At 44.0% G+C, this 102,518-nt stretch overlaps 5 protein-coding genes and 2 long non-coding RNA genes across 12 annotated transcripts in view; 4 read left to right on the plus strand and 3 right to left on the minus strand.

Moving 5' to 3' along the window:
• Positions 1 to 2,461: 2,461 nt before the first annotated feature.
• On the minus strand, positions 2,462 to 24,372 carry LOC118236675 (transmembrane protein 164). Its single transcript, XM_035435237.1, has 6 exons — positions 23,020 to 24,372; positions 13,970 to 14,019; positions 10,863 to 10,929; positions 7,546 to 7,624; positions 4,895 to 4,995; positions 2,462 to 3,524 (listed from the first exon to the last, which is right to left on the minus strand). The coding sequence occupies exons 1-6, from the start codon at positions 23,455 to 23,457 to the stop codon at positions 3,318 to 3,320; spliced, it is 942 nt and encodes a 313-aa protein (XP_035291128.1). The 5' UTR covers positions 23,458 to 24,372; the 3' UTR covers positions 2,462 to 3,317.
• LOC118236677 lies at positions 11,643 to 26,998 on the plus strand. Its single transcript, XR_004767064.1, has 4 exons — positions 11,643 to 11,723; positions 17,962 to 18,094; positions 18,364 to 18,533; positions 26,440 to 26,998. It is a non-coding gene; the product is annotated as an uncharacterized LOC118236677 (long non-coding RNA).
• Positions 26,999 to 35,528: 8,530 nt separating this feature from the next.
• fundc2 (fun14 domain containing 2) lies at positions 35,529 to 40,833 on the plus strand. 3 transcript variants are annotated; one of them, XM_035434268.1, is made up of 6 exons: positions 35,529 to 36,016; positions 37,897 to 38,103; positions 38,294 to 38,369; positions 38,864 to 38,992; positions 39,257 to 39,305; positions 40,295 to 40,833. In XM_035434268.1, exons 2-6 carry the CDS (start codon positions 37,976 to 37,978, stop codon positions 40,438 to 40,440), a joined length of 528 nt encoding a protein of 175 aa, XP_035290159.1. In that variant the 5' UTR covers positions 35,529 to 36,016; positions 37,897 to 37,975; the 3' UTR covers positions 40,441 to 40,833. The 3 variants fall into 3 exon arrangements, with proteins under 3 accessions (XP_035290159.1, XP_035290158.1, XP_035290160.1); XM_035434267.1 differs by having other exon boundaries at positions 35,531 to 36,016; positions 37,950 to 38,103; XM_035434269.1 differs by lacking the exon at positions 40,295 to 40,833 and having other exon boundaries at positions 35,540 to 36,016; positions 37,950 to 38,103; positions 39,257 to 39,935.
• A 321-nt stretch (positions 40,834 to 41,154) lies between these two features.
• cmc4 (C-x(9)-C motif containing 4 homolog (S. cerevisiae)) lies at positions 41,155 to 42,047 on the minus strand. The gene is made up of 2 exons (XM_035434270.1): positions 41,835 to 42,047; positions 41,155 to 41,582 (listed from the first exon to the last, which is right to left on the minus strand). The coding sequence occupies exons 1-2, from the start codon at positions 41,890 to 41,892 to the stop codon at positions 41,443 to 41,445; spliced, it is 198 nt and encodes a 65-aa protein (XP_035290161.1). The 5' UTR covers positions 41,893 to 42,047; the 3' UTR covers positions 41,155 to 41,442.
• A 38-nt stretch (positions 42,048 to 42,085) lies between these two features.
• On the plus strand, positions 42,086 to 47,362 carry brcc3 (BRCA1/BRCA2-containing complex, subunit 3). Of its 2 annotated transcripts, none has more exons than XM_035434265.1 (8): positions 42,086 to 42,347; positions 42,640 to 42,759; positions 43,124 to 43,211; positions 43,779 to 43,867; positions 44,578 to 44,633; positions 46,102 to 46,233; positions 46,707 to 46,750; positions 46,981 to 47,127. In XM_035434265.1, exons 1-8 carry the CDS (start codon positions 42,243 to 42,245, stop codon positions 47,088 to 47,090), a joined length of 744 nt encoding a protein of 247 aa, XP_035290156.1. In that variant the 5' UTR covers positions 42,086 to 42,242; the 3' UTR covers positions 47,091 to 47,127. The 2 variants fall into 2 exon arrangements, with proteins under 2 accessions (XP_035290156.1, XP_035290157.1); XM_035434266.1 differs by lacking the exon at positions 46,981 to 47,127 and adding an exon at positions 47,136 to 47,362 and having other exon boundaries at positions 42,205 to 42,347.
• A 353-nt stretch (positions 47,363 to 47,715) lies between these two features.
• Positions 47,716 to 49,674, plus strand: LOC118235034. Its single transcript, XR_004766779.1, has 2 exons — positions 47,716 to 48,532; positions 48,580 to 49,674. It is a non-coding gene; the product is annotated as an uncharacterized LOC118235034 (long non-coding RNA).
• A 48,184-nt stretch (positions 49,675 to 97,858) lies between these two features.
• The window catches only part of gabra3 (gamma-aminobutyric acid type A receptor subunit alpha3), a 93,976-nt gene continuing 89,316 nt past the window's right edge, over positions 97,859 to 102,518 (minus strand). For 2 of the 3 annotated variants that reach the window (XM_035434817.1, XM_035434816.1), the window contains one exon: positions 99,983 to 100,851. In XM_035434817.1, coding sequence (XP_035290708.1) covers positions 100,540 to 100,851 — 312 coding nt within the window. In that variant the 3' untranslated portion in view covers positions 99,983 to 100,539. Of the gene's footprint in view, positions 98,773 to 99,982; positions 100,852 to 102,518 lie in introns of those variants that run through there. The other variant, XM_035434815.1, reaches the window with a different exon arrangement.

Here is a 102,518-nt window from a genome sequence, read left to right on the forward strand (position 1 = left end):
TACCCCTCACAGCACGGCGCTCTCGCTCTTGTGTTCTCCTTCTGCTCGTTGTGTCTGGAGTGTGTAGGCTCACATGACCTGTGTGTGTTCCACCGAACCAAAGATGCCTCCAGCCATGTTTAAATGCTGCTCTCTCCAGCCCTGCCTTCCTGTCCTTCCAAAAATTCTCCCTGCAACAGTTTTTCTTGTCCATTTAATTCTTTTTTTTTTTTTTTTTTTTTTAAGAATTTTTGTACGATTTCTAACCTTTTTTATTTGTTTTTTGAGTAACATTTGTTCAGCGAATCTCATTGTTGCCATGGGGAGGAGCCTTGGGGAGCCCCACATGGCTAAAGAACTGGTTGCACACCTTTTTGTTGTTGTTGTTTGTTTTCATTGTTATTATTATTATCATTTTGTAAAAGGAAAAGCCCATAGCGTGCCTCTTAGATTTATGGGTTTCTTAAAGACCAGCAGTGATTCTTTATATAAAAAGAAGCGTTTATCCTTATTTTTATTATTGTTTAAAATGATGAAAATAGCCTCTTTTCTTTACTCTGGGCCCAGTAGCTGCACTGGTAAACAATCGCACTGATAGTTATACAAATAAAAAAATAAAATAAAAATAATAATAATAATAAATGAAATGAATAAGAACTACAATAAACTTGTGTTTGAAACTTTTGTAAGAAAATACTCTTTAAAAAAAAATAGAAAAAAATGAAATGACTGTTTTGTACATCAGAAATGATTCTTTTCAAAAAAAAAAATTTTTGGATCTAGTTTCTAAATTATTTTAGTGGTTTTCTATGTTGTAAAATTGAAAGGATGAGTTGGAATGTGTCACTGGCCAACTGGAGCTCAGTGATGGGGTGGGCCCGGCCGCCTGGCGTGGCCCCCACCCACTCCCAAACTTTTATTTCTGATCTTTATTTTCGCTTATTAACTTGAAAATGTTGATGGAAAAATACGAGACCTGGGAAAAACACCCTCCCCTTTAGAACTAGATCCTCTTTCCTTCCACATTCAATTGCTGTTAGTGTGACGAAACTTGAAATGGGCATTTAACATGATAGTATGGCTCCCAAAAAAAAGGAAAAAAGAAAAATGAAAAACAAAAAAGTGTGTGGGGGGGAGGGGGGGATCTATATAGATGGTTATCAGTGGGTATGTGAGCTCTGGCTATGGAGATATTGTAGTTTTAAACACTATTGTTATTACCTTTTAAAATCATTTATCCAATAAAAAAATTTAAAAATCCAGTTAAAAGATAGTTTGTGTGTCAGATCTCATTTTGTTTGTGTCGTTCTGTGGGAATTATTCTCTGATTGGCCCAGTGTTACGCTGCAGATTCTCACTGGAAGTTTGTGGCCCGATCAGTACTTGCTCACGCCATCAAAACCCGACCAGCTAAATCGCTCATGACGCAAGAGGTCAGGAGGAGATGCGTTTTATCTACAGCTGGGTCCCCCTCCCTGCCTTCCCCACCCTGCCTTCCCCACTCTGGTCTCCCACCCTGCCCCCCACTGTTGAGTGAAACTGTTTGTTGAGTGAAGCTGTGTTAAGTGAAGCTGTTAAGTGTTGAGTGAAGCTGTTAAGTGTTGAGTGAAACTGTTTGTTGAGTGAAGCTGTGTTAAGTGAAGCTGTTAAGTGTTGAGTGAAGCTGTGTTAAGTGAAGCTGTTAAGTGTTGAGTGAAGCGGCAATGCTTTTGGCTCTTCAGGACCAGGGTTGGGCAGCTTAAATGCATCGCATCAGAGCAATGAGACCTACCCCTGCCCCCCCAAGCTGTATGTGCAGTTCACACTGGACATGGCGCTGGATGACCTCAAGGTGGTGCTGTAAGCATTTCGCATTCTTTCTTTGAACCTTCATGCTACACTGAACACAATCCAGGTACCCAGAGCTTGGTTATCACATTCCTGACCTTCTGGAAAAGTCTGTGCTATGATGTAATTTTTGTCAAATGAAATCTGGTGCTCTGCCATGTAACCATGTCTGATTGGGTCTTTGGACTCTTTAGGAGGGAATTATCACTGAGATGTGTTTTCAGCGTTTGCTATGCCCAGACGTAAGTATGAAATATTCCATTCATTTTTCTGTCCCAGTCAAGATAAAGAATGACTGAACTTTACCAGTTAAACCACAGTTTGGTCACATGACCTCTACTATGCCAGCTACTGTAATTGTTACTAGATGCGCTGTTTTTAAATATTTTAGCCAAGTCACACCTTCTACCAAACAGAAAATAGAGACTATGTTAGGGTTTATTTTCTGTTTGGCGGCTGGCAGGTGGGACTCAGCATGGCCAGCTACCGTAATGGCTACTAGATGCTGTATATTTTTAATTAGAAGTCATGAACACAGTCCATGTCTATCCCCAGTACAGTACAGTAACAGAAAAAGCATTTCAGATGCAGCAGTGTAGACACATGGAAAATGGAATTCAACAGATTGTTGGAAAATACAATTGAAATAGACATCTTTTAAACAGAGATAATACTTTATTTCCAATACAGCACAGTACAGATTCACTGGATTAATGTACAAAAAGTCCCCACATCTGGTGAATGCTTCATATATATACAATTCAGAGAAAACGCATCCCTTTCCCACAGGAGGCTAGAATATGGGTCCAATGTCTATCTGACAAGGTCCCGGGGGGAGGGGCTTCTCAGTTGCTAATCTGTTCCTCATTGGCTAGGCCCTCTTTCCCAGAATTCACTGCAGTACCAATCCACAGGCTGGGCGGGGCTTTTGGTGGGACTATGCCCAGGGCTCCTCCGTCTCTGTAGAATACTACACCCTGTTCAGCAGTGGAGATGCTCCCCCCCCCCCCCCATGAGCACCCCACACAGTGAGGTGGATTAAACACCACCACCCTTTACAGCAGATTAAACAGCCACACAATACAAACGTTTTTTGGGGTAAGGCGAACCCACATTTAAACAAACGAGGCCTGAACTGTGCACCTGGAAACGGTGGCGTGCCACTGCCTGATGAAAGAATTTAAAACGGCCCGTTTATGAGCCAGGAGTCCTGCGAGTTTGGAAGGTCCGCTCAGAAATAAGGCAGGTGCACCACTGAGCTCAAACTGTCACAAGCGTAACCACGCCCGGCGACCGCAGCACGGCGACCGCAGCACGGCAACCGCAGCCCGGCGACCGCAGCACGGCAACTGCAACGACTGCAGCACGCTGAGTTTCTCACTGACCCCAAAATGAGTAAAATACAAACGCTCATGTTGACTAGTACGATACGATACGAGTTGAAAGTAAAAGAGCTCAAAACAGTCGCTGGGGTGGGAGGGGAGGGTGGATCATGTCCGGTCGGTCTCAGGTCAGTCCAGCTTCTTGTTGCGCAGTCGCAGGCTGTCCAGCAGGTGGCGCCAGGCGGGCCCGGTGCTGTGTGACAGCAGGGTCAGAACCTTCCCGTGCATCAGCGTCAGCAGGGTCTGGTGCCCGGTGGCCCACACCCGGTACCAGGGCCCGTAGAAGGGGTCCGACACGGCCGGGCACAGCATGTTGTTCAGGTTGACCTCGGTGACCTGGGGGGGTGAGAGTGTAGAAATGTTGGCCTGAAGGCTGAGAGCACAGTAACGCGTGGCGGGAGGGGGGGCCTGTGGGGTGGGGGGGTCTGGGGTTGGGTGGTAGTGTACTTGACTGTGTGGTTTTGCAGGCTGGTCCTGGGTTCCTGAATAGGATGCTGGTGGGCGGAGCTGGGTAGAGCGGTCTTTAATTGCGGCACACCTGTGCCCCGTTTGACACGTTCTCTGATTCCAGTGCGGCCTGCCTGCTGTCTGTCCTGCTACGTTTGAGTACCAGGACAGAGATTCACTCATCCCTGCGCACGCACCGACCGACACACACACTCACACTGACACACACACACACTCAAACCGACACACACACACACACACACCGGCACACACGCACCGACACACACACACTCTCACACCGACACGCACCGGCACACACACATACGCACGCACCGACACACACACACGCACACACACCTGACTGCCTGCAGGCTTCCACATCTGCAGAGTGCAGCATGTTTGAGAGCTGAATGCTGCTCTGCTGTTCAGGTAAGGGGCAGTTTGTTGCTATTGGAAGATACACGTCTGAGTTTTTAATTATTTGGTTACTTGATTTGCACTTTTGTACTACCTGGCAGCACGCGGGATAAAGCGGCGTATTTAATCGATGCTGAACTGTGCAGGTATCGCTAAATAACTTGTGCTTATTTGTGTGCTTTTCTGGGGACAAGGGCGCAGTTTCTCCTGCTTCTGCCCCGGCTGGACATGGCCCTGCCCGCTGCCAAGACATCGGACTGAAAGGGGTAAGAGTGTGCGTGTGTGTGTGAGAGTGTGCGTGTGTGTGCAGCGGTGAGAGTCGGTTGGCCGGTGTGCAGCGGTGAGAGAGTCGGTTGGCCGAGTGCAGCGGTGAGAGTCGGTTGGCCGGTGTGCAGCGGTGAGAGAGTCGGTTGGCCGGAGTGCAGCGGTGAGAGAGTCGGTTGGCCGGAGTGCAGCGGTGAGAGTCGGTTGGCCGGTGTGCAGCGGTGAGAGAGTCGGTTGGCCGGTGTGCAGCGGTGAGATAGTCGGTTGGCCGGTGTGCAGCGGTGAGATAGTCGGTTGGCCGGTGTGCAGCGGTGAGAGGGTCGGTTGGCCGGTGTGCAGCGGTGAGAGAGTCGGTAGGGTAGACCTTCACATTGGCAGAAATGAGATGTTTTGTAACTTCAGTAATGATGCTACTTCCGTTTCACTTGGTGAAACAGTGAAGAGAAGTGTGAATGTTTCGGCCCTATGGTCAGCACAGAGATCATGTGATCTCTGCCAGTGTGCAGGTCTGGACACCCAGCCGGGGAACGGGGTCACATGGTCAGGTGGTGACTGGTGGGGGGCGGAGTCAGCCTTACCAGGCCCAGGCCCTGCAGGAACACAAAGTGATAGAGGAACAGGATCCCCGTGGACAGCAACGCCCACCACATGTCCCCCAGCGGCTCAGGCCTGTACATGCCTGCGGAGAGAACAGAACATGCTAACGTCTCTCCCGCACACTCAACACGCTAACGTCTCTCCCGCACACTCAACACGCTAACGTCTCTCCCGCACACTCAACACGTTAACGTCTCTCCTGCACACTCAACACGCTTAGTCTGCACACTCAACACGCTAACGTCTCTCCCGCACACTCAACACGCTAACGTCTCTCCCGCACACTCAACACGCTTAGTCTGCACACTCAACACGCTAACGTCTCTCCCGCACACTCAACACGTTAACGTCTCTCCTGCACACTCAACACGCTTAGTCTGCACACTCAACACGCTAACGTCTCTCCCGCACACTCAACACGCTAACGTCTCTCCCGCACACTCAACACGCTTAGTCTGCACACTTAACACGCTAACGTCTCTCCCGCACACTCAACACGTTAACGTCTCTCCTGCACGCTCAGCACGCTAACGTTTCTCCTGCACGCTCAACACGCTTACCTCTCTCCCGCACACTCAACACGCTAACGTCTCTCCCGCACACTCAACACGTTAACGTCTCTCCTGCACACTCAGCACGCTAATGTTTCTCCTGCACACTCAACACGCTTAGTCTGCACACTCAACACGCTTACGTCTCTCCTGCACACTCAACACGCTTACGTCTCGTCTGCACACTCAACACGCTAACGTCTCTCCTACACGCTAACATCTCTCCTGCACACTCAACACGCTAACATCTCTCCTGCACACTCAACACGCTTACGTCTCTCCTGCACACTCAACACGCTAACGTCTCTCCTGCACACTCAACACGCTAACGTCTCTCCTGCACACTCAACACGCTAACGTCTCTCCTACACGCTAACATCTCTCCTGCACACTCAACACACTAACGTCTCTCCTGCACACTCAACACGCTAACGTCTCTCCTACACGCTAACATCTCTCCTGCACACTCAACACACTAACGTCTCTCCTGCACACTCAACACGCTTACGTCTCTCCTGCACACTCAACACGCTTAGTCTGCACACTCAACACACTAACGTCTCTCCCGCACACTCAACACACTTACAGTCTGCACACTCAACACGCTAACATCTCTCCTGCACACTCAACACGCTACCGTCTCTCCTGCACACTCAACACGCTAACGTCTCTCCCGCACACTCAACACGCTTACGCTCTCCCAGATCTCAAGATGCTGTAGATATTCATTTCATACTCCTGGAATCTCCTAATGTGTCAAAAAGAAACCACACGTGCTCCATTATTCTGTTACTGGTAATGATGGTAAATGGACACTAGATGGTGCTGTCTCTCAGTATGTCTCCATGGTGCAGCCGTACCACACCCTCCCTGGATCACTAAAGCACTGCATTCCTGCTTCTTCATATTTATGCATTTCTCATCATATTCCGCCTTCTTCTACAGACCAATTTCTCTGTTTCTCATTTTTATTTGCGCAGTTTTATTCTGGATCTGAAATAATATTGATATGTTATTTTCCCAACACAGAAGCAGGTTTATGTGAAATATGAATGAACTGCAGTAAAATATTGCAGAAGCAGCAAAGCACTAAATAAGCAGGAGCACACAGCGAAATGTGGGTCATTTCAGATTCACACCAAAATTCACTCATTTTAGGAAGTCTAGACCTTATAAATTGGAACTGTTGCATTAAGAATTGTATACTCAATTTGTGTACATTTTTTAAATAGTTTACTAAATGTGTTTTAAAATAACCAATAACCGGTTTATGATAAGAATATAATATGAAACTTGGCTTATACATGTTGGCTTTCCATATAGAAACACATATGCACACACACACACACCTTTCACTGACTTTCTATATTTGGCGTTCACTTTGATTGTTTGAAATTGGCCCCACGATGGTGGAATGACCTCCCCGTGGAGGTCAGAACAGCTGAGACACTGACCCATTTCAAACGACGACTGAAGACTCACCTCTTCAGGCTGCACCTCTCCCCATCCCTCCCTACCCCCCTGTAAATGACTGTAGGCTTAGGGTTGTAACTAGGCAGCTGTTTTGTAGGTGACTTAGGTGCATTAACTGTCTTAACTACTGCTTGTATTTTTTTCCATAGACTGTGTTGTTGCCGTTCTCGTTGTGTTAGTGTTAATCAGTTTAACCTTCAGGGTCCAAGTTGAACTATGCGGTTGTTCCCTGCACTTGGACCGGTACTTCTCTATAGGGGTTTCATCATACTTGTTCCTGGTTATGGTTATACACTTTGTTGTACGTCGCTCTGGATAAGAGCGTCTGCCAAATGCCTGTAATGTAATGTAATGTAATGTAATGAAATTGCTTTGACCACTGAAAGAAAAATGTGGAGTGTAGCAGTGGTGCCAGATCGGGCCCATAGTCTGATTCAGACAGTATTTCCAGCTGACCTGTCAGAGGAAAGCCACTGGATTTTGTTCATCACTTGCGCTTCTGCAGCTGAAGCTTGTTCAGGCGCAGTTGCATGTACTTCTTTCTGTTCTGTGCAGTTTGATTGGCCGGTCAGTGTGTCACTCTGAGGGCCACCATGACAGAAACCCACCTCCTTTCCTGAAGAGGTAGATGGGGACGAGGTAGAGCATAGAGTGCTGGATGTAGTACACTTCCTTTTCAAATGGGAGCTGTGAAGAGACCACAGATTATAACAGCACATCAGTAAAGACACGTGTGAAAACCTTGTGCATAGTAATGATACACACCCCACAGTGTTACGGGTTCCATTACACAGAATAACCTGTAATGGTTTACAATGGGACCAAGGGAAACAGGACATTATCTCACATGAGGGGCATCAGGCCATTACTGTGGCAGTAAAAACATCTTACAAAGACAGCACAGGACAAGGGGACTGCAGTGCACAAGATTTGCACAAGAGGGGCCTGCAAAACAAGATTTGCACAAGAGAGGGGCCTGCAAAACGAGACTCGCACGAGAGAGGGGCCTGCAAAACAAGACTCGCATGAGAGAGGGGCCTGCAAAACAAGACTCGCACAAGAGAGGGGCCTGCAAAACAAGACTCACACAAGTAAACTGTGAGTCTGCCAGGATGGTGAGAATGTTTTCCCCTTATTTTTACTGCAATGGACAGTGCAGAGGGAATGTTTGTATAAGCTGGGTTAGCCTTTATAGAAGCAACAGGAATTTTAATTCAACATCTGAGCAAAAGCTTCTACAGTCAAAATTTATTCTGTAAACAACTGCTCAGGTTTACTGAAAAACTATGGCCAAATTAAAAATATGAACAAAGTGGGTGAAGTAGGAACTTAGGAGCAATAATGTCATTCTGTTCGTCCCAGTTTGCATGTAGCTGCAGAACTGGTGCATACATAGTGAGCAGCATGAGAATGTGGCACAGCATCACAGCCTTCGAACATTTGTCACCTGCACCTGACAGTCTCCTAGCAACTAGTCTTTGCGTCCCCTCTCTAGCTGCAGATTAATAGTTCGATCTTTCCCACAATCCTGTGCACCAATCTCAGGCGATCACAGGATAATGACACAATTTCCCATTTTTCTTTAGTCCGAGTTGGGAATGTCTCAGTTGACTAGCAGCTGTGTCATCCGAAACACACAGGGAGTGGCCACACGCTGCCACACGCAGGCTGGCACGTAATGTATCCAGGACTGTGCAGCTAATGCAGCTGGTGATTACCCAGATAGGACACTGTGTTTACACCTGGCCTTCCCCTCTCTTCGGCTGTGTTTACACCTGGCCTTCCCCTCTCTGCGGCTGTGTTTACACCTGGCCTTCCCCTCTCTGCGGCTGTGTTTACACCTGGCCTTCCCCTGTGTGGCTGTGTTTACACCTGGCCTTCCCCTCTCTGCGGCTGTGTTTACACCTGGCCTTCCCCTCTCTGTGGCTATATTTACACCTGGCCTTCCCCTCTCTGTGGCTATATTTACACCTGGCCTTCCCCTGTGTGGCTGTGTTTACACCTGGCCTTCCCCTGTGTGGCTGTGTTTACACCTGGCTTTCCTCTCTCTGCGGCTGTGTTCACACCTGGCTTTCCCCTCTCTGCAGCTGTGTTCACACCTGGCCTTCCCCTCTCTGTAGCTATGTTTACACCTGGCCTTCCCCTCTCTGCGGCTGTGTTTACACCTGGCCTTCCCCTCTCTGCGGCTGTGTTTACACCTGGCCTTCCCCTCTCTGCTGCTGTGTTTACACCTGGCCTTCCCCTCTCTGCGGCTGTGTTTACACCTGGCCTTCCCCTCTCTGTGGTTGTGTTTACACCTGGCCTTCCCCTGTGTGGCTGTGTTTACACCTGGCCTTCCCCTCTCTGTGGCTATGTTTACACCTGGCCTTCCCCTCTCTGCGGCTGTGTTTACACCTGGCCTTCCCCTGTGTGGCTGTGTTTACACCTGGCCTTCTCCTCTCTGCGGCTGTGTTCACACCTGGCCTTCCCCTCTCTGTGGCTATGTTTACACCTGGCCTTCCCCTCTATGTGGCAGTGTTTACACCCGGCCTTCCCCTCTGTGTGGCTGTGTTTACACCTGGCCTTCCCCTTTGTGTGGCAGTGTTTAGAGCTCAGGGAAACTGCTCTCTCAGTAACGTAACACTGAGAGAAACACCAGGGGCCATTTTACAGCTCCCTCAGCAGTAACTCAATATGACATTTATTGTCATTCTTGCTTTGCAACAATGCAGCCAGACAACAGAAAACCAGTCAAACAGCCTGGGACTCGGTGGCCGTGGTTACAGCAACATTCTGAGACATGGGGGGAGCCGAACCCCCATTTAAACAAACACCTGACCTGGTTTCAGCTTCCTCACAGCCAGGAGCAGGGCCCTTTGTGTTCCTCAGCACTCAAACAGCACTCAGACACTGGAAGGTGGGGTTTCTGCGTTTGTAACCAGCGTGGTGAAGAGAACAGATTTGATCTTGGCTCGATTTCCGCCTCGGTGTGGGACAGGTGCATTAAACACAGCGCTACTCCCTTCCACCCCTGCTGGGGGGTAAAGACAGGAGGAGGCCGAACTGCCACTCTTCACCGATCCCCAATCCCTTCTTTACAGAACAGTACTGACGGAGATTCGTCTTCACTTTCTGGGAGGCTCAGATAGAATCCAACACATACGGTAATATTATAATAAACTCAAACATATACGTGCTTTGCTGTTGACCTGCTGACTGAACGGAGGCTGGAGTCGAGGCACGCCGTGTCGCCGTGAGAGAACTCTTTTGTGCAGAGATGCGTCTGAAACCTGCAGCAGGACAGCGCAAATCCCACTTTTAAAATAACAAGCCTGTGAGCTCATCAGCAGTGCGGTGATCTGGATGGAGTTCTGTGGAGATGCTCCTGGAAGAAGCCCTAACGTTCACAGAGCGCACTGAACACACTGAACACACTGAGCACACTGAGCGCACTGAGCGCACTGAGCACACTGAGCACACTGAGCACACTGAGCGCACTGAGCACGCTGAACGGACAGAGCGCACTGAGCACACTGAGCACACTGAACGCACTGAGCGCACTGAGCGCACTGAGCGCACTGAGCGCACTGAGCGCACTGAGCACACTGAGCGCACTGAGCACGCTGAACGGACAGAGCGCACTGAGCACACTGAGCACACTGAACGGACAGAGCGCACTGAACGCAATGAACACACAGAGCACACTGAACGCACAGAACACACTGAACACACTGAATGGACTGAGCGCACTGAGCACACTGAACGCACTGAGCACACTGAACGCACAGAACACACTGAACGGACAGAACGCACTGAGCGCACTGAGCACACTGAATGGACAGAACGCACTGAGCACACTGAATGCACAGAGCACACAGAGCGCACAGAGCGCACTGAGCACACTGAGCGCAGCGGTCCCAGCGGTCCCAGCGGTCCGCGCTCTTACCAGCCGGGTGTTGACGACGGGGAAGAGGAGGGCGAGCAGGGCTCCGTTCAGCATGTGGACCTGCAGTCTGCGGAGGAAAACCAGGGAGTCAAAACCAGGGAGTCAGAAACAGGGGGTCACCCCTACTGAGAAACAGACCTGCTGCTGCCGCTGTGCATCATGCTACCCCTTGAAACACCATGCCACCCTCTGGAACGCCATGCCACCCCTGAAACGCCAGCAGGGGCATCAGGCCATTACTGGCACCTGTCTGTTCATACTGACAGCATTTCATTAGTGAACAGACGGACAGAAAGCTCTCTATGTCTCTCCCTCTCTGTCTCTCTCTCCCTCCCTCCCTCTCTCCCTCTCCCCTCATCTCCGCAGCGTCCAGCTCCAGACCAAGCGGCTCTGTGGAGATCGGCTGCCCTGATATGACCCCTCCAGCGTCGGGGTGGTGAATGCACCGTGACTCAGTCACATTTTTGGGGTCTGGGCGCTGAAAGAGCTCTCACAAAGAGAGGCGCTGGGCATCCGGATCGCTAATCCCGCTAATCCCACAGTACTGCACAGGATCCCGCTATACTGCAAGCTTCTCAATGCTAAAATCCAGCCCATCAGTTTTATTATGGAACTCTCCCTCGGAATACTCAAATGTTTAACATCACAGCTATGATTCCACTGTATACAGGGTCACTGTCAGCTTTCTGATTTGGCCCCAATAAACAGTATTCCTGCAATCCTTTGTTAAATAACAGTTTCCCAAGCAACTTCTGCAGGCTGAGATGGTTATGATGCTACTTTTGATTGACAGCCTTACTTTGATGAACATTTTACTTTGACTGGCAATGATGCAGCTGAATCGTATTGGAACTGAGACTGGTGAGTACTTGTCTTACTACGTGCTTTTTTTGGATCGCCTAAGCGAATCTGACCCCTCTCAGTAGAGGCCACGCCCCAGGTGCGTGCAGGGGGGTGACTTCACTGCCCCATGACACATTCCAGCAGCGCAGTGGACTTTCCAATTAAGGCTGTGAGTGACATGCTGTCTGGCCCTGGCGCTCGGCACCCCATCCCAGGAATTCCCTATAGACCCGCGCACCGGGAACAGAGCGGGACGCTAACACTCAGTACCGCTAACCCAAAACACTCACAGAGCGAGACGCTAATACTGCAGTACCGCTAGCCCAAAACACTCACAGAGCGAGACGCTAACACTCAGTACCGCTAGCCCAAAACACTCACAGAGCGAGACGCTAACACTCAGTACCGCTAGCCCAAAACACTCACAGAGCGAGACGCTAATACTGCAGTGCCGCTAGCCCAAAACACTCACAGAGCGAGACGCTAATACTGCAGTGCTGCTAGCCCAAAACACTCACAGAGCGAGACGCTAACACTCAGTACCGCTAGCCCAAAACACTCAGTACCGCTAGCCCTTAACACTCAGTACCGCTAGCCCAAAACACTCAGTACCGCTAGCCCAAAACACTCAGTGCCGCTAGCCCAAAACACTCACAGAGCGAGACGCTAACACTCAGTACTGCTAGCCCAAAACACTCACAGAGTGAGACGCTAACACTGCAGTACCGCTAGCCCAAAACACTCACAGAGCGAGACGCTAACACTGCAGTACCACTAGCCCAAAACACTCACAGAGCGAGACGCTAACACTGCAGTACCACTAGCCCAAAAGACTCAGTGCCGCTAGCCCAAAAGACTCAGTGCCGCTAGCCCAAAAGACTCAGTGCCACTAGCCCATAACACTCAGTGTGAGACGCTAACACTGCAGTACCGCTAGCCCAAAAGACTCAGTGTGGACTTAACCAGTGTACTGTGTCCCTAAAGAGAAAGCCCTAGTCAAGTATCATCAGTTAAAGCTGCACAAGAAGATGGACAGATGGATGGGTGTAGAAAAACAACTTAGCTCTGCCCCTTTCTCTGTTATACCCCATAAGCTCTGCCCCTTTCCCTGTTGTACCCCAAAAGCTCCACCCTTTCTCTGTCTCACCCCTAAGCTCTGCCCCTTTCCCTGTTACACCCCTAAGCTCCACCCCTTTCTGTTTCACCCCTAAGCTCCGCCCCTTCCCTGTTACACCTCTAAGCTCTGCCCCTTTCCCTGTTACACCCCTAAGCTCTGCCCCTTTCCCTGTTACACCCCTAAGCTCTGCCCCTTTCTCTGTTACACCCCTAAGCTCCGCCCCTTTCCCTGTTCTACCCTCTTAGCTCCGCCGGGGCAGTGGCCCATGACCGTACTGGGGTTTGGTGGTTTGGGGGGTGCAGGTTCAGTTCCCGCAGGGGACACTACCACAGCAGCCTTGAGCCAGGAGGGAGGAGTTCCACTCCTCCGAACACACCCTCATCTACTGCAAAACGTGGAACATCTATCACTGATAATTATGAATGCACAGCGTTCAGCAGCTACAGTATGTTCTGATGATTATGGGCTTGCGCAGGGCATGTGGTATGAGGGTTGGTAACAGGATACATGTAATAAATAATTAGGCTCTCCAGCAGGAGCTCCTGCCCTCTCCTGTCCCGCTTTTATCTCCATAAAGTGACTAAAAATGCCTGGAACTTTCAGGCACGGCGGGGCTGTCAGGACAAAGGCTTATTTATAGAAGCAGTCTGACAGTCTCTTAACGTGATGCATCATATGATACACACACACAGACACACACCCCGACACACGGACACGTACACACACACCCTACACACGCACAAACCCACACACACTCACAAACACCCCAACACACGCACAGGTACACACACACCCCGACACACACACACACACACCCTACACACGCACAAACCCACACACACTCACAAACACCCCAACACACGCACAGGTACACACACACCCCGACACACACTCACACACACCCCGACACACGTACACGTACACACACACCCTACACACGCACAAACCCACACACACTCACAAACACCCCAACACACGCACAGGTACACACACACCCCGACACACACTCACACACACCCCGACACACGCACAGGTACACACACACCCTACACACGCACAAACCCACACACACACACAGCCTGTGGGTTTGGGTGAGGGGGAGTGCAGGTTTGGGTGAGGTCACGGTTAACGCACTGCAGTCACTCACCGAAAGATGATGACAGTCGTTCTGCAGGGAGGACAGGCCAGCAAGAAGATCTGTGGGGGGAATAAGGGATAGGGTTAGGGTTAGGTCACCAAAACGGTCTCAGATGCTGTTAGCAAGGCCTGGCTTACTGAAACCATGTACACTTCCACTCATACACATTCTCCCACTCCCACTCATACACGCGCTCCCACTCAACACACACTCCCACTCTCACTCATACACACACTCCCACTTCCACTCATACACACGCTCCCACTTCAACTCATACACACACTCCCACTCAACACACACTTCCACTCATACACACGCTCCCACTCAACACACACGCTCCCACTCTCACTCATACACACGCTCCCACTTCAACTCATACACACACTCCCACTCCCACTCATACACACACTCCTACTCTCACTCATACACACACTCCCACTCCCACTCATACACACACTCCCACTTCCACTCATACACACACTCCCACTCCCACTCATACACACACTCCCACTCCCACTCATGCACACACTCCCACTCATACACACACTCCCACTCCCACTCATACACACACTCCTACTCTCACTCATACACACACTCCCACTCCCACTCATGCACACACTCCCACTCATACACACGGTCCCACTTCCACTCATACACACGGTCCCACTCTCACTCATACACACACTCCCACTTCCACTCATACACACGCTCCCACTTCAACTCATACACACACTCCCACTCCCACTCATACACACACTCCCACTTCAACTCATACACACACTCCCACTCCCACTCCTACTCTCACTCATACACACACTCCCACTCCCACTCATGCACACACTCCCACTCCCACTCATACACACACTCCCACTCAACACACACTTCCACTCATACACACGCTCCCACTCAACACACACGCTCCCACTCTCACTCATACACACGCTCCCACTTCAACTCATACACACACTCGCACTCCCACTCATACACACACTCCTACTCTCACTCATACACACACTCCTACTCCCACTCATACACACACTTCTACTCTCACTCATACACACACTCCCACTCCCACTCATACACACACTCCCACTCCCACTCATACACACACTCCCACTTCCACTCATACACACGGTCCCACTCCCACTCAACACACACTCCCACTCTCACTGAATTGAGAGCCTGATGACCAGGAGGAATGGCGGTATCATTAATGGTCAGCAGGGACAGCTGATGCTGCAGTCGATGTAGCAGTATTCACACAATGCAAATACAATGGGGTGGGCTCCACAAAATTAGACCATTATACCAAAGTAAAATATCCCTTTACGTTATTTTTTATTTTCTGTATAATTTAAGCTGATCTTGCCTACCTTTGAATTGCTTTACTGATTTTACACCAAACTGGGTGTTCTTGTATGTAGGCTAGCTGTTGCATCATTTTAAAAACACAAATAATAAAAAATATCAGTAGACCGATAATACTGAATGCTACTGTACTGGGATCAGTTCGGGAGACAGAAATCCTGGGTCAGCACGGCTCTAGCTGTAGCAGTGAGCTCAGTGGGGTGAGTGGGGAGAAAGAGGGGAATCATGGGAAAGGACCCAAAGAGAAGCTGCAGAACTCTGAAAGTGCTGAGAACAGATAAAAGTGGACACAATCCTGCATGAACACTGCAGAAGTCGCCTGTTTACTGCAACTTCAGCAGTTCAATTCCTAGAGTAACTTAGAAAAAAAAAAAAAATCTGACTAATCATCCCAAAAATGAGTAAGAGCAGAACAAAGAGAAATGGGGTTGTTCAGTAAGCAAGCCTCCTATGTGCTCATGTGCTCGTGCCTGTTCCTTGTGCTGTGCTTGTGCGTTGTGCTCGTGCGTGTTTCCTGTGCTGTGTTTGTGCGTCTTCCCTGTGCTGTACTGGGCTGTGCTGGTGCGTGTTCCCTGTGCTGTGCTGCGCTTGTGCGTGTTCCCTGTGCTGTGCTGCGCTTGTGCGTGTTCCCTGTGCTGCGCTTGTGCGTGTTCCCTGTGCTGTGTGCTAGTCCATAATTACAGTGGACGGGGCATGTTTTATGAGAGTGCGCTGTAAGAACATGTCTAGCTGTGTGATGGGTGGTGGTGGGGGGGGGGGCTGCCAACCTCAGGAAACACGTTAAACAGGGCGGCAGGGCGACATGGGGAGAGGGACGGGGATGGGGGCACTGACACTCATTCACACACACTCACTCACTTAATCACACTCATGCACAGACACATAGCACAAACACACACACGCACAAACAGTACACTCACTCACACACCACACACACACACACGCAGACACACACTCACTCACTCACACACACACAGATACACACACACACGCACACACACACACACACATACACGCAGACACACAGTACACTCACTCACACACACCACACACACAGATACACACACACACACACATACACACACACACGCAGACACACAGTACACTCACTCACACACTCACACACACACACAGATACACGCACACACGCACACACACAGATGCACACACACACGCAGACACACACACAGATACACACACACACGCAGACACACAGTACACTCACTCACACACATACAGATACACACACACACATACACACACACACGCAGACACACAGTACACTCACTCACACACGCACACACACACACCACACACACACAGATACACACACACACGCAGACACACAGCCCACCTCCCCTTCCCTTAAGTGGCTTTTGTCGCTTGTCAGGCCGTCATTGTAAATAAGAATTTGTTCTTAATGACTTGGCTGGTGAAATAAAAGTGAAATAAATGAAACAAGCACACACACTCAACGCAGACTCACAATACACTGAACACACACACACCAGACACCACGCAGACACACAGCACACACACACACACACCGGTATGCTGTGTTGTACTGTGCCTGTATCTTCAGTTATACAACAGTTTCCTGCTGTAATGTTAGAAGATGCTTTGCAATCCAAATCAGGAGAAGGCTGCTAAACACAGAGCTTCCCTGAACAGGTTGAGCACCTACAGAGCTCACCCAGGAAGTTAATCTCCCAGATCAGCCAGCAGCTGCTTCAGAGAGGGGCTGCAGCTCATTCCACTCCTCCATTTCCCTCTCATCGCTTTGGGTAAAATTTCTTTAAAATCAGCCATTTCAGGTTTTCAGAGAGAAGGGAAAAATATTCATAAGACAAGCAGGGCCTTCAGGCAAAAAAGTGGTTAGCCCAACCTGAACTGAGCATGAAGTCCTGAACTCAATGTGCCTTTAACTCCACACCGGTTCTTATCAGAGCTTCAACACTTTTGCAGTGTTTTTGGCTTCAGAGTTCCAGTGTTTTTAACAGTAAAACACAGATGTGAGTTTATAATGAGGCACGAATCATATCTGATAAGTCAACTCCATGACCTACCCATTACTCTGATTTTAAAGTGTTGAAATACAGTGTAGAAATCAATGGTTGTTTTCAGTTGTAACAGAGAATATGTGAAGTCTTCATGCCAGAGTGTTATGTTTGTAAAAGTGAAAAGGTTTGCTCAAACTGCTTTAAAGCAAACAAAAAAAGCTTGCCATAGGCAAACATTCACTACCAATCCATATCTCACAAAGCACAAATGAACAACTTATCATGTAGTGTACCTGTGTGTGACTGTCACCAGCAGTACTGTAATAAACACCGCCGGACTGCTCAGCTGCTCCCCAACCCAGGCTGGACAACAGGAAACCCCCAGCAGGCCTTACTGCTGCGAAGACCCTACACAGCGATAAGCCCTGCCCCAACCCTAACCCTTACCAGCCAGGAACACAAGCTACTTGTTAAAAAAAAATATATATATATATATATATATATATATATATATATATATATATATATATATATATATATAATATATTTTCCTACATGGCAACTGATGTTTTACACAGAATAATCAACTCTGATTCCTATGACTAAAACCTGCTTTCCAATTGGCTGAATCAGCTATAGGGGCGGCACATGACTGAAGCACATCTTTACTGATCCAATCAGTGAAGCCGAGCCAATATGCCAGAGATCTCGCACATCAGCAACCATTCCTCAGGGCTCCACAGGATGCAGACTCTGAGTCACCCAGGTGAGTTAATTCCCCAGGTAATTTGGGTTGAGAAAGCTTCCTCATCCTGGCCCGTCCTATTGGCCAATGTAACGTTTGAAGGAACAACCCTACTGCAGTGTTTTTGCTTTCGCTGATTTGTGACCATTTTCCATGTAATGTTTTGACCCCTTTTACCATGGAGAGCAAATTCTAATTTCTAAGTATAAACCGTGCTTGTTAAAATCAACACCCATATGAAAAGTTAAGTTGGTATTTCCCAGATTAAAGAGAACCTCTTATTTGTACAGGTATGCTGAGAGATCCCGTACTGCTTGCAGGAGTGAATATTAAAGCAACACACTACTGCACCATGTGATGAGCGATGTGTTGAAATCATCACCGTCCCGTCAACAAAGGAAGCCATATATGGACGAAAAGTGGATCCAGGTGCCAGATGGGGCCCAAAGCAGGATATCAGGTAAAATGCCTGGAGTAACAGTGTGATTGGCTGCTTTAGGCAGCAGTAACCCTGTGATTGGCGGCTTTAGGCAGCAGTAACCCTATGATTGGCTGCTTTAGGTAGCAGTAACCCTGTGATTGGCCACTTTAGGCAGCAGTAACCCTGTGATTGGCCACTTTAGGCAGCAGTAACCCTGTGATTGGCCGCTTTAGGCAGCAGTAACCCTATGATTGGCCGCTTTAGGCAGCAGTAACCCTGTGATTGGCCACTTTAGGCAGCAGTAACCCTGTGATTGGTCCTGCTGCCTGAGCAGCAATCTCCCCTCATCAATAAAGTCAATGTTCTGACTCAACAGCAGCCTTATGGAGGCTGCAATGCTGCAGAGCTAAAGTTTAGAGAGAGAGTCCAGCTGGCAGGACCCCTTTAATCAAGAGATGAGGGGAGGGAGGGAGGGAGAGACAGAGCAGTGAACGGAGGAGAGAGTGAGCAGTAAATGAGGGCCCACCTCTGACCGGCTCACACCACAGCATGAAGACTCCGCCCACCTCTGACTGGCTCACACCACAGCATGAAGACTCCACCCACCTCTGACCCGCTCACTCCACAGCATGACAACTCCGCCCACCTCTGACTGGCTCACACCACAGCATGAAGACTCCGCCCACCTCTGACCCGCTCACTCCACAGCATGAAAACTCCACCCACCTCTGACCCGCTCACTCCACAGCATGAAAACTCCGCCCACCTCTGACCCGCTCACACCAAAACATGAAGACTCCGCCCACCTCTGACCCACTTACACCACAGCATGAAGACTCCGCCCACCTCTGACCCGCTCACACCACAGCATGAAAACTCCGCCCACTTCTGACCCGCAGTTACTACAAAGTTGAGCAGGGGGAACAGCTCCAGCCCTGGAGAGCTGGTGGGTCTGCTAATTAGGGGTGTAACCCTCAAGGTTTCACCATGATAGCACACAGCACACATAATCCAGTTACAATGCACACATACAACCAAAATCAGGTTAAGTGTGTAAAGACTGATGTCACGTTTAACAGAAGGAAAAGCAGCATTAGCACAAGAGATGAGGACGAATCGGAAGCATAAACAACGATGTTGGCAGAGTTGCAAGAGAGCAAACCACTAGAATACGGCTCCACTCTCTGCAGCTCTGCTGTCAAGACCATCTTGGGCAAGAAGAAATAAGATGCTTGTGTTGTCAAAGAAGTATTTTTCATACTTTCATAACGTTGCAGATTAATTTTTGCTCGTTGTAGTCTTTTGAAGATTGGATGTGGATTGATCAATCCGGATCAATGTATCGTTACAACCCCCCTGCCAAACATTCTGACTTCATTTCTTAACAGCTGTAAACACCAGTGCTGGTTCATTCCCACATCAGTAATATTTTTCATGTGCAGTCTGCAATTGTAGCTCATGACTTTATCAAACATGTAAGAACAAATAAAAGACTGGACTTATTAATAAATAAATAAGAGCAATAAGCTCATAAAAACCTGGGATTGGCCCTCGCTGTGCATCCCGGTAAAAGGCACAGTGGAAAACTGGCTACACTTGGCCAGTACCAGGCTTTTTATTTACCTGCCAAATATTAGCCTTGAAATAGACAGCACATGGAAACGCCCAGATCTGTGTAAACGCAAAGATAAGACCAACTGGAACAGTGGAAATTGAATGCATGAACTGTGTTAAACACAAATGAAAACCCTTAAGAATTACTGTGACAAAAAGCCAGGTGTTGTTTTGCTTTATCAACGCATTTGCTTTTAAAATTCTAAAAATAAAACTACCCAGAACATTGTATAGAACTGACCAATCAAAAAGGCAGATCAGAGCACGGACTGCAGCACGTGTCTTTTTAACGTGTCTTGCCCAAGGGGACACAGCTGTGGTTCAGCTCGCCCAGGGGGACACGGCTGCGTTTCAGCTCGCCCAAGGGGACACAGCTGTGGTTCAGCTCGCCCAGGGGGACACGGCTGCCGTTCAGCTCACCCAGGGGGACACGGCTACATTTCAGCTCGCCCAGGGGGACACGGCTGCGTTTCATCTCACCTAGGGGGACATGGGAAGTTCAGCTTGCCCAGGGGGACACGGCTGCATTTCAGCTTGCGCAGGGAGACACGGCTGCATTTCAGCTTGCGCAGGGAGACACGGCTGCATTTCAGCTTGCGCAGGGAGACACGGCTGCATTTCAGCTCACCCAGGGGGACACGGCTGCTGTTCAGCTTGCGCAGGGAGACACGGCTGCATTTCAGCTCACCCAGGGGGACACGGTCGCGGTTCAGGGGGGGACAGGGGGGGACGGGGGGGGGGCGGGGTGCTGCCAGCCTATTTCTGTATTTACAGCTCCAAAGAAGCGCTCAGAGACACTGTTTTAGATATGCTCTTCCTCAAATGTAAAATACACATGAACAAATGAACTCCCTGAAGCCACCATGACAAAGAGCACAAAGAACATGCAAATGCTCACAAACAGGTGCAAACACTGGACTTCCTGCAGACCTGCTTCCAGAGGCACTGCTGGCTGACCGATACCTGGAGAAATCTGTATGAAGCAGCCGTTGCACTGAACAAACCTTCCTGATTCTTTATAAAATGTCCTGGCCATGCTCCTCAGGGCTGTTACAGGCTTGCTGAGCGCTGGCTAATGGTACAGAGCCTATCAGCTGAACACAGATTTAAGAGAAGAGAGCTGCAAAATTAGACGTCTAAATAAGTCTATTTAAGCTGCTTTCAGCCTGTCCTGCATGTAATCCTATGACCCTGCAGACAACCGCTCTTACCTCCTGAGCTATGTCGCCCCACACTTAATACAGTATGGCTAAGCTAAGTCCACTTAATACAGTATGGCTAAGCTTAGTCCACTTAATACAGTATGGCTAAGCTTAGTCCACTTAATACAGTATAGCTACGCTTAGTCCACTTAATACAGTATGGCTAAGCTTAGTCCACTTAATACAGTATGGCTAAGTTTAGTCCACTTAATACAGTATGGCTAAACTTAGTCCACTTAATACAGTATGGCTAAGCTTAGTCCACTTAATACAGTATGGCTAAGCTTAGTCCACTTAATACAGTACGGCTAAGCTTAGTCCACTTAATACAGTATGGCTAAGTTTAGCCCACTTAAATGGTAAATGGACTGCATTTATATAGCACTTTTATCCAAAGCGCTTTACAGTTGATGCCTCACATTCACCAGAGCAATTAGGGGTAAGGTGTCTTGCTCAGGGACACTTCGACATGCCCAGGGTGGGGGATCGAACCGGCAACCCTCCGACTGCCAGACAACCGCTCTTACCTCCTGAGCTATGTCGCCCCACACTTAATACAGTATGGCTAAGCTTAGTCCACTTAATACAGTATGGCTAAGCTTAGTCCACTTAATACAGTATGGCTAAGCTTAGTCCACTTAATACAGTATGGCTAAGCTAAGTCCACTTAATACAGTATGGCTAAGCTTAGTCCACTTAATACAGTATGGCTAAGCTTAGTCCACTTAATACAGCATGACTCGGTTTAGTCCACTTAATAGCCAAAGGAGATTCAGGGACTTTTTCACACACTACAGGCCACACAGTACCACAGGAGAGCCAGTGGCTATTTTACACCCTACAGGCCACACAGTACTACAGGAGAGCCAGTGACTATTTCACACCCTACAGGCCACACAGTACTACAGGAGACCCAGTGACTATTTCACACCCTACAGGCCACACAGTACTACAGGAGAGCCAGTGACTATTTCACACCCTACAGGCCACACAGTACTACAGGAGACCCAGTGACTATTTCACACCCTACAGGCGAAGACTTATGCCAGGAGGGTTGGGGGAACACAGCAGTAACAGAACACAGCAGTGCAATCATTTAAATAGAGAACACCTTCACAGAGAAGAAAATTCAGGCACGTTTGCTCTATCCCTCTATCCTTGTTCCTTAATGACATGTTTCACTTAATGTACTATCACTGGTGGACAGATAGTTAAAATGTTCTGATCATTTCTTTGCAAAGGCTGCTGTATTCATATTTTCAACAATTATTCATTCATACTTGCCTTATAGTAGCCCATTTATCCATTATGAGTTTACAAAAGGTGCTAAATCAACTGTTCAAGTAGATGGGTCTGGGTTGAAATAAGATCCCAAACAAAGTTAGCTTATTGCTTTCATTATTCATAATACTGTAACTAAATAAGCAGGCTATTTCAGTTTTATTATTTTGCCCTTAAGTTATGTTTTGATTCACAAGAAGATAAGCTATGGTTAGGCTTAGCTTATGGAATCAATTTCTTCCTTGTACCTACCTGCATAGGCTTGTTGAATGGTGTGGTCATTGAAGGGAAGTTAGCCCAACAAAACGGTTTTCACTGTTCCAAAGTAGGGTACCTCGCTACACCGCCTTTACGAAAACATACCACTGTATAGCTACAAATCATCAGACCGAAAATTAGTAGCCTGTTTAATGTTCTTGCATGCGTACCTGAACCATGGTGACAACGTGACAGGGATTCAGGAGATAGATCACCGTCTTCGTCGCAAACTTGAAGCCCACCTCCACTCCGAAAGTCATACACAGAGCCACCAGCAACAAGTTTTTACCCAAGCTGTCTTCCTCGGCTTTTCCGCCTCCCTTCGCGATTTCTTTCAGTTCTTTTGAAATGTTGATCTTTCTTAGTGCCAGTATTACCTCTATGATGGATATAAAAATCATGACCAAGCTTTCGTTGATTCGCTGTTGTGGGGAGAGGAAGGCGGCACACTCCGGCCCCCCGTTTCCTTCGAACTTGGGGTCCACACCACCGTATACCCAGTCTAACAGGCTGTAGATATTATACCGAGACATGTTCCGCTTCTCGTATTGGAAAAGGTAAGAACAAGACGGAATGAAAGATAGTACACTGATTTCTTGGCGAAACATGAACGACGAAATTTCCCGGCTAAAATGCCTCGGAATGAAAGAGAGCGCGGCTATATGCTGCCTGCCTGTCTGCAGGCAAAAAGAGGCTGGGTCCGACAACGACACGCAACTGCGGCGTGTCTATGTCGCGATAAATGCAAAAGCTGTCAAGCACCTTAGCTTGCAAGAGGATGCACGTAAAACAAACTACAGAGAAATATCAGCAACGCAGCTAGCGAAATATGCTGCGAGTCACGTAAGAGACGATACCATTCATATGAGTCATTTAGCGAGTTATCTAACCTTATCTCTAGGCAAATTGTAATGAATCAGTAAGTTAATAAAAAACGGGCAAATCGTGCCGTGTCCTGTTAGCTGCCCTAGATAACTAGCTCAATGCACAAGGAATAACTAGTCACCACCAAGTCGGCGGCTTGAATCACAACTGAAAAAATGGCACAGGTTAAGAATGGCACTCAAACGAAATAACGTCCCGTCAGCACCAAAAGAAGACTCTTTATGCTATTAGGCTACAGCTGATATGCAGCATATTTATCAGCACCAGAAATACTAGGATCCCTATGTATACGCATGAGACGCATGGTTGCCTAAAACAGACGGCATTAGCCTACATGAGATAATGATGGACAAAGGCGAAACGATTTAGCTAAACACGCCCAACCCTGGTAGCAGAGACTGAACGCCAGCGATCCTCTGTGGGTAGCTACGGCAGCTGGTGAAATAGGCTACAGCCTGCGATGTAAGTCCATGTGGTCCGCTAAGGTAATCTATCTGTCCTCTACATCGGATTCGGGGAATTGCAAAGTGGTTTTACTGGAACAGAAAAAAAATTATATTCAGTGACAATCCATATTTATTTCCATGTCCGAGACACTGACCCAATGTAGGGAAACCCGATTGGATGTGAATACGCGATGAACCCGCCTATTTTACACTCAGGAGTGAGGGGCGTGTTTTAACCCCATCAACACCGCTCGTGTTCGCAAAGAGTTAAATGATACCCCTGGCGAGTTAATCAGCATTGATCATTGATCGGATCATTTAGTACTTAAAACATTTTCACGAAGCAGCACGGAAGAATGTACAATATATCTGCTAATTTCAGTTGCCTGCAATGGTGAAAAATGCAGATGCTGGCATGTCGTTCAGCATTCTTATGTAACAGGACTTTGCCAGCCGACCCGGTGCGGCCGCTCGGGGACCGTTTGCACAGGTCAATAAATGGGCTACGTCACTACTGCTGACTTTACCATCCTAGGAAAAGGAAGGAACATTTTATGAAAGTGAGCTTTGTGCTCTGAGATTTGAGTGGAAAACGTTATCCTTCTGCAACACCTTGGCGCAATATCATGTCAACAATAACTGGAATGCTATGAGAAGCAATCAGTGAAACTCACTTCCTGATCTCAAGCAGTAATGTTGTTCAACCAAGCTATGATACGTATTGCTGCCTGTCATTCACATTTAAAGAAAGGGATTTTTGTATGCAAGCACATCTTTTTCTTCAAATGGAAATTAGTCACTGTCCCTATTTGAGGCAATTCAGTTTTAAATGCTGAAATATTTAACACAATATTTAGCTAAATTAACTAGATCTTTAAGATTAAATATAAATGATTAAGATAGTAAAATAACAGCTCGCAGGTGCAATTTTGTCCTATTGTTACGCTGAACCTCGTACTGAATTCCTGGGTGTAAACGCCCTCTAGTGTTAATATTCATGCAGTCACTTGTAAGGGTTTCATGGTTCGTTTGATTACATTCCATTCCAAGCCATTTCTTTGTGACTTTAGATTTTAATTATTTTCTTTTTTCACTGAGAAATTAGACACCATTAACAAAAAGGCACCTTTAAACTTTAAATTGCTTTAAAATGAAGGTTGTAGTAGCTTTTAAGCCTGTGTAATTATTCATTATTTGTGGGTTCGGACTTGGGGTACAAGGCAACAGATGGTGGTGGCCTCACAAACCTTATCCTGTAAGTGGTCTAATATAAAATAATTCCATGTTTAGTGAGTGTTTCATTTGTTCAGAACTCTCACAATCACAAATGTGCACAACACTCACCATTATTAGTGTGTAGAACTCACAATTATGAGTGTGCAAAACTCTTACAATCAGAAGTATGTGTAAGCCTTAAAATGTAAGTGCTGAGTAACAACAAAAAGCAGGAAATCCTGTGTCTCTCCAGGCCCAGAGAAGCAGATCCCTGTTCTCCAGGGCTGCATTCAGGTGTAGGTCAACCGATTCAAACAAAGGGAAAATAATAATAATATTAAGCAAAAAAAAAAAAACAGAGAACATTTGGAAACTTTGATGCTTGCAACCTCCTGAATTACCCACAAGCCAAATAAAATTAAAAAAACAATTGCTGTATATTTACCTAGGTTGATACAAAATAAATAATATCTAGTTCTAGTGTTCACTCTGAACATTGGTCTGTCATCACTGAAAGTATGTGTGGAAAACTGAAACACATTTTTTAAAATGTCATGGCCATAAAAAAGATTCACATCACTTAGTTTGTATTATATTTTAGCATACAATTTACTGATTCCATGAAATTATACTGTTGCACACATTTATTTGTGAAGACGTGGTTAACGTTTGCCAAATATTGTCTTATTTTTGTTTATAATAAATTACATATTTTCATCCAAAAAAAAACATTTTATTTTTATATTCCTGAAATCATATAGTCATACGATTCCTTTTCACATTTTCAAAATATATTCATATTGTCACAGTAATATTTAACTGTGTATGGCTTATATTTCTGAAAAACTTATGTACTGTTTATTAAATTCAGTGATTACCAACATTGATTGAAAAATGTTAATTGATTTGTTGGATATTTTGATGTTTGCGCTCGTTGCTGAAGTTGTCCCACGGAGGCTGCTCTGCCTGTCTGTCTGTCTGTCTGCCTGCCTGCCTGCCTGTCTGTCTGCCTGTCTGTCTGTCTGTCTGTCTGTCTCACTGCAGAGGCTGATCAAGCGCAAACCTGAAAGACAGACACCAGGTGTCCGTTAAATCTCCTCCAAGCAGCCCTGCTGTCTCTTAGCTGACTCCAGCTGGCTGATCCCAGGTCAGCCCCTGATACCTCACATGCGCATATTCACCTGTACATATTCATCTGTGTATAATCACCTGTGGATATTCACCTGTACTTACTCATCTGTGTATAATCACCTGTGCATATTCACCTGTACTTATTCATCTGTGTATAATCACCTGTGCATATTCACCTGTACATATTCATCTGTGTATAATCACCTGTGCATATTCACCTGTACTTACTCACCTGTGATGGATAGTATGCTAGTTTAAAGGAGCAATATGTAGCATTTCCCATTGGCATTTTCCTCTATGCGCTAGCAGCTCCTCACACACACCTGAAAAGGTCTAATATGTGAGGTCTGAATGTGACATAGAGATCACACAGCAGATTATGATCACACTGGGAGTTCAAAGTGTAAAATGAGCTGAAATAGGAAGGATATATCGAGAGACATTGAACCCAAATACAGCGAGTTTCATTATGTTTGGGCCAAAGACATTTTTTTCCTGATTTGGCTCTGTGCTTCACATTTTTAGATTTGTAATCAAATAAGCTGAGAATGTGCACTTTAACCACATGTGAATTGTTTGATTGCAAATCTAAAATTGTGGAGTAAAGAGCCAAATCAAGAAAAACATTTCTTTAACCCAAACATTATGGAGCTCACTGTACATTCAAATACTACAGTAAAACAACTTTACAAAACTTTAATTTAACTGCATAACTTTGTGAATAATTTATTTAGAAAATATTAATGTAAGTATATACACTTGGCCGAGCTCTGCAGAGTACAGGTCTAAGCAGCTGTATACTGAAACAATTCTATGACTAAATGCAGGCACACTAGCCATTGAGCTACCAGTATGAGAATGTATACATTACTACTCAAATAGCTTAAGATCTTTGTGAAATGACAGCTTTAAACTTTTATTAGACTAAACTTTATATAGTAATTTGGAAGGTAGTAGGTTTAATAAGTGGCTTAAAATGGAAGCAGAGTGTAGCTACCCAGCTAATGTAACTGATTCACTAGGTTAGCTTGTGTCATGACTGACAGTAGCAAGAAAAGGTAGCTTGCTAAAATGATGACGTCTGTGTGACATTTGTCATTAGTAAATATTAATGTTACCAATGTTATCTCTCGCCTAAATATGGAAATGCTACAGGAGACAAATTTTAGAAAATCAAGAGCTGTTTGTTTGGCTGTGTGATCGCCTAGCAACAGTGTTGTTTTGTTGTGTTGAGAATTCTACACACAAATGTTAACAAATTAGGAAGGTTACATTTTTTAGGAGTCTAAAAATAAAAAATTAATCATTCTAAATCAAAAGCAAATTCTATGTGTAGTTAAAAATGCGATTTTAAAGAAGTTGGGAGGAGATAGGACTACATGTTTTGAAAGGAAACCCATGAATAATCCTGACAGATAACAGTAGTCTTGTTTCATATTCACACTAATAACAGAGACAGAGTAATTGAGAGAATTCTGCACAACTGACTGAAGAATTGATGTGTGTGAGTGTACAGTTTGAGCGTGAGTAGGGGGAGGATTGATGTGAGTATTGTGAGTGTGAGTGTACAGTTTGAGCGTGAGTAGGGGGAGGATTGATGTGAGTATTGTGAGTGTACAGTTTGAGCATGAGTAGGGGGAGGATTGATGTCAGTATTGTGAGTGTGAGCGTGTAGTTTGAGCGTGAGTAGGGGGAGGATTGACGTCAGAATTGTGAGTGTACAGTTTGAGCGTGAGCAGGGGGAGGATTGATGTGAGTATTGTGAGTGTGAGCGTGTAGTTTGAGTGTGAGTAGGGGGAGGATTGATGTGAGTATTGTGAGTGTACAGTTTGAGTGTGAATAGGGGGAGGATTGATGTGAGTATTGTGAGTGTGAGTGTACAGTTTGAGCGTGAGTAGGGGGAGGATTGATGTGAGTATTGTGAGTGTGAGTGTTCAGTTTGAGCGTGAGTAGGGGGAGGATTGATGTCAGTATTGTGGGTGAGTGTACAGTTTGAGCGTGAGTAGGGGGAGGATTGATGTGAGTGGAAGTGTGTAGTTTGAGCCTGAGTAGGGGGATGAGTGACAGAGCTCGGAGGGAAGGGTGCTGATGTCAGACACTAACGTCAGGCAGCACAGCATGAGCATCAGGACCACACTGACGGGGACCACGATGACTGCAGCACCAGGGATGTGCAGCTGGAAGTGCTCCACGGTCTCCATGATGAACTCCATCAGTCCGTTTCTGCGTTCACCAAGAACAGACCCTGCGTTCAATTCACTGCCATTAGCAAACACAGGCCGGTTCTGAATGTAGTGCACAGCGTAATAAGCGCAGTCATGTGCTGGCCCCATTCAGTACTTCAGCAACTGTTACTTCAGGAAAAATTGAATTTTAAATAATCTGCAGGATTTCCTGAGGACAGGAAAGCACAGGAATAGTGCTCACCTCTTTCCCAGCTGTCCTCAGGGTCGAACGGATCGTCTATGGTGGGATCGTCTGCAGTTACATCTTGCGGTGAGATCGCTGTGAGCTCCTGTGTCCTTCCTGAGCTCTGCCCAGGTGATGCCCTCAGCACCAGTAACCTCTGCGATGAGGGAGAGGTGCCCTTGGTCTCAGGTACTGCCCTACAGCTGACATTTACAACAAGCAGTGCCAAAATAACAGCCAACCACAAGCTGTGCCCATTACCCATGACTTTCAGCACAGTCAGTGCACAGCACAGAGCTTTATGTATTAATCTCTTACGTACAGCTCTGTTTGCTCATAATACAGTCCTTCTGTGACATCATCACATCAGTGTCACCTGCGTTCTAATTCCAAAGAGCTTGTTCACCTTTCCAACAACACAGCCCTGGCTACTTCTGCAACATAGAGATGACAAACTTCTGTAGAACACCAAGAGACTCATTGCCAGATAGTGATTCATTCAACATCCCAAGTTGTGTGTTTCATGTGGACATGACACTATTGGGATGGGGCAATGTGCTGACTGTAATTAGTTTAAAAACAAAACAGCTTTCTTGGTAGGTGCAAGCCTTATCTTTTTTATCTTAAATGTCTGAGACATTTAGTAGTAGATTTAAAAATTGAGAACTGGAGAACCAAGGAGTGGTCTGGACTGGCTACAGGGCAGTACACAGAAATGCCACACGTTATCCTGCAGATGATTTTGTAATTTTGTTCAAAAATGAAAAAAATAAAATAATAATATGAACAAGACGGGCACAGTTAGTGTATATTCTACAAAAACAATGTTTGTACATGTTGAGACTATGTTACAGGTATTTAAAAATAAACTCTACCATGTCTTGGATCTATGATGCAAATATAAAAAACATGAATTCAATCTAAATGCCTGTTCCTTTGAATGGTTTTCCCTTAGGCCCCAAAATATTATCCTATATTTCTGCTGGGTTTCTGAGACGTCTTTAGTTTTTGTAACCAGAAGGGTTTTATTAGGCGTTTAATCCTGGGGTCCCCTGTGTGAGGCTATACAGTATAGACACATTTCCACAGATAATTACCCATGTGACAAAAATATGAGAGGGGGGGGGGGGAGGGGGGCTATAGGGCAGTTTACCGGCAAGAACTCAAGTCCCAAGACCCAGGAAGTGTTTGAGGGGGTGGAGTTAAGCAGGGTGGGGTTACTGTGAGATTTGTAAGGAGTTTCATTGAATTCAACTCTGTAAAAACTCTATAAAAACTTAATCAATCAGTCCCTGGTCCACACAGATTCCTTGTCTGGCTTTCTTGTGTTGAATGGTGAACTCTCTCATTGCCATTTGCCATTTGGGGATGAGACAGCGCTTTGTCTGTGCGAGTCAGGCTCGCATGTTCTACATTTGATCTGAGGTCACAGCAGTGCCCCAGTAAGCAGAAAAGGCCCCGCCCACCATCGCTGGTAACCAGCAGACTGCTGACTTCCTGTATACCGGCTTCATAAACTTTCCCCTCTTTGGGTGTCAAGCGTCAGTATGATTCACCAAAATGTTTATGCAAATCAAGGGCTTGTGGGGACCTCTGAAGTCTGCTGATTACAACACTGATGCTGAGATCACTGCAGAGCCTACAGAAGGTCATCTTTCTCAGAAGGAAATGAGTGATGAAAACTGGATGAGGTAATGCTGAAGAACCTCCCCGAAAACACACGCTCACACACACAACTGCGAGTTCACACACTTTTCACTGCGAGAATATTTGCTGCTGACAAAATTATATATTTGATATTTTCAGTGGTATGATACAGATGATACATACCTCATGATAAAACGTGGATAGCATAAAGCCAACTGAATTAAATTGCATTATTTAAAATTGCATCATAAAGAGTGATTTTTGGCTTTTCATAAAAGAGGAAAATTTTAATTGTGGCACTTAAAATAAAATGGAGATTTGTCACATAAATATGACAAAGACGTAAAACATAATATTGCTAAATGTATTGTCATTAAAATTTATTTTCATCATTTATTCACAGTGGATATGCATCTTAATGGATTCACTCAATAAAAAGTTGCAAATACAACATCAGTTTTCAGTAGTCACTACAGAAAGGTTAATGGTCATCAGAAATGCTCCATTTCATCCTATACCCAAGTTAAGGAATCATTTTGAACAAAATAGAACAAATATACTGAATTTAAATCCCCCAAAACAAAAAATGTAAGTACTGTCCTGAAAATGCTATATTTGATAGTGCCTCCTTACACTTTGTGTGAGAAGACAATATAACAGAAACTAGGCACTGAGCATGCTGTAACTGTGTAACTCTGAGCACTGAGCGTGCTGTAACTGTGTAACTCTGAGCACTGAGCATGCTGTAACTGAGCACTGAGCTTGCTGTAACTAACTCTGAGCACTGCGCATGCTGTAACTGTGTAACTGAGCACTGAGCATGCTGTAACTGTGTAACTCTGAGCACTGAGCATGCTGTAACTGTGTAACTCAGCACTGAGCTTGCTGTAACTGTGTAACTCTGAGCACTGAGCATGCTGTAACTAACTCTGAGCACTGAGCATGCTGTAACTGTGTAACTCTGAGCACTGCGCATGCTGTAACTGCGTAACTGAGCACTGAGCATGCTGTAACTGTGTAACTCTGAGCACTGAGCATGCTGTAACTGTGTAACTGAGCACTGAGCTTGCTGTAACTGTGTAACTCTGAGCACTGAGCATGCTGTAACTGTAACTCTGAGCACTGAGCATGCTGTAACTGTGTAACTCTGAGCACTGAGCATGCTGTAACTGTGTAACTGAGCACTGAGCATGCTGTAACTGTGTAACTCTGAGCACTGAGCTTGCTGTAACTGTGTAACTCTGAGCACTGAGCATGCTGTAACTGTGTAACTGAGCACTGAGCATGCTGTAACTGTGTAACTCTGAGCACTGAGCGTGCTGTAACTGTGTAACTCTGAGCACTGAGCGTGCTGTAACTGTGTAACTCTGAGCACTGAGCATGCTGTAACTGTAACTGAGCACTGAGCATGCTGTAACTGTGTAACTCTGAGCACTGAGTGTGCTGTAACTGTGTAACTCTGAGCACTGAGTGTGCTGTAACTGTGTAACTCTGAGCACTGAGCACGCTGTAACTGTGTAACTCTGAGCACTGAGCGTGCTGTAACTGTGTAACTCTGAGCACTGAGCATGCTGTAACAGTGTAACTCTGAGCACTGAGCATGCTGTAACTGTGTAACTCTGGGCACTGAGCATGCTGTAACTGTGTAATTCTAAAAGAAAGTACATGTGTCACTGAAGGAAATAAAAATATACAACATGAGCACTTTCACAAGAGAAGTGCATCAGAAATGCCCAAGCGAAAGAAGGGAGATTAACTAAAGGTTTCAGTTTTATTTCCACCCTCAGGAGACCTGCGTCTGTATTCTGTGAGAATATCATCTGTGACTGTCTCGCAAATTATTAGAATCCATGGGTTGTGAGGAAAGAGTATATACTATTGGCAAATGAATGCATCTTACTGGCGGAGAACATGCGTTATGTGGACGTATTGAGCCAGTGAAATGAAGCGCTGGGGACTGTCCCTGATAGGTGACTAATGCTCATAATTCCCATCCAGGTGTAGGGAGAGACCCGGGGGAATTCAGAGAGTGACAGTACTAAACCAAGGCCGCCGCCTCCCGCTCAGTCACTTTCACAGCCCTCCTGCACGAGGCTGTCTCTCCCACCGCTTCAGCCCTGATCCTCTGCGCGCAACTGCATCTTCGGCTGAGGAAGTCGTTTTTACGGATTCTAAGAATTTGGGGTCGAGTGAAGCAGGAAGGATGTGGACTCCGAGCCGAGCTCTGAGATGGAAGACACGCGGCTCGTGGAGACAGGTAACATCTTAACCCAGCAGGCATGTTTCTGACAAATTTGTTAAAAATGAGTTTATGAAAGGTCTGTCTAAAGGTTTTCTTACAGTGGGACCAAAAGCTTTAAGTTGACATCTATTATCCACTATCACTGGTGTCAGAGAATGCCGTTCCTCTCCTGTTAGCATTCCTCTGCTAATGTGTGAACCATTTTTTATGCACGTAACTTGTAGCATATTTTATGTTTTTGTTATGCTTGTTTAAAATGCTTGTTTTAAATCTTCATGGAAAGGCTTGTGAACTCATTTTACCACAAAACAAATTTCTTGTAGGTTTTGCTATGTGCACCAGTCTAAAATGGGGAAAACATCAGTGATGGCAAGATATACTGGATGCTTTACCTCTTTGTGAAATGCCCTTAACTTAATTCCCTTAAAAGATAATTTCTTTACATGCTGTGTTCTCTTGGAAGTAGTGAATCAAGAAAAAACTTTTTATGCGGTTTTAAAAATGAAACTGGAAGGATGTGTGTGTGCTTCATCCAAAGGGAAGTAGAGGTTCGACAGTTAACTGTCAATGAAATTCATGGTGTGGGGAGGGGGGATGTTTATTTAGATTTACATAATTCAGCTTCTCTCTTTTTAAACCGAAGGCTATAACAAGCACCAGTGAATCAGGATTCTGAATTTAGTAGATTCTCCTTCAGCAGGATCATATGTTAATTTGGGCAAATACTATGTAAAGAGCACAAATATCATATAAAGGATGTGATATTCCCCTCGGATACAGAGACACAAGCTGATTTAAACACACAAGGAGTGTCCTTCCTAATCTGACACAAATGCACAAAATCTACACTGCACAAAACTAAACCACTGAGCATATTATATACTGCTAACAGCTGCATCAGCACAGGGGTGAAGTCATCTCTTGTGTTAAAGTGACGTTGAGTTTTATTCTACATTTACATTTATCACATGCATGTAACAGGAAACTGGTGTGGTTGTGCTTCAAACATTTCACTGCTGAAAAAGGTGTAAAGAATTTATTTTTGTGGTGACTATGAACCTCAAAACTGGGAACGTGTCTGGATTTTTTGTGATGTTCATTGCATACTCAGTATTCAGGGTAGGATCTGTGTGAAAATCAAATACAGCTACATCTGATTACTGGGTCTGTAAGAACATTACTGGCTACAAAAAGTCACATAAAAAAACAGAAGATCAAGAGTGGAAATGCTATCTGTTTGTCTTTTCACCCTGTAAATAAAGTTAACAAAATGAAAAACACTTAAGATTTGCTGTGCTCTTGTGTATCGTATATGAGGCCAATTTTACTATTATAAAGGTAATAAAACAGTTCTTCAATTTTACAAGTGAATCCTTGGTTTTTGTCTATCTGAGTAAGTAGAAGACATCATTCTTGTTTTTTGTGTGTATTACATCTATCTCACTTCATTAGTTCATGTTTTGTCAATTATCTTTTATATTGTTGTTTCACTCTATCACAATTTATTGAACTACATTGCATTTTGAAGTTCAACAGCAACAAAGATATGCACACACACACACACACACACACACATGCAGTGTCCTCCAAAATTATTCCTAAAAAATAATCAAAACAAAACACAGGTAATGATATAGTATGCTCCATAACTTGTTGTATGAGATGGTGAACATACTGGGAAATCGTTGACCATTCCTTCATACAGAAAAGACAAAGGGGGCAAAACAGCAAGGGGGCAGAGCAGAGTGGCATAAAGAGGGGCAGAACAGAGTGGCATAAAGACAAGGGGGCAGAACAGTGTAGCATAAAGACGAGGGGCAACCATGGGATAGCATCAGCTTCAACTTAAGAGCTCAATGCCTTCCGCACACTAAGTTAAGATATCAACATACATTTATATTAGTACAAAATTATATAACAGTAAAATCACTACTTCGTGAGTATTTTTTCCCTCTAACATACCAAAGATGTGCCCAGTCTGATGTGACTGCAGGTGTCAGGTTTGTCTTGTCAAAAACTGGAATGCCATTTATCAATCAAGAACTAAACAGATGCTTATAGCGGTCATGTCTCTTGATTTAATGTGTCTCTTTATATTTCATATTTATCCATTTTGGTATCTGAACTGGTCAGAATGGGTCTATACAGATTTTTTGTTAACTTGCCAAACTTTGTTTGTTTGTTACAGAAAACAAAAACATGTCAATTTACTGAACAAATGTTGAATGAATCTATGTGATATTAAGTTCATAATTTATAATTAACTGTATATCACATATGAAAGTATGTTTTCTGTGAATGATGGTTTTGTAGGCTACTCATCGCAAAATAGTGAATAGTCTTGTCCAAAAAACAAACAAACTGTGTTTTATTGGTGATTCATGGGAATATCAGTAATATTAGTATGCTATAGAGAGTAGTGAATGCAGAGCTCATCACACCAATCAATTTGCAACTATTATTATTGTTATTGTTATTATTATTATTATAATATTATTATTAGTAGTAGTAGTAGTAGTAGTAGTAGTATTATCTTGCCCACCTAAATCCAGCACCAGAGTGGCATGCTTCTTTTCATAAACAGGATCTTAGGGTTCCCCCACCAACCAGATGTTCCAAATGAACACATGATTATGGACTGTGCGAGTCTTCGATCCTGCGCCTCTTTACGCATGTGTGCTTTACCAGTACCCAAGGTCACCACACGATGGTGTCATGGATTTTATGTTAATATATATTTTGGACGGGCGGGTTACCTATCCGTAGTTCAGAAATCGTGAAATTTTACAAACTGTAAGAGTGTGTGATGCACAGAACTGTATGGAGTCAATGCTGGGATCCAGGCGCTACGGATTAAGTCTAGATTATCTCGCTTCAGGGTCTGTTTGTACTAACGTTAAAGTACCAGCTCAAGTGCAGGGAACCTACGCGGTTATAGCCCGTTTTAAAAAGAACAGCAAATTAAACATATTCTCTTCAACAGCTCATTCTTCGGTGCATAAAAACAAATAACTTGATTTTACAGATCAGTGGCATAAATCGGGTTTTATGTGCTAAAGCTTTTTTGTGCTAGTTCTGGTTCGAGGAATCGCCTCTACGCGCCAGCTGACGTCCAACGGAGTTCTCCTCATAACAGCGCATCACCGCGCAACTGCGTCCGGGTTTAAACCGCAAAAATGTCAGGGCAGAAAGGTAAGTTTCTCCAGTCATAAGTAGACACTAGACAGTAAACTAATTTAGCAAACACGGAAATTAAAGTAAATATATGTATTTTAATGAACTACAGGCTTATTTTTCCATGCAAAAAAACAAACGAACAAAAAAGAAACTAATAGTTAACGCTATTATAGCTGCGAATGCACCAAGTTAGCTATTTGGAAACTGTCCTTCAGAAAAGTTTACCAGCATCGCATTGGAATTCTTTCACAACTGTAACTTCGTTAAAGTTAAAAAGCTGTAAAATGGTTACGTCAATTTGGCAAGCTATTGCAAAGAACACCGAATCCTGCTTATTATAGACGGTCAACACAAGCGAAACTAGCATGCTAACGTTAGCACCCTGGCCATGTCAGTACTCAGATATGTCTGAAGGACTGGAGCGAAGCATCGTTTCAAATTTAGATTTGGATGCCGAGCGAGCGGAATAACAGGTCTAAACACTTTATTCGATTGGTGCTGCACCAAAAAAACAAGTTCCCATTTTCACTGAATTAATCTTTGCTAACTTCGTTTGCAAACCATGACATGCATATTTTCTAACTATTCAAATGATGGATTTATAGTTTATTTTTAAACCGTGGCTATAATATTACCACAGGCCCGCTGGCCCACTTTCTACATTTTGGTTTTGTTATAAAATGCACTGTATGATTCTTAAACACCGGGCTAACGTTACTGCGCATATGGTTGTATGCAATATTGTGCATGGACGTTTGTGCGTTTTTACGAATGAAAACGAGCAGATTCCTTGACCTAAAATTATGCTGGCGGCACAACCAAATTTCGCGTGACATTTTGTTTTGCGTTTCATGTTTTTAATGTTTTTCCGAGCATGAAGTCAGTTTGTGTCTCGTAGGGAGTGGCATGTATCGGTCGAGACTCCTTTGCGCTATTCCAAGCCCAAATCCCATTTTCTGAAAACGACACCAGAGGCCATCTGTTGACGGCGGTAGATCAGCTATATTAGGGCTCTGTTTTGACGCTCGGTTTGCAGTAGTCAAGGTCGTTCTCTTGATTTGGACAACGGCAAGCGCAGCTAACACAATGCGAAGAGCCGTTTTAAGATTTGAAATTTTTATTTTTCTTCAGAATCATCTCGTATGAAATTCGTTGGCAGTAGCCTTTGCCGCAGTTGCGATTCTGTTGAGATTCTCCACAAGTTTTTGGCCTGTAGAATAACTGCTGTCTCTGCTGTAGTGTGCTGAGTAGCCACTAGTTCAGGACCCCCAAGACCTAGATACCAGTGCCATGACAAATGTGGTTCACACTTAACATATTTGTAATGTTGTGATATCTGTCCAGTGGCTATGTCGGTGTCAAAAAATATTTTTGGAAGCTTTTTTTTACGGTAGTTATAAAGGCAAGACTAAGACCAGCTTGTTTCAGTTTTGGTTTCATGCAGAAGGGCCCAGGTGTATTTTTCAGGTGAACTTCGATGTTTTCGAGTTGGTAGCTGTAGTCAGCAAATGTAATAACCAGCTTCCATCTATCGTTTAAATCTCATGTTTAGATCTCTGGACAAATTTGTGCATGCAAGCATTTCCCTGCAGCGATTGGCATAAATTTGGTCCCCATGACATTGGTAACATATGAGCAAAATTATACCAATACTGTACATTAGAACATACTTACTGTACGAATGGTGATAAGTGTAATATTGCAAGTTAGTGTAAGATATTCTTCAGCTGATTGCTACCCTGTACACAGCAAACAGTAATTTATTGTGTGGTGAACTGATGTGTTGCCTGTTGCACGCAGCTTCATCATCGCTTTTGCCTTTGCGTTTTTATGGCCTATTTGACCACAGATACAATATTTGTATTTTATATTTAAGAAAGCATTTGGGTTTTCAGAAATCAAACCGATGATTGGTCTTCATTTCCATGCGTTCCATGTGTCTTCCTAGACACTGGTGAGGAGACCTTCGATGTAATGGAACTGGCAGAGTACGCCAAGAAACAGAACTGGTGGAACAGGGCCTTTGGGAAGAAGGACTCTGGCCCAGCTGCAGAGAAGTATTCCGTGGCCAAGCAGCTTGTGATTGGAGGAGTTACAGGCTGGTGTGTGAGCTTAATCTGAATTGGTGCGCTTAGTACATCACATTCACATACTGATATGCACTGTCTGAATGCAGTTTGCACTGTCTGAATGCAGTTCAAGTGGGCAAGATTAAGTACACTTTGAATTGCAGTGGGTTGGAGCAAGTGAATCTCTGTGATGTTGTTTTTTTTCCCCATTTCCCTGAAATAGGTGTGCAGGGTATCTGTTTCAAAAAGTGGGGAAGCTTGCAGCTTCAGCAGTGGGTGGAGGCTTCATTCTGCTTCAGGTAATGGCCGGCTGTACGCTGTGTGTTGGTTCACTGTATGACAAACAGCTTTTGCTTTAATTTTACTTCGACTGAATGAGTAATTGGCATTAGTGTGTGCGCCTGGCAGTTTCTGCTGCTGCTGGGACACTGGACTCTTTGGTCAGAGTCATACGCAGAGTACTTTATTAGTCCGGGATTATCAAGGAGGTGGTTCAGCCCAGTGAGAGACTTTCACACACCGAACCTGTGAACTCCAAAAGCCAACATTTGCGTAGCCAATGCCTTTATCTCGTGGAGCACGTGCGTCTTGCATATCACATGGTTTGAATTTATATGATGGCATCTTTTTATGGATGCCATTCAGGCTCAGTAATTTGCTCTTGGCTTCAACAAAGGCGCCACCTTCAAACTGAATCTGCAGCCGTCCGGTTTCAAGCCAAGTTCCTTAACCACCACTCCATTCTGCTGGTTGTTGATTAAGTAAAGCATCAGTGGCTAAAAATGTGTTTCAGATCGCAAATCACACAGGGTACATAACGGTGGACTGGAAGAGGGTGGAGAAGGACGTGAACAAGGCGAAGAAACAGCTGAAGCTCAGCGCAGAGAAGCCCCCAAAGGAGGTGCGGACGAAGGCGCAAGAGGTACGGCTGTCTGCCCACAAAACATCTAGAGTATGAGCGCCACTTGTTCACTCCATTTTTAATAGTGCAGTATGTAAGACAGTGTCTCATGTGCATTAATTCAGCCTCAGTGCCCTGGAAACTGCGTTTATAAATGTCACACTCTCCATAATGGTAGCAAGGCATTGTGGTATTTACAGTGCCCATGAAAAAGCATTGATCCATATATTTATATATATCCATATATATCCAGTGATGGATGTTTTCCTCTTTCCCCTCTTCTAGGTGCAGTCATTTGTGAAGAAAAACCTGGTTCTCTCTGGGGGGTTTGCCGGTGGGTTCCTCATCGGTCTGGCATCTTAGGAAATATACTTCTTGTTTGTTTTCTGTTAAATCATTATTTTCTTATAGTGTGCATATATTCAATCACAATCTATCAAGTATAGATTTAAAAGCAAGTATTTTTGCATCTTATATGGAACATTCTGAAAGCTTGATGTGCAATATAGGCTTTTAAAAAGTGGTTCACATTAAGAATCAGCTTGTGGGGTGGGCTTAAGCATGGCCAAAGCGCAGGTAATTGAAATATTATTTTCTGTATTTTATTTTCACTGTATGATGTTCGTTTATAATAATGAAATGCTGGAGTACACATTGTAAGAATGTGTATGAACAGCAGCTCTGGGACAGTTGCATTTTGCCCAGAATATTTCTCTTGTATAAGCAGGATGGCACTGACTATTATTCCAGCACAGAAGGGATTTTAATAAATTAATCGGAGGGATACTCATGTTTAAATAACATCAGTGTATCCTCTCACAGCATAGGGAAGGCTACAACACAAGAATGTTTCATTAAAAAATAAGTTATGTTACTGGATGACAAAGCTTGATTGAGCAGAAGCATTTCATACAAAAAAGGTATCCAGTGAAACTGATAATGAACTATCCATATGAACTCCTAATGTCTCCGAGTTTGTCTTTTGTTTGAATGTTGAATTTAGAGCAGTACATACTTTTCATCTTAGTAAAGACATTCTGCATCCTTCACTTCAGTCATGCTGCACCTAATATAGGATGGTACCAATATTGCAGACAAACCAAGAACATAAAAACCACACAAAAAAGAAAATTTAACAGATTTTTTTGGGAAAATGACATTTTCTGAACGTAAGCCACAAAAGTGCATATTAAGTAATATGGTACATATGGTAAATAATAGATGTTTGTATGTACATGTACATAAAAAGATAGCAAACTATGCAAGTTTAACAGTTACTTTCAGCTAGTGCTGCCATAAAAAGTTGTTTTTTTCTCCCTAAAGGAAGTAAGACTGGACACAGTGGTACATCCATATTCATCCAACTCCGTACTGCTCTGAAAACATGGAGCTCCATAGAACTCGCATCCTATAGTAGATTCACTCCTTCCTACAACTGGCATTACTGGTTTGGTTTCCTCCCCTTATAAGATGTCACAATAAAAACAATATCCGCCCTGTTCCAATTGTTTCAGTTTGGGGGAGAGATCTCAAGGGATTGGGTGTAGAACTATATTGGGGCACTATATGGGGCAATATTTTTGTGTCCTCACTTGTGTCAACTAGTACATTTTAAATTTTACAAAATTTACCTTACCCCATTGTACAGTACCAATTTCAGATTAAACTGTCAGAAGATGTGTAATATAGGGACCTATTTGCATGTTTTGAGTGGCCAGTTGTGACTCAACTATGTAAATATGCAATATCAATCCTAGCAAACCTCCTCAATAGCCAAGTTCAAGATATCAACTTGAAAGAAAGGCAGTTTTGATTGCACTGAGTTGATTAATATCATTACAATAAAAGTTCGTTGCAATGTTGCACCTGCTTTACACGGTTTCATGAGAAGAATCCATCGCTCCATCATCACAAATACAATTTAAATCTGACTTTACTGCATCACCATTTACGGTGGAAGATGAGCTAAGAAGCTCATAGGATGCGGAAGTAAATTCAAGGAAATAGGACCAAATGTATTTGAGTTTCTATTACAGAAACAGAATAAATATCACTCAACTGAGCAATATCCCACATGCATGTTTTCTTATGTATCACATTTTGATGGTTTTTAAAATGCTGTATACTTTTGCTACAAAGAAAATAATGTTCAATTTCGGAGAAATGAAGTATTTGAACATGCATGGGAGATATAGTAGCATTTAATCAGCTCTTAGGGATGCTGTTAAATTGGCCCAACAACTGGACCAGAATTATATGCAAAGTAAATTACATTGTAATTGTTGCTTTAATTGAAACTGAATGAGTGTACAGAACATTAATACCATTATTAGCAGGCAACTGGCTCTAGTTACAGCTTAAACGTTAAGCGAAACATTTGCGGATAATTCCACAGTATCATCATCTTTACGTCCAGGGGCGTACATACAACAGAATGAGTACATTTCACAAAACACGTCGACACCAAGCAGTCAGGCTTTTCTTTCTCCTTCTGTCTTCTGTTCTTTCGCGAACCCTGAGCAGCAGATCGAATCCTTCCCAACAAGAGCTGAACAGCACCGACGCATTTCCCTGATCACGTCTTCGCATCGGCTCTCAATGTATCTGTTAGCTGTGTGATTCAGGGGCAGCGTGCTGTTAGCAAACTTTAACCACAATAAAGATGAATCATGCATACATTTTAATCAACTAGCAAGACTGCTGCCGTAGCTAGAGCTAAATATGAAGAATGTTCAACGTAAACGCCATAGCTGACAGGTCATCTAAATTCTTAGAATAACAAATAGACTAGATTAACTAAACCAACTCTTAAATAAATGACATGGCCATCTTTGGAGTAACGTTACATTAGCTAAGCCGTTACCTTGTAAACATTTCTGTATTTCACATGCTTGCTTCTGACAAGGATCTTTTTGTGACATTTCGTTTTGGTTACTTTTTTTGAAGATTTTTCTGTAAAACGTATCTAATAATTGAATCTATATGCGTGAAGGTCAGGCGAGCACGACAAGCAAAACTAAGACGCTTCGCTCGCTGCGTGAACGGTCGGTCCAGCCAAAAAAGGTGTCCGACTGGAACAACAGCATCAATAGGTTTTACGCTGGTTGTACAACGGAAGCATAAATTGTAGCAACGGAAACACTGAATTAGGAAGTTGACAGAGCTGAGGGACCTGCACAGTATAAATAACGATTTCATGTGATTGTAAGAACGCTTCCCAGACTAAAGCTAACTTGGCTATTTTGTGCCGAGTACCTTATCTTTACGTATAATGGCGGTTAGTGCAGTCCATCTAGAGTCGGATGCTTTTTTGGTTTGTATGAATCATGCGTTAAGCACAGAGAAAGAAGAAGTCATGGGTCTGTGCATTGGAGAGGTAAGTCGTTAGCTAATTTAGCTGATTATGAATATAAACACAGTGTAAATTATTGACGGAGTTAAACTTGCCAATGTTAGCTAGGCAAATCGTACAGCTGTAGCTTCGCTATGTTATTAACTAATGGTAAATTCCAGTATGAAGTTATGTTATAGGTAACGTTAGCCGATAAATACGGTTGGAGAGTTTCCCCAGAGTATCTCCATAGCAATGATGTCACCACACAAACACGCGCTTCAGTTCAGGTATGGAGCCGTCGCCAACTAGCTGATTGATCTTATGTCATCTTCAGGTAGATAACAACCGGATCGTGCACATTCACTCGGTGATCATCTTACGTCGCTCTGACAAGAGGAAGGACCGGGTGGAGATTTCACCTGAGCAACTTTCTGCAGCTTCCACTGAGGCGGAAATATCCTTCACATCTTTTAACTTAAAAAAAAAAAAAAAAAAAAAAAAAAACACATTTGTGTATTGGTTGCCGTTGTTTTGTGCTGGTCACTCTGTATGACACGGGATTCATATTCATGTATGCACTCATTTTTGGTAGTAAATTACTGTTGGATCGCACGGAGGGAAACTACCTCAAGTGCAACCTTTGCTAGATTTGTAGACTACAACGCAGTTCTTAGAGGCGAGAAGTTCGAAAGTAGCCTAAAGTCCTTCTGAATCCATCAGGGAGAACAACTCCAGCAAGCTAGGCTACAGCTGTGCAATGCCGTTGCTAGTCTTTCTGAAAAACTGCAAATGCGAGTGTATCCCTAACGAAGAAACACAGATTAGCTGAGATGACAGGGCGCCCCATGAGAGTAGTTGGATGGTACCATTCCCACCCCCACATCACGGTTTGGCCTTCGCACGTTGGTAAGTGTTTATTTGACCCGAGGTGATGGAATTCCACATTACATTCACATGTGAGGAAATAACGCCACCAGTAGTACCTAAAGGATTGTTTGCAATCCATGATGCACAGATTTTGTATAACTTGTAATTTGCTTTTTCATAAAATTCCATATAGGTTTTCTTTTGCCTCTGGAAAAATCTTGGTTAACCACAGCAGCACAATTAGAAAGCTTATCGGCAGCAGTATAGGCCACCCCCACATTTCCAGTTACATTAAAAGTTGGGGTGTGCTGTGCTTTGAATGTGAGCTGACCCAAATGGTGTAAACATGTACATCTTCTTCAGTATTACTGATTGTCTTTTTTAAGATCAAGTGACTAAAATAAACAGAATCTGTAAAAAGGCTGATAGTGCCATTGCATTACTTTGTGTCTGAAGTCAGGACATTTAAGGAACATTGGTACTGTGAGGCATGTGTTTGAGTAATCTGAGTTGTATGTATATTTGACACCGTTACATGGAGCACATTGATGAAATGTCTTAGGAAGCACCTTTGCTTTTGTATTATCATAATGGTTTTTTCTGCAGACGTAAGAACACAGGCGATGTATCAAATGATGGATCAAGGTTTTGTTGGGTTGATATTCTCTTGCTTCATTGAGGATAAAAACACAAAGGTCAGTGCTGAAAGCCAACACGTTGTTTTGTTTAATGGTTATTATTTGGTAGAGGATTGTATTCATAGCAACTTGTAATTTTTTAGTGGGACACACAGTCCCCTTAAAATGATTGGCACCCAAAGAAAGATAAGCATGAAAGCCAGCATGAAATAGACAACATTCATAAGGAGCTATATTTTATGCTCAAAATGTGTTTTCATTCAAATAAAATTGCTGTGAGAAAAAAATAATTTTATTACGCAAAAAAGATAGTCGCCAAAATTATTGCAGTAATTATTGTATTATGAGATTGGTGAACAAATGGGGAGTGGTTGAGTCTTCATAAATACTTTGGTCTGTGTCTGTTTCTTCAGTTCACAGGACATTTAGATCAGGCCAGGTCTGCAGACTGAGGCTGCCATTGCAGAATCATCATTTTGTGCTCCGCTAACCATTTATTAGAGGGTGCATACAGTACTGAAAACGGGTGCCAATACATTTGACACCTATCTTTTTGAGGAATAAAGTTATTACTTGTTCAAAAGCATTTCTACTGGGCAGTGTTATTAGAATGAAGAATGAACAAAATGGTTTCCCCATATTGTTTGGTATGAAACATTGCTCAGATTTTAGCTGGTTTATTTTATGCAGCCTCTTTTCCTAGTCTTTATTAAGGGAGCCAGTAATGGAGGTAACTGACTGACATTGACTGTGTTTTTCTCCTACAGACTGGGAGGGTTCTCTATACGTGCTTCCAGTCCGTACAGGCACAGAAGGGCTCAGAGTATGTACTACAGTCACGGCCGCATAACTACAGACATGGCTAACCAAACTACAGACACGGCCACAGACCTACAGACACAGACGCATAACTACAGACATGGCCGCATAACTACAGACACAGCCACAGAACTACAGACACAGCTAACCGAACTACAGACATGGCTGCAGAACTACAGACATAGCTAACCAAACTACAGACAGCTAACTGAACTACAGACACGGCCGCAGAACTACAGACACAGCTAACCAAACTACAGACATGGCCGCAGAATTAGACGCGGCAGCTGAACTACAGGCACAGCTGACAGAACTACAGACATGGCCGCAGAACTACAGACACAGCTAACAAACTACAAACACAGCAGTCGAACTACAGATGCAGCAGCCAAACTACAGCCAGACACAGGCACAGAACTGCAGACAGCAGCCAAACTAAAGACACAGCAGCACTGTGGAGATTCAGATAAAAGGGATAATTCACCCTCTAGATGAAGAGTGGTTTGTGCTCTTATCCAGAGGCGTGTCTTTGACCTGACCATGACAGCACACTCAAATGGCTCCTCAAGGCCCCTCCTGCAAATCAGCAGAATTATGCTGATGAGGAAAATCCATCCAAGGCTCTGCTGTAAGATCTCCACCCAATGAATGCTGTTATATGCAGAATGAGCCAATCGGAGGCCGTGTTGCAGGTGCAGCCACATCCATAATGATATGCCCTCTTATAGCATCCACGTACCCTGAGAATAGCGCTAAAGAGCTGCAGCGATAGGGCAGGCACACATGCTGCACCTTTAGTGTGGTAGGGCTGGGGCAATGCTCTGCTGTTCTGCTATGGCTGCAGCTTCTAACATGCAGTACTCTGTGTCTTACACAGCGATTAGCACCGCGCTAATTAATGCCGGAGTACGATTTGATTGTGCAGTTTATTTTTTTTAAAGTATTTTTTCCCAGCTTTTCGTGGTTAAAGTTTGTGCTGCTGCTAAGCCTGCTCGCAGGTTTCCAGTGTAAAGGAGATGATCTGTGGTTATGTTATCACTGATTTGATTATGTCTACACCTGTAACCTCCAAATGTATTTTTGTTGAGTAAGATTAAATTAAATTTAAAATTAAAATGAAAGCACAACCATTGATGGATTTTCCTTGCCCGTAGATTTAATTTGCTTTTAAATGAGGTCTCGTGAACCTGTTTTGATGGGCTAATCAAATTTGCGAAAAGGTGATGTCATTGTCAGGGCAACCGACACATTTTCAGGTCAGAAACTGAATGAATAACAAATTTTAGTGTGAATACATTCAGAGACCATTCTGAAGGGGGATGGGATTTAAAACCACAACCTTCTGGTAGCCAGACCAGTTCCCTTTTAAGTGCTCAGTGTTGCCTAATTTAAACAGATGTAGCTAAATATTGCAGATAGAGATGCACAGAGGCAGTTAAGTTAAATTAAGTACTGTGTTTTGTGCTGATAAGGTATGAGAGGATTGAGATCCCAATCCACGTGGTCCCGCATGAAGCTATTGGAAAGGTGTGCCTGGAGTCTGCTGTGGAACTACCCAGAATTCTCTGCCAGGAAGAGCAGGACACCTATCGGAGAATTCACAGGTAGGATTACAGTCTTTCAGTATCGTAGAATTCACGGGGAGGATTACAGGATTAGGATGTGTGTAGAGTCCTGTGTGTTTACCTCTGTGTGTGTGTAGAGTCCTGTGTGTTTACCACTGTGTGTGTGTGTAGTGTCCTGTGTGTTTACCTCTGCATGTGTGTGTAGAGTCCTGTGTGTTTACCTCTGTGTGTGTGTGTGTGTGTGTGTGTGTGTGTGTGTGTGTAGAGTCCTGTGTGTTTACCTCTGTGTGTGTGTGTGTGTATGTAGAGTCCTGTGTGTAGTGTCCTGTGTGTGTAGTGTCCTGTGTGTGTAGTGTCCTGTGTGTTTACCTGTGTGTGTGTGTGTGTAGAGTCCTGTGTGTTTACCCCTGTGTGTGTAGAGTCCTGTGTGTGTAGTGTCCTGTGTGTTTACCTGTGTGTGTGTGTGTGTAGAGTACCCAGGTCTCAGCTGCAGGTGTGCTTTTACCTTTCAGCCTATCTCACCTGGATCCCATTACCAAGATACACAACGGCTCAGGTACGCTCACCTGTCTGTTCTGTCCTGATCTTTCTGCTCTGTTTCCCAGGCATGGACAGTGTCCTGCTGAATATGCAGCAGTGTGCTGATCCGGTTGTCTGAACATGTCTCCATTTTATTTTATATTAGACATGTTATTTTACACTGTGCAGTCAGATGTGTGCTGTGCTGTGCTTGCAGTCTTCACTAAGAACCTGTTCAGTCAGATGTGTGCTGTGCTGTGCTTGCAGTCTTCACTAAGAACCTGTGCAGTCAGATGTGTGCTGTGCTGTGCTTGCAGTCTTCACTAAGAACCTGTGCAGTCAGATGTGTGCTGTGCTGTGCTTGCAGTCTTCACTAAGAACCTGTGCAGTCAGATGTGTGCTGTGCTGTGCTGTGCTTGCAGTCTTCACTAAGAACCTGTGCAGTCAGATGTCGGCTGTGAGCGGGCCCCTGCTGCAGTGGCTGGAGGACCGACTGGAGCAGAACAAGCAGAGCATCGGCGAGCTGCAGCGGGAGAAAGAGAGACTCACCCAGGAGCTGGCCACGATGTGATCCTCCACCCGCCATCTTCCCATCCCCCTATCCTCCACCCGCCATCTTCCCATCCTCCCCCCCATCATCCCATCATCCTATCCTCCAACCATCACCCCATCCTCCAACCATCCATCCGTCCTCCACCCCCCATCCTCTCATCGTCCTATCCTCCCATCCTTCAACCATCCCTCCACCCCCATCCTCCCATTGTCCTATCCTCCCATCTTCCAACCATCCCTCCACCCCCCATCCTCCCATCGTCCTATCCTCCCATCCTCCAACCATCCCTCCACCCCATCCACCCATTGTCCTATCCTCCCATTCTCCCCATCCTTCACCTATCCTCCATCCCCCGTCTTCCCCATCCCCTCATCTTCCCCATCCCTCCACCCACCCCCATCCTCCCATCCCCCCATCCTCCCATCCTCCACCCCCCGTCCTCCACCCCATCCGCTCATCATCCTATCCTCCCATCCTCCAACCATCCCCCCATCCTACAACCACCCTCCCCACCAATCCACCCATCTTCCCCCAACTCCCACATCACCCAGACCCATGATTGTGTGTGAGGATATCACTCTCTGCACAGTTCTGTGTAGATCAACGGGTCTTAATGATTTGTGCTCTAGCTGACACCCTGTACAGAGTATATGGGCTGATCCATCCACATGATTTAAAGACGGGTGAATTTACAGGAACAATCCGTCAGACTTGACCTTGTGTCTGATTGCCCAGTCCCAGCACCTCCTAGGGATGGGGTTACCCTTTCACTAAAGCAGGGGCCCAGCACCTCCTAGGGATGGGGTTACCCTTCCACTAAAGCAGGGGTGTCAGACTCTATTGCACAGAGGCCGCAGGTGTCTGGGTTTTTGAGTCAACTGCCAGTGAAGGCTTTCAGAACAAGCTGTGTGTATCGGTGACTTAAATCAAACACTTGTGCCGAGAACACCTCGACAACCAGCAGACACTGGAGTTTGACACCAGGACTGGAGTTTGACGTGTGCTTTAAAGGACTCCTTTAGTGCCCTAGGGGGGCTGGGGTTTAGTGCCGGAGGGCAGGGTTTAGTGCCCTGGGGTAGGAGGCAGGGTTTAGTGCCAGGGGGTGGGGTTTAGTGCCCTGGGGGTGGGGTTTAGTGCCAGGGGGTGGGGATTTAGTTTCCTCAGGGCAGAGTTGCCCTTCCTCTTAAGGGCTCCACCCAGATGCCCTCATCTTTATATGAACCCATCAGTCTAATCAGAGGTGTCTCCTCTGCTCCGCCCCCTATGGTGCTCTTGCTCCGCCCCCTGTGGTGATCTCTACTCCGCCCCCTGAGGTGCTCTTGCTCTGCCCTCTGAGGGGTTGTTGCTCCGCCCCCTGAGGTATACTTACTCCGCCCCCTGAGGTGATCTCTGCTCCGCCCCCTGAGGTGCTCTCGAGGCGCTTTACCTGAAAGCTCAGCAGTGGAACTCTAGCAGCTGTGCCTTCCTGCCCCCAACCGCCTACTGCAACACGCACCAGCTGAGAATACCGCTTCCGCAATGTTCTTTGAACTTAGATTCCATTATGTTGTATGGAAACTTTCTTCCGTCTTGCTGATCAGTGACAGTGCCACAACTAGCTATGTATTTTGCGAAAAGATGTTTTTTATTTGTTTGTTAATAAACACAATGGGCTGTAAGTAAAATGTGCTCACAAGCATGCAGTTAATTCTGTAAGAGGTGTTATGGTGAAAAGCCATATCAAGCAGGTCTTTACCCTATAAAACTGCATATGGGTCATGGCATGTATTATAACGCGTAATTGCGGGTGGAAGTGGGATTTAACTGCACATTATTCATTAACACATCTTGTAGGAAAGGTACTGTACTGCAGATGTGCCATGCTGGGATGTTTGTCTGCTTGTGAATGAAGAGGCGGGCGCAGACGGATTGTGCTTTATACGTGTAGGCGCGATTTAATCTTGGGAAATGACAGAATTTGTGTTTTAAAATGGTGGTTTGTCACTGAGGAGTGAAATTATTCATGGCTTCACCAAATGAATTGTTTTCCTCTCACTTAATAGAGAAGTTCCCACTGATGTTACTTCAGCAGGGCCTCCATTATCCCAGGTTGGCGAAGGCCCGGAAGGCCTCCATCTTAATGCAGTGAGCTGAAGTTGGTTTCCACGTTATGATTGGTTATATGTTGTGTTAGGGTTTACACATTTATAGGAATTACAGTAATGTGCCGTACTGTTTAAGGAATTTGTTCACAATCTAGTGGGGGATTAACGGATCAAATCCATGTTGCTCAGAAAAAGATGTTCTGGTTAACAGCATTAATGTACAGTAATGTCATTTATATATATTGGTATTGAATTATACATATGATGTATGAGCAAAGTTTAAAATGGTTTAAAACAATAAAAACTATCACGATTAAAGGTGTACTCCTAGTCCTGAGGGGGTGTAATGCACTGGAATCTACAATAATTTCATCAGTTGATAGAAAGGATGTGTGTTACAGTTCAATCTCCTTGTATAAGCAGGCCATAATTTGATCACTTTCACACAAAAAACTTGTGTGATTGGGTGTAGTGCAGCGCATGTGTTTGTGAGAGCTGGTGTAGTAGCGCAGGGGATTTCGGGCAGTCGGGGGGGGGGGGGTGGGGGGCGTGGAAGCGGAAGCGGTATTAGCAATATCAGCTTTGTAGGCTGTTATACTCGGTGGAAGAGAAGTCTTATACTTTCATCAGGTCTGCTGGGCTGAAGGTTTATACAGTAGATAATTCTGACCTGAACTTAAAACATCTGCTCAGATTCAACCAAATGCCTCAAAGCTCATTGGACAGCACTTCGCCCTCCAGCAGGACAATGACCCCAAATACACTGCAGCCAAAGTTTAGGAATGTTCTTGACTGGCCTGGTCAGTCACCCAACCTGAATATAACTGAACTCGCACCCAACCTGAATATAACTGAACTCACATTTCACTTGCTGAAGACAAGACTGAAGAATAAAGCAGGAGCGGACGATGGCTGCAGTACAGGCCTGGCAGAGGGGCGATTCCCAACATCTGGTGATGTCTTCGGGTCACAGACTTCAGGCAGGCATCAAATGCAAAGGGTTTGCCACTAAGAAATAAGTATGACGCCTTTAAGGTTTTATCCCAGTATGCGATTTTTATCACAGCATCCGATGCTAAAAGGCTTACAGTGAGGCCTCAGCAGAATCTTGCTGAGGCAAGAACAAGATAAAAAGTCTAATAACATCAAGTATAACTCAAAAATAGCTATAGTTTGTTTTTTGATCTTGGTATGGTATGTGTGCTAAAAACAAATGCAGTATGTTTGTACACAAATTACATTTTTCAGTTCAAATGAATATTTCAAATTCAGGATGCATTTGGGTTAGGAAAACCCGGCTCATAGGGATCACATCCGTGCCCTTTAGAAGAACATCAAGCCATCACAATTACAGTTTCCAGTTTTATCAAGATGGAAAGAAATGCCTCTGAATAAGCTATCAGGCCGGTTGTCAGGCTTGACTCACACAGAGTTTGTTACTGTAATCGATTCCGTGCCTGTTACTTTCAGCCCTCTCACGAGAAGAGAAATGCTCCCTCTCTGCTGAGAGTGATGGACTGCATCCTGCGCTCTTACTGCAGGTTGTTCAGAGCTGATGGAGGGATCATGTTGTCCTGTGAGTTTGAGCCGGAGGAGCTCCAGTCCCCCAGTGCACTCGCAGAGCTCCTAACACCTGTGCACTGGGAACGTCGCTGACTCTGCAGAGAACCGTTAGGGACTGGGAACGTCGCTGACTCTGCAGAGAACCATTAGGGACTGGGAACGTCGCTGACTCTGCAGAGAACCGTGAGGGACTGGGAACGTCGCTGTCTCTGCGGAGAACCGTTAGGGACTGGGAACGTCGCTGACTCTGCAGAGAACCATTAGGGACTGGGAACGTCGCTCACGCTGCCGAGAACCGTTAGGGATTGGGAACGTCGCTCGCTGCAGAGAACCATTAGGGACTGGGAGCATCGCTGACTCTGCAGAGAACCGTTAGGAACTGGGAACGTCGCTGACTCTGCAGAGAACCGTTAGGGACTGGGAACGTCGCTCGCTGCAGAGAACCGTTAGGCATTGTGTTATACCCCCGGGCTCTTGCCTGTTTCTCTTGGCTTATTCACAGGTGGGCAGTGATGGTTAATTTCCCTCATGATCAAAGGCGCTGTCTCTGTGCTGCTCCAAACTGCCACGTGCCCTTTACTGAGGACAGGCCACAGGTGAGTTATCTCCACTCCTAGGGGCTGAACCGGCTGAACCGGCTGAACAGGCTGAACAGGCTGAACCTGCCAGTGGGAGGCCAGGGTTAGGGTAAGGGTTAGGGTTAGGGTTGGGGTTGGGGTTGGGGTTGGGGTTAGGGTTTGTATGTGTAATGGATGAATCTTCTGATCATTTCCCTCCATTGAAATACAGGTCCTTCAAAGGCTGCCTGTTTTGCCCAATTCCAGAGGGAGTCACTCAGTTTTAATGCAAGAAAGGAGTTCTCAACCTATTTTCCTTTTCACATTTTTTTCTATGCATGTACAAATTACTAGGTATTACTTCTGTAATTTTTCAGTGAGATTTAATATGATATTGGTTTGTGATTTCTGGGTTTTGTGCACATAATGGTATTGGTATGGTTTGGTATTTGTATTTCAGATATAAATTGGCAGCCTGTCCAGGGTGTATTCCTGCCTCTCGCCCAATGCACAATGGGATGGGCTCCAGCACCCCCCACAACCCTGCCCGGGATAAGTGAGTATAGATAATGGATGGACCCTGCCCAGGATAAGTAAGTATAGATAATGGATGGACCCTGCCCAGGATAAGTGAGTATAGATAATGGATGGACCCTGCCCAGGAAAAAGTGAGTATAGATAATGGATGGATGGATGGTATTTCAGATGAATTGACCCGTGTTTAGTGTCAAATTGAATACTTGTTCTCCACCAGAGGGCACTACAAGATTGCTTTTTATGACCAGGTACAGTAAAATGGCTGTAAATATTTTTCATAGATCATTTGACATAATACTTATTTTAGGTTTATTTTGACATACAAAGTCAGGCCATTTCCTAATTTGATAAAAGATTAGTCAAATGCAACTAACTGTAGATGTTTTGTCTTTTCTTTCCAAACACAATGGTGTTGATATGCAAATCAAAGAAGTCTGCTTTTTGTTTTAAACACAGAACAATAATGCATTCTAAAAATGTTATATCAATTCAAATACCTCGTACCCCGAACGCAGATCAAACTAACTCCGCCCCTTCCCCCCATTCTAGGCCCCCAGGACTTTTTGCCTGATGGGCATCTGGCCTCCTGCAGGTCTTCTGCTGTGTACAGCAGCCACATTTCAGCTCAGGAGTCTGGTCTCAAAAGGGTTAGGGTTTGGCTGAAAGGATTTGGGTTAGGTTTAGATTGAAAGGGTTAGGGTTATGGTTAGGCTGTAAGGGTTAGGTTTAGGCTGAAAGGGTTTGGGAAATGGTTAGATTGAAAGGGTTAGGGTTAGGCTGTAAGGGTTAGGGTTAGGTTTAGGCTGAAATGGTTAGAATTAGATTGAAAGGGTTAGGGTTAGGGTTAGGCTGTAAGGGTTTGGGTTAGGTTTAGATTGAGAGGGTTAGGGTTAGGCGGTAAGTAGTGCTGAAAGACTTTTCTTTAACCCAGCAAAGCAAAGACCTTCATCTTACGATTTCAATCCTATCAGCTCCAAGTGTTTATGTCTTTGATTTCACAAAGGATTTATCGTTCTATTAAAGAAAAGTTCTCATTTCATGTTAAGATCTAAGCCATTCGTTGCTTTCGGTGGGCAATTGCCACCCGTCACCATTAGCCCTTTTTATTACTTATTTCCATTCAATAAATGCTGTGACGTCATAAATCATATCATGCATGAAAATAAAAGCAGATTGATGTGGCAGTTATGGCCCTGTGCAGCAGCCCCACAGGGGATAAAGACTTGTTGCCAATAGTAAAATGTGATTGCAATTCCAAGCTCTGAACATAACCGCCGCAACACAATCCGCTTCTGGAGCTCTTTACTGCAGCGCAGTACTGCCTTATAACACTTGCGCATTGAAATGTATTACTAATTAAGTGTTTTAATCATGTAATTTAGTTTTTTACATTTTAAATCAAGGTTTATGTACTTTCTGTCTCCACGGGGCTGAACTCATTCCCTTATCAAGGCTCTTTGCTCTGTGGTCACTGTGTGGGATCGTTTCCCCAGTAAAGAAGGCCCCATTGTTCATTTATGGCAGTATTTTTATGCTTCATAACAGCACATTTTAATTGATCATTTAAAAAGTCTAATAATGTGGAGATTACTTGCATGGTTGAGATGCAACAGTGAATAAATTTGTAAGAGATGATTTTCCCAGTATGAGAGAAATGCAGGGCCGGACTGTTTGCTTGCCTGTGTCCCAGGCTGCAGTGCTGGGCTCTGTTTGTGGTTCCTGGCTGGGCTGGGAGTTGGGTTAGGTTTCTTACTTTGTGTGTCACAGATGCAAATGAGGCTTTTTGGAAAGGGCAGCTCCGTGAATCCCTTTCCACGTCAGGGCCCTCTTGGGCCCGTTTTCCTCCAGATGCCAGAGCAGAAACGGTCAGCCTGGGGCCTAATTCTGACCACCATGCCCTCCCTGTCCTGGGAACAGCCAATCAGATCGCTGCTCCACTTCCCCTTAAAACACACAGCTTTGCAGAACTGCTTTTACCACATTTTACCCTTTTCTGCACTTTTATGGGTCTCTCTTTCACACTTTCTCATTACGATCTTAAAATGGTTTCTGGGTTTATTATTTCATTCTATTGCTTTTTCATGCCTTGTCCAATGTAATAACTGTTTGTTATTTTTGTATCTCTTGCCATTCTTAAATGCTTTTTATTTTGTGAAAAGCACTTGTGTACTATTATTATTATTATTATTATTATTATTATTATTATTATAATACCACATGTACAGTGTCAGAGCTCAACAGAAACATTCATGTGTTTTGGATCATACTGCCTCATAGCTTGAGATGAGCTGCCATTACTAATATCCCGTTTTCATAAATCTAGAGATACATCCATACTCCAGACAGGCTATGGGTTAAGAAAAGCATTCATCAAATTTAGAAGTTTTGTAATGTACAGTGCCTTGTGTCCCCTTCCTGATTTCCTCTATTATTGCATGTCACACTGAACGCTTTCAAATCTTTATACAAAATAAAATATTAGACAAAGGGAAACTGAGTAAACACAAAACACTCATGGTAAGGTTCAATATGAGTGAGACTTAAATTCAACAAGGCTGGCAGCAATCAAGCTGTGTCAATCACCTCATTTAATTATAAATTAAATAATGTTAATTGGTTGATTGAGTAAATGAGAGGGCAATTAATTTCTCACATGGGTGGTACAGGTGTTTAATAACTTTTTTCATTAAATTAATGAAATCATTATTTTTAAATCTCTGTTTTTTGTTTACTCAGTTTCCCTTTGTCTAATATAATTGTTATTATATTTTGTCTACAGATCTGAAACCACTCAACATGTCAAATGTGCAATAATATGGGAAATCAGGAAAGGGGCAAATACTTTTTCACAGCACTATATTGCATGAAGCCAGTGTGAACCATAGTTAACCTTTCAGTACAGGAAGTAGCTTGTAGTTTCTGTATGTAATTTCTATTAGCTTGAGGAATTTCTCCTGTTTCTACAGCGAAGCCCCAATCTCTCATTCGTGGATGAATCTGCCAAATTGGTTCTGGTTAAGATCTGAATATGATCATTTCGATAATTGTATTGCTGATTGTATCTGAAGAGACATTTCTTCTATCTGCCATGCCCTACTAAATATGTGAAAAACAATATTTCATATTGATTTTCAATTATTCCTATTTATATCAACATGGCATGTACTCAGGCAAGACAAAGCTGGGAATCGATGGCTTGCATTACAGAGACTGTGAGTCAGACACAAATAGAAGAACAAGCTCCTCACTGGTGCATTTAATCTGGCGAGACCTCCACACTCATTGTGTGTCTGCATGTGTGTGTACTGGAAAAAACCTGTCAATGCTATCTTCTGTCTGAAAGAAACACATTTAACTCTTTATCTGTTCCACAAGTTGAACTAGCTTGCTTTTAAATCAAATGTAGTCTATCATCAGGCTCAGCAAATAAATAAAAATGAATTTAGCTCCAACTCAGCCTTGAAAAAATGTGTTTTCATGTTAGAATTAAGAAATGGGAACATCAGTCCAGGGCTCAAATTTCTTCACTGGCTGCTCGTCAAATTAAGAATTGACTGTAAGATTCTGGTGTTAACCTGTAAAACTTTAAACGGTCTGGGTCCAGAATATTTTAGTGAGTTACTTATTCCTTACTCTCCTCCAAGATTACTTTGTTCACAAGATGCTGGTTATATGAGAATTCCATGTATATCTAAAATTAAAATGGGCGGTGGAGCCTTCTCTCATAGAGCTCCTGTCTTATGGAACGATCTCCTTACGTGTGTGTGGGCTTCAGACACACTCTCTGTCTTTAAGTCTATGCTTATAACTTACCTCTTAATCAATCCTACAGTTAGCCATTCCTGTAGTCCTATATCCTGTTAAATGGTCAAGTTTAATCGTGGAGTTTATGAAGCCAGATGCGGTTGTCTGGACTCTGAGTAGGCCGGGACATACTTGCGGTAATGCCACTCAAGCCAGCAGGACCAGATGCTTCCTTATCAAATCTAAGGAGCACTTGTTAATGGGCTGTTTACACACATTCAAGGTGTCGAGCAGGCTGTTACAGTGGTGACACACGCTGGCCTGAACGAAGCTGACATACTTGGTCGTTTAGCTCAGTCCATGATTGTATGATCAGATTTAGCCCTGCAGTGTCAGAGCATAAATTGGAATCAAGTTGGGGCTCCGGTACATTTACTCAGCGTGTTGACAATCTTTATAGTGCTTTTTTTCCCTTTTTTTTCCCCCCTGGGGCTCCTGCCCCTCCCCTGCCCTGATTCCTTTGGATCGCTCTAGCCCTGTCACTCGCTCCTTGGTTGCAGACCGCTCTAGCCCTGTCCCTCGCTCCTTGGTTGTTGATCGCTCCAGCCCTGTCCCTCGCTCCTTGGTTGCAGACCGCTCTAGCCCTGTCCCTCGCTCCTTGGTTGCAGACCGCTCTAGCCCTGTCACTCGCTCCTTGGTTGCAGACCGCTCTAGCCCTGTCCCTCGCTCCTTGGTTGCAGACCGCTCTAGCCCTGTCACTCGCTCCTTGGTTGCAGACCGCTCTAGCCCTGTCCCTCGCTCCTTGGTTGTTGATCGCTCCAGCCCTGTCCCTCGCTCCTTGGTTGCAGACCGCTCTAGCCCTGTCCCTCGCTCCTTGGTTGCAGACCGCTCTAGCCCTGTCACTCGCTCCTTGGTTGCAGACCGCTCTAGCCCTGTCACTCGCTCCTTGGTTGCAGACCGCTCTAGCCCTGTCACTCGCTCCTTGGTTGTTGATCGCTCCAGCCCTGTCACTCGCTCCTTGGTTGTTGATCGCTCCAGCCCTGTCCCTCCGAGCTCCACGCGTGGCTGCTTCCTCCCATGTGAGTCCGAGCTCCGTGCCCCCCCCCACACTCCCCAACACACCCCCCAGACCACAAACTCTCCCCGCCCCACCCCCACCACACCCCCCAAACACCCCAAACACTCCCCTGCCACCTCCAACACACCCACCATACCCCCAAACACTCCCCCCATCCCCAACACACCAACCACAGCCCAAACACTCCCCCCCACCCCCAACACACCAACCACACCCCAAACACTCCCCCGCCACCTCCAACACACCCACCATACCCCCAAACACTCCCCCCCATCCCCAACACACCAACCACACCCCAAACACTACCCCCAACACACCAACCACACCCCAAACACTCCCAAACACAGGATATATTGCCCAAAAATATCAATGACCCCTCATTATATTTTAATCTTTGCAACTATAACCATCTATAAGAAAAACCAACAGCGAAAGCAATCTGCCTGAAGACGAAAGGGGTGTGTTCATTCAGAGGCAATTACAATCACGTGCGCTTTCACGCTTTTAGTTACACTAATTGTGAGCTGGAAAGTTCTCTGAGTATTCTGGATTGTTGTGAGAACACGGAACGGGCAATTTCTACAGTACACAGATAAGTGCAAGCTGTGATGTAGCCATGAAATATTTTCAGCCAGAATTATTCACATGAAATCTCGCACCAGTATTTTCTTCTGCTCTCTTCCTAGTTAGATTGGTGCATTCAGCATGGAAACGGACAGCAGTAAGCCATTGTTATTTTCATTCACACTGTGTGATAATGACAGGCAAAATGGCGCATCGTGTGTTCTGTATGTAGGTGGATCGCAGGAGATTTCACTTCACTTGGATACATTTTTGCTGAATTGCACACATTTTTCTGTTTCCCTCTGCTGGCTTGATACCCTCACTTGAAAATAATAAATATCAATGACTAACTAAAGTAATACCCTGCATGGATCATCTGCCTCTTAGGATTTTGTACTCTCTGTTTCTGATTCTGTTAGATAAGATTTTTTGCAATCCGTCTCATTCAAGACCTGTAATCAGCATATTTCAGCACAACATAATTATCATGATTATGATGTATTTGCAGAAACTGCAGTGCATTATCCATTCCTACACTACATGTACATTCAGAATGAAGATGGATGCAGTGTACATCACCAATACCCCATGTGTAAATTACACAGGCATCCCTCTGCTGCCCTAATGCCCCATGTGTAAGTTACACATCCCTCTGCTGCCCTAATGCCCCATGTGTAAGTTACACAGCCCTCTGCTGCCCTAATGCTCCATGTGTAAGTTACACATCCCTCTGTTGCCCTAATGCCCCATGTGTAAGTTACACAGGGTGCCCTATGCTGCCCTAATGCCCCATGTGTAAGTTACACAGGGTGCCCTCTGCTGCCCTAATGCCCCATGTGTAAGTTACACAGCCCTCTGCTGCCCTAATGCCCCATGTGTAAGTTACACAGCCCTCTGCTGCCCTAATGCCCCATGTGTAAGTTACACATCCCTCTGCTGCCCTAATGCCCCATGTGTAAGTTACACAGCCCTCTGCTGCCCTAATGCTCCATGTGTAAGTTACACATCCCTCTGTTGCCCTAATGCCCCATGTGTAAGTTACACAGCCCTATGCTGCCCTAATGCCCCATGTGTAAGTTACACATTCCTCTGTTGCCCTAATGCCCCATGTGTAAGTTACACATCCCTCTGCTGCCCTAATGCCCCATGTGTAAGTTACACATCCCTCTGCTTCCCTAATGCCCCATGTGTAAGTTACACAGGGTGCCCTCTGCTGCCCTAATGCCCCATGTGTAAGTTACACAGCCCTCTGCTGCCCTAATGCCCCATGTGTAAGTTACACATCCCTCTGTTGCCCTAATGCCCCATGTGTAAGTTACACAGGGTGCCCTATGCTGCCCTAATGCCCCATGTGTAAGTTACACAGCCCTCTGCTGCCCAAATGCTCCATGTGTAAGTTACACAGGGTGCCCTATGCTGCCCTAATGCCCCATATGTAAGTTACACAGCCCTCTATTGCCCTAATGCCCCATGTGTAAGTTACACAGCCCTCTGTTGCCCTAATGCCCCATGTGTATGTTATGCCGCCCTCTGCTGCCCTAATATGTGGTCCACTCCTCTCTTCTCTGCACAAGCCCAGCGTGGCAGTCATGTGTCCACCCTGTGAGTCCTCAGACAGTTTCCTTGGTGATCAGAGGACCAGACTGTGTCTTGGAGCTGCAGCCTGAGGTCACAGAAGCAGAAGGCAGTCGGAGGGTTGCCGGTTCGATCCCCGCCCTGGGCATGTCGAAATGTCCCTGAGCAAGACACCTAACCCCTAACTGCTCTGGTGAATGAGAGGCATCAATTGTAAAGCGCTTTGGATAAAAGCGCTATATAAATGCAGTCCATTTACCATTTACCAGAATAATGTAGCGCTAAGCTCGCCCTGGCGGTACAGCTGTGACCCACTGCCCAGCAGGGGGCGCTCCCCTTGTGTGCAAAAGCTTATGTGGGAGAGTGTGACTTCCAGCCTGCCAGATCACTGCAACAGCTTTTTATAGATTAACTTCCTACACTCTAATTCAGGAGCGAAACGGTAGGGATGTGTGTGTGTGTGTGTGTGTGTGTGTGCATGTCTGTGAGCATGTCTGTGAGTCTGTGTGTGTGTCTGTGTGTATGTGCTTGTGTATATGTGTGTATGTGCGTGTGTGTGTGTTTGTTTGTGTGTGTGTGCGTGTGTGTGTGCATGCCTGTGAGTCTGTGTGTATGTGCTTGTGTATATGTGTGTATGTGCGTGTGTGTGTGTGTGTGTGCGTGCGTGCGTGCGTGCGTGCGTGTGTTTGTGTGTGTGCGTGCGTGCGTGTGTGTGTGCGTGTGTGTGTGTGTGTGTGTGTGTTTGTTTGTGTGTGTGTGCGCGTGTGTGTGTGCATATCTGTGAGCATGTCTGTGAGTCTGTGCTTGTGTATATGTGTGTGTGTGCGTGCGTGCGTGCGTGCGTGTGCGTACGTGCGTGCCTGCGTGTGTGTGTGTGTGTGTGTTGCAGTATTATTTAAACTGTTACTCACGTGCTTAAAAACGAGTTGTTTCTCCTGAAATGGTGAATAGGGGGACACCATGGCCTCGAATCAGAAATCCCAGAAAGGAAAGCTTTCAGGGGATCAGTGCAGGGCTTCTGTACCAGGGCTTCAGATAGAAACTAAAAGGCTCTGAATTTTTCAGCACTCCGCATTCACTTCCGGAACAGCGCCTGTGTTCCCATTAGTCTGAAAAGCACGAAGGGGGAGAAACACTGACACTGGACCTCACCTTGCCGAACTGCAGATTCACACCTGTATGTGTGTGTCTGTGTGTATGTGTGTGTGTCTGTGTGTATATGCATGAGTGTGTGTGTGTGTATGTGCATGAGTGTGTGTGTGTGTGTGTGTGCACCGTGCATTTGTCTGGATAAGAATACATTCTAAAGGCCAATAAAGTCATGCAAATATAGGAACTCTTAAAGCTGTTTATTTCTGAGCTGTGTGTGCCCAAGCAGCTGCACGGTCTCCAGAGATTAAACTATGTATTTGAAGCTGATGCGCCAGCACCATATGCTAATACTATACTGCACCCCTGAGGACAACACCATAACAGCACTGAGCAAACAATACGTTTATGGTGATAAGTTCATTTCCCTCTGGCCACACCCTGTGCTGTTCGGTGCACGGCTATGGAAAGGCTCAGGAGGAAAGTGCACTGCTGTCATTTAGACTCACCCCAAAACCTGACAGTGTTTATGAACACCATTTCACAGGACTGCCATTGAATGGATGCTGCTGTGCAGCCAGTTATTTTCCACCAGAAGGTGCTGCTGTTGTTCTGCGTGTCTCTGGTGTGATTTTCAGGGATCACATCCTGCTTCAGCTGGTACAGGGATCACATTCTGCTTCAGCTCGTACAGGGATCACATCCTGCTTCTAATGGTACAGGGATCACATCCTGCTTTTGATGGTACAGGGATCACATCCACTTCAGCTTATACAGGGATCACATCCTGCTTCTGCTGGTACAGAGATCACATCCTGCTTCAGCTGGTACAGGGATCACATCTGCTTCAGCTTATACAGCGATCACATCCTGCTTCAGCTGGTACAGGGATCACATCCTGCTTCTGATGGTACAGGGATCACATCTTGCTTCTGCTCATACAGGGATCACATTCTGCTTCAGCTGGTACAGGGATCACATCCTGCTTCTAATGATACAGGGATCACATCCTGCTTCTGATGGTACAGGGATCACATCTTGCTTCTGCTCGTACAGGGATCACATCCTGCTTCAGCTCGTACAGGGATCACATCCTGCTTCAGCTCGTACAGGGATCACATTCTGCTTCAGCTGGTACAGGGATCACATCCTGCTTCTGCTGGTATAGGGATCACATTCTGCTTCAGCTGGTACAGGGATCACATTCTGCTTCTGCTCGTACAGGGATCACATCCTGCTTCTAATGGTACAGGGATCACATCCTGCTTTTGATGGTACAGGGATCACATCCACTTCAGCTTATACAGGGATCACATCCTGCTTCAGCTGGTACAGGGATCACATCTGCTTCACCTTATACAGCGATCACATCCTGCTTCAGCTGGTACAGGGATCACATCCTGCTTCTGATGGTACAGGGATCACATCTTGCTTCTGCTCGTACAGGGATCACATCCTGCTTCAGCTGGTACAGGGATCACATCCTGCTTCTAATGATACAGGGATCACATCCTGCTTCTGATGGTACAGGGATCACATCTTGCTTCTGCTCGTACAGGGATCACATCCTGCTTCAGCTCGTACAGGGATCACATCCTGCTTCAGCTGGTACAGGGATCACATTCTGCTTCTGCTGGTACAGGGATCACATTCTGCTTCTGCTCGTACAGGGATCACATTCTGCTTCTGCTCGTACAGGGATCACATCCTGCTTCAGCTGGTACAGGGATCACACCCTGCTTCAGATCGTACAGGGATCACATTCTGCTTCAGCTGGTACAGGGATCACATCCTGCTTCTGCTGGTATAGGGATCACATTCTGCTTCTGCTGGTATAGGGATCACATTCTGCTTCAGCTGGTACAGGGATCACATCCTGCTTCTGCTCGTACAGGCATTTTTAGATTTACATTTTGCTGGCATGTTATTTTCTGCAGGTAATGATGATAAATATTGATGTTAGAGCTTGACATTCATTGAAATTCTATATTGTTTTTTACCCAATTACTACAAGCTCATCATTGTTTTAATGTACAGTATGTTCAAGTATGAAATAAACCTACAAAATAGGCTACACTTACTCAATAGTAAGTAGGAAATAATATATTATGAATATTATAAATGTTTATTAATATATTATGCCCTGCGATAGATTAGCGGCCTGTCCAGGGTGTATTCCTGCCCCCCAATGCATGCTCGGGTAGCCTCCAGCACCTCCCATGACCCTAAGCGGGTATAGATAATGGATGGATGGTTGGATGGATTCATATATTATAAATATTATTATAAATCCTCTCATTATTATTGCATAGGTACTTCCTTTAAAGTGTTACCAGTATATTTCTAACATACTGGTCACATATATTAGTATGGCTGGCATTGTGGATATATTTTCAATTCAACATGTTCAACCCTGGTTTGCTGCAGAAGTGAAAATGATCATGTCTGAAGACGCAGTGTGATCCACTATCAATGGTTTACCATTAGAAGACAATATGGTGAGTAAAAACATTATTAGATTATGAAGAAGTGTATAGCACTTACGAATAAGTGTATAGCACTTATTGAAAAGTGTATAGCGCTTATGAGAGAATGTATAGCCCTTATTAGAAAGCGAATAACACTTCTATATTTTACATATCAAGTGTCACTTGACATCTAAAGGGTGTTGGGAAAGCTGTAGGAGGATGGATCCAGAACATTCTTTTTTCTTCAGTGCCTGAATTCAGCCAATGAAAGCAGAGCAGCCAGTGGAGGCACTCCCATGACATCACTTCCCGAGAAGGGTTGGGCCTGTTGTGCACAGTCAGTACTGCTTCCACCCCTGAGAACTCATCTTCAGACATATTTACAGTGCCAAAGTCCCTCCGCCTTGCTGAAATCTGTACTGCTGGAGCTTAAGTCCAATTTGACAACTGACTTAATGATCCAATAAAAAACAACAGCATGCACTGCTGCTTTGTTTTAACTGCGTAAAACGACATAAACTTTCCATTCTTTACAGTGCTGGAGATCACCAAAGATAGATTACAATCAATAAAATTACCACTGAGCCCGAAGATGAATAAACCCGAGAAGCAATTAAAAGTGACAAATCTGCAAGCGCACAATCATCTGTGAGGAGGGTGAGTAAACATCTGTGTCTGCAAACATAAAACAGCTCCAGTTCTGCACTTCTGTTACAGCCTCAGAAACTATGGGGTGAGCATCTTCTTTATGGTTATGGAAGTAGTTTATGCCTTTGGCATGAACTAAAATTAATTTTTCTCAATGAATTTCAGCGCTTAGTTGCAGTCATTTGTGATCTCATTTGTAAGAGATGGCTCTGTTTGAGCCCTGCTGAGAATGGCCAGTGAGCATAACGTTAGCACAGACTTAGGATACAGAAACAGCTATCCCTGTTTCTGTCTCTCTGTGTCACGACCTTTGCCCTGATGCCACTACCTGCAGACGCATGCAGGTCTATGGGGCACACAGACACATACAGACACCTACAGACACACACAGCACTATGGGATACACAGACACACACAGACACCTACAGATACACAGAGATGCACACAGGAATATGGGACACACAGACACATACAGGTCTATTGGACACACAGACACACACAGGACTAATGGGACATACAGACACCTACAGACACACACAGGACTAATGGGACATACAGACACCTACAGACACACACAGTACTATGGGGCACACAGACACATACAGACAGCTACAGACACACACAGCACTATGGGACATACGAAGCTTCAGTCTGGAAGCTCTTGTACAGCAGAACATGCATCACTGGTGCACGACTGCACTCAGCACTAGGGAAGAAGCATGCAGATTTCAGAAACAACCATGGCTAGAGAAACTCAGCCTGCAGTGGAACATAATCAGGCTACAGCTCCTGAGCACCAATGGCCACTTGGCTGTTTCTTTAGGGCAGGAGATAAGGGGGGAAAAACGAGAAGTGACCATACTGGAGATGAAAAGAACAAGGAGGATGAAGAGGAGAGAGACGGGTGCTCACTGCTGAGGAAGAAAAGTGCTACTTGTGATAGTGATTGGGAACTGATTGGGATTTAAGTCTTAGGCTTCAGAATAATTGGGAAGAAGTGTTAGGAGCCAATGAGACGAGCAAACAACTCCAAGCCATTTGTCATCCCTGTCATCACTCGCTTCCCAGAAAAAACGCCCCAACGCCCAGTGGGACCAATAAAGGCGGGAGAACACTGGTCTGTCTAGAAGCAAGAGCACATTAACAGGGTGAATGAGGAAAAAACTGCACTTCTTCTTCTTAACTTTCAATGGAACCCCATGGAACCTTATCTGGCAGTGGAATGTGTGAGCTCTGGTTCACTTCCTGTCCCTGAGGGCTCTGGTTCACTTCCTGTCCCTGAGGGTTCTGGTTCACTTCCTGTCCCTGAGGGCTCTGGTTCACTTCCTGTCCCTGAGGGCTCTGGTTCACTTCCTGTCCCTGAGGGGTCTGGTTCACTTCCTGTCCCTGAGGGCTCTGGTTCTCTTCCTGTCCCTGAGGGCTCTGGTTCACTTCCTGTCCCTGAGGGCTCTGGTTCACTTCCTGTCCCTGAGGGCTCTGGTTCACTTCCTGTCCCTGAGGGGTCTGGTTCACTTCCTGTCCCCGAGGGACAGGAGGATCAGAGAAGACGCTGCTCTTAAAAGCTGAAGAGTTTGTAAAACTAAGACTCTTCACCACCAAACCGGGTTTGGGGGAAGGGGATCTGCAGCTGTGCCCATGATTTGGATCTGACAGGGACTCAAATAGATGCACAAGTTTCAAGCATCCTGCTACTCAAATGTTAACATTTCTCACCACAAGAGGTAAGGTGAAGGACTGAGCAGTGATGTCACTAGTTAAAACATTTTGAATATTTCCTGCCGGTGCTTGTACAGGAAATGATGGGCTTTGCCGATGAGGCTGACAGAACGGCCACATGCATGGCCTGAAGAACGGGAAGAACATGCAGAATTACCTCCCAATTTTCAGTGTGACAGTGAATAGCAGATAGAAACATAACTGTGTCCAGGAATAACTTTAAGAACAGGACAATTGCTGTCCTTCCTTCTTGCCATTTTTAATTTCTCTTCCAGCTTGGAACACTGAGCAGTAATTTAGGCCTGCCAAATTTAGGCCAGGGAGCATCCAATCAGAAGCCCCCCCCCCTCCCTATGGCCACACCACCATCTGTTTTACTGAACTAAAATTCTACTTCTCTTTCATTTACAAAACAAGTGTCGAATTAATATTTAACTTCTAACACTATTTTTTCGTTTTACTTTACTGCTTGAAAACTCATTTTGTGTATGAAATAAAAAGTAATAATTTTCATTAGAATTTAAATCACATAGTTTTAGATCATGATATAAAAACAAAATTATTTTCATTTGAAATAAAATCATAATTTTAAATCACAAGATATAAAGTTTAAAAGACAAATTATATTGTGCATGAAATTTACCACATTAAGCTGTTTTGATGACTAATTTCAAGCTAATTTCAAGCTAAATTCAATTTTAATTAAGTGTGAAATTTTTAACCAATGTCAAATATAAAAACTGCATGAAGGAAAGACCTCAATCTCTCACTGAAAATACATGTCTACCTTTAACTGCAACTTCAATTTTTGTTCTTTTATACATTTAATGTCCATCAACACAGTTCTAGCTCATAACATGTTTGTGCCGGTTCATGTAGTGGGTTGTAAAGAACCACAACTTCTTGAATATACAAATTGTCGATATTTTTAGTAATTACCAACAGAAATACAGTTTAACTCTAGAACATCAAAAAAAGTAGTCAAAGTAAATTACTAAGAAATCAGTATACCATCATGGACTGTAAGTGACGTAGTAAGACAGTAAGTGATGTAGTAAGATGGGAAGTGATGTAATAAGACAGGAAGGGATGTAGTAAAACAGGAAGTTTCAGGTCAGTGTTTATCAGGGGATCTCATAAAGCAAATAGTATGAATGTGCTTGCCAAAAATAACTAGGATTCTGAGTGATAGTTCTCCAACTGAGGCAGCATTATCTACACCCCCAACACCCAGACCTGACTCCATTCCCAAACAACTCATTCTATCAGAATGAACTTCAGAGGAGAACAAGTAAACCCTACAGAATGCTGGGAAACTGCACCTTATCTGTCCTGAATGAAGCGTCGCCATGGCGAACAGACGGGGGCATGGAGAACAGTTTGGCTCGCAGCTCACAGAAACTCACAGCGCTGTGAACTGGAGGCCCGTGGGTAACGGCTGACTGCCTCGCATTAAAATGACATCCTCTAAAGCTACGAAACCAGATGGATTTAGAGCTGAGCTAACTCTGCTAAAGCACCTTTAAAGCAGGAATTACCTGCTAAATAAATATGTTTACTTTACTAATTAATGAGTAAGAACAAACAAACGTATCAAACTAAATTTTTTCAAATATATCAAATATGAACAAATATCTTGAAACAATTTACTAAACTGTATCTATTGCCTGGTGAAATCTAGGAAATATTTATGAACCTGATATGATAATGGAAAACCTTTTTAATTTTTTTGTTTGATTTTAAAGGACTGTTCTCTACATATAATTTTATTTTAACACTGGAACATTCTACATGTTAGTGGCGTGTTTGTAACGTGTACTGTACCAAGTAGAAAACATGGCAACATTTGTCCTCACAAACATCAGAAGGGTGATGCCATTTACCTGTGATACTTCAATTTAGTGGTAACCATTTTACAGTTAGAATACTGACTTGCTAAATTATATTTTCATTGACAGGTCTATGTATCATAAACACAATGTCCAATTTTGTTTAATATATGTGGATAGAATGCATAAAGCCCCACACTGTGAAGACTACCCTAACACACTGTTTCTTATGTGATCATTTTCCAGAGAAAAAACTGAAATGAGAAATCAGACCAATCAAGGCTGCACGCTCCGATTGGTCCGTTGCAGATGGATGTGATTTGCTTCCAGGTGTTCAGTAGCAGCCTCTGCAGTTCTATTTAAAGCAGGTAATATAATTGGGAGCTTGTTAATGAACATGCCTCGTCCTCTCTGATATGTTTAATGAACATGCCCCGTCCTCTCAGATATGTTTAATGAACACGCCCTGTCCTCTCTGATATGTTTGATGAACACGCCCTGTCCTCTCAGATATGTTTAATGAACACGCCCTGTCCTCTCGGATATGTGTGCCTGTCTACCCTGCTGCCTGGGCCGTTTCTGACTGGCACTTCTATTTCGGGGCTGGAGGCTTGGCACGAGGCACACGCAGGTCCAGATGGCACCAGCACCTTCATTCCCCAGTCATATTAGACCATTTCATCAGAAAATGGACATCCTCTGAGACCACTTATTGTTACTCAGGCCCATAAAACGGGACCAATTAGCCTCAATATAAATGAAGCTGGGAGGGGAAATGGGCATATAGCTCACGTGATCTTTCCACTGGGCTGATTCAGAGCTCGGGAGTGTGCTGAGCAGTGGAGGTCTGTGGTCTAAAGCTGCAGAGATTTTATGATGGGCTGAGAGCTCTCCCCTTTCTGTGGGTGATGTCTGGGTCACACCCGCCTTCTCTAATATTCAACATGTCTTCTGGCAATTGGGACATATTTATAATAGCACTTAGGATGCTTTCATCAAAAACATAATTACAGAAATTGTGCACACAATGTGTTTTACTGCTCAACCGAATAAGAGGTAAAAACAGCCTGTCAGGAGATGGCAGGGAGGGTGTGCAGGGCATTGTGAGCTCTGGTGTACAGACAGTGTGCAGGGCTTTGAGTGTAGACAGTGTGCAGGGCTTTGAGTGTAGACAGTGTGCAGGGCTTTGAGTGCAGACAGTGTGCAGGCAGTGTGCAGGGCTTTGAGTGCAGACAGTGTGCAGGGCTTTGAGTACAGACAGTGTGCAGGGCTTTGAGTGTAGACAGTGTCCAGGGCTTTGAGTGCAGACAGTGTGCAGGGCTTTGAGTGCAGACAGTGTGCAAGGCTTTGAGTGTAGACAGTGTCCAGGGCTTTGAGTGCAGACAGTGTGCAGACAGTGTGCAGGGCTTTGAGTGCAGACAGTGTGCAGGGATTTGAGTGCAGACAGTGTGCAGACAGTGTGCAGGGCTTTGAGTGCAGACAGTGTGCAAACAGTGTGGGAAAGAGTGTTCTCTCTCTCTGCTTCCCTTAAATGCCCTCACACTTTTGCCAAAGATGTTTCAGTTCGATTACTAGTGCCAGTACTCTCTTGGCTGGAATGATTTAATGTATAAAAAAATTGCAACATAGTGCTACAGTCTGGGCTCCAGCCTGCCGTCAGCCTTCACACAAACACAGCTGCTCATTCTCTCTCAGTCCCTCACTCTGTGACTCCAGACTGAGAGATCTGGCAGACATAGTGCATTCAAGCACAGCTGCGTTTCTACAAGCATGTTCTTTTTAGAAGTCAGCACTTCACCTTCAGAAAACATTTAAAAAACCAATAAAAAACATAAAAAAGGCTTGACTGTAGCCGCTGTGATGATCTCAACTGGGGTTTCCCTGGGAACCACCCCCCACCCCAAGGACCCGGTTTTAGGGACAAGCCTCCATGTAGGGCTCTCATGCTCCCATCAGCATGAAGGGATGCTGATGTTGTCATGGCAACTGTGTAATTGGGATGATCTCCCAGCATCCTGTGTTCATGCAAGGCAGAAGTCATGAGCCAGTGAGAGTACCACAGAGTGGCTGAGGGGAACTCCACTGATGGTGGGTGCGTGTGATGCTGGGTTTGTGTGTGATGTATATGATGATAAATATGTGTGTGTGTGTGTGATGGGTGTGGGAGATGAGTGTGTGTGTGTGTGTGTGTGTGTGTGTGTGATGATGATGTGTGTGTGTTTGTGTGAATAGATGGGTGTGTCAGATGATGTGCGTGTGTGATAATGTGTGTGTGTAATGATGTGTGCTTTTGTGTGTGAGTGTGATGATGGATGTGTGTGACAATGAGTGTGTGTGATAATGGATCTCTGTGATATTGAGTGAGTGTGATAATGAGTGTGGGTGATAATGGGTGTGGGTGATAATGGGTCTCTGTGATAATGGGTGTGGGTGATAATGGGTCTCTGTGATAATGGGTGTGGGTGATAATGGGTGTGGGTGATAATAGTCAAGGCTACCTCCATGTGTGCCACTCAGCCAGCCAGCAGCCATACCTCCATGCACTCTGCTCCTGCCAAATGGCTGAAGCTAAGCAGGTGTGGGCTTGGTTAGTACTTGGATGGGAGACCACCAGGGAATACTGAGTTGCTGCTGGAAGTGGTGTTGGGTGGGCCAGCAGGGGGCAATCTTCCCTCTGGTACAAATAAACCCCAATGCCCCAGTGCAGTGACAGGAACACTGTGCTGTAGGAGATGCCGTCTTTCAGATGAGATGTTAAACCAAGGTCCTGACTCTCTGTGGTCATTAAAGATCCCATGACACTCATCGCTAAGAGTAGGGGGTTCCCGGTGTCCTGGCCAAATCCCAGATCTGGCTCTCGCAAAAAACTTGCCATTAAAAATCATCCCCAGACTTAATTGGCTAAATAAATGTTCTCTCCCTCTCCACCTTCGCTAATGTGTGGTGAGCGTTCTGGCGCAAATTGGCTGCCGTGCATCACCCAGGTGGGTGCTACACATTGGTGGTGGGTGAGGTGAGTTCCCCTTCACTGTAAAGCACTTTGAGCATTTGGAAAAGTGCTATATAAATGTAATTATTATTATTATTATTAATAATAATAATAATAATAATAATAATAATAATAATAATAATAACACAGTTCCTGGCTAATGGAAGCCCAGTCTGTTTCTGCAGATATGGATGTGCCTGCAAAATTCCGCCAAATCGCCTCCATTTTAAAGCGTGATGTGATAAGCGATGCTAAAAGCCAGAGCGAAGAGACTTCTCACAGGGCGCTACAAGCTGGAGAAGGAGAAGGGCATATTTTACTATATCTTCTTTGTAAATATTTATCATACTAGGATCTGTAAAAAATAGTTTGTGACATTTTTAAAATGCAGTCTTTAATCCGCATAGAGCTTAGCATAGAACCCCCTGTTCTTTGTTGCGGTAGTTTCACCAGTCATCCATTATCTCAGAATGGGAGGTGTGGAAACCACCTCCGCAGCAGAGCCGGATGCTACACTTCCCTTTGAAAGCAGTGAATCGTGGCATGGCACGCTCTCCTCAGCCGTAGGAGTGTGTGAGCTAATGAGGGATTCACGCTGGAAACATGTAATACCTCTTTCTATGAATAATAATTGCGTGTGCGTCAGTTCTTAAAGAATAACAGTTTTGAGCGTGCCTTGGGTGCCCTATTCAATCTATTTCTTGTTACGCTGACTCCATCTGAAAAGGCCAGCCTCGGCCAGATTAATCCCAGAAAAAGAATGAAAATAACACTGTCGTCACACACGATTGTTTTTTCTTCAGTGTTCCTGCTCGGCTGAGCCTGACGGCTGAAGTTCTGTGAAGAGCAGAAAGTTATTGTTTTTAATAGAGACTCTAACACTTGACCGCAGTATCCTTTGTGTGCCCCTCTTGTGGCTCTGAAAATTTTTGGTGGTCTTGTAATTTCCAGAAATACTGTTTGATTATTTTCAGCTTGAATGATAATGTGCCTGGAACACTTTTCTTCGTTGAATCCCAAATCACATGAATATCTTCATTCATGGCTTCACATTCTATCTTTTCATTGTTACTGAATTTTCACTCATTGAAAATTAATATTTGACAAGGTCAAATGCATATGAAAAAGGACATGCTCTGAAAAATGAAATAATCTAAAGATATCAGTGTGTTACTGTACAGTATATCTGCTAATTCACTGTAAAACCTGTGAAGCTAAATACAACAATGTGTCAAAAATAAAGATGGAAGATAAGTTATACTTTATTGAACCCTGGTGGGGTAATTTGTCCTCTGCATTTGACCCATCAAGCAGTGGGCAGCCACAGTGCAGCACCCAGGGACCAACTCTATTTCTGAGGCCAGTGCCTTGGTCAAGGGCAATGGCAGGCGTGTACCTGACCTGACATGCATGTCTTTCAGTGTGGGAGGAAACTGCAGTACCCAGAGGAAAACCCACACAAAAACAGGGAAAACATGCATGCAGAGATGACCTGGCTGGCCAGGACTCGTACCTGCAACCTCCTTGCAAGGCAACAGTGCTAACTGTCATGCCACATTGTTAAATTAACATTAAATCATTATATCAACATGAATACCATTATTGCAATTACCAGTAACTATATAACTTTATATAGTACTGTAGTATATTAGTATGTTAGTACTACAGTATTACTGTTATGATATTTGCATATTTGCATATTTCACAGGTTTAACACAGAACAGGAGTGGCTTTCTACATCAGCCTGGACACTCACCACAACCCACAGTCTAACAAAACCTAACTTTTAGTTATTGACATGCCATGATATTACCCCAATAATCCAATAAAAGAAAAATAGAACAATGGCCTTTAGAAATACGCATGTTCTCTCCAACACAGGGGGTCTGACTGAACACTCAGCTGTGTTACTGCACACTGGCACAGGGGGTCAGACTGAACACTCAGCTGTGTTACTGCACACTGGCACAGGCGTCTGACTGAACACTCAGCTGTGTTACTGCACACTGGCACAGGCGTCTGACTGAACACTCAGCTGTGTTACTGCACACTGGCACAGGGGGTCAGACTGAACACTCAGCTGTGTTACTGCACACTGGCACAGGGGGTCAGACTGAACACTCAGCTGTGTTACTGCACACTGGCACAGGCGTCTGACTGAACACTCAGCTGTGTTACTGCACACTGGCACAGGGCGTCTGACTGAACACGCAGCTGTGTTACTGCACACTGGCACAGGGGGTCAGACTGAACACTCAGCTGTGTTACTGCACACTGGCACAGGGGGTCAGACTGAACACTCAGCTGTGTTACTGCACACTGGCACAGGGCGTCTGACTGAACACGCAGCTGTGTTACTGCACACTGGCACAGGCGTCTGACTGAACACTCAGCTGTGTTACTGCACACTGGCACAGGGGGTCAGACTGAACACTCAGCTGTGTTACTGCACATTGGCACAGGGGGTCAGACTGAACACTCAGCTGTGTTACTGCACACTGGCACAGGGGGTCAGACTGAACACTCAGCTGTGTTACTGCACACTGGCACAGGCGTCTGACTGAACACTCAGCTGTGTTACTGCACACTGGCACAGGCGTCTGACTGAACACGCAGCTGTGTTACTGCACACTGGCACAGGGGGTCAGACTGAACACTCAGCTGTGTTACTGCACACTGGCACAGGCGTCTGACTGAACACTCAGCTGTGTTACTGCACATTGGCACAGGGGGGAGAGGCACATGATCAGGCCAGTGCCCTGCGAGCCCTTAATTAATTAGTCATATCAGAAATTGGGATATTTACACTAATGATACCACGAGTGTGAGCTTATCATCTTTCACTGTATTCACTGTCTTCAAATTGCTACATAAATCGCATCCTTTGCAACAGCTTGTGGTTAATATGCAAAAAGACAAATAGTTAATAAACGCATGTGATCTATCGGATATTTCAGTAAAAAAAAAAAAAGGTCTAGTTAGGCTATAATGATTAGGATTTTGGCCTGTAATTAAAATATGTGGTTGAAGAGCTTCCAAGAGTAATTACTTCTTGCCCAGAGATTAATCCCAAACATGCTGATGTTCTGACCTGTGTGACACACAGGATGAGCTATTGCATTTAAACTACACATTATGCATGATCAGTCACTTTCAGCAGAAATACACAATGGCTCGGGATAATTCAGACAAATTGTCCTCCATTAACGAGGCACATCTGCAAATGATGTTTGAAAGAGCAGGATGATGATGATCTAAATATGACAAATTCTGAGTAAAAGAATGGAAACATTTTTCACAATCTCCTTTTTAACAAATGCTGCTGGTTTAAATGTAATTTTTCCCACACTAATGTGAACTGCAGTACAGAAGAAAGAGACAGAATGATATCTTAAATACAGCAGTGAGATTAATTTAAGCAACGGGACTAATTTCATGAATATACTGTACGTGCGTCAGATGGTTCAGGAAAGAAAATGGCCATGTAAGAATGGAGTTACCTTTAACTTCATGTTGTATAAAGGTGTCTAAAGGTTATGCAAATGTATATAAAAGTGTTTAAGGAAGAATTTAAATCCTGCCTTGATTGGGGTAGGCAGAACAAAAGTACCTGTATAAATGGGAATAATTAAGTTACAAGATGTGCAAGATAATAAAACTATATGCATTGCCAATGGTGACCAATTACCTTAGTGGGGGAGCAAATTCACAGCATGGAGACACTGCTGATCTCTCTTTGGGTACGAGGTGCTGATCTCCCTTTGGGTTCAAGGTGATGATCTCTCTTTGGGTACGAGGTGCTGATCTCTCTTTGAGTATGAGGTGATGATCTCCCTTTGGGTACGAGGTGCTGATCTCTCTTTGGGTACGAGGTGATGATCTCTCTTTGGGTATGAGGTGCTGATCTCTCTTTGGGTATGAGGTGATGATCTCTCTTTGGGTATGAGGTGCTGATCTCTCTTTGGGTATGAGGTGCTGATCTCTCTTTGGATATGAGGTGATGATCTCTCTTTGGGTACGAGGTGATGATCTCTCTTTGGGTATGAGGTGCTGATCTCCCTTTGGGTACGAGGTGATTATCTCTCTTTGGATATGAGGTGATGATCTCTCTTTGGGTACGAGGTGATGATCTCTCTTTGGGTACGAGGTGCTGATCTCCCTTTGGGTACGAGGTGCTGATCTCCCTTTGGGTACGAGGTGCTGATCTCCCTTTGGGTATGAGGTGCTGATCTTGCCGTGGGAACGAGGCGCTGATCTCCCTTTGGTTACGAGGTGCTGATCTTTCTGTAGGTACAGGGTGCTGATCTCCCTTTGGGTACGAGGTGCTGATCTCACTGTGGGTACAGGGTGCTGATCTCCCTTTGGGTATGGGGTGCTGATCTCGCTGTGGGTACTGGGTGCTGATCTTGCTGTAGGTACGAGGTGCTGATCTCCCTTTGGGTATGGGGTACTAATCTCTCTGTGGGTACAAGATTCTGATCTCCATTTGGGTACGAGATGATGATCTCACTGTGGGTACGAGGTGCTGATCTCTCTTTGGGTATGAGGTTTGAGTGAAATGTGCACATTGTGCTGGTTGATTAGGGTTAGAGTCTCCCATCCTGCTGGTCCCCCAGGTCACAGCGCTTCAGAGAGCAGCCTCACGGACAGACCAAGGCTGCTCTGGGGAAGAGGGATCAGCAGCCAGAGAGGGGCGGAAAAACCCAGAGGAAGCATTATGCAGATAATGGCTGTTTCTGTACTGTCAGTTCCCCCCTGGGATAAACTGGAATACCCTGGGATGAGCTGGAATATTTACCTCAGCTTTCCCAAGAAGGAATTCAGCAGCACATATCTGAGGTGAATACTACATATCTTCAGAAATACTAGAGAGGGCCCAGCCTTGAGGGCCTTATCAGAAAAATAAATGTTTGGTGCTTCATGTGAGAGAAGCAGCTCAGCTCTCACGAACAGAACAGCTGCTCAGCCCCAATTTATAGTCTCCCCGGCGACCAATTCCACATTCAAGGCCCTGTGTGTTATACAGCGCTTTACACAGCGCGTTTGAGCCCTCAGACCTGACAGACCGCGCTCCCAAGGTTGGGTTTCTGTAATTCACCCATTCAGCAGCTGCACATAAAGGAAATGCAGAACACATCAGAACCTGTCCTTGTGCCCAAGAGCCAGCAGCTATCCTTCAAACGCACGCAAATAAACACACACACACACACCTAATCTCTCTTTCACACACACGCACGCACACAGACACACACACACACTGATGCACACATGCATACACCTTCTCTCAAAAGCACACCCATAAACACACACACACACACCTTCTCTCATAAGCACACCCATAAACACACACACACCTTCTCTCTCTCACACACACACACACATACGCACACACACACCTTCTCTCATAAGCACACCCATAAACACACACACACACACACCTTCTCTCTCTTTCACACACATACACACACACACACTGATGCACACACGCATACACCTTCTCTCAAAAGCACACCCATAAACACACACAGACCTGCTCTTACAAACATACCCATAAACACACACACTCCTCCTCTTATAAGCACACCCATAAACACACACACACACACACACACATTCTCTCACAAGCACACCCATTAACACACACACACACACCTTCCACAAGCACACCCATAAACACACACACACCTTCTATCACAAGCACACCCGACCAATTTGTCTGAATTAAAGCAGTTTCGCAAAAAGGAGTGTGCTAAAATCTCTCCGCAGCGATGTGAAAGACTGATACCAAATTACAGGAAGCCTTCGGCTGCAGTTAGTGCTGCTAACGGTGGTGCAGCCAGTTATTCAGTTCTAACCTTGTTATTTGGTATTCTGACTCTCTCCATAGGGACAGAGGGCATAGGAACAGTAAGATGGAGGTCACATCTGCAAATCTGTCCATTCACGTGGTTCAGCAAGGCCGTACCTCAGCTTGTGTGTTAGGCCTAAAAAGCGCTGTTCTGAGGACAGAAGGCCTATTATTCCATGAAGAAAACGGAGGGAGCCAATTAAACCAAATCAAAGCAGTTTAGTGTTCTACATTAAAAGCCTTTATTAAATCTGCGTTCTGTCAGGAGAAACATGCCAGGTTTTATCAGGTTACGGAGATGAGCTGATCCGACTCACACAATGGCGATGACAGCAGAGAAATTAACCAGGGAAGGGAAAAAACTAAAGTGTACACATATGATAAAGTACCAAGGCAGAGAACATCAGGAAAATCAAAAACAAGCTGGGAAATGATTTTCTGTGACACTATACCAAGAGGAATCTTTCCCAACGCTGCACTGCTAGTTACAGAGGAGCCACCGGAAAAGCAGCTGAATGGTTTCCTCTTTCAAAAAAAAAGACACGGGATAAAAAAAATGTTTTGGATAAGCCCAAAGAAAAAATCTAATCAAGCAGATGATTAGCTGTGGCTAACTGTTACACTGCTCACAGCTTAATGGCCTTAGAGCAGCCCGGACCCACACAGCAGAAGGACCAGTAATCTGCCTGGCTGATAAACATGTACATGTTAAATTATGTATTGTGCTTGTAGGCCTGCACATAAATATTTATGCATAAATAACATTTTAATAGATGAAGTGATGCAGATACTTACCCAAGCCAAGAGTAAACACCCTAATTTACAGTATACAGTCAGTATGCAGCCAATCACAAGGCTGTAACACAACACTGCACAACATTGCATCACAACACTGCATCACAACGCTACAGCACAACACTGCAGCACAACACTGCACAGCACTGCAGCACAACACCACAGTGTAACACTGCAGCACAACACTGCATCTCAACACTGCAGCACAACACTGCACAACACTGCAGCACAACACCACAGTGCAACACTGCATCTCAACACTGCACAACACTGCACAAAGCTCTATCATAACACTACGGCACAACACTGCATCAGAACACTGCACAGCACTGCATCACAACACACACTGTTAATGATGAGCAAATAAGTGTTCTTGCAATGCTGAGCGACAGACTGGCAGCCCACAGACTGGCAGCCCGCAGGAGAGCAGCCCACAGACTGGCAGCCCGCAGGAGAGCAGCCCACAGACTGGCAGCCCACAGGAGAGCAGCCCACAGACTGGCAGCCCACAGACTGGCAGCCCACAGACTGGCAGCCCGCAGGAGAGCAGCCCACAGACTGGCAGCCCATAGGAGAGCAGCCCACAGACTGGCAGCCCACAGGAGAGCAGCCCACAGACTGGCAGCCCATAGGAGAGCAGCCCACAGACTGGCAGCCCACAGGAGAGCAGCGTTTTATCACTCAGACACCGGGGCACAGCAGGGCCTCTGCAAGCCTGCCCAAATTTAAATGATCCAGTTGCATTTATTCCACACCAAAGACACTTTCTATTTCATATAATGCTGCTTTTTATTGATGCCTATAGTAAAGTATTTAATTGCCTTCAGAATTTAGTGAGGAGAACAGAAACAGTTCATCCAGACACTATTGAGTCATTCAGCCAACCAAACTAAATTCACACCAGCTGTGCACTGTCCTTAACTAAAAGCACATGACCCCTGTGCTCCAGCCCGCAGTTAGCCCCACACCCTCCCAGGACAGGCGGGCACAGCGCCAGCTTAAATAACGCTACGCACATTTCTCCCCACGACATCTGCTTGGATTGTGTGCAAGTTTGAGCTGCGTTCCCCAGCTGAATATGCCTCCTGCAAGGGCACAGACAAGTCAAACTGCCAGCATCAGTTTAGAAAAACTTCTGCATTATAATTAGTCCAATTATGCAGATAATTATTTTCCTCATAAATAAATCCAGATAGTAGCTTACATGGCAGGCGGCTGTAGCACATTATGACATAATACATTAAAGTTTGAATATAGGACATCACACACCCCAGTAAAAATATAGGACATTATGACATCACACACCCCAGTAAAAATATAGGACATTATGACATCACACACCCCAGTAAAATGTAGGACATTATGACATCACACATTCCTGTAAGAATATAGACATTATGACATCACACACTCCTGTAAGAATAGCAGTGTTTCTAAATAATTTTATTCAGAAACATTTATTCTTGATATATACACAAACACAGCCTGCCGAAATTAACAGAATAAGTGAATTTGTGCAAAGAATGTCATGAAAATAAATGTCTTGCTTGTTTATAACAGAGTTGTTATAAGATGGTTTAATGAAACAGGTTGAAACCAGGCTAAATGTGTTGGCCAAATGTCTGTAAAATCCACTCAAGTCAAACAGAAGATGAATTAATCTTATTTCAACATGAATTGTTTTTAAGAATGAAAGTTATGCTACTAGACTGCCAAATGCGAACGGCCAAATGCTGCTACTACCAAATCAAATTATGAAAAACAAACATTGCTGCAGTCATGTAGGAACATTACTCTTCAAAAAACCAGAACAGAAGTCCAGCACTAAGGACTGTTACTTTCTGTGTTTTTCTTGTGTTCAAAAAGGCTTTGCCTGTTTAAATTTGTCTTGTGTTTCCTTCATTTGGTGAGATTTTGTCTTTGGGAGGTTTTGAGAGAGCTGGCAGGTGGGGAGTAGACTGGGGGATGGGGAGGAGCTTGGGGAGTAGACTGAGGGATGGGGAGGAGATTGGGGAGTAGACTGAGGGATGGGTAGGAGATTAGGGAGTAGACTGGGGGATGGGGATGAGATTGGGGAGTAGACTGGGGGATGGGAAGGAGATTGGGGAGTAGACTGGGAGATGGGGAGGAGATTGGTGAGTAGACTGGGGGATGGGGAGGAGATTGGGGAGTAGACTGGGAGATGGAGTGTGTTGCTGACATGGGGGTTTCACTGCTTAAAATGAGCACAGTCTTGTTGAATATTGGAGTTGAGAACTTGCATGATTGAGGTGAGTAGCATGCTAATACAGTAGTTAGCCTTTTCCCTTTTTATAGCTCAACGTGTTTGTTATAGCTCAAACCTCGCTAGCGATGCTATCACTGTGGTGTACGGTACTCCAGAGGCTGCTTAACCACTCTGCTGAAGGTGAAAGGGACATTCTTCCCCCTGAAGACCAGGGAACAAGTTGAACCTGATCCCTGCTCAGTTTGTTACAGCACTGACTGGTACGGACAGCAAGCCAGTGTTGCATTGCTCGTTAGCAGCTTACTATGCCAGCAATGCTAACATTTGTAAAAACTGCCACTAAGATTAGCTTGTGAACTGAGTAATTCAACTAGTCCCGAAAAATTTTGAGCGGTATTAATTTTATATAGCTCGTTAGGCTAGCTGACAGATTGCCTTTTATTTTAGAGATAGCCAAGATAGCTAGCTGTGATTACAGACACTGAGTAACATGCTACCATTGAATGCCCTGTGATGTGCTGGCAAAGCTCAATGTGTGAAATGTGTGTGATGATGCTGCTTGGCATACCTTCTCACCACAAACTAAACTGCAGTTATTTATTTATGATGTTTTAAATACATTTTTTTTTTAAATTTAGTGTTTAATTAAAATTCTTTTTTTCAACCTTTGTACTATCGTGCTATTTAGAGAAATGGAGCAGTGTTCTGAAAGCTCATTCTGGTCTGCATCCGTACCTGTGTTTTACGTAACACTCCATAATATGGTGATGGCTATAAAGCATTATTAATTTCTGCTTTGTCCTTCTGTAAAGTCAGAGTGAATGGATGGTATTTACACAGGAGGGTATGAGGTTAAATGAAGGAGTAAACAGTGATAAGTAGCAGTAGCTCCCCAAAAATATGCATGTTATAGACACAGCCAAAACAAACAGCATAATGCTTAAAACATCAAACAATTTAACACCCCAGACGAGAGTAATAAAATATCCCAATTTGTATTTTTAATCATTGCTCTTTAAAATGTTGTGCCTACAGCACTAAATTCACTGTACCCATGTTAACAGCATTGGTATCCAGCCAGGCATTACAGATACTATATACAGCTGCCCTGCTAAAACCTCAACACCATGCACTAGCACATGCTAATACTTGCTAATCACACTTTTACACAAGTTGTCACCACTCAATCGTTGGCTGTTGTCACTAACTCAATCAATGATACCACTCAGTTAGTTTTTGATGTTTTATAACTTTCCTAGGCTAACCAATATTGTCCCACTGTGCAGTAAAAAAGCTGGCAAAGCTACAAAAACACACACACACACACACGTGACAAAGCACTGCCTATCTTTGATTTCAGTGACAATTTTAATCATTTATATATTTGCTCATTTAAATTATATATATATATATATATATATATATATATATATATATATATATATATATATGCACCCTGCAAATATTAACAGGAGAAAGTCATTACTAATGCATATATGCACCCTGAGGATCGAATCTGAATGAATTACTGTTCTGACCATAATTTGCTGTGTATATTTATTCTGCAGGGTCTATAACATTCGGGACTCTGTTCTCATGTAAATGTGAAGGAACAAAGGCACACAAAGTGCTTTATCAGCGGTGTGGTGCCCTCTGTGAACCCACAGGGACAGGCCGGGAGTACCGTGGGGGGGCGGGGGGGGTTAAATACAGTGCTGCCGGCTTCAGCAGGGACGAGACGGAGGCTGGCGCCCATCAAACACTCTGACATGTGTGACTTTGACTAAAGCGGTAAAATGGCCCTTTTAGAGAGCGGGCGGGCAGGTTCAGCACCAGGGCAGGACACTACTAATGCACATACTGGTTCTGAATGGCTCTTAATGGCCCCTTTTCATTTTTTGGTTTCCATAACATTTTTGCATGTGTCATGTGACATCCAATCATTTATCACATGGTCCAAAATGACTTTGAAATGGAAAAAAAATGTTGAAAAATAATTTATGTACAAGACCAAACTTTTTCACAAAATAGGACCAGAATATTTAAGACACATTGAATATGGCAAAAATGCATACGTTGTTTGTATTATTTATAAGTTACAACACAGAAAATGGATCCTTATGAACATTATACAGAATGCCCTACAGCTCCCACACATGATTTCAACCTGCCTGTGTTGGAATGTAGATATAATAAAACATTTGCTGATCCAGTTACTTGAAACAACTGTTTATTTAAAAAATATTGAATATAGGACAAATTGCATAGTCTATTAATGGAATCATCATAAAGGCAGAGCATGGCACATGGCAGCAGTGCCATTTAAACCACATGGCAGCAGTGCCATTTAAACTACATGGCAGCAGAACCATTTAAACCACATGGCAGCAGGCAGAGCCATTTAAACCACATGGCAGCAGAGCCATTTAAACCACATGGCAGCAGGCAGAGCCATTTAAACCACATGGCAGCAGGCAGAGCCATTTAAACCACATGGCAGCAGAGCCATTTAAACTACATGGCATCAGAACCATTTAAACCACATGGCAGCAGGCAAAGCCATTTAAACCACATGGCAGCAGAGCCATTTAAACCACATGGCAGCAGGCAGAGCCATTTAAACCACATGGCAGCAGTGCCATTTAAACCACATGGCAGCAGGCAGAGCCATTTAAACCACATGGCAGCAGTGCCATTTAAACCACATGGCAGCAGTGCCATTTAAACCACATGGCAGCAGGCAGAGCCATTTAAACCACATGGCAGCAGAGCCATTTAAACCACATGGCAGCAGGCAGAGCCATTTAAACCACATGGCACAGATAAATTGCGGGCCATGGCTTCATCACTGCAGTAAACTCTGTGGCGTTGCCATGGCAATTCAAAATCAATTTTGCGCTTAAGGTTGTAAATGAAGTGTAGAGTAAGTGTGGGCGGAGGGGGACTAATGTAATGCACTTACTCAGCAGTGTAATGGGCTGAGGAGACTGAAAGAATGTCGCATCTGGAACACTGTATTTGCTAACTGCTTTTACCAAATCATTGTGACAACTGATAATTGACACAACAAGGATTATTAATGCCATCAAATGTCTTTTCAATATTGTGCTTTTTTATATAAAGTTGTTTACATTCTTGCAGAATATAGAGAATAAATGTTTGTGAAATAGACTAAAATAAAAATAACATGTTTAAAAGACTGTCACATTCACAAATGAGCTTGAAATTAATTTCTTGCCAAGAAACTGGAAAGACTCATCCACATTGCTTGGATGTCACAGACAGACAGGTGTGCCAGACCCCTGCAGGTGGAGGAGAGAACAGGAAGCAGTGCACTTCAGCGTCAGGTTAGGGGTAGGGTTAGGGAAGCAGTGATTTTTTCTTTGATTTCATGATTATCATGAGACTCCAGATTGAAAATGTAACCAATGCTGTATTTTATATAGTTTTAATAACTTCTTCTTCACACTTCATACCAGATTCTTCTACCATTCATTTCTGTTGTATTTTCTTCAGGCCACGTTAAAGCACAGGGTTTCCCAAACCCCAGTATAAATGCAGAAGGAAGCTGCTCATCTCCTTTACGTAGTTCATGAAAAGACAGAATATATTATCAAAAATAATGATCATGAAAACTTTGCATATTATTGCATATCATTTTTCTTCATGAATAGTTTTGTTTTTAGATTTTGAGACGTAGATATTTCTGCCAGCCTTGCCAGACATTTATTCTCTAATTAACAGGAGAGTCGTGCTGTTTTTAAAATTAGATTAAGATCTCATTACTAACTGTTTTTGTTGCATACATGCTGTGCACACATCATACTGGTCTTTTGTTGAATTGTTTAAGTGAACAAGTCACTGAATGATCCTTGAAGTGAGAGAATGCCACCACCCAAGAGAGCAAATCAAACTGGGCTCATTCAAATGGAAACTTTGACCTTCTTTATTAAAACAAAAAGAAATGTTTTTTTTTTCTAATTTCAGTTAATCCTTGGTTTGATAAAAATGAGGCAGCCATTTTGTTTCCTGCTGCAGTAAAGTCAGTCATGGATGACCAAGACTATTAAGAGGCAGCTGGTGACACAACATGAAGTTCATTTTCAGCGAGTGTGAGAATGCAATATCACCTCCACCAGCAAGACTTCAGAGCTGCTTCAGAGAGCATGGGAGGAGTCGCCACCACCTTCCTACAAGCCACTTTAAAAAGTACAATAAGACCCAGGCATAAAGACATTAAATGAGAGATTTCTGAACCATGCATACTTTCATATAGAACTTGCGATTGAATGTGATTTTACAGCGATTCTTAATTTTTTATATATAGAAGGCGGAGCAGTACGAGTGTCAGTCACCATTGCTGTTCCCATAACCTCTGGTTTGGCGTTCCTTTTCTTCTTGAGGCAGGAAATTGGATGAGATCTCCTCATGTGTGACGAGGCCAGACTTCAGGTTGCGTTCAATATGGGGGAAATGTCTTTTTAACGACATGTCCACTGTCAGCAGCCACTGCTGCATCTGCCCATGAATGCATGAGTAATGGCTGAATGCCCACTGCATCGTTTCCACACGTTAGGGGACTGCTGGAAGTCCTGAACTTTTCATACGACGCCCATGATTCAGTGATCTTTGGAGGGACGAACAGGTGCTATTGTGTCAGAGCAGTTATATCAGTAGTGAAATAACACAGGTCTGCATGTCATTCAGGATTTACATTCATTTTTTTCAATTCAATTTGCTTTATTTATTCCTTCAGACCAGGATCAGAAAAAGCCCCGTAAAACACTTTACTGTGAGACACGACTGGAAGCCAGCCAGGCCCCTGTGCTCACCTTGCACATGGAGAGACTGCCGCTACCAGCCAGGCCTCTGTGCTCACCTTGCACATGGAGAGACTGCCGCTACCAGCCAGGCCTCTGTGCTCACCTTGCACATGGAGAGACTGCCACTACCAGCCAGGCCTCTGTGCTCACCTTGCACATGGAGAGACTGCCACTACCAGCCAGGCCTCTGTGCTCACCTTGCACATGGAGAGACTGCCGCTACCAGCCAGGCCTCTGTGCTCACCTTGCACATGGAGTGACTGCCGCTACCAGCCAGTTGTGGCTGTTTCTTCATTAAAAAAACGACACCGCCAGCTACGTCTCCTCCAGAGTCACATCAAAATGAAAAGACAAAGTAGAACAGGACCTGGCTGAACGTTACCGCTAGTTCTGAAACAACTGTTAAACCTTCCACCATCGCGAGGAGGAAGATGTCCTTCTGGTTAGCTAGAGATTTCTTCTTTAGACCCATAGCCAACAAACGCGCAGCTGTGTGTTCGCAATCACAGCCTTCAGGCGAATCTTAAGGTCTGGCCCTGACCCACAGCCGTTTGAAAGCTCCTCATCTGTAGTTATTTACTTCCATATACTTACATTTTGAGTCATATCAATGCCCATCTCCCTAGAAAGTCAAAATGCAACACTAAAATAAATTAAATTCAAAAATAAATAATAATAAAAATGAAAGGAACTTAAATAGCCCTTACCATTATGCAATCCATCCTGTTACTGTCTTTACAGCCTTCTTGTCACTACACAAATCTGCAGTTTTTATGTCCTGTTGTACAGATTCTTTGAGGAAAACAGATAACATTTTTGTAAATTATGTGTATGAAATTAAGCTAAAATTAAGTATTTGATTGATAATGTTTTTTTTCCTCAATGGCTCTATCTTAATTTAAGAATACAAACAGTACAAACTGATAAAAGTAAAAAAGTCACTATATTATTGGGACATACGTCCTCATGTCATGCAGACTACCCATCCCACGAGCCTTTGTGTAACAGCCATATCTCTATAAGACTATACTCTTTATATATTATAGTTGCTTATCATGAATTGCAAAGTTAAATAAAAATTTTAGAACTTGACTGGAGAGGAAGAATTGCGCTGTGACTGTCTCTTGCAATAAAATATGCATTTATTTTCAATATGGGTCAGTGCATAATGGTCTTTCATGCAACATAATGAACTAAGGTTTTTTCCCCAACATTTGATAAAATTGCCCTGAAAATGGTCCAAAATGCAAAAACATTGGGCTTCCTAGAACAGCCCTGCTAATGCTAACACAGTCTTTCTGCTCATTTTTCATCTTGGCTTTGATCCATAAAGATCTGACAGCATATAGGCCTTAGCCTGGGATGTGATTAAAACACAGTGTTCTAAGAATATCTGATCTGAGCACCAATTTCACAAAAAAGTACAACGTTGTATCTACAGAGTTCACAGCCCCCCATATTATTTATGTGTGACAGTTTTTTTCTTTCCCTGACCAAGATGACTGTTTACAGAATATAAGCAGTCTCCTAACATGAAAACCGGCTGAGAGATCACAAAATGCAGCCAAACATGAAAGGATGTCTGCAGCACAGCAGTAGAGGAGTCTCCTGGGTGCCTGAGGAGAACACTTGTAGGTGAAGTGTTTGTGCTTTGTCAATGTGCGACGTTGTTGTTGCTAAGAAACTGGATAAAAAGACGCACAGTCTTTTGTTGAGTCCCAGTGTTCCAGTGAGTGCATCATTCTGTCGACATCTGAAAGACATGTTCATTTATGTTCCCACAATGCCCTAGTTCTCCATTTAGTTTCTTCATCAGAACTGCATTTATCTGTACCCAATGTGCTGTCATGAGTGGCTATCAATTCCTGTCCATTGAAAGTGCCGGATGCTGTAGAGACTGGCTCAAACGGCAGGTCCACTGCTGAATCAATCACAGCAGTGCTCTTTTGATTGAAATGAAATATTTCAAATGCAACATTTTCTTGGCACCCCGATGTATTTTGAGGCCAAACAAAGAATCATGTTTTTTTATTTTTTTATTTCTTTGAATATAAAGTGATTTCTAAAAGATAATTATTTCGCTCCCTGTGGACCGTTGTGTTTGCTCATGGACAGACAGAGCTGAGCCACACTTGCATAGATCCCTGAGAAACAAGTAAAATAAACAGAAGGGCATTTATATGCTGGTCATACTGTACTTAATTTTATCATTCAGATCACAAACACATTTAATATAAACCACTTTGACGCAGTTTTCCAAATATGCTGGTCACCCAACAAGGCGATCCTATTAACTGCAGACTGTTTCCGTGATTTTATATTTTTCATATTAGGTAAAAGAGCACAAACTCCATCACTTTCTGCTGCTCACGACCTTGATGCAACCTTCATTGTTCAAATAGAGTAAATTAGTTACAGCCAGATGGGTATCCCCTCCATTTCTGAGTGTAAAATATAAAGCACCCATACTTAATGGGGCTAAAGGTAGTGCTGAATTGTGTCAAACTGCAGGAAAATGTTTTGGCCACAAAGCCTTTTATCATCTGACCAGCATGGATTGTTCAGTGAAATATGAACAATTAATTACAAGTTCCTGGAGTGGAACCAGTGTTAAAACACAATCTGTTCTACTAATGATATTATTTTCCCCATGTATCTGTTACTCAGGGATGCGTGTGTATCTGTTACTCAGGGATGCTTGTGTATCTGTTACTCAGGGATGCGTGTGTATCTGTTACTCAGGGATGCTTGTGTATCTGTTACTCAGGGATGCTTGTGTATCTGTAGCTCAGGGATGCTTGTGTATCTGTTACTCAGAGATGCTTGTGTATCTGTAACTCAGGGGTCTTTGTGTATCTGTTACTCAGGGATACTTATGTATCTGTAACTCAGGGATACTTGTGTATCTGTTACTCAGGGATGCTTGTGTATCTGTTACTCAGGGATGCTTGTGTATCTGTAGCTCAGGGATGCTTGTGTATCTGTAGCTCAGGGATGCTTGTGTATCTGTTACTCAGAGATGCTTGTGTATCTGTAACTCAGGGATACTTGTGTATCTGTAGCTTAGGGGTGCTTGTGTATCAGTAACTCAGAGATACTTGTGTATCTGTTACTCAGGGATACTTGTGTATCTGTAGCTTAGGGGTGCTTGTGTATCAGTAACACAGAGATACTTGTGTATCTGTTACTCAGAGATACTTGTGTATCTGTAACTCATGGATGCTTGTGTATCTGTAGTTCAGGGATGCTTGTGTATCTGTAACTTAGGGATGCCTGTGTATCTTTTACTCAGGGATGCTTGTGTATTTGTAGCTCAAGGGTGATTGTGTATCTGTTACTCAAGGATGCTTGTGTATCCTTGTGTATCTGTAACTCAAGGGTCTTTGTGTATCTGTTACTCAGGGATGCTTGTGTATCTGTTACTCAGGGATACTTGTGTATCTGTTACTCAGGGATGCTTGTGTATCTGTAGCTCAGGGATGCTTGTGTATCTTTATACTCTCCCTCAGTGTAGCGCAATCACTTCAGCCTTTGCCGACCTTGGTGAGCGGATGATTATTCTTATTACTGGAGCAGTACAAATAAACTGAGTCATGCAGGTAAAAAAGTCCTTGCTAAGTCCTTTCATTTTCATTTTTCCATGAATTCTAAAGAAGAGGAGAGCATGTTCTGTCTGCGAGCGCTGGGCTGAGCCGGTGTTTATCAGGAGGGAAAGCTCAGAAGGTTAAGCCTGTCTGACTGGGGTCACATGGGGCTATCAGCTAGCTCCACCTCTTTTTCCAGCTTCCCACACCGTCTCTGCACTTAGCAGTAATTAGGTTTTTAACGCACATCAGTAATAAATGTCATAACGGTAAAGCTTGTGGTGGCCATGGTTACTAAGCAGGACAGAAAGTGCATGAATGCTTAATTTGTAATCATGAACCTTTCAAATTTATTAATGTACTTTACATAGTTTGTTTGTAGTAAACAAAGAATTCAGTGGTACTTGTAAACAAGACTGTAATTACAAAACTATAAAATCCTGGGGCACAATCATAAATGATTTACAGTGTATGAAGGATGATGCATTAAATCTGTTTTGGGTTACTGTCTGTAATAGAAGGGATGTGCAGTGAAACTGCACAAAGTCACCGATTAGTACTTCACATGATAAATGGGGTTCAATCAGTCTTTATGCAAAACTGACAGCAAATAATTCAACATTAGTTGATGAATATTAAAAATATATGAATTCTGTCTCACAGTAACAGAGGAACAGACAGAAAATGTCTCTAATCATTGTAATTACTTTAGATAAAGATCCTAATTATTGTAGACGTAATGTTGGAATTAATCTTGCAAAATTTCACATAAATGGCGGTATTGACACATGGGAGGGGTTTATATTTTCCCTCTACACGGGCAGTCAAATATGGTTCTCTCGTTACCATGGTGAAAGCTCAATCAATTATGAATACTGGTGTAAGGCCATTCACAGAGGTGTAGAAGAGGCTGTTCTTATTGACCGGTCTGTCCATTGACTTGAAGGCTGATATTTTGTGCATAGCTTAACTTAACTTAACTTCATATCTGCAGTCCATAGACCTAAAAAAAGTGATCTTATATGGTGTGCAATTACAACGGGTGGTTTATTGCACAGAGTGGATTATTGGACTGAGCTGATTCAGGAGCTCTATTAAAAGCACACAAGATTTCTCTGGAGTACATACAGTGCTGTACATCTTGCTAAAGGTATAATAAGATTATACTAAAGTTTAAATACTCTCAGTGTATATCAAACATAATGATTAAATCCAGATATGTAGAAACTTCCCATTCAATAAATGAGCACAAAGACATTTCAACAAAAAAGCAACCACTTGAAAATGTTTTCGGTATGTGCTGAAAAGAAAATGTTGTGATTTTGTCAGGTTGCAAACATGTTTCACTGTGAAATAAACAGCGTGGTCTATATGTAATCAAAGCATGCACAGAAAATTGCTCCGCTCAGCAGAAAGTAAAAGTAAATAAGAACCAACAGCCAGAGGCCAAAATTCTGTGCATGTGAGGAAACGGCTTTGTGAAAGGATTGTATCCCGCATAGAGAAAAGAAGAAAACTGTCCCAGCACCGTCACTGATGTCATTCTGCAGAAAGACAAACCAGAACAGTCTTCCCCGTGAAATGGATAATGGGTGTATAAACTCAGAAAAGAATGACTTATACATATTCATAAGCTCTAAAGTAAATACATAATCTTTTTATTCATGAGCAGAACTGTCTAGCACTCTGTTAGTAACTGAGCATGTGGATTTGTGAATGGAGTTCTTTGTTTTGTCACCGTAGCTATGGTACCTTGGTGGACTGACTAATAGCACACATACATGCCACCGTCTTGCACAAACTGTGTGACATTCCAAAACAGACACTCTGGACTATGAGAAAGTGATGTAATTACATTACATACGTCACAATGATATAAAACTGTGCCTCCCTTTGCAAACCTAATATCCATGTTTGAAAGTTGTCAACTCTGACTTATTACAAGAAATTTTTGTCTTGAATAAACCTAGTCTTTATAAAATGTATGTCACTGGTAAAATAACAAAAAACTCTGTCATGGTTATGAGCTCCAAGTACAGCAATAGAATAATCTATTGCCAGAGTAGAAGAATATTATGACCATGAGTAGCATTAATAAAACACAGTGTTGCTTTTATTTCCAGTTAACAAGAGGTTTGGTATCTGACATTTTTGATGTAGCTTGTTCTCACAAAAGAAAGAAAGGTTTCCTACACACTCCAGAAAAGCTGTTAAACGTGTGATTGTGCAGCCTTACCCTTCCACAGTCTACAGACCAGATTAGTATGGTCGGGCAGGTCTTTGATCATCATATCTCTACTGATTAATGTTTTTCCAGTCTCCTTGTTGCATGTCCCTAGGGCGACACATAGAGGGCAGCACTAGGTGGTCAGAGACGCTGGAACACTGTCTCTGGTATAAAGAGGTCAGCAGAGGTTGAAGGATAGCAAGAAACATAGTGGGCCCATTTCAATCATCTATTTTATCTTCTGCTGTCTCCTTGACGAGTTTTGAATGTGCAGAATATTTTGCACACAGTCAGTGCTGAATGGCTCCATATGGGTGCTACAGTGCTACAGGGCTGCTGTGCTACAGGGCTACAATGCTACAGGGCTGCTGTGCTACAGGGCTTCTGTGCTACAGGGCTGCTGGGCCTGTTGTTTCCTGGTATGTTCAGCCTTCATAAGACACACGGGTCTAGGTCCAGGTTCAACACGCGTTCCACACGGTGGGGTTTCTGAGCCACACTAAGACAGCTCTGAAGAATGAGGCTTTGGGCCCAGAACAGGCAGCACATCGTAGCGGTAATTTGATCTTTTTATAGTCCCTCCGGGAAGGAAAAACAGAGTAAAAAAAAAGAAAACCAAACAATTGCATCTCAAGGTACTGTGGGGGATGTTCTTGTCAGTGATCCATGATTTATTCGCTCTTTTTTTTTCTTCTAAAGGCTGACAGAGTAAATGCTCCCACAAAGTCACGGCTAGGTGACTGAGCCGTGTGCCGGGACTGCGTGAGCATCCCGACCTCTTCCAGGCTGTAAATTTGGAGATGACAGCCGGAGTCGTTTTCATCACTCAAGGACGGGAGCCAAGCCGTCCTGCGGACGTAACGGCGCGAGCGGGAGAGGGCCCGTCCCCATCTCATCATCTTTATGGCCCCCGCCCGCCACGCGGTGACGAACGCGCTGCTCCCCAGGCTGGAGTGATGGCTGCTTACCTTCTCTTCCCGGAATGTAATCTGAGCAAAGAAAGGGGTCCATCTGCGATCTCCCCGAACATCTAAATCAAACGCCTTGTCAGATCCATCACACGGTGTCCCGGGTCGTTAAAACGCCCGCGTGATGAAGGCCGCGGCCGTGAATCAGGGAGCGAGCCTCTCTAAAGCCCTGAGAGCCAGCTGCTGATCAATAAGAAGAGCGTCTGCGTTTCCGACCGCACAACCCTGCGTCATGATAAATGAAGTTTCTGCGCTCGTATGGACCGGCTTATCTCTGACCATGATCCCCTCTGTTAAGCTCAGGGGACTTTTAAGCGCTGATATTTCTGTACATTAGAGTGTGACATTGGGTAAGGTCATTTATCTGAGATACAGGAGACACTTATGAAGCTGAATAGCGCTCATTAGAGAGGAGGTGGACAGATTCCTGCTTGTAGTCTCTCACAAGGCAAGCAATGAAGAAAAGAAAATGAAGGGATCTGCCCGCTGATTAAGTCACTCTGACGTTAAGTGGTTCCCTTCCCTGAGTGGAACCCTAACCCTAACCCGCTCACCGGGCCGTCTGTACAGCCGTCACTGCATCAGAGAACATTCCGGAATGGAGCGGGGGGGGGGGGGTTGATGAGGATTTAGAGACCTGGGCAGGGTCCATCCATTATCTATACCCACTTATCCTGGGCAGGGTCCATCCATTATCTATACCCACTTATCCTGGGCAGGGTCCATCCATTATCTATACCCACTTATCCTGGGCAGGGTCCATCCATTATCTATACCCACTTATCCTGGGCAGCGTCTGTCCATTATCTATACCCACTTATCCTGGGCAGGGTCCATCCATTATCTATACCCACTTATCCTGGGCAGGGTCCATCCATTATCTATACTCACTTATCCTGGGCAGCGTCCATCCATTATCTATACCCACTTATCCTGGGCAGGGTCCATCCATTATCTATACCCACTTATCCTGGGCAGGGTCCATCCATTATCTATACCCACTTATCCTGGGCAGGGTCCATCCATTATCTATACCCGCTTATCCTGGGTAAGGTCCATCCATTATCTATAACCACTTATCCTGGGCAGGGTCGCTGGAGCCTATCCCAGCATGCATTGGGTGAGAGGCAGGATTACACCCTGGACAGGCAACCAATCCATCACAGGGCGCACACACCATTCACTCACACACTCATACCTAGGGGCAATTTATAGCATCCAATTAACCTGCATGTCTTTGGACTGTGGAAGGAAACCGGAGTACCTGGAGGAAACCCACACAGACACGGGGAGAACAGGCAAAACATGAACATGCTACCCACTGCACCACCATGCTGCCAAGATGTGCAGTAATAGGAGAGATCCATTTCCCTCTTATTTCTGTGCTTGAGAATGTTTACCTTGTAGCCCCAAAATCGGTTTCCACAATATGTTATGCCCTGCATGTGTGCGAGAGTGTGTTTGTGTGTGCGAGTGCATGTGTGTGCATGTACATTTTTGTGTGTGTTTGCGTATGCATGTTTGTGTGTGTGTGTGCAAATGTGTGTACGTGTGTGTGTGCGTGTGTGTGCGTGCACATGCATGTGTGTTTGTGTGTGTACGTGTTTGTGTGTGTTTGCACGTGTGTGTGTGCGTGCAGGGCGTGTGTGTGTGCGTGCAGGGCGCGTGTGTGTGTGTTTGTGCTTATGTTGTGTGTTTTTTTTGCAAACCCCATACCTTCATTTTGCTGAACCCCCCCTGTTACTTAAGAGTCAATCAAGCTCCATAACCTTTGATCTTTTCTCCCGTTTTGGCAGTTAATTCAGTAGATGTGACATTCCTGTGGGCACAGGTGTACTGCACCGCTGCTGCTCGGGTCACCTGGAGGGGGGAAGGCGATTTAACGCCTGGAGCTGCTGCTACTGCAGAAGTAGCATATCCGTCTCATATCCGTCTCATATCCATCTCATATCCATCTCATATCCGTCTCATATCCATCTCATATCCATCTCATATCCATCTCATATCTGTCTCATATCCATCTCATATCCGTCTCATATCCGTCTCATATCCATCTCATATCCGTCTCATATCCGTTTCATATCCGTCTCATATCCATCTCATATCCGTCTCATATCCATCTCATATCCATCTCATATCCATCTCATATCCGTCTCATATCCGTCTCATATCCGTCTCATATCCGTCTCATATCCATCTCATATCCATCTCATATCCGTCTCATATCCATCTCATATCCATCTCATATCCATCTCATATCCATCTCATATCCGTCTCATATCCGTCTCATATCCGTTTCATATCCGTCTCATATCCATCTCATATCCGTCTCATATCCGTCTCATATCCATCTCATATCCGTCTCATATCTATCTCTCCTTCCTTCTGAGCTCCCAGGTGCTCCTTATAGAACAGCCAAGCTTTTCTATCCACTGAAGAGCAGCTTCAGGATTCCCTCTTCCCTAATTCCACTATGAAGGTCACATGTGTCTTTGTGTAAGTGTGTGTACATGTTTTCACGGCACTGTATGTGTTTTTGCCCCTTCCTGATTTCCTCTATTATTGCATATATGTCGCACCAAATTATTTCACATCTTTAAGAATAATTAAATATTAGGCAAAGGGAACCTGATTAAACACAAAACACATTCTTAAAATTATTATTTCATTTATTTGAAAGAAATATGGGTCGTGTGGTCAGTTCTGTATGACTCCTCCTGTAATCATGCTGTTAAATACAGTGAAAAGGGTAAAAGTGAAAGAGAGAGTTTCTCTGTGTGACAATCATGGAATAAAAACATTCCAGCTAGGAAAGGGTTAACATGCCAGGGGGTGTTATTTAAGCATTTTCTTTATTCAGGGATTCAGACTGATTTTCCTGCAGTGGAAAACCCCATCCCTACCCTGGCCACAACAAAATGAGGTCAAGGAATGCATTGCTCATCAAGACACTTTTGACAGTCTAATTAAGAATGTTCATTTAAATGTTCATTTAAAGTTAACTCAGATTTTTTCACAAACTGTGGGGTGGCTGATAAGGCAGCCAGGGCTGACTACTCTCCAGTAAATATTCATTTTTCATTCCTTCAGTTTGCTCTGTGGAAACAGGGTCAGTGTTAGCAGACGTTTAACAGCATCCCGGGGAGAAGGCACTGGGGAGAGCGATCTATGTGCCTCTGAAACCTGGCTTCACATTCTCAAGTAGAAGAAAGATTTTTTTAATCACTGCAGTATTCTGCTCACAGTAAGATTAAAATGTTTGAATTATTTTCTACATGCACACAGTGTAGAAACTGACAGTTTACTTTCTTGTGCTTGAGATAGAGATTTGTGGAGCCATCAACACTAAGAGAAAGAGAGGGAGAGAGACAGAGTGTGAGAGAGAGACGGAGGGACAGAGAGAGAGAGAAAGAGAGAGAGAGAGAAAGAGTTATAGAAAGCAGGGGTGGCTTGGTAGATTACAGAAAGAAAGATAAAAAGAAGTTATTCAAATATGGGAATAAAAATTTCCCAGAGGAAATGGATTTTCCTACCACCTTACTAACAAAGTATCCAGGATTATTTACCTATTTATATATAACAGCCATTTTGTGTCAGAAATCTAAGCGCTTATGTTACAGTGGATCAGGACAGGGTTTATCGAGCCAGTTAATATGGATGATTAAACATCTCCACCCCTCCAGAAGCTAACCAATCCCATCAGGCTGAGCACACAATAGAGCCGTACGGCCTCCGCACGTTTTTAAAATAACAAAGCAAGAGAAATCCCAAGATGGCCCCTCCAGGAGAAGCCATAGCCGTCTGCATGAGACTCCATTAAACTCCCGCCCAGGCGAGAAAACATAAAGGAGCTCAGGAAATGGAGGATAATGAAGTAACCATTCCTACATTACAGTTCACACAAAAAGGTACGGAAATCCTGTTAAACACTGAATCAATTTCACGCAATCTTATTTTAATGTTTCTTGTTTTTTTAACCATAGGCTACCGTACATTTAACACATATGTTGCCCGCACAGGAAATACTTACTGTACCATATGCTAAAATTGTGTTAATAGTTTTGCGTGATGTTTGATCAGGTTTGTCCAGTGAAAATGGGAAATATCAGAGGGTGAGGGTGAAGTCATCCAATAAGCACTCAGGCGCTGGATGAAAGTACTGCATCTTTATTTAACAGAAATAATCGCAAAACTTGGACACATGGGACGGAAAAGAACATTTCATACTGCGATTACCCGCACAAACCAACCCTTCAACAGAAAGAGAGTACACTTCACTGAAGGAGCTCAGCAAGAGAAACTGGATTTCGGACAGTGTATCACCTTATAACATTACAGTTGTACACAGCAATACAAAGTGCTTATTACAAAAACGACACCCCAGGGATTAATTGTCATAAAAACACAACAATCAAATAATCTCAGATATGCTGGCAATAGATCAGTTTTCACACTCTAAATTCCAACACTTAATTCCAATATTAAGGATGTGGTACAGTGTGGGAATGTCGATGCTCCTGTAGGCAGTCTTTGTTAAATATGAAAGTCTGCAGATTTAGAAAGTGGATTGCTGTGGTGAAACATTTAACTGTGTTTACTAGCTCTTGAGTCAGTTGCATTATATTATATTGTATTATATAGAAAATGTAGAACAAATAACCAAACTTACACAGTGTAACTTGAGATTTAAAAAAATGAAAGAGAATTAAAAACTGTGTGCAATTCCTCAAATCAAGCTATCTTAATGCACTTTCCTCCTGTCCATAACTGTGTGTGTGTGTGTGTGTGTGTTTGGGGGGGGGGGGGGGGGGGGGGGGGGGGGGGGGGGGGGGGGGGGGGCGGGGGCTGGAGGAATAAAAAATACTGGTAATTTTGTTTTATATGTGCATGTAATTAGGTAGTTGTGCTAAGTAGCTTGTGCGCTCCTTTGCAACCAAAAGCCCATTTTCTTTTCAGTTAGGTTCTGGGAATGGCAGAGGGGGTAGCAACACATCACACGCACTCCACTGGAATACCTACAGAGACTGGAGAGGCATTTGGACTTTTCTGAGCATTTCCTAAAGACAACACTTTTGCATGTACTCAAGTAAATATTTAAGGTCAGATAATATCGACTTTGGATAATAATGGACACACCCTTGGATTTATCTAAAGCTCAGTATGGTTACCTTTGACATTTTGTTTTCTAAATGACCATAAAGCTTCAGAGCCAAAGTATGGAAATGGATTGAACAAGATTTGCATAACAGAGAAAATGTATTTTTAGAAGAAAGGCTGGCTTCATATTTCTTAAATATCTTATATTCTGCTCATGTACCTCAGATATTGGATCAGCGCTTTTGTTTGCTGAAGATAACAATCTTTCTTTAATTTCTTATTAGTAAATTATTGGTTGATAATTTACCCATATTATAACAATTAGGAGCCAATTACTTTCTATGTCAACAGCCAACTTTACATGAGCTACAGTCATGTTGTACCATGCAGTATACAGACAGATTGGGGCAAAGAAGGGTTCAGTGTTTTCTAATATTGAGTTTCTGGGAGGAATGGTAACTCTATGTAGCCTTAGCTAGAAAGCATTATGAAATACATATCCTACATATGAAATATAAATTCTCCATATGAAATGCATATCCTACATATGACATACATATCCTACATATGAAACACATATCCTAGATACGAAACACATGAAATATGAAATATGTATGCCCCACATTTCACTTGGCAGTTAAAGGGTTACAAATAAAACTGTGCATATTTAACTCAGGAAACCTGTATGTACGCAGTTTTTGGCCCAATATTCTTTCACATTTTTATGAATGTAACACACGCATTCCTGAGCACAGGAGCGGAGTACTCCACACACCTCGGGGCAGCGCTGCCCAGCGGGTTACTCCTGAATAAGAGCGTATCGGGATTAGACAAACAACCCAACCCCCCACCCCTCAGGGGAAAACAATCCATAATAATCAGTAATCTGTTTTGGTTTCACGACATTTGGGCAGTTTCAGTATATGCAAATGCAATCTGTCATATGTTCAGTACAAAGCAGCTCCTTAATAAATGCCCCTGGAGCATTTAAGGGTAATCTGATTGGCTATAAAACCACACGCAATCATGTCGCGTCCTCCGGGGATGTTTCCTCTGCTTATCTCAAAGGTCATGTGACACAGCGAATCGTTTGGCATTTACTAAAATGCAGGGCAGGAAAAACAAACGTGTTTGTATTTCCTATCGTATCTCTTCATATGCAGCATAAGAAACTTAGTGCTTATATTTCAGCTGAAGGCTGGTCTTTTTTTGCGTGAGTGTGAAGCTTGGTTTATTTATAGAGGTGAGAGGAGTCCAGGCGGTCACCCTGTTTGTGGGGTAATTTATGTCCAGAAAAATCCACTCTCATTGGGGCCGCCTGTTATTTTTCAGTGGGCCTGAAAACGCGCTTGGCGATTGTGTCCCGTCCACGTAGGCCCGTTTCAAACTGTCACTTCTGCATCGCATCACAGTGTAAAGCCACACCCCCATGCTCCACAGCACAGCTCAACAGACAGGGTAACCAAGGTAACCAAGAGGCACAAGATTGATGTTGCAATGAGCCAGTTGTCAACACACACCAAACACTTTGACAGATTTGTTTTTTTTTTTGTCACTGCTGCTGCTGAACTATTTCTATGTCAGTTTAAAAGATAGGTCCACATACAATGCCCTTGAAATCCCAACTGCCACTTGTAATTCAGCTAAAAGTAGAATGGGGCAGCAACTCCAACTCTGCACTTGTGTAGGCAAGGTGGGTACGTGTCTGGGAATGGTACCAGTGAACACAATCAAATACACAAATACAAAGGCACACGCTTGTATGCGCACACACACACACACACGCACACACACACTATACACACTATATAAACACTATACACACAATATACAAACATTACACTCACACACACAATACAAACACTATATATGCACACACAGGCACACTATACAAACACTACACACACACACTATACACCCACACCCACACACATACATGCACGTGCGCATAGGCTCATGTACACGCACAGTCACTGTCAGGGACATATGATACTGTTGCACACTCACACTATACAAACACTATATACACACACACACACAGGCACACTATACAAACACTATACACACAAACACTATACACCCACACCCACACACATACACGCACGTGCGCATAGGCTCACACACACATGCACACGCACACACACGCACACTCACTGTCAGGGACATATGACACTGTTCAGGACATGTTGCTGGTAATAAATGTTACCTTTTCTACTTAAAAGTGTCCTTAAATCTGAGTTGACAACAGAGCCAGTTGTGGTTAGATTGAACCTGGGCCTTTGCCATCTGTTCCTTCACAGTAGAAGTCTAGACAGTTTCTTTGTGTTTAAAAAAAAGCATGTGAAAATATATAATTCAGAAATATACAGTATAATAGCACACACAAAGCACGAAGCTATGACCTCTGCCATATTCAGGCCAGAGAAGATTGCTGCATAATTCATAATCCAATTTTTTTCTTAATTTTGACGAATGGAACCCTCCATACATGCTGCGCAAGTGTCAATATTCAACATCAGGGTCAGTGACCTCCGAGAACACAACTGAAATATCACCCATCAATGCGTTGATGACACACTGAACATGACATTTTCCATTTATTTTCCAAATGCACTGAATTCACAATATCTACAAAATGCACAATATATGCGTGTGTAGAATCACATGTAAATATAGTGTTTGCCATTTGCTCTCACACAATGTCCATATATCGCTGACTACTGCCTACTACCAATCTACCACTACCTACTTCATTATTATCAGAAAGATTATATATTGTGTGGAGATTGTATATCATCTATAAACATGTGCATCCTATGTACGACTATCATGAAAATATATAGCTTACATTTATATATATATTTTCGCTTTTGTACATGAGTGTCCCTTGCCAAGCACCACCCTCTGAGGCCTGACAGCCATCAGAGCGTGAGCCAATCAGAAACGAGGATGAGCAGCTCTGGACAGAAAGCCACGCACAGTCAGACCTTCACTGCCGTCCACAGATACAAACGGCACGATTGTCCTGCAGTGACCTCTGCTCGGTACAGGAACATTATTCACACTGCATAATGAACTTTCACATTTCACTCTTCCAAAAATAAAAGGGCAAAAATAAAGAAGCTAGGGAACGTTCTTTCACTGTCCCAAAGACTACTCTACTCCCATGGACTCAGGAGTGGGTATGGGAGTATATGGCTATGGGTGTCCTATAAGCATGACCTTAGAAAGGGAAACATTGTGTGAATGTTTTCTGAATGAAAGCTGAGATATAACTTTCCCTACATGCTCACAGCCATTGATCTGATTTATAAAGCTGACGTTGTCCCAGTGGCCTTTTTCTAAATGGATCAGTATCATCATATTTCAAAACAAGTCAGCTGGCAACATGTGTGTGCAGCACTTACATAAGCCATGAGAAATGTGTGTACAGTGGTCTGCCAACGCATTCGCTCTAAAGATGCTTCAGCCAGTTCAGTGGTGTTGAGCCCAATGTCTACGAATACAAAACAAAAACACTGAGTAAAACAAAATACAGGCACCAGAATCATAATATTCTTCCATAATAATTATTGAAATAATAATGCAGGATCATGGTGATTTAGTGTATATAGGTAATCAGGTATCAATAAATAAATAAATAAATAAGTAAATAAATAAATAAAGTCTGTTCTTGGGCAATTTCATTAAAAACAAACCACATCACATGAATGTAAGACATGTGTAGTATATCCAGCAGGACTGATATCAGCCTTGTATTTTGTGCGAGGGTTAGGATGTGATATCAGCCTTGTACTGTGTGTGAGGGTTAGGATGTGATAGACAGTATCCAGTAGCACTGATGCCAGCCTTGTACTGTGTGTGAGGATTAGGATGTGACATCAGCCTTGTACTGTGTGTGAGGGTTAGGATGTGATATCAGCCTTGTACTGTGTGTGAGGGTTAGGATGTGATATCAGCCTTGTACTGTATGTGAGGGTTAGGATGTGATATCAGCCTTGTACTGTGTGTGAGGGTTAGGATGTGATATCAGCCTTGCACTGTGTGTGTGAGGCTTAGGATGTGATATCAGCCTTGCACTGTGTGTGAGGGTTAGGATGTGATAGACAGTATCCAGTAGCACTGATATCAGCCTTGTACTGTGTGTGAGGGTTAGGGTGTGATACCAGCCTTGTACTGTGTATGAGGGTTAGGATGTGATAGACAGTATCCAGTAGCACTGATATCAGCCTTGTACTGTGTGTGAGGATTAGGATGTGACATCAGCCTTGTACTGTGTGTGAGGGTTAGGATGTGATATCAGCCTTGTACTGTGTGTGAGGGTTAGGATGTGATATCAGCCTTGTACTGTATGTGAGGGTTAGGATGTGATATCAGCCTTGCACTGTGTGTGAGGGTTAGAATGTGATATCAGCCCTGTACTGTGTGTGAGGGTTAGGATGTGATAGACAGTATCCAGTAGCACTGATATCAGCCTTGTACTGTGTGTGAGGGTTAGGATGTGATATCAGCTTTGCACTGTGTGTGAGGGTTAGGATGTGATATCAGCCTTGTACTGTGTGTGAGGATTAGGATGTGATGTAATGCCAAATGTTAGCTGGTTTCCACATGTTGCTGCAGATTATTTTCTGTGTTACACTGTGGTGCATTGTGTGCCTGGCTGGGGCAGGGGGCTGGGGGGTGGGGGGTGGGGGGTGTGCGAGGGGGGCATGCAGGGTTCGCCACGAGGAAAACAGCATGTGCCAAAGACTACTTTTGATGTGGGACTAAGAAAGGCACATTTAATCTCTCCTTCTCTCCAGGCGAACTCAGGCTGCTAAAACAATAAGCGTCGCTGAACAAGAGATGGCATGGGGTATCCCCGCTGGAGCCCCGAGCAGGTCCTGGTGATACTGCACGAGTCCGCAGGAGACTCAACACCGTAAGCGGCAGAGACTGAAGGCTGTTAATGAAGCTTTCCCTTTCTATTGGCTACCGAGGTCTGAAAGAGCTGACTATGGCGGCAGGCAGCCAATGGCTGAGCAGCGTCTCTCAGAGTCATGTGACCAGAGCAATCTGGGAGGAGCTAAACACACTCGACAACAACCGGACAAAGAAAACAAAATGACAAATGACCATCTAAATCTATATAGATATATCTACAGTATCTGTAGCTAAACCTATGGAGACTGGCAAATATCAAAATGAAGTTAAACAAATACAATAGCAACTCATGGACAACACGTGGCATCTTACATGGAATTGACTTGGTGGTTTTCAGAGTTCACTTCTGTGGGTTTGATGTCATGATGGTGGGCTTCCTGTTGACGTAGGTGGCCCAGTAGACCAGGTTGAAGATGAAGAAGAGCACGGGGAAGATGATGCGGGAGATCTGGTCCACTCGGCTGACGCGGTTGTAGGACTTCTTCCCCTCAATGAACTGCTCTTCCATGCGCGAGAACTTCACCGGGGCTGCGGTGGCACTCTTGGCGATGGTGGTCAGACCCTGATCTTTGGCGACGTTGATGGCGTAGGTCGTTCCGACGATGTTAAACGTATTGTTGGCCTTTTTGGAAAGTGATGTAGATTCTCTTCTCTGAAAAAAATAATTTAAGTAAAGGCAAATAAAAATAATACATGTACACACATGCTGAGACAACAACGTTGCTTCCAGCCAAGATTTCAAGAACGTATATAAAATTAAAATATGTAAAAAAAAAAAAAATACAGGTGAAATACAAGTACGTACTAACGCTGGATAATTATGAAGCTGTTTCTCTGGAGAGACAAAAATCACCAATAAAGAGTTAATCCGTAATACCACTTCCATCTAGAAACAAAAAAACTGTCCTGCAATAATGTAATTATAATGTAATTATATATTTCTAATCATAATGTATAAGGAAATTTGTCCAAATTAAGAGAGACTCCATCACTGGTACACTGTGATTCACTGAACATAACTGTCAAGTTTTTCCTCATTGGGAGTTTTCTCATGTACCTGCTATTTGGGGGTTCAGGCTTGGTGTTTGCTCTGTTTGCTCTTTTGCAGTTTTATTGTTTCTGGTCCTGCTACTCTGTAAAGTGTCTTGGTGACAGTTCTCTGTAAAAAACGCTATACAAATAAAATTGAACTGAATTGAATGGAACATCGTCAGACTCCTCACTGAAGGGACGGTTCCCAAACCTCTCACAGGCTGAAGAGCAAAGAGCTTCTCCTCACGGTTCGGAGGGAAGTGAGAGCCTGGATCACAGGTACACAGACAGAACTGAAGAGTCTATTTTAGACTCAAATGAATCACATTTCTAAAGTGAAAGAAATGCAATCATTGCCTATGTTTAAAATCACGTGTACATTGATTAGATACTGCTGTAAAGTTTAGGGAAATCAGTAAAATGTTATTAAATATTTATTGTTTACATGATTACAGGGGTTCTCATGGTTCTGGGGGGTCACAGGAGGTACTGTATTATTTATTTACATCATTATTTCATCAGCCAGAGCAGCTGAATACAAATGTAACTGATCTCAACTGCTTGTGTGCTTGTTGATTTGAAACTGGATACACGCACGCACGCACGCACATATAAACTGTGATGGAAACCTGCACCTCGATATTCTATTTGCAGAATACGGTATTAAAAGATAATTAAAACCATATTATAATTAAAATCAATAAATAAACCAGCACACATAATAATTCATGTGCTGCTAATTAGCATCAGGGGATACCATAACGATGCTGAGAGTAACTATAAAAAAGATAAGAGAGGAAATTAAACAACCAACACCCCCACAGAAAAACCATTTTTTTGCACATTAAACAATTTATCATTTTAAAATTAGGGGAATTAAAATTTAAAGCTATTTGCTTAGATTCACTTTATTTTTTATTTTCTTGATATAAAGATCATTCTTGTACATGAGCATGAGTTTCACTGACAATGTATTGGGTGTCAGTATTTTGCACTGCTCATCAGACTGATTTCACTAATCTCTCTGTGAAACAGAGGGAAATACTTTCTGTTTCACTGGGGTTCCAGAAGAGAGAGGAAAGTCCTGTGGACATATTCATCCCAAAACGGAACATCCAGGGGCTCAGACACATTTTACCATGCATATATAAGTGCCAGCACGATCTACTTCAAAGTCCCTAGTTTAATAGCTCTGCTTTGAGATTTACAGACTATTAAATTCTATTCTATCCTAATGATTTTAAAATGAAGCTGCATCTTACCACACATATCATTTTAATTCATAAA

Source organism: Anguilla anguilla, chromosome 9 (genome assembly GCF_013347855.1).
Source record: "Anguilla anguilla isolate fAngAng1 chromosome 9, fAngAng1.pri, whole genome shotgun sequence".
NCBI lineage: Eukaryota > Metazoa > Chordata > Actinopteri > Anguilliformes > Anguillidae > Anguilla > Anguilla anguilla.

What these genes read in the sequence shown, in the direction of transcription:
- cmc4 (XM_035434270.1), bottom strand. Translation starts at nt 41,892, where the DNA reads ATGTCACAAAAAGATCCTTGTCAGAAGCAAGCATGTGAAATACAGAAA. An exon ending in AATACAGAAATGTTTACAAG is followed by an intron (nt 41,583 to 41,834) that starts GTAACGGCTTAG and finishes TGAATCACACAG; the next exon opens with CTAACAGATACATTGAGAGC.
- brcc3 (XM_035434266.1), top strand. Translation starts at nt 42,243, where the DNA reads ATGGCGGTTAGTGCAGTCCATCTAGAGTCGGATGCTTTTTTGGTTTGT. An exon ending in TGGGTCTGTGCATTGGAGAG is followed by an intron (nt 42,348 to 42,639) that starts GTAAGTCGTTAG and finishes TGTCATCTTCAG; the next exon opens with GTAGATAACAACCGGATCGT. An exon ending in ACCTATCGGAGAATTCACAG is followed by an intron (nt 46,234 to 46,706) that starts GTAGGATTACAG and finishes TTTACCTTTCAG; the next exon opens with CCTATCTCACCTGGATCCCA.
- fundc2 (XM_035434267.1), top strand. An exon ending in ATTGGAGGAGTTACAGGCTG is followed by an intron (nt 38,104 to 38,293) that starts GTGTGTGAGCTT and finishes TCCCTGAAATAG; the next exon opens with GTGTGCAGGGTATCTGTTTC. An exon ending in TGCGGACGAAGGCGCAAGAG is followed by an intron (nt 38,993 to 39,256) that starts GTACGGCTGTCT and finishes CCCCTCTTCTAG; the next exon opens with GTGCAGTCATTTGTGAAGAA.
- LOC118236675 (XM_035435237.1), bottom strand. Translation starts at nt 23,457, where the DNA reads ATGTTTCGCCAAGAAATCAGTGTACTATCTTTCATTCCGTCTTGTTCT. An exon ending in CCGTCGTCAACACCCGGCTG is followed by an intron (nt 7,625 to 10,862) that starts GTAAGAGCGCGG and finishes GTCTCTTCACAG; the next exon opens with CTCCCATTTGAAAAGGAAGT. An exon ending in CTACCTCTTCAGGAAAGGAG is followed by an intron (nt 4,996 to 7,545) that starts GTGGGTTTCTGT and finishes TTCTCTCCGCAG; the next exon opens with GCATGTACAGGCCTGAGCCG.